Below are 144,179 nucleotides of genomic sequence, written 5' to 3'. Positions count from 1 at the left end.
AACAAAGACACACAACAGTTTTCTCTAAAAAAACTATCGTATAATCTTATGAACGCTCATATAGGACCAAGAGCGAAACTAAAGAACCTTCTGAAAGACATACAAATATTTCTTGAAAAATTCAGAAAAGGAGGCCCAGTTCATGATAACCCTAAATCTGGAATATGTCACATTTGTGGACGACACAAAAATGTCAGGACAATTGTGGAAACAATATCTGCCAGAAATATTCTCATCAGAATATTATGCGCGTCCGGCAATCCTGATTTAGGTTTTCCGTGATTTCCCTAAATCAGTCCAGGCAAATGCCGGGATGGTTCCTCTGAAAGGGCACGGCCGACTTCCTTCCCCATCCTTCCCTAATCCGATGAGACCGATGACCATGCTGTCTGGTCTCCTTCCCCAAACCAACCTACCAGAATATTATGTATTTCTCTTGTGATGCTAATGACCAGCAGATGGAAATTTGTTCTGACTGAAGATGTTTATTTAAGTAACCTATTTCAATAGAGTTGACTGATTTTTTTCTTTTACTTTTATCTGAAACAAAATTAATGCAATGGCATGCTGTTTTATTTCAGTTTTTACCCTTTGGTTTGCCCAAAAACAATAACAAAGTTAAGAGGAAATTGCGGTGTAAATGTTACGGCGCGACCACTCAGGTGAAATCAGAAGGCATGCCCACCAGAGGATTAAATAACTTCAGTTTGATTGTTGTGTGATCAAGCTGTAGTTAGCCTTTTAAAGGCTGTGGCTTTCAGGCTCATGTATGCTCCTTATGGGCACTGGAATCCACCAAATGTAGGACATTATGTTTTTCTTGATTTTTCTTGCACATCATCATCTAGTTGGTCCCAAAAATGTTCCACCTTTTCTTTGTCCTATATATTGTCTGCAGTTATTGATGAATGTGCATTCACAATTGTGTATATTTTGGTAGCAGGTTTACACATGGATGTGGAGAGTCTTTCATATTGCAGTTCAAAGTTGACAATGGAGTCCAAAACACTTTTGTCTATTATGAAGCCAGTTCCAAGGTGTGGTGTGTTTTTTCATAATTCTTTTGTCTACCTTTCCTTTGTAAATTCTGAAATCGCCGGAACCAAATTTGTTTTCATCCATGAATCCGGTTTCTTGTAGAGCTATTGTCAGAATTTTATGATTCTGGAGGGTGCCTGTAATATATTTTAATTTTCCAGTTTACACTTCACCTTGCTTGTAGTTTCAAGGCTTGTCTGTGTGTAAAGGCGCACTGGAATCCAATTTTCCATTTGCACACTTTAGTGCAGTGGATTGTTCAACTTGGTAATTTGTCTCTCATTACCCTCTAGTGTGATTGATAATAATATATATGGGTTGGCTATTATTGTTAGAGCCACTGGTTTACAACCACAGTTGTTAGCCCTGTAGGTTTTTCTCAGCTGCTCCTAACCTGGGAAACAGATACAGACCAAAGGCTGAACAATCTGGTCTGTGGGTGATCTCTTATTTACCAAGTACCCTAACTACCTGCAAAGCCTTCCCCTACCCAGCACCTGGGGATGCACCCTGTAGGGGAGCGCAAGCCTCTCCCACGAAAAGCTTAAGTTTTAGAAAGTACTTTGTAAAAGTATTTGTTTGGAATGTAGCCTTGTATGGAAGTGAAACATTGTTAATAAACAGCATTGGCAAGAACAGATTCGAAGCTTTTGAAACTGGAGGAGGCTTCTGAGGATTAAAGGAATAGATCTGACACCTAACAAACAGATGCCGAATCAAATGATGAGGAAATAACTTGATGACAGAGTTTTACAAAAGGGAGGATCACGAGATAGGACATATCCTGAGGCATCATGGAATAGTCATTCTGGTAATTGAGTGCAGTATGGAGGGTACAAAGTGTAGTAGGAGACCAGTGCTTGACTCCAGTAAGCAGGTTCATTTGGTTGCAAGTTGCAGTAGGTATGCAGAGATGAAGAAGCTTGCACAAGATGGACTAGTGTGGAGGGCTACATCAACCCAATTTTTGGTCTGAAGACCACAATAACATACAAAGGCAACAGTACAGGTTGCCTATGAAAAATAATTTACAGGAAGTGCAAACAGGTTAAATCAAATACTTGTCAGAAACATAAAGGATATGATTGTAGGAAGAATTGGAATGGTGCACAGGAGGGATAAATATTGCTTTGGACAAGAAAAATACATAGGTGTAAATTATGATAGATAGATGGAAAACTTGTATTATATACAAAAGAAATGGCAGACATAGCAAATGAACACTGAAGACCTGTACACTGGAGGAGTATGATAGATGAGGAAATATAGATACTCCAATAGTGCTGTCAGGATTTGACAGTGCACTGAATAACCTGAATTCAAACAAGTTGGCAGGATTCATGATATGTGTTTGGAGATACTGAAATTAGGAAAAGGCATAAAAGCTCGATTATTTAATTTTGTATAAAAATATATGAAACTGGTTACCTACCATCAGATATTAGAAACACATTCTTTTTACATTTTCACAGAATCCAGGTGTAGATAAATCTGAAAACTATTGGATGATTAGTCTAACAAGTTGTGCATGAAAACTGTTGAAAAGAAGAAAAATAGAAAGAACAGTTATTGTGCTAAGTAATGGATGACAGACAGAAGAAAAGTCAAAATATTATTCTCGACCATTCTGAAAAAGTGAAACCAAACTTACAAAAATCAGTTTAAAATGTGATTATTGTAGGCAGACTTGTTGTAGTAGAGTTCAAAGTTTCCTGGTCTGTATACCATTACACATGGGAACACAATAATTTCTTTCTAATTTTAGGTGTCTGTTAATAAGAAAGCAAGCTCTTGGACAATAGTTTCACAATATTCTTTTCATACAGTATATTGTGAATAATTCACTGTATTTTTTAATTGTACAAATTCTTTAATACTTCCATTACTGGGTAGTAAAATGTAAAATTTAACTGTTGTGCTGTATTGCAAACATGCATTTTAACACAATCAAAAAATGCATATTTTATTGTTCCTTTCTGTCATAGTAAATCAAATAATTTTATATTATTTAAAAATACTAACAATACTCTCAATGCAAGTATCTTCTGTAAGTAAGAAATTATATGGAAAATATAATATGCATATAATAACCCCAATGTAAAACATTAACCTCAAATTAATTTTTTACACATTATCCCATTCCTTCACCGTGAAGTGCAGCTTTATGAGCAGTGTAATGCTACACACAAGTCATTACTATTTTTTATGATTATCTTTGGTGCAGTCACTGAGTTATGTTTTGTCTTTGTTTTACACATGTTTTTATTCTGCTGAATGTCCTTTTTTACTGAGTGGTATGAGTTACAGTTTAGTTTTTATATCAATGAAAACAATCAATTATTGATAAAATTATTTAATTGGGTAGATAAAAAATCTACTCACCAAGTGGTTGTAGAACACACAGACAAAAGACTGTTGTGATTGGGAAGCTTTCAGAGCCAGTGGCTCCTTCTTCAGGCAGAAGGGTTGAAGAGGAAGGAAGAAGGGTTAAGGAAAAGGACTGGAGAGGTCTAGATAGAGGGTAGATTTTGGGAAAGTCACCCAGAACCAGGGGTCAGGGAAGCCTCACCATATCTCCCATATTTGTTTCATTTCTCCGCATTGGAAACGATGTTCTAAGGTATCATTTGCATTACAGGTCTGACATTTTCCTGATGGTCTGATGTGTAGGTTGAGCCATACTTGTCTCCGATTGTGCGCGGGTTTCTTTGATTCAATCTTGTTCTGTTTCGCTTCTCCTCTCAGTTCCGCATAGAGCTTTTTAGTCGTCCTCTTTCTTGGGTCTTCCCCTGTGTCTATAACGTAACCTTTTTGGATTAAGTATTCTCCGAGGTATTGTAATTTGTAGGGTACTGCTGATGCATTTACTGGTGCTTCTTCTGAGGCTGGTCTATACCTATTTATCAGGGCGCCTGTGAGACTGTTTGGGTTGTTCTCTGCTATGGTGTTTAGGCGGTGTATCAGCAGTGCGGCGCATTTTCTCTGGACATCGGTCAGGCCTACTCCTCCTTCCTGGATGCCTAGCGTGTATGTGGAATGCGGCACTTTGGAAATTTCTTGGTGCTAGAGGAGGTGATGTATTGCACCTTCAATGGACCTTGCTATTTCTTCTGGTGGGTAGGACACTTATGCTACGAACCATACTTTGGACAGGTATGAGCCTCGCCTTCTGGAGCAGGTCCAGCTTTCTATTGCCATTCATTCTGGTGAGACCTCTTATTGTGTGTAACACTTCTCTCCAATTTGTGCCACCATTTTCATTGGGCACAAGTGTAGTTTCAGCCCTAGCCACTTGTGTGTTTCGACAACCTTGTACCAGGTACTTCTGTCTTGTATCTTTATGTTGCCAATAGATAGTAGGGTAGTTTCGGTATTGTTTATTTTGTCTCCTGCTGCTTGCGTGAATGTTTGAAGGACTTGGTTCATTTTGTTGAGGTCTTCTCTGTCTCCCACAAAGAAACCAATGTCATCAGTGTACGCTTTGCATTTCAGTGTGGTGCCAAGCAATGTGATTCCTGCTATGGTGTCTTCTATTTTTGTTAGCAGAGGGTCCACTGCAATGGCGAACAAACACATCAAAAGAGGACGTCCTTGTCTCACTTTACCGTTGCCAGTGATGTGGCACTCCTTAGGATGTTCTTAATGATTTTAATGAATGGTTTCACCGAGCCCGTATTTTTCCATCGTTTGAATAGGAAATCGTGGTCTATGCGGTCGAACGCTTTACGGAAGTTTGTCAATATTATCGCAGCTTCTGATTTATTTACTGTTGTAATGCCAATGAAGTCTCTGTATTCGCCTATGGCCTCAAATATTATCCTCCCCGGTATGGCACATATCTGGTGAGGGCTTATTATTTTTGCCATGACTGTTTTTAGTTTGTCTGCCACGCATCGCGCTGCTATTTTGTAATCTGTGTTTAGCAGCGTGATGGGGTGGTAATCTTCCACTTTCTGGGGTGCATCTTTCTTTGGGATTAGTATTATGTTTCCCACTGTGAAGTCTTCTGGTAGTTTCTCTCCCTGTATTATATCATTGACGACTTCGGTGATCGTGTTGCCGATTATGTCCCAGTATTGGATGTAGAATTGAGATGGAATTCCGTCCATTCCTGGGTCTTTTCCAACCGCACTGGATTTGACAATGTTCTGTACATCATCATTTTCTATGATTGCCACCAGCTCCGCCTTGTCTGTGCCTGTCAGGATGTCTAGCAAGTTGTGGAGTAGGGGATCTGTTGCTACTTTTCTCGTTTCTTCTCGCTTGAGGAGTTGGCTGAAATATCCATGTACAAGCTTCAGGATCTCTGCTGGCGCTTCTGTGGTGGTTCCGTCTTGTTTCTACATGTGTTTGATATGTTTTTGTTGTGTCTTTCAGATTATTCTGTGTATATGGTGAAAAGTGACCGCTTCTTCTTCCACTGTCTTCTTCTTATTTCTTCAGTTTGTTCTTTCTGCATGTTTACTAGTTTTTTTTTATGCACCTTAATTTTGTGAAGAGGGTTGTGAGATCATTCATGTGGGCGTTTATTACGTCTTTCATGCACTGTTTGTAGAAGTCAGCGGTCCATTTCTTTCACATTGCTTATTCTGCACAGTACTTTATGATCATTTTTCGTAGCAACGGTTTTGTGTGTTTTACCCACCATTCTATGGATGATTGTGGGTTTGATTCTTTTCTCAAACATTCTGTCCACACATCGGCAATTTCTTTGCGCAGTGTTATGTCTTTTAAATCATTGGTGGGCATTTTCCAGAAGGTTTTGTGTTGATCTTTCTTCCATTTTGGGAGGAGTATTTGTGTAATTTGTCAGTTATAGTCCTAAAAGGCTATGGGCTTAATTTCTAGTGTTTCTATAGCTTTCGCTAAATTTTGGAAACGTATATCCTGTCAAGCCTACTATTTCCGTTTCTGTAGAAAAAGGTAAACTCAGTTGCGTGTGGATATTTCATCCTCCACACGTCTCTGAGTTTCGTTTTTCTGATTATTTCATCTAATTCAACGCACATATTCGCTGTTGGTACCTGATCTTCCTTCGCCACAACGCAATTGAAGTCACCTCTGAGCACTAGGTTATCAAAGTTTTCGTTAATTAGAGTACAGACGTCTTGTTTGAAGAATCTGGCTATATTTGTTTTATTTTCCATTCATGAAGGGGCGTATATGTTCGTGAACAGAGTGCCTTGTATTTTGATAGCTATGCCTCGACCATTTGGTGTTGTACGTACATCATCAAATTCGATGTTATCTTTTACTAATATAGCTGTTCCACATTTTGTTTCAGGGTCTACATTGGTAATGATATTGTACCCAGCAATGTTTTCCATGGTCGTTTTGGTAATTTCTTGTATTAGCGCTATGTCCACTGTATGTAGCGAAGGAAGTCAGTTAACATTTTTATTTTTCTGGCAGATTAGATTTTGTTCGTATTTAAGGTTGCGGCCGTGTTGTTTCTCATCCTTTCACTTTTACTTCCTTCTTTTTTGCTTGTGTTTTATTCATCGGTGCTGTTTTGGTTCGTGTACTTTTCGGTGTCCTTAATCGATTTCGATTTTTTGTCACTTATTTTTCTGGATGTTTTTGCGTCCTGTTCGTTGTCCTGCCTTAGTTTCAGGATCTTTTTCAATTTGTTTGTTCTTTCTTTTATTATTTGCTCACGTGTTGTCTCGTGTGTCATTTTCCAAGTGCTTTCCGTCTCGTTCTTGCATTTCTTCTTTTCTTGAGTTGGGGCAGTTTTCGTGTGCTTTGGCTGCGTGCGGGCTAGGCGCTGCTGGGTTTCACTTTCTTTGGCATTGTCCTCACTAAGTGGCCTTTTGTCAGTGCTGGCCACTTTCACCGCAGGTGCCATTATGTCCTCCGCTGGGGTGGGCTTGGGCGCTACCCCGGCTGCGGTCGGCACAGTTGCCTCTGCTGCCACCAAGTTGCCTTGCTCACCATGCTGGATTTCCATGGCGTTTTCGTCGTGCTGTTCGTCCTGGGGTGGCGTGTCCTTTTCTCTCAGAGAAAGTGCGGGGAATTCTGCATTGAGATTCATCATTGCCCCTGCGTAGGTGTTTTCCCTGGGCAGTTGTGTCAGCTGTTTCCTCGGACAGTTGTTTCGCATGTGATCCTCATCATCACAGATTGAGCACATTTGCGGTTGTCTGCTATAAGTGATGAATCCCCAGTGTCCACATTTAGTGATGAAAGGTGGAATGTGCTTGCAGAGGTCCACTTTAACTGTCTACACTCGACTATTTTTCCATGGTGAGGCCGTAAACATTCCCATACATTCTGATCGTCTTAATGATCTCTTCATCCAGCACCTCAAAGGACAGATTGTACACTTTAATAATCCTGATGCCGTATCCTGAATGTTGAATCAAAACGTTACTAATTGTTTCCTCCCTATGTCGGAACTACCATATGCAGTTGTTTGTCTTTGTTATCCTGTCAATTACTTCCAGGTTATCTATTTTCAAGAACTCCAGTTATATTTTCCAGAGGCACACCAACATCGTCTATAATCCAGTTGTGAACATCAAAAGCGGATGGTATTTCAAAGTTTCGTTCGAACGTGCACGATACCGTTTTACTTCTAATTAATTGAGCCATTTTAGATCCAAATTAACACAAAAACAGAATCAAGAACAAAAGTTTGTACTTGCCAGGGCGGCGTGCTGCAGCCGGCGACAGCAGGGTGACCGAGAAGTCCACTTCTACCTGGGATGCACAATAGGCAGTGGCACACGTGTTTCCAGGTGGGCAGCCAGCCAAGTACTCAAACCCAGGTTTTCTTGCTTACTAGGCAGATATGCTGACCATTATACCACCACAGCATTGTGGTCAACATGAACTACCCAAGTCAAATACCCTCCCCCAACACAAATTTAATTTAAGATCTATATGATCACATGTAGTACAGCACTTCCCCATTATGTCCAATGCTGGGGTCCTATTCGAATGTCGGAGAGCCCTGGTAATAGTGACAATATAAGGGGAGATGTGAGTTGGAGTTTGTGTTGGGGAGGGTATTTAACTTGGGTAGTTCATGCAGCTATGTTGACCATAATGCTGTGGTGATGTAATGGTCAGCATATCTGTCTAGTAAGCAAGAAGACCCGGGTTTGAGTCCCGGCCACAGCACAAGTTTTAATTCACTTCTTCAGCTTCCAACGTTATCGTAAAATAGAATCGTTTAGCTGAACACATGCTCTGCCAACTGAAAAGGTCACTTTTGCGTCATGACTCACAGCATTGGACAGAGATGTTGCCCATCATCCTCATGGGGTCTCTGTGTGTCATTGAAAGATCTGAAAACCATGGCTGCAGAACTTGTTTATGGCTGGCCAATATGACTGTCCTGCAGTTCTTTGGCAACTTGTGAGGCAACCGAATTCACCCATCAGATTTCATATAAAATCTGCACACACAAATCTGGCAACTACACAGACCCATTTCCCTATTGTTTTTGATGAGCTGTGGGAGTGCCAAGATGCCTTTGTATGGCATGACACAGTACACAGGTCCTGCACTCACCTTACGATGGACCTTACTGTGTCATCAGTAGGGAGGCCAAGACATTCAAAGTTGATGTGATGGGTACAGCTACCACCATCACTCTTGACAGGCTCAAACCAGCTTTCCATGCACCCTACGTTGGTATGGACTCATCTACACACACCACAGACTTGACAGACTTCCAGCCACTCCATTGCCCATCATAGATACGCCACAACGGATGTCACAGGCCTCCTTTATCCGGTACAGACAACACATACTATTCAACACAAAATATTATTGACACCAAAGGATGTTTTGCTTGGTTTGTGGGACGTTGAAACACCAAAGGAGGAGTGGTGAAGTGCATTGTTATATGCTCTGTAATGCCACGCACAGGTGATTGGTATTTTTAATGATTATATTTGTTGCAATCACTTTATGTTTTCTCTTTGTTTTATATATGTTTTTATTATGTTGTTGAATGAGCATTTTAACAGAGGCGTATGAGTTACAGTTTAGTTTTTACACTGCAATAAAGTTAATTTATCTATCCCACCACAACTGCTTAAAAACAAGTTTGAAGAAATCCTGGAAAAGTTTAATTATTCTGTACTTTAATCAATTTCAAGTCACTATTTTAATTTTCTTGAAGTGGTTGTACCACTCTGTTATCTGTGTGGTACCCATTGCTTCTCCCCCAAACACTTGCTTAGTCATGCTGATTGTTTTGACTTGAGAAGTGCCAAGCTTAAAACAAAATTTGACGTAATAACACTATTCCACTTTTTCTGTCATTTTGCCCACAAAACAAAATCTGACTACTGCCACTTACACTTGTCAGTGCCTAACCAGTAACTGGTTATTTCCACAGTGGTGAAAAAAAAGAAATGTTCAATACATGAGCAGCCCTCACATATAGGCAGCTATACATGTAAGTATAAATAGAATAATATCCACTGGTAACTGATCAATATTAGTGAAGAGCTGGTGATTAGTGCGGGATTTGGATGAGTAGCACTAGATGTCTCTGACATTCAGAGACAGGCAGAAAAATGCAGCAGGGAACTTAAGTTTATAATATGAGGATGGTTTGATAATTCTGGTAAATTTCATGAAAGAATTAACTTTTTTTGCTGCACCTTCATGATTGGTAAACTGGATTATTCTAAGGATAGTGTAAAGAATTTTAACAATGTACAGTGTATAGTTTATTGTTGACAGTTTTCTAAATTTGTCAGTGTGTAGACCATGATTGAAAATGGAGAAAACCAAGTTTTGTGCTATTATTGAACATTTTGATTTGAATGTTTGGACTGGCACACAAATCAAAACAGAATTGGGGAAGTTTATGTGGACTCTGCACCATTACTGAAGTCTATTTAATTTTGGGTTAGTGACGTTAAACATTGTCTAGCAAGCACCAAAGACAAAGTGCATTCCGACTGTCCAACTGAGGGCACCACAAAAGAATACTATTGAGAAAATTCATGACATGGTAATGCAAGACCACCGCATAAAAATTTGTGAGATTGCTGAGACTGCAGGCATCTGAAATGGGTGAGTACATAATATCCTGCCCTGAGAATTGGCTGTGAAGAAGCTGTGTGTGAGGTGGGTGCTGCGATTGTCCACAGCTGACCAAAAGTGCATCCACCACAACATTTCAGCACAATGTCTGTTGATGTTCAGCTGCAATGTGCAAGACTTTTTGTGCCAATTTGTGACTGTTGATGAATCATGGATCAATCATTACATACCAAAGTCAAAACAGCATTCAAAACAATGGACAAAGGCCAGTAAAAATGCGCCAAAGAATGCAAGAACATTTTGCCAGCTTGTAAAGTGGTGGGCAATTTTTTTTATTTATTTTATTCCAAAGTAATAAACCTCATAGATTACTTGGAAAAAGGCAGAACCATAAGTGGACACCATTTTGCTCCATTATTGGATTGTTTGAAACTTTCGAATTGGCTCCTCATCCACTCTGTTCATCAGACTTAGTCCCAAATGACTCCTTCTTGTTACCTAACTTGAAGCTGGAAAGAAGTTTTCACCAAATGGATAAGTGATAGTTGCAGTCAATGAGTATTTTGCAGAGTTTGACAGAACCTATTTTTCTGACAGGATGAACAAGCTGGAGGATCGCTGGACCAAGTGTATATGCTTCGAAGAAGACTATGTCAAGAAGTGAGGTGAGGTGCTGATGAAATAAACATGGTTTAGTTGCTTTTTTACCAGACTTACCAAACCACTCTCATATGTACAGATAATTGTCATACGCAACTGTTGTGTGTGTAGTGGTAATGCTATGATTCCTCAGTTTTACTCGTGCTCTCACCCTCATTTCTATATTGGTCAATTCTAATTGTATCTGACAAGACTCAGACAATGAGTTTATGGTTGTAAATGGGCAGTGCAGAAACTAGTGAGTCGAGTCTCTACACACATGGAGAAGGTGAGTTCAGAGGTCATGTCATAAGACCCATGGGAGAGTTTAAAGTGAATTTACAGAGCTCATTTCTGATCTCCACTGTGAAGTACTTACTGACTTTTTGGTTGCAAATTTAACAATCACAAAGGAACCCATAAATTACCTTTCTTTTTATTGCTCCTTACACCACTGACTGCATTTTTACAGTGTGTTCAATTATCATTGTTCTATTTCCCCCTGAAACGAAGTTAAATTCAAAGGCATTTTTGGTGATGGAATGTTCTTTAAAAATTGTGTACACAGTGTGCAGATCAAGTCTCTGGTACTGCATGTGTATCAGGAGTAGATGCCTCAGACAAGGACTTAAGCTGTTCAACTCAATGCTTTTCCTTAGGACAAAATGTCACTACAAATGTAATTTTTTCTGACCCCATAAGAGGAAATTGCATTTCAAATTTGATATTTTCCTCCAAAAACTGAGCATACCACACCATTCATTTGAGTATTCTATCAGTTCCATCAACAATGCCTTCCCGATCACCTTCCTAGCATGATGTACTACACTAATGTCATATAGAATATTATCACTTTAATCACACTAAGCCTATTCATAAACGAAGAAATATTTTTAAAAAAACACATAATCTAATAAATATCAAACATTACTTTAGATACAAAGAAATCAAATTTCTCTAATTTATTAAAGGCCATTAAAATAGTAGCTAGAAGTTGATTAAAAGTAGATAACTATTAAACTTTTTCACAGTTTCTTCCAACTAGTTGTTAAGCTGTGAACAAATGGGATAAGCTGTAAAAAATGAATTTCAAGATTTAAGTTTCAAGTTGGGTTTATTACTTACATATTGTTTGATTTTCCATAGTATTTCTTACTTATGGAACATACTTGCATTGAGAGTATTGTTAGTATTTTTAAATAATATAAAATTATTTGATTTACTATGACAGAAAGAAACAATAAAATATGCATTTTTTTATTGTGTTAAAATGCATGTTTGCAATACAACACAACAGTTAAATTTTACATGTTACGCCAGTAATGGAAGTATTAAAGAATTTGTACAGTTAAAAAATACAGTGTATTATTCACAAGATTGTGAAACTGTTGTCCAAGAGCTTGCTTTCTTATTAACAGACACCTAAAATTAGGAAGAAATTATTGTGTTCCCATGTGTAATGGTATACAGACTAGGAAATTTTGAACTCTACTACAACAAGTCTGCCTACAATAATCACATTATAAACTGATTTTTGTAAGTTTGGTTTCACTTACTTAGCACAATAACTGTTCTTTCTATTTTTCTTCTTTTCAACAGTTTTCAAGCACAACTTGTTAGACTAATCATCCAATAGTTTTCACATTTATCTACACCTGGATTCCGTGAAAATGTGAAAATAATGTGTTTCTAATATCTGATGGTAGGTAACCAGTTTCATATATTTTTATACAAAATTAAATAATCGAGTTTTTATGCCTTTTCCTAATTTCAGTATCTCCAAATGCACATCATCAATTCCTGCCAACTTGTTTGAATTCAGGTTATTCAGTGCACTGTCAAACCCTGACAGCACTATTGGAGTATCTATATTTGCTCATCTATCATACTCCTCCAATGTACAGGTCTTCAATGTTCTTCTGCTATGTCTGCCATTTTTTTTTTTTTTGCATATAATACAAGTTTTCCATCTATCTATCATAATTTACACCTATGTATTGTACTTGTCCAAAGCAACATTTATCCCTCCTGTGCACCATGCCAATTCTTTCTACAATCATATCTTTTATATTTCTGGCAAGTATTTGATTTAACCTGTTTGCACTTCCTGTTAATTATTTTTCATAGGCAACCTGTACTGTTGCCTTTGTATGTTATTGTGGTCTTCAGACCAAAAATTGGGTTGACGTAGCCCTCCACACTAGTTTATCTTGTGCAAGCTTCTTCATCTCTGCATACCTACTACAACCTGCATCCAAATGAACCTTCTTACTGGAACCAAGCACTGGTCTTCCACTACAGTCTGTATCCCCCATACTTCTCTCAGTTACCAAAGTGACTATTCATTTGATCATTTCTTTTTGTAAAATTCTGCCATCAACCTCTTTCCTCATGAGTTCAGTTCAGCACCTCTTTGATAGTCTTCTGATCTATTTATTTAATCCTCAGTAGTGTTGATCCTCAGGAGAGTGTCCTGGGCCGATATCTGCACAGATTGTCAAATAACCACCTGACCAAGAAAAGAGGCATGATTAATACACTCATGATGTGAGTAAGATGAATATGTGAGCTATAGCACCTCATATGTGAAATGTAAACCTAGAAATGGTTCTGAGGAGCAACGGGTACTCCACCAGTTACACAAGAAGTGCCACAGAGTCAGGCACTCAGCAAAGTGACATTTTGGAAAAAGAAATGTCAAGTACAGCATTCCTGCAGCATATTATGAGAGTGACCTACAGAATCAATTGTTTTTGTGCAGACATGGAGTGAAGATTATTTGTAAACCAACAAATAAGATCAAAGAATTTCTCAGAATGGTCAAGGAAAAAGCGACCACTTGCAGTATCAAGTTACAGCAAGCATCTACATTAAACAATAAACCAACAAGAAAAACACTTTATTTGGCTCCCAGCATACAGGATGAGGAACATTGGAGAAAAATGAAAGAAAATAAAGAACTATAAATGTACAAAATCTGGAAATTAATGAGCAATAAATTATGGCATTGCTAAGAGGAACAAAGATTAAACGAAAGAAGCAGTAGTGATATGTCAAGAAGAAAGCAAAAGGAAATATCAGAACAATTCACAAAATCTGAAGACAGACAGTACTTATACAATTGTGGTACAAGTATTATGGCAACTTCTATTAAATTTATGTGTCAAATAAACAACACTGACATGTGAATAAAAGAATGTTTTAAGTATGATGGAGTAATTTTTCGGTGAGTGTGAAGGAGAAGAAATTATCTGTCAGTTTGGAGAAGCAGATTTCGAATTTTTAAATCGGCAGGGATGCAGTAGCAGATAGGAACGCTGCAGGGGTGCTGCTGCATGACACAGTGCAATCCACCTATCACTGTGTTTGAGACATTTGCTGGCCTGGGAGGTGCAAATCATCGCGGTACATCGCTCCGTACACGCGGATGCATCAGCTGCACGATGAGAGTGCACAGTTCGTCGGAAAGGGTAAGCTGTTCAGAAAATACAGAAATCCATGTTGAAAACATTTTTCATCTAGACAGTGGCACATTGTTTTAGTTTTATCATGTTTAAGAAAGCTGAACAGTAACCACAGCATAATAGAGGGTGCATAATAGAGAATATTTGAATTGTTTGCCAATCATTATCAGAAAAATGACTGCAGAGGCTAAAAGCTTAAAGGTTTATTATAATGTCTGATGAAAGGAATTCTAATTTTAAGAAGTTATCTGACAGAGCAGAACCAACAAATAAGAAACAGCCTGACACAAAGGAAAAAATTATCTGACACTAGGAAGGAATTATCTGACAAAGTAGATACTAATATTAAGGAACTATCTGACAAAGTAGAGACTAAATGTAATGAACTGTCTGACAAAGTAGAAAATATAGAAAGCAGAACTAAAAAGAAAGAGAAAATAGAATTGCTTAACACTAACACTCTTTCTAAGGAAGGTGCTGAAGAAAATAAAACAGAATTAATGAGACTAAGGAGGCTATTGAGAGTACTAAGCAGGAAATCCATAAGAAAGTGGGTGTAAATAACAGTGGGCTATTGAGTACTTTATTAGTGGAGTTAAAATTCGGAAGTAATGTGAATTTATCAAAGCAATCTTGAAATTCAAAGCTGTTGCTGAAGTTCACATCACCTATTTTTTGAGAGTATTTTCTAGATCTTTACAAAAAATCTGGGCGGATAGCAGAAAGATAGATTTTGGCTTGAGTTATTTGATAAGTGATGTAGCAGACTGGGTAGTGATATCGCCTCTGTCGAGTATTGATTGACAAATAGATTGATCATAGAAATTATACTGACGTTTGATGATGACTTACATGAATATACTTGCCTATTCTACTGCATTTCATATGGGCTTGTTAGGATCAATTTTCAGGATCAATTTTCCACAAAGGTGAAGCCACAGCAAGTCCGTTCTGTAGGAAATAGCAAACAACTTCTCACTCCCAGTGCCACAGAGAAGTACCTTAGCAGATGGGGTACCTGGGGTGGAGAGTGGTAAGGGAATCATCTATGAAGTATTGTCTTCTTTTCTTCTTCGATTCTAACATACCTGTCTCACTATTTGGCATAATCATGTACTGAAAGTTCTGGTTGAGAGTTGTGATTTATTTAGGAATAAAGGAGACAACTCAGCAAAAGGCAGAAGTGCTGCATCATCAATAGGTACACAAACAAAAGGTACAGAGCCTTGCTAGCTTTCGGAATGAACTTCCTCTTCCAAGTGTGTAGGGGAAACATGCACTCAAACACCCACACACTCACTCACAAGCACACGCTTGTGCTACATTGTGCTCAGTTGACTCAGTGCAATGTAGGAAGACAGTTCTGTGCAAGTGAGGGAGTGTGTGTGTGTTTGTGTACAAGTTTCTCCTACAATTTGGAAAAGAAAGTTCATTCCAAAAGCAAGCAAAGCTCTTTACCTTTTGTTTGTGTATCAACCAATGACACTGCACTTCTTTCAGGAGTTGTCTTCTTTACTCCTACATAATTCACATATCTCGCTATTTCCTTTTCTTACTTCTCCATCAGGAGTGCCAAAACTATCTTCCCTCTGTCCATATGCAAAGTTCCTATCATAGGATCTCTTTTTACACTCTGTACAGTAGAATTCACAACCTACAACAGTAGGATTGCACCAGTGGGTATTTCACGTATGATGATGATGATAGACTTAACAAGAATTTTGTTTTTAGTCTTAGGTAAATGATACATGTTAGTCACGCCACACGTTGCAGGGGGGAGAGTCCTGGTAGGAGGTGGAAGACAAGACAAACTGATGGCGTGCTAACATGCATAGCCAATTAAAAAGCAAGGTCTTTATAGAGTTAACAAGAGAACAAGAAGGTTTGATAACTAGTATTCAACCTAGTGTATTCACTAGAAATACCTGGAATAAAATCTTTTTTATTGTCTACATCTAGTAATTATAAGAAAGTAGAGGGTAACCTGCATGTATCAGTAAGTAGAAGGAAGACACGTGTGAGAAGTATGTGTATGTAATGATGTTACGTGTGTTATAAACAAGAGTAAGGGAAAAAAGCTAGAAGAGAGGAGTTAAGATATTTAGATAGAGAGCAATCAGCAATTATTGGAGAAATTTATTGTTTAGAGCGAGAAAAGATAATAAAAGTGGGCTAGTAACTGTATTTACTGATGAAGTTAAGATGGGGCATATCCAAATAGTGGATGAGATGTAGGAGAGGAAAAGGGTGGGTGGATCTGTAGGAGGAATGGCCTATACCATGATCGGGTGAATCCGTGGGAGGAATGACCAGTATCATTTAACGCAAGCAGGAAAGAGCCAAGGTTAGAAGGACCCATAGAAGAGGTGGTCTATAACTTAGTCAGGTGAATCCTTGAGGAAATGACCTGTACCATATATTTCTAGGGAAATAATGGTATACCCACATTTATAATGGTATATGGTGAGTGCCCTTAGAAGGAGTGTAAGTGCAGTGAATACAGAAGTATGAAGCTGTATAATGACTGGTGGTTACGATATGAAAGTTTTCTCCAAACTAGTTCTATACTATTATAGTCACTACAGTTCTTCCAGTACCCCTGTAGCTGTGGAGGGCAAGGGCCGCATTTCTGAGAATCAGGTTTTCTGAAGGGCAGTGCTGAAAGCAGGTGTAAAGCTTAAGAGTTGCTATAGCTCAGCCAAGAAACACTGCTGCAATTCCACTGGAGGATGACGTTATTGTGAGGCTGGGAAGGCATGAAGCGTGCAAGGAGGCAGGTTATGGCTCGGGGTCACCTGCTGCCACCGACTGAGTATTTGTAGCCATTTCTATGGTGGATGAGGCATCCTTGACATCCAGGTCGACAGGGGACACTAAGATCACCACATCCTCAGATGCAGAATTGATAGGGACTGGTGGTGTTGGGGCTACCAGAGGGTTCTGTTTTTTAGCGACTTCTTAGTTTGCTTGCTCTCTTGCTTCTCTTTAGGGGCTTGCTGGGAAGATTTCTCCACATCTTCAGGTATGGAGGAAAACTGTGAAGCTCTTCGTCCAGCAGCTTTTGGCTCCTTGAGCCACTGGCAAGTGTCTGCCATGGCATTAGTAGAGACCTTGGGAGAGAGGGCCCCAAGGGACCCATTCCGCACGAGAGGAGCCGGAGCAGGCTGTTGCTTCTCCAGAAGGGGGGGGAGGAGGACCGATGCCCCATGCGTTTGGGAGGGCCTTGCTCGCGAGGTAGGTGCTTTGGGAGCAATGGAGGAAGATTTGCCCCCTACCATCAAGGGGGCAAATGTATTCTGATGATGCGGGCGGCCCACTGTTCGTGGCACAGAGTGAGGAACCGCTGGCACTTGGGACGGTGATGGTGACACAGCTGCAGCATATGTCGACGTCAATGGAATGGGATGTTTACGTTTAGCTTCTGTGTAAGTCAACCAGTCCAGGGTCTTGTACTTCATGATTTTCCATTCCTTTTGGTGTACTGGGCAGTCTGATGAGAAGGGGGAGTGGTGTTCCCCACAGTTGATGCAAGTGGGTGGTGGCGCACATGGAGTATCTGGGTGTAGTGGACGTCCACAGTCTCGACATGTGGCACTGGAAGTGCAGCAGGAAGACATGTGCCCGAACTATCAGAACTTAAAGCACCGCATAGGGGGAGGGACATATGGTTTAACGTCACAGTTGTAAACCATCAGCTTGACCTTTTCAGGCAATGAGTCACCCTAAAGACCAAGATGAAGGCACCGGTAGCAACCCTGTTGTCTTTGGGTCCTCTGTAAACGTGCTAGATGAAATGAACACCCTGCTGTTCTATATTGGCCCGGAGCTCGTCATCAGACTGCAAGAGGAGATCGCGATCGAAAAAGATCCCCTGGACCATCTTGAGGCTTTTATGGGGAGTGACGGAAACAGGAATATCACCCAGCTTGTCACAGGTGAGTAACGCTCGGGATTGGGCTGGGGATGCTGTCTGAGTCAAGATTGCGTTTTCGCATCTTGGACAACGCTGTCACTTCTCCACACTTATCCTCAAGCTGTTTAATGAAAAATTGAGGCTTCGTAGGAAGAAAGTAGTCCCCATCAGTTCTGCTACAGACTAAAAGCCAAGGCGAATATGGCTCTATCCGTTCTGTAGCCCTGTGTTCCTCACATGGTGTAGTGAGGGAGGGAAACGCTTTAGGGTCATACCTGTCGGCATTGTATTCAATCTTGCCCTTCATGGAGACTGCTGGAGCCATACGGTCACCAGCAAGAGATGACTTAGTCCACTTCATTGCAGGTCATCCACCCTGATGCCACCCACTTTTATCAAGGGCTCTCCCCACGGGCACCACACAGCCACAGCAAAGGCCAACTGGCATGATGGCTGTTTCCCGGAGTCCTGATGCCCCAGGAAGACAGGCATCTACTCCTTGGCATACGTGCAAGGTTTACAGCTCAGGCATCAGCAGTGCGATCCCTGTGTTGTCAGGGGGCTACCAACAAATGGGTGCATGACGGTCCCACCACAACAGACTGGCTACCGTGCTGGATATTGGGTGCAGAGAAACCCAATATTGTCATGGGGGCAAAATAAGACAGGAGACAACAGAAGAAGATGACATACCCAGGAAAGTGTCCTCGCCCTAATAGTTAAATCGTAGGTGGAGATGTAAAGCCATGACAAGAGATTCAGGAAATCAAATCTAAGGGCACTATGGATAACTCTTGCACCACGTAAGGTGTCCTTCCCCATATGGCCCACATTTTGAAAGTGGAAGGTCAAATCATAGAATGGGACCTGAACTCATAGGGCTGAAAAGTGTGAGACTCCTTTTAGTCACCTCTTACGGCAGGCGGGAATACCTCGGGCCTACTCTAACCCCCTGACCTGCAGGGGGAACTCATGCTGGAAGCCAATGTCTGAGCCTGTGGTGTTGTTCCCCATATTTGCAGCTAGCAAGCTTTAGCTCAGTACATGGAGTAGCATTTGTGGTTTGCCGGTGCAACAAGTTGCTAATGCGGCCAGTGCAGATACCAAGCTGCAGCGAGAGAGAGTGCAAAAGGTACTGGTAACACTGGGTCTCCACACCTTCCCTCATTGTCTATAAATGAGTTAATGTATTGTTAATTAATTGAATGTTAAAGGTTACATTTCTTTTTTTAATATGCACCCACCACACTCTCCGTCTGCATATAATTACACATGATGATATGTGTTAGTAGAGAGACGCAAATTTAATTGTGATGGGGGACTGGAATTTTATAGTAGGAAAAGGAAGAGAAGGAAAAATAGTACACGAATATGGATTGGGGGGAGCATAAACTAATCATACCTAAAACTTGCTTTAAGAGTCATGAAAGTAAAGGTTGTGTATGCGGAAGAGACCTGGAGAAATAGTAAGATTTCAGACCTATTACATAATTGTTCGACAGAGATTTAGGAACCAGATTTTAAATTGTAAGACATTTCCAGGGGCAGGTCTGAACTCTGATCACAATTTATTGGTTATGAACTGTAGATTGAAACTGAAGAAATTGGAAAAAAGGTAGGAAATTAAGGAAATGGGACATGGGTGAGTTAAAGGAACCAGAGGTTGTTGAGAGCTTCAGAGGGAGCATTAGGTAATGGTTGACTAGTACAGGGGAAAGGAATACAGTAGAAGACAAACGGATAGCTTTAAGAGATGAAATAGTGAAGGCAGCAGAAGATCAAATAGGTAAAAAGACAAGGCCTAGTAGAAATCCTTGAATAACAGAAGTGATATTGAATTTAATTGATGAAAGTAAAATATTTAAAAATACAGCAAATAAAGCAAGTGAAAGGGAATACCAACATTTTAAAAAATGAGATTGACAGGAAGTGCAAAATTAGTAAGCAGGAATGGCTAGAGGAGAAATGTAAGAACACAGAATAATATTTTACTAGGAGAAAGATAGGTACCACCTGTAGGAAAATTAAAGAGGCCTTTGTGGAAAAGAGAAGCAGCTGTAAGAATGTCAAGAGCTCAGATGGTAAGCAAAGAAGAGAAAGCTGAAAATTAGAAGGGAGATGAACTCGAAAGCAAAAAATATACGCGCTCACTGTCCAGTGTCACAAGGAGCACCACCACTTACATCAAGCAATAAACTGTGAGAAGTCTTCCTCTGTGCTCTTTTTTATCAAGTGCACGCTCCCATGTGTTACTAAGTGCGTAGATGGTGTGTCTATTGAAGTTATCACATGCTATAATTTCCATCACTTTGTTAACCATTGAGTGTACATACACAATCAAAAAAAGTTTTGCATCACCTCAGTTGCGAGAGTTCTGGAACCTCTACAGAAAATTGGAAGAGATATCAACATAAGCATATTTTTGCCCTTTTTATTGCTCATGACTGCACATAGTGTGTTATACCACCATACAGCGAGATCTTCAGAGGTGGTGGTCCAGATTGCTGAACTCACCGGTACCTCTAATACCTAGTAGCACGTCCTCTTGCATTGGTGCATGCCTGTATTTGTCATGGCATACTATCCACAAATTAATCAAGGCACTGTTGGTCCAGATTGTCCCATTCCTCAATGGCGATTTGGCATAGATCCCTCAGCGTGGTTGGTAGGTCAGGTCATCCATAAACAGACCTTTTCAATCTATGCCCGGCATGATCGATAGGGTTAATGTCTGGAGAACATGCTGGTCGCTCTAGCCGAGCAATGTCATTCACAAGATGAGCACCACGGGGGCGCGAATTGTCATCCAGGAATACGAATGTCTCGCCAATATGCTACCGATATGGTTGCACTATCAGTCGGAGGATGGCATTCACATATCGTACAGTCATTATGGTGCCTTCCATGACCACCAGCATCGTACGTCGGCTACCCCAAAACGGAAGGGTACCTCCACCTTCCTGCACTCGCTGGACAGTGTCTAAGATGTCGGCCTGACCGGGGTGACTCCAAACACGTCTCCGACAATTGTCTAGTTGGAGGCATATGTGATGATCATCGGTGAAGAGAACGTGATGCCAATACTGAGCAGTCCATTCGGCATGTAGTTGGGCCCATTTGTACCTCGCTGCATAGTGTCATGGTTGCAAAGATGAACCTCGCCATGGATGTCTGGAGTGAAGATATGCATCATGCAGCCTATGGTGCACAGTTTGAGTCATAACATGACATCCTGTGGCTGCACGAAAAGCCATTCCCAGCATACAAGAAAAGAGAAGTAGTCCTTACATGTACCATTAAGACTAAATTGATCAATATTATGCAATAATTGTAGAAGCTGACAAGGGTAACACAACTGTTGTAAAGAACAGAGCAACATATGTAGAAAATCTTTAGACTTCTTCCAAACCAACAACATAACAGAGATACATAAAGATCCAACAGCCAGAATACAAAAAGACATTAAACACATTTCAAACAACATCAACTTTCTACTCACCATCCAAAAAGCAAGAAATATTGTAACAATGAGCCCACAAGCACCTTGCCTTAGATCACAACCTAAGATACACAAAAATGGGACACCCATCAGGCCTACAGTGAACTGTAGGAACAGCCCAACATTCAAACTCAACAAAATGCTCTTCAAAATTCTCAAAGAAGCGTACACATTCAATAATGAGAGAACACCTAAAAACACAAAAGAATTTACACAACACGTCAAAAACATAGAAGTACCTGATGGAGCCACATTTGCCTCATTTGACATACAAAACCTTTATTCCTCTGTGCCAATAGATCCCACACTACAGGTAATCAATGCCAACCTACAAAAGAACAAAAAAATTCCCTTCAACCCACATTACTGAACTAATGGACCTGTTTGAATTCACACTTTCACACAACTATTTTTAATTTAACCATAAAATCTACAGACAAACAGATGGTCTGGCAATGGGCTCGAATATTTCCGGACTGCTAACTGAAATATTTATAAGTAACTTAAACGACAAAATCCTGAATTCCAATCACCACCTCCTCAAAAATATCATCTACTACTACTACTACAGATACATAGATGATACCATCATTTTAATCAAAGGCACCAAAGATGACATCAGTGAGTTTAACGAGTTATTCAACAACTCCCATGAAAACATAAAATTCACAGTTGAACACCAAACAGATGACAGTATAAATTTCTTAGACCTTACCATTAGAATAAAGAACAACAGACATCAGTTTGAAATTTATCGGAAGCCTACCACAACACACAATACAATCCACAACTCCTCTTGTCACACCACAGCCCAAAAAATGGCAGCATTCCATTACATGATCAATAGAGCTATCCAATTACCACTCTCTGAAGACAAATGTGAACAAGAAACGGAAATAATAAAACAAACAGCTATTGCAAATGGTTATAACAGCTTCATAGTAGATACCCGGAAAAACTCAATAACGGCAAAGCAATCACAACACAAAAATCAAAAAGAAAATAACATCTTCCATACAATCCCCTTGCTAGGTAACATTTCATATCAGATTGCCAATGTCTTCAAACGAAAAGGCATAAGCATATCCTTTACCACAGGTAACAGACACAACATCAGCACACAAAACCCACTTTATCACATAGGTGTGTACAAAATTGAATGTTTGCACTGTGACTGCTTCTACATAGGCCAGACAGGCAGATCATTTGAGATTAGATTCAAAGAACACATGGCAGCACTAAAAAACAAAAAATACCACACATCAACAATAGCTATCCACCTGCATGAAACAAAACACCATGTTAACAACTGAAGTACCAGTATCCTACTCATCCAACTAAAAGGCAGTATACTAGACATCCTTGAAACACTCCAAATATACAAACACCAAACAAAACATCCTGAATCCATCTTAAATGACAATATTTACAATAGTATCATCTCTGTTTTCAGCAACTGCCTACGCCATTAAAAACTGCAAAGCATGTGCACGTGCGCTCGCATGCACACACACAAGCACACAAATATTAACCATAAATATTTAGTCATGTTACCACAACAGCCCCCAAGTGCACAAGAGATTGGCCTCATTTACAGATATATCATCACACCAACAGCTTGTACCCTTGTCAGTGTGAAACTATATGTACATCAACTACTGGCACTAATTGCACATCCATCTGCATATTTTTAAGCATTAAGCAATGTATTACCACAACCTTTAGGCAGTTATTACATGTAACAGATATATCCTTAAGACCCCTTGCCTTGTAAAGTTTGCTCTCATACAATCACTCTTTCCACCCTTCCTCTCCCTCTCACTTTCACTTTCTCTTTCTCCCTCCCTGCCTCCAGCCTTTCACATCTATCTATGAATCCCAACCAAAATTATTTGTGTACGATTTTACCACTGTAGCCAATTTGATTATTGTACTTAAAGTTTGTAACACTTCACCTGATTGTATAAATGAGTATGAAGTTTAAGCTATTTTTACTTGTCAAAATCGGATTTATATACCACCTGAAGAATTTATTCCAACAAATACACTCCTGGAAATTGAAATAAGAACACCGTGAATTCATTGTCCCAGGAAGGGGAAACTTTATTCACACATTCCTGGGGTCAGATACATCACATGATCACACTGACAGAACCACAGGCACATAGACACAGGCAACAGAGCATGCACAATGTCGGCACTAGTACAGTGTATATCCACCTTTCGCAGCAATGCAGGCTGCTATTCTCCCATGGAGACGATCGTAGAGATGCTGGATGTAGTCCTGTGGAACGGCTTGCCATGCCATTTCCACCTGGCGCCTCAGTTGGACCAGCGTTCGCGCTGGACGTGCAGACCGCGTGAGACGACGCTTCATCCAGTCCCAAACATGCTCAATGGGGGACAGATCCGGAGATCTTGCTGGCCAGGGTAGTTGACTTACACCTTCTAGAGCACGTTGGGTGGCACGGGATACATGCGGACGTGCATTGTCCTGTTGGAACAGCAAGTTCCCTTGCCGGTCTAGGAATGGTAGAACGATGGGTTCGATGACGGTTTGGATGTACCGTGCACTATTCAGTGTCCCCTCGATGATCACCAGTGGTGTACGGCCAGTGTAGGAGATCGCTCCCCACACCATGATGCCGGGTGTTGGCCCTGTGTGCCTCGGTCGTATGCAGTCCTGATTGTGGCGCTCACCTGCACGGCGCCAAACATGCATACGACCATCATTGGCACCAAGGCAGAAGCGACTCTCATCGCTGAAGACGACACGTCTCCATTCGTCCCTCCATTCACGCCTGTCGCGACACCACTGGAGGCGGCCTGCACGATGTTGGGGCGTGAGCGGAAGACGGCCTAACGGTGTGCGGGACCGTAGCCCAGCTTCATGGAGACGGTTGCGAATGGACCTCGCCGATACCCCAGGAGCAACAGTGTCCCTAATTTGCTGGGAAGTGGCGGTGCGGTCCCCTACGGCACTGCGTAGGATCCTACGGTCTTGGCGTGCATCCGTGCGTCGCTGCGGTCCGGCCCCAGGTCGACGGGCACGTGCACCTTCCGCCGACCACTGGCGACAACATCGATGTACTGTGGAGACCTCACGCCCCACGTGTTGAGCAATTCGGCGGTACGTCCACCCGGCCTCCCGCATGCCCACTATACGCCCTCGCTCAAAGTCCGTCAACTGCACATACGGTTCACGTCCACGCTGTCGCGGCATGCTACCAGTGTTAAAGACTGCGGTGGAGCTCCGTATGCCACGGCAAACTGGCTGACACTGACGGCGGCGGTGCACAAATGCTACGCAGCTAGCGCCATTCGACGGCCAACACCGCGGTTACTGGTGTGTCCGCTGTGCCGCGCGTGTGATCATTGCTAGTACAGCCCTCTCGCAGTGTCCGGAGCAAGTATGGTGGGTCTGACACACCGGTGTCAATGTGTTCTTTTTTCCATTTCCAGGAGTGTATAATCAATACCTCAAACAATACCTCCAAATCCCTTAAAAAATTTATTCTGTAATAATGTTGTTAGGATGTACATTCTTTGTACTTTCTGATAATGTTTTCTCTTCTGCTATACGATCCATGCACCCAATAGTTTCCAACACCATATTTGTCTACAAAATATGACAGTACACATGTGACGACTGGAGGTACTTTATTTTACTTATTTTTATGTTTACCATTAGATACATGTTTAATTTTTTTCGTCAAAAGAAACCCAAAACCATGTTCTGAAATAGTGTTTTGTTTCTCCACTAGACAGTGCCTCCACCAAAAAATCGTAACACAACACACACATAAATGTCATATTAACAAGTGTAAATCCACCTGATGATGGAGGTTTAAACTTTTGAAAAGTGTTGTGGAGATAAATAAACAGTGACTGGTAACAATAAACTTGTGGTTTCATTAATGTCAATAACAGTCACAGTAAAGCCTAACCTAAAATGTTTGCATTTAAAGTTCCCGTCTCCCTGTGTCTCCTCCATGTCTGAACATTGCTTTGGTTCACTTCGAGATGCCTGGACACTTAGCTTGTGAGCCCTTCCTGGCACAATGTAACAAAGCAGACGCGATCGAACCGGTATTGACCATCTAGGCATGGTCATACTACAGACAACACGAGCTGTGTACCTCCTTCCTATTGGAATGACGAATTAATCAGCTGTCGGACCCCTTCCATCTAACAGGTGCTACTCATGTATGGTTGTTTACATCTTTGGGCGTGTTTAGTTACATCTCTGAACAATTAAAGGGACTGTGTCTGTGATACAATATCCACAGTCAACGTCTATCTTCTGGAGTTCTGGGAACCAGGTTGACACAAAATGTTTTTTGATGTGTGTGCCATAATTCTAGTATGTTCAAACATAGCCTTGTCTGTATTTTATGCTCTGTCCTCAACCACCCTTGATTTTTCATCATTCTTGTATTCAAGATGATACTAACGTTCAACATAGTGACCGGCAATATTCTGTATAGCTGCACCCCCCCCCCTCCTCCCCCTCCATAACTGTTACTGACTCACAAGAAATATTACAAAACTCTATTGTTCTCAGCCAAGATTATCTTTAACAGATTTTTCTTGGGTGGCCCAAATACAGATCTGATGACTTGCCAGCTTAGGACTCTTACCTGTATTAGTGGTTGCACCTCAGAATGGAAACAGTGCTACTTGTTGGTCCTCCCTGAGTTGGCTGAACAGCATTGCATCTCAGTTTCCTCAACAGTGTTGATGTAAAATCACAGAATACCTGGCTCTCTGTATTAGTGTGTTTAACATCTCCCTTCTGAGCTGGTTGAAAGAAGCTATGCCTGTTGAGTCATAGGTCCATATGCATCAGTTTTCTATGCACAGCATGGCTGATTTGGCCATCTGCTTTCGGTTCAACCAGCACATCAAAGAAAAGCAACTGCCCATCCTCCTCCCATTTCTGCTGTAAATCTTATGTTCGGATATTTACTATTCATGTGGTTTATAAATTGCTGTGGTGCCTCACAGCCACATGGACAGATTGAAAATGTATTGACAGCTTATCTGAAGAAACAGTGGGGATGGAGGGGGGACACTATTCAACATTCGTTCTACATCATTCTCCATGAAAAAATTAGCTATGGCTGGTGACAGTCTTAAACACATGGCTGTTCCACCAATCATTTTGTAATTATTTCCACTGCATAAAAAATATGTCGCTGTCAATGTTTGTCAAAACAATTTTTAAGTTTCAGGGTAGAAATGAGTGGCTAACAGTTTTAATGTTTCTTCTACTGGTAACTTCCTAAAATACGAGACCACGTTCAGGCTACCCATAACTATCAACATCTGCTCTATGTTAATTACACACATTGCCTGATATAGGTGCCAATAATTTAGTAAAATACTTTACCAGCCTGTATGTAGGAGAGCCAATAGCACTAACATTTGGTCTTGGTGATATGCTACCTTTGTGTATTTTAAGCACATCATGCAACCTGTGTGGTCTAGGCATCCTTGTCCTTAAATTCTTCTCAAGATCACCAGGGAGGTCAGAGTTCTTTAGTAGCTCCCCTGTCTTCTTGCTAAGTGATGATATGAGATTCTAAGAATCTTTTATGTGCTGTCTTCCAGTAATACAAACAGTTTCTTATACCGTGTAGCATTGAGGATAACCATAATATTTCCCTTGATGAAGAGTAAAACAACAAACTCTTCAGCCTTCTCCAATGACTCCAGTCCTTGTTCCTCTATCCTCCTAATATTGGGTACAGAGGGCTTGGCTGTCTCTAAAATCTGGCTAGTTGCAAGCCTCACCTCATCTGCTGGCTCATGAGGAAGATGCCTCATTGCTTGTTCCACTCCACTGTTAATCTTGGCAACTGGTAGGATTTGTGGAACTGGTGCGAAATTCAGAACTTTACTTAGAACTGAACTGAATTCAGCTTCTTGTTGGAAAAGTTGGTGACAGTGCAGTAAATGCCACAGAACCCAGCAGTTCCTCATTCGGTCCCGGCGGAGGTTCGAGTCCTCCCACGGGCATGGGTGTGTGTGTGTGTGTGTGTGTGTGTGTGTGTGTTTGTCCTTAGGATAATTTAGGTTAAGTAGTGTGTAAGCTTAGGGACTGATGACCTTAGAAGTTAAGTCCCATAAGATTTCACACACATTTGAACATTTTGAGTTCCTCATTCACAATTAATGCATTTGAGCTGTTTTGCCATTTTAAGCAATGGCAAAACAACTCACTGTATACTGCCAACGTCAGGTGTACACATTCCCAGTCCTATGGTGAAAGAGCTGCCAACAGAAATAGAGGGAAACTAAATAAGAAGTGAGTGTTGGCATCATGTTTATACTTCATATGACATATCCTCTTACTGACAATAGTGTAGCTTCTTTTGTGTAAAATTCTGTTTGCTGTTCACTGAAGCAATGCAGATTTAGTTTACTGAAGCAGTACACATTTAACTCCTGATGACAGTGATGGAAACAATCACTGAAAGTTTGGGATTTTATTCGCAATGTTATGTAACATTTATAGACTTATAGTAGATCAAAAACTAAATATTGCAAGAAACTATACTGAAAGTGGCAGATGGGCCACTCATACATAATGTTAAATAGTGCCCCACATCTAAAGGGGTGTCTGGCTACTGACTAATTTCACTACTTCATGAAGATGTTGGAAAAGATTATGCAACCAAGAAATGCAACTTACCACTCTCAAAATAAGGTACTTATTTAGCCTCGATTTAAATTGAGTGCACAGCTTCTTGTATTTTCTTACCAAGCCCTTGTGCAGTGATTTTCTTTCATGCATGAGGAAAATTCTTCCAACTTCTTTTATAGCCGAGATTATGTATCTCTGCTTTCTTAACCAAGTTGCCTAGATTTTAAAATGATGATTTTTTTTCTCAGCATTGTTTAATCAGAAGGACCAACCTTAATTTTCTTTCTTTTGTAACTGTATGCTTGATATACGTGCAGCAGCGGTACATTACATCTGACACACTTCTCACATTCTTGACAAATCAACTTCTACTTATTATTCATACTGTTCATGAGCAGAAGATCAAATCTTACACTATAAAGTTTGTAATAGTTTATATGATGCCATGTCTTTTAACGTGGAGTAAGCTGCAATGTAATCTAATTCTAATAATAATTATTTCATGACAGAATGTTTCTGATCAAAGCACTTATAACTTATTTCAGATTTAATAAAAGTAAAGTTTAAAATATTATTATTTGTTTATCTTTTCTTGCATACTATTACTGACTGATCTCTTAGTGCTCACAAAAAAGAATCACATAATTTAAACGACACAATTTAGGAGACTATACTGGTCTCATGCAGATATGATTTTTTTGTGTTTATATATTGAAGTGGTGAGTGAAAACTTATACCAAGACTAGGAAATGAACTCGGGTCTCTTGCTTACTAGGCAGGTGCGTTAGACACAACTGCATGGGTTATCCTAGCACACCTCCTCCCTTCGTCCAAATTCTCACTTCCACCTTAGTCTACTTTAAATTCCCACTTACACATGAACAGAATTGCCAAGGCTCACCGTGTTCTGGGATAGCACCTCAGCATTGAATGTAAATGGAGGATCCAGCCTAAAATCTAGGTGCAGGTACTTATACATATTATTTGGATTGACGAGGGAGGCGTGCAGGGTAATCCACAGATGTGTGCAAACTGCTGTGTCAAGGTGGCTTAATGGCTAGTGCACCTTCCTAGAAAGCAGGAGACCCGGGTTTGATTCCCAACCTTAGTACAAATTTTCACTCGCTGCTTCAGTCTATATACATAAAAAATTATTTATGTATGAGACTAGTAAACTTTCTGAAATTGTGTCATTTCATTTGTATAAGTACCTGCACATGTGTTTCAGGCTGGATCCTCCATTTACGTTCAATGCTGAGGTGGTACTCCAGAACATGGAGAGCCTTGGCAATGCTGTTTGTGTGTAAGAGAGAATTTAGCGTAGACTGGGGCGGTGGTGAGAATTTGGATCGAGGAGGGAGGTGTGCCTGGATAATCCATGCTGTTTTGCAAACCGCTGTGCCAAGGTGGCTTAGTGGCTAGCGCACTTGCCTAGTAAGCAAGAGACTGGGGTTTGATTCCTCGCCTTTATACAAATTTTCATTTGCCGCTTCAGTGTATATGCATAACAACATATAATTTTCAACATTAGCCTTCAGCAGGCATTGTAAAATTGAATGATCCACTACAGTACCTCTTCCTCAGTGGGTAATACGCACCAGCACGACCTGCCATGGTGACACGGTGTACTTTTCTCATACATAAATGTTTTCCTTCACGTTTTCATTTTTTAATTTAAATTGATATAAGATGAGAATGAATAAAATATATTTCAGAAGTTAATGAAAATTTATTTTCAAGACATTACAAGTCGTTTTTAGTGTGAAACATGTCAAAGCAAGGTGCTCCCCACAAGGAAAGTTCACATTCTGTGCACCAGTATATGTCTCTTTGTGAAGTCCTTTTCTCATGCACACCATACATTTACCTGTTGGCATTTTCTTCATAGTAGACAGAAGGAGGTCTGGAAAATGCCTGGCTGTAAGGCACATTGCTTTCGGTGTTCAAGGTGGGCGTCCTGCTGATGTCCCATGTTATGAAGAAGATGTGGCCAATTGTTTGCCAAGACTAATCATGAAGTTCATTCTATATCATTTTTTACCATTCTTCTTATACAGAAGATATGCAATGAAGCATTCAGTGTTTAATAAGTGGCACAAAGGCTTCTGATAACATTTTTTCAGCCTGTTCCTGAGCATCTGATAGCTTCGCACCTATCCATACCTCTCGTATTCTTGCTGTAATCAACGTGGCTTTTGAACAATTCCCTTCTTTGAATTTACATTTAAAAATGTATTGTCATGGAAGGTGCTGACCATAATGACGTCTCTTTCATCGCTCCATTTCATTAAACTCTGCTTGCCTCTGTACCTTGTTATGTGCCCTCTTCCTTTATTACAAAGTCAGGGAACCTCTTCCTGTCTTGTCACACTGTGCTGACAACTGTCAACCAAATCTGGAGTGGTGTACCAGTTGTCAATATAAATGCAGAAGCCTTTCCCGAGTAGTTCACATGCACGCCTCAAAACAATTTTAGAGGTTATTGTTCCTTCTGGATAGTGTCATTTCCATTGTAAACAACAAAGTCCCATCATACATACCCAGATCTGCTTCCACAGAGTTCGTACAATTTGATGCCAACTCCACTGCACTTTGATGGAACAATTTGCCTCCATCAAGCTGTCCTTTCCAGAGCAACAACAATTTGTCAGCAGTCATGTTCCATGCACCATGATGAGGTGAAATATGAATAGCTTTCTCTGGTAGTGCCTACTGGCAGAATTTCAATAAAGATGAAACCGTTATTCACTCATCAGTTTCCCAAAGAAAGGAGTTTCAACTGATTGTGTTCTCATTTGTGTGAATTCATGGAAGTGTAGCCATTCGTGAGGATTCCAATAAGTGTTTTCACCTCATCAACTTGTAGTATCCTGCCAACTGCAAACCCTGGAGCATGCTGCTAAATTGGGAAGAGCTATGAACTGTTGTCATGTAAGTTTGTCCGTGCAGCTATTATTTTGCACAAAGCATCATCCAAAAACACATAAAACAACTCACCACATCATATTGTTTTGGATGCATAACTGTACTACTTCTACCACTGAACAAATATTGATCACTAACTGAACTAGCATGCACAAATGCATTAGGTACCGTCAGCTGCAGTAGTGTCTCATCATCAGATGTTTCTGTATTGAGGTCACTTCCACTAGCTTCAAGATCCACATCATGAATATGGTGTCACCGCCAGACACCACACTTGCTAGGTGGTAGCTTTAAATCGGCCGCGGTCCATTAGTACATGTCGGACCCGCGTGTCGCCACTGTCAGTGACCGCAGACCAAGCGCCACCACACGGCAGGTCTCGAGAGACTTACTAGCACTCGCCCCAGTTGTACGGACGACTTAGCTAGCGATGCAACACTGACGAAGCCTCGTTTATTTGCAGAGAAGATAGATAGAATAGCCTTCAGCTAAGTCAATGGCTACGACCTAGCAAGGCGCCATAGCAATTGATAGTTATCGTATGAAGCATGTCTCATCAAGAACGATGTATACAAATGATGGATAAAAGTTAAGTATTCCAGCAGCTACGTACTTTTCTTTATAGCATTCATTCCGTATCCTGTTTCAGACCTCACGTCAGCCTGCTTGAGTTTAACGCGTGCATTTCGGCCTTCTCTAGCTATACAACAAGTGGCGACGAGGATGGGATGTTACAAAGAAATTACTTCAGTACTGGGTCATCTGTATAATCAGTCTCTATTGAATCCGTATGCACCAAGGATACCATTGAAACCTGGTGCAGGAGTACCAAAAGATGGGAACCAAGCCTAACCTGCTGAAGCTGAAAAGCAGATGAAGAAGATAATACAGCAGGCACTGTCAACAAAGGATGAACTCCTGCATGTAGCTATATATGACTGGATGTTAGGAAAACAGCTTCTAGAGCAGTTAGTGACAATCTCTGAACCTAGCTTTGAAAGATACTTGAAGCATTCTGCAGAGCGCAACAGTGATAGTAATTACATCAATGACCTGCTTTGGCAGTTCTATGAGAAGAATGAAAATCACGCTGAAGCTGCACAAATTTTACTTAAAATGGCAACAACTCCTGGGTCTTCTCTGAATCTTAATCAGCGGATAGCTTACTTAGCTCGAGCAGTTATGTGCATGCGTAGTGATAAAGTGGGTTGTGCACCTCATCTAGGAATTGTGCTTCAGGAACTTGAAGACAAGATTGATGTGGCCCACATACAACAACAGATTTTTAAGCTAGTCAATCCCTCCCTTCAACAAGTGATAGACATATTGGATAGGCAAGACACACTTGACTTTGCTCAGGAATCGTTTGAAACTTTGCCAGCTGTGTGTCACATTAACCGGCCCGCCGGGCGAGCTGCACGGAACTGTAAACATTCCTCGCGCACGTCCGCGCAGCCACGTGTCCCGCGCCAGCATGCAAATGCAGTACTAAAGTCGTGCCCGCGGTGTGCTACTAGACATTCGCGTGAGAATTGCCCGTCACGCCAAGCTATTTGCTTTTTCTGTAATAAAAAAGAACATGTTCAAAGTGTTTACCAGAAAAAGCTCAGATCGGACACTAAAAACCATTCCAGGCCCTTTGCTTCACACCGGAATCGAACCAAGAATACTCAGGCTCGTGAACCTTCGCCCATGGACATCCATGTAGTTCATTCCACTCCGCCCAGTGCCACTCTCTCTAATGGTGACTGTGTTCGTCCCACAAAAAGTGTGCGTCGATATCGACGGAAATCACGTCAAGTCGCATGTGATTCTGTACCAGTGTCTGTTCACGTTGCACAAAACAGTCGCTCTTGTCGTCAGCAGGACAATAAACTTTTTGTAGACTTGGACATTAATGGCAACGTGATCCCATTCCAGCTCGATACCGGAGCTGCAGTTTCATTGATCAATAAAGACACGTACAAACAACTGGGCAACCCTCCGTTGCGTGCCGCAAATGTTAAGCTCACTAGTTATTCAGGACAGCATCTCCCTGTGTTAGGACAGTGCAGCCTTCTTGCAACATACAAGGGACAAACAAAACTTGTGTCATTTTACGTCCTTCGTTCTTCTTCTACAGGGAACTTGTTTGGTTTAGATTTATTTCAGTTGTTTAACATGTCTATAGTCAATCAGGTCCTATCAGTGAACCAGACTGTGCCTTCAGACAGTGTTTCTCGTCTATGTGAAGAATTTGCAGACATTTTTGCACCGGGCCTTGGTTGCGCTAAGGACTATGAAGCGCATTTGGAACTGAAAGTCAACGCGCAACCGAAATTTTTCCGAGCGCGCAATGTTCCCCACGCATTGCGTGATGAGGTCGCAAGAACATTACACGATTTAGAATCACAAGGTGTAATTGAACGTGTGCAGGCTTCTCTCTGGGCCTCACCCTTAGTAGTTTTACCAAAACCTTCCGGAAAATTGAGACTTTGTGTGGACTTCAAGGCAACAGTGAATCCACAACTAGTGATTGCCAGTTTTCCTTTACCCCGCCCGGAAGATCTTTTTGACAAACTGTGCCCGGGTAAATATTTTTCTAAGTTGGACCTCGCAGATGCGTACTTGCAAATACCGGTGGACGAAGAATCCCAGCGCGTATTGGTGGTTAACACGCATCTTGGTTTGTATCGATTCAAAAGACTGCCATTTGGGTGTGCATCCGCCCCTGCATTGTTTCAGCAGTATCTGCAAACTGTTTGTGCGTCGGTCCCTACTGCAGCAAACTATCTGGACGATATTGTGATCTCCGGAAAGACAGAAGAAGAACATTTAGCAAACCTCCGAACATTATTTCAGGTCTTGCGACAAAATGGTCTTCACTTGCGGAAGGACAAATGTGTGTTTTTTGCTCGTGACTTACCATATTTGGGACATGTAATCAATGCCCAAGGCATACATCCAAGTCCAGAGCACCTTCGTGCCAAAGAAGACTTGCCTTCGCCGCAGAATTTGAAGCAGCTACAGAGTGTGTTGGGAAAACTTAATTATTATACTAACTATGTGCCGCAAGCCTCTTCCATTTCAGCTCCGCTTCATCACTTACGTCGTAAAGGTGTTCCGTTTGTGGACGACGGAATGCGAACGCGCCTTTCGCCGGTTGAAATCGGCGTTGCTTTCTAATACTTGCCTTACGCCATTCGATCCCCAGAAACCCCTATTGTTGATGGTAGATACATCGGATTTCGGGATCGGTGCTGTGCTTGCGCATCGCATGATCGCCCTATTGCCTTTGCGACCAAATTGCTCTCGTCTGCGCAAAGAAATTATTCACAGTTAGAGAAAGAAGCTTTGGCTCTCATGTTTGGTGTTACAAAGTTTCACGATTTCTTGTATGGTCGTCACTTTACCATCATCACAGACCACAAACCTTTGACATGGCTTTTTCATCCGAACAAGCCTGTACCTCCACGTACAGCGCAGAAATTCATTCGCTGGTCTATTTTCCTCTCGCAGTACCGCTACGATATCTTGTATTGGTCCACTGCTAAGCACGGAAATGCCGATGCGTTGTCCCGTTTGCCTGTTGCTGAGGATAGAGCATTCGATTCCTCCGAACTTGCTTGCATGTTCATTGATGCAGAAACCGATGACGTGGTCGAATCGTTTCTGATTGATTTTTGTCGTGTAGCTACAGCCACAGCTGCTGACCTGTCCTTGCTACCGTTTTGCGTTTTGTTGCTACGCAATGGCCCTTGTCCAAGTCACGGATCGAGGATCCGTTGGTTCGCCGATTTTTTGCTCACAAGGAGAGACTTTTTGTACGACGTGGTGTTTTGCTGTTGCGTTCTGATAATGATCAGTCCAGGGTCGTGGTCCCACGTTCGTTACAGTCCTCTGTCTTATGGCTTCTCCACCAAGGATATTGGGGTATAGTGCGAACGAAACAACTTGCTCGTCAGCACTGTACATGGTTCGGAATCGATGCTGCGATTACGAATAAGTGCTCTTCTTACATGGCGTGTGCCGAACAACAATCCACCCCACCGTGGAAATTCTTTGCATGGCCAAAAGCCACTTCCCCTTGGCAACGCTTGCACATAGATTTTGCTGGTCCATTCTGGAATGCTCGATGGTTGGTTGTGGTCGATTCTTTCAGTAATTTTCCTTTTGTTGTCCGGATGTCTTCCACGACGTTATCTGCCACCATTCAAGCGTTATCTGCTATCTTTTGCATTGAAGGTCTTCCACAGACTATTGTTTCCGACAATGGTCCACAATTCATGTCCGCAGAATTTCAGTCATTCTGCAAGGCCAATGGTATTCAACATCTGACGTCCACGCCGTTTTCGCCTCAGTCAAACGGTGCCGCTGAACGATTGGTCCAGACTTTCAAGTCACAGATGTTGAAGTTGAAAGAGTCGCATTCTCAGGAGGACGAGTTATTGCTCTTCTTGTCCTCGTATCACTCTCAGCCCCGAGATGGTCGTTCGCCGGCTGAGTTGCTCCACGGTCGTCCTCATCGAACTTTGATGTCTTTGTTGCATCCGCCACATCAGGTTCCTGTGCAGCGGCGGACGCCTGCTTTTGCTCCAGGCGACGTTGTACACTATCGCAACTATCGCGGTTCACAGCGTTGGCTCGCAGGGCACATTCTTCGCTGCCTCGGCCGCGCTATGTATCTGGTTTTAGGGGCCTCTGGTGAGGTGCGTCGGCATCTCAATCAGCTGCGCCTCTGTCGTCGCACGGGTTCTGCCGCTCCCCATCTGCTTTCAGCGACGGTGCCGTCCGGTCAGCACCCTGGGAACCCATCTACTGGCTCGCCTCATCCCCAGGTGTTACCGACGCTGCCTTCCATTCTGCCCCATGGCGACGTGCCGCCGCCGCCTGTTCTCCCGCCGGCGCCGCCCGCAGTGGACGCGACGCTGCAGCCGCCAGGCGCCTCCCTGGGTCACGTGCCGCCGATCGCTTCCCGTGACCAGCAGTCCTCCGCCATGGACCTCTTGCCCGCTCCGGACCACATGGCGTCTTCGTGCGACGGGTACCCCGACGCGATGGAGGTCGACCCTTCGGCCCCTCCTGTCTCTTTACGGGCGCATACACCGCATGTTGGCGTGCACCCTGGACTAGGTTTTCAGGTGTTTCCTAGCTCCCCTCGGACCGAATGGCCGGGTGCGGGTGGCACAGCCTCGCCTGTTGTTAGGCTCCCCACCTCATCGCATACGCCAACATGGGGTCCTCCACACGGCGGCCGGAAGCCTTATAACATGACCGTTCGGCGATTTGCGGGGGAGGAATGTGGTGTCACCACCAGACACCACACTTGCTAGGTGGTAGCTTTAAATCGGCCGCGGCCCATTAGTACATGTCGGACCCGCGTGTCGCCACTGTCAGTGATCGCAGACCGAGCGCCACCACACGGCAGGTCTCGAGAGACTTACTAGCACTCGCCCCAGTTGTACGGACGACTTAGCTAGTGATGCAACACTGTCGAAGCCTCGTTTATTTGCAGAGAAGATAGTTAGAATAGCCTTCAGCTAAGTCAATGGCTACGACCTAGCAAGGCGCCGTAGCAATTGATAGTTATCGTATGAAGCATGTCTCATCAAGAACGATGTATACAAATGATGGATTATAGTTAAGTATTCCAGCAGCTACGTACTTTTCTTTATAGCATTCATTCCGTATCCTGTTTCAGACCTCACGCCAGCCTGCTTGAGTTTAACGCGTGCATTTCGGCCTTCTCTAGCTATACAACAATGAAAGCTTTCAGAACTGTCACTGAAATTATCATCACTTCTACAAGGAGCTGCTCCATCTTCGAATCTGATAAAGTACTCCTTTTCACTATTGCAAAAGATCATTCAGTGACGGGGCAATTAACACAGATGAAAAGGTGTGCTTATGCGGCTGCTTCACTGGACACACACTGTCGCTGTGCCCTAGCCCAGAATACACTGTGCTGCATGAAGAAGGCTACCATCTATTGGATGAAGCTCAACTAATACCACAGTATCAATGGCAGACCGATGATTCATCATTCCCACTAGCTACTAGCCACAGAATGCAGTGGATGGACATACCCATCCAAACCATTGTGTATTAGCAGAGTGTGGGTAGATACAAGGTCTGTTCAAAAAATTCTGTAACATTCGTAGTTTTGCACCAATGGTGCAATGGAGTAAAATGCGGTTGGTATCCCTGCACACACACCTGTGTTTAATGTGTAACTACCGGAAGTTTTATTGTTGTATGTCTCTTAGTTATTGTTCAGTGCTGCTTTGATGAGAATATTGTGTTGCCCACTTTGCGAATTTCGAGATGGGAGAGTTAGAGGAGCAATGCATCTGCATTACATTTTGTATGAAACTCGAGAAAACCTTTACAGAGACACACCAAATCATGCAGGAAGCCTACAGTGATGAGTGGTTAAGCTGTACTTGGTGTTACAAATGGCCAGACAGAAGTTCAAGAGGAACTTGATTCAGAATGCCTTTTACCATCAACAGACAATGCCCATATCAGGAAAGTCAATGAAATTGTGCATGCCAATTGAAGACTTACTATCCGAGAGATTGCAGAAGAATGTAACATTTCAGTTAGATCATGTCATGAAATCCTGATGCAGCATCTCAGAATGCATCATGTTGGCATCAAGTTCATCCCACGGCTCATGAGTCAAGACCAGAAAGACTTCTGCCTCGCAATCTGTGAAGAACTTTTGGATAGTGCATAACTAGTGATGAGATATGGGTCTACGGTTATGATGTTGAGACCAGGGTTCAATCTTGAAAAGGTTCTTTTAAGGCCTAAAAAAGGTTGTCAGGTCAGGTCAAATGTCAAAGCCAAGCTGTTAGTTTTCTTTAAGTTTAAAGGATTAGTTCATCATGAATTCATGCTGCAGGGACAAACTGTTAATTGATGGTACTATCGGAACATGTTGAGACACCAGTGAGATAATGTGAGAAGGAAACAGCCTGAAATGAGGCAGGATAATTCATGGCTTTTGCATCACAACAATGCATCCGCAAATTCACCTCTGTTGGTATGTGGCTATTGCACAAAAAACAAAATCCTGTGCTGCCTCATCCTCTGCTCTCTCCAGACCTGGCCCATTGAAAGTATGAAGATTTGCAACGTTAGATGAGAGAAAAGAAAATTTGCAGAGGGCACTTTGTGGGATCCAGCGAGAAGCATACCGAGACAGCTTCCAGATATGGAAACAGCTTTGGGAGAGGGGTATCAATTACGGAGAAGAATTTTCGAAGAAGATCATGCACAATAGGTAAAAGGTAGGTGCAGAAGAATTTTGTGGACAAAGTCCTGGAATTTTTTGAACAGACCTCATATATCCTTCATGTGTACTTAAAGGGTTAACCTCCAATGAAGTAGTTGTCAATAATCAACTTGAGTTCAAAACCATAAATATAAGGCTAGAAGCAGAAATTACTTGCACTAACCTTCACTTAGCCTTATAGAAACAAGAGAGATATTCACTGATAAAAGTCTTTGATCAGTTACCCAGTGGTGTTAATAATTTCAAAGACAGCAAAAGTATCTTCAACGACAAACTGAATCCACATCATCTTGACAACACCTTCTACTCCATAAAATATTTCTGAATATGTAATAACATTTTGTGTATGTGTGTGTGTGTGTGTGTGGGGGGGGGGGGGGGGGGGGGGGGGGAGACAGGGAGCGAGAGAGAGAGAGAGAGAGAGCGCACGTGTCACAGTTATGCTCCATGGAACATGCAAATAACTAAACTACCTAATTTGATATGTAGTACTATAAAGAGAACACAGAAGCTTAATGTATTATAAATTAATCATGATGTTATGTAGAAGTTAAATGTATTTTTTTTATGGCAGAGACAAACTGAATTATCTTAACTGTGGTTGCTCTAATATTTACTTAGATATTTATTACTAAAAAAAAAAAAAAAAATTTGAAGAGATCATGAAGACCGTATGTGAAAATTACTATAAAGTTTTGCCATATAGCTGCAAAGGAACATGGAATTCAGATTGGCTTTCATTATGATGGGAGGAACAGTTTTGAAGAAAACAAGTCCAACAGATGTAGTACTTGAGGTCAAGGTCACTCAGTCTTCAGGCTCATCAAGATTTAGTCATCAACTAGCACACCTGCAATTATAAGATAATTAATAAAATAACATGTCCCCTGTGTAAAACACTAATATGGAAACTGAAGTCTAAATAGCATGCAGGTGCTATTTATTAACTAGAGGTTCAAAATGGTTGACCCAAGCAGAAAACCTCTGAGAATAGGCAGATCAAACCAGAGCAAATTCACACACAGTTGCTGATCTCATCTGTAACAAGTCTCATGTCCATTATCAAAGCCTGAGCTTACCCAAAAATTTATAACAACCACCAAGATCCAACAGATACAACCTTGAAATTTTTGTCCAACCAATAATATCATTTCCATTCACAACTTTGCCTATAGATTTTTTCAGCAAATCATTTTTGTGGCGAATATATACAATTCTTGTGGCAAGAAGGTCTTGCCCACTCATTGTCTCCTTTGAACCTTAATCTGTCCTCACGATTTTAATGCGAATTTTTCCCTGCTTCTGTTTTTCTATCTTTTGCACCCTCTGTCTCTCGTTTTTCCACTCTCGCCATTTCTAACCCTCCAAACTGTCCTCTTCCCATGATGAGTCCCATCACATATTACATGCATTCTTTTTGAGAACATGCTTTTGCACTATCAAAATTAAGGTTCCACATACTGTTTCTTAAAACCTGCTTGTCCCTTGGAGTTACTACCAAAGGTCTAATATTGAAAGTCCCTTTTTCTGGATACAATACTACTCTGCACCAGCCTCTTTTACAGTTTCAAATACAGCAATCTCTTGCACTTACCCGTCTAATCTTTGACCTATACGCCGCATCTACCAGTTTCAATTCCGCCAGACTTTTTTCCTTCTACAAAATCCTGCAGTTATCTGCCCCTAATATTTCCTTGGATGGTATCATACACCAAGCCCACTTCAGACTGGAACAACATGCCAGACTTCACCACAAAAAGCTATCCCACCTTCTCCTGAATCTCCTCAACAGTGGTGTTTTCATTCCTGTGCTCTGCAGCTCACCAAATAGCCACAACATCAACCACCACTCGTCTCCTACAAGTTGAGCTTGGCCAACCTCCTTAACATCCCATAGCCTGTATCACTGCCTCCCAGATCAGTAATAACTCAATTACAAAAACCAGTCACAACTGTACAGTATTCTCAACCTCTCGTCCAAAGCACTCCCCCCACTAATTAACTGTGTTATCCAAGGGTCTCACTTTCAGCCCTAAACCTGCATTTAACTATGCTGCTTTGGTGAAGGACCTACTTTCCTTTACACATAATGACAACTGAAAATATCACTTTGCAAACCCAATCCCAAAACCTTTCCGACAGCAGACCTGACATTGAACCCTGCCTTGAACAGTACTGACCACAATCCCAACTTGACCCACTACCATTACTTCAGAATCATCCCTTACATGCCTTCCAAGAATTCCTCACATCCAGCATTGCATCACAACCTTTCCTCAGATTCCTACTAATGTGACCCCAATATGTCCTCTACAGAACTCCATGACTTACGTTCCCTAAAAGCTGATGACTCCATCATTAACTATCCATTTACATTATATTATCAATAATTGATTACTTTCTTTGTTATACTAACTGACGATGAGTTTTCTGCATGTGTTTATATGATTGAGCAGCAGTCACTTGGTACAACATGGGAGCACACTCTTTATTGGTCACGAGGGAAAAGTTGTGCAAGCGGTGCCTCCGAGATGGAGCCACCTAGCGATGTTCAGCAGAGTGTACAGTGTTTTGGTGTCTAACTCCAACCGGGATATAACATTTTATATCTGCTGTGGCAATTGGGATGCACTGAGAGTCCCAGCTGCTTGTAATCCACTTGTCACTACCATCTCTGTGTCTGGTAGTGGGATCTGTTTAAGCAGGTGACACCTCCTTATTGCCAGGAACCATGTCCACAGCCCCCTGGAGTGAAGGCATCAAGTCACTGCACAGCAAACTGAGGTGAAGGAAATGCTGTCTGGTGAGAGGAAAGAGAGAGCAAGGCCTCTTGTATCTCGTAGCAGGCTGCTAGAATGCGAGTCAACTAGGGCAAAGTTGGTTCTGACAATGGTACAAATAGAGGGCTTAGTGGATGCTTATTATTTCTAGAAACTGTGGGCACAGATAATAGTGGCCAGAATCCATCCAGGTTGGTGCCTAATGGTGCAAGTACATAGAAAGACACTAGACATATTCCTGGCTGAGCAGCTACTGATTGGAGTCTTGCACACTTGGGTGCAATAGTTGCAGGAGTGTCTCGTGTTGTTGCCAAGCCAAATTTAAGACAAATTCCTGTCAACCTCTGGGTTGAACCTGTAGGTATATAGGGTAATGCCAACAGTGCTTTAGGCATGGGCCATCTAACATGCGAACCATCAGCTCCATCCCATCTCACTATTTGGCTCAGGGTGGAATAGTGGCTTAAGAAAGTGCGAAGTTCCATCCTGCTCACACAAAATAGAGAACGAGGTGACCACAGCAAGCAAAACATAATAAAATTTATAAGCCTTGAAAGGCAAATCTTGTATGAATGGCATCAAGGTCACTACCAAAGTCAATAAATCCAAGCAAGCTAGCAGTCTTGTTTTGTGTTATTCTCTTTTTAAAAAAGGGAAAGGAGAACAAGGTTTCATGTCCTGTCAACTGTTCAGTCTAGGAAAGGAAATCAGCCACCTATCCTGCCTTGTATTAAGTAATTTAGGAAATCACAGGGGATACAGTCCTTAACATATGTAAACACAGAATTTCATCACGCAATAAACTGAGCTGAAATCATTCACCATTAGAATGTTAGTTTTACATGCTACCATTAGCACTGATAGTTCTACTTTTGAAAAATAAGAAATTAGTAACATATAAAGAATAGTAACTAAAATCGATTAAGGTAAGCAACTGGGTAGTGTCTTGTTACAGCAGAGTGACAGATACTCTGAAGCAAGTTTATTTCACAAAGCTCACAACACAGAAAAAAATAGATGGTAACTCATTGCCTAATGATTACATAAACAAACCTATAAGAGGAACTCACTTTAAATTCTTCTTCTCTCCAAATTTTGAAGATCAAAGAAGCCATGGTGTTGGATATATTTTTAAAAATGAATCCCATCTTTCTGTAAATATGTATGTATATTTTCATGCCCCTCTTAATTATAAGTAGTTTGCTTAAGTCAATCAGATTAGAATTCTGCACTTAGGCTTCAAGCTCATGGGTAGAGTGTGAGACTCCTTTATTGTTATTTTGCACAGGCTGCTAGTGGAGATGGTTTAATAGTTTGACCTGAGGTACCACAGATCAAAATCTTGACAGCATATTATTTAAGGGATCATCATTATTCTGATTGATTTGCTGAAGCCCAGCATGATTTCCTCTCCTGTGACAATCTATTCATCTCACAGTACCACTGTCTTCAATTATTTGTTATGTATTTTCCACTCTTAATTGCCTTATGGTCTACAAAAATCACAAGTTGTCAATTTTCTGTTGACACACAGTTATCCACAATTATGGGGAAATATTTATTTAAAAAAGATAATAGTTTATTGCCTACTTTTCATAAAAAGAAGCAAAGAAATACAGCATCTGTTGATAATGAACAATCTACTTTGTATCTGAAATCGCACACAACAAGGAAATTCATTGTACAACTGAACAATTGGATCCCTGTACATCAACTACTATGACAGTTACAGTAATGCAACAGAACTGTATGTACCAATATTTCCATTTACAATAGCAGCAATTGTGCCTGTTTCTATGAGCATCTGGTCACCCTTTCTTTGTACCCCTCCAATTTAACTTCTGTGAAGGTTAAAACAATGCTTCATCACATGCAGCAGGAAGAACTTAATAATCCATTTTATTACTTAAACTGTAGCCTCCTAAACAGTGCTGAACGATCTGTTCCCAGCTTCCAACCTCCAATGTTTCCACCACTCCAACTTAGAGTCTGTAAGCTTGCCCAATCTCTGGCACTTGGTGGAGTTCCCAATCTGTCTAACACCTGTTCTGCTAGACGTGGTGCAATTGGCAACAGTAACACACTGCTCACTCTCAGTGTTTCCATTACCATGTGAATTTCTGCATTGCGCTTTTCTCTATGTGCTTCCCAAGGCCGCTGAAGTTCAAAAAACCGATTTGCCTCATGTAAGGTTCCTATAATTGTGTCAATGGCACGATGAAAATTAAATTCTTCAAAGTGCTCTTTAACCACACCTGCAAAAAAAGAATGAAGTAATTTTTGTTGTTGTATTTATACACTTATTAATAGTAGTTGGCACAAAGTAACTAACCTTGTAGCAACTGTTGCCTAAAATGACACAGAGGTCAACTATGTAGTACACTATTTAATGTTCTAACAATAACAACACATACTCACCTGCCAGATGTGTGGCTCTATCTTTTAGCTTAGCTCCATTGTGCACACAGTACTGTCGGTACGTGTCGTCACAGAATTGTGGATATATCTGATCAGGATTAATAGCCATACCACAACATCGATTCAACAAGTTACCAAGTGTGTCGGCAAGTTCAGAATTCAATATGCGCACAGCCTTTGTTGTACTGTAATCTGCAAAAAGCAAAACATCTGTTATGTGAAATTCATACACAATTCAATCAGTCAACAGAATTCCTGATACGAATGTGGCACATTGTCAAGTAGAGACAGTGCCACAACCAACATTCACTTCCTTTAAAATATCTGAGAGATAACCAAAGAGAGACTAATACCTGGCAGAAAGCTATGAATTAATGAAACAATGAAACAGAAGGGCAACGTGTGTAATCACTGACTTGCAGCCAGTAACTGTTTCAGATACAAACTTACAGAAGTTATGATAAAGTTAGTTTATCTTCTAGTTAGAAAGGCCAAATTCCAAAAATTCTAGCTTTCAAAACTGTTAGTTCCTTCCTCAGGGAGTAAAGTGGGATTAAGCGGGTAGGAGAGCAGGTCACTCAAACCTCAGCTTAGGAGGAACTATCCTGTTGTGTGAACGTGGAAAGACAAGACAGCAAAGGTGAAATGGAAAGCATCAGAGGGAATAGGAGATCAAAGTAAAAATGTTGGTAAAGCCGTCGGCACACAGAACACGCATCCGAACATTTAGCGCTGGGTGTGCTGAGTTTCTGACATCATAGTGTGAAATAGCACGTTCGGGAGTCTTTCCAAACGTACAGAGCAATATCTAGCATGTTAGATATTCTGAGCGTGCGTCTGAGCGTTGACCAATCAGATGGCACAATGCCACCTACATCACATGCACGCCATCTCTCTTCAGCATTGAGCTGTGAGGCGCCATATTGGCATACAGTTCAAGCCTATGCATATATTTGTTGTTTCTGAGCACCAGCAAATTGAGAATCACTCGAAAACCCGTTGTTAACTGCGTGATTAGTTGCAATAAAATAATGAGAGACATCATATTCGTGGTAAAAGAATTATTGTAACTTGCGTATTATGATAGTGTCATTTGAAAGCAGTGACACACTGAGGATCCACCAAAAAACACATTGTTCTTGGTACAATTTGTTATAATTAAATTTCAGTTAGTAACATAGCTATGATTAAAGCATTTAGCAAGTTGCAACATATTAAAATTGGCCATTAATGAATTGTTATCACTTTAGCATAGTGAGTAGCATTGACGATTCATGACCAGATAATTGATCTGATGATGGTTCGTGTCTCACCAAGTCTAAATATTTTTTTCCTAACATTCACGTATATAATACGTTCTGATGCATAATTAGTAGTTTAATGTAAGTATCTTCTACAATATTTGATGTTATGTAAATATAAGTTCACCTTTGTTTGAGGAGTGAGTTTGTTCGATTGGCTTAATCTACAGGACAGCTTGCGTTACTTGCATAAAGATATTTTGTTCCTTTTTCTTTTGGGTTTCGTAATTTACATGTTGTAAAGATTCTGCTACTGGGTAGGAACAATGATCAAGTAAGAATGATCTTATGATTTTACTAAAATGTGGGAAAGATAAAATAGTGTTTATCTTATGTGGAGAACTACTGCAAGTTTGTGTCACATTGTTTGTAATGGAACTTTTATAAGCCTGTGTCCTTATTGATTGGACATGGTACTTTCCTTTTTGTCTTAAAACATGTACATCGATATTGAAGTTTTTATTTGTGTATATTACATATAGAACAACGTGACTAGGATATGAACAATGGAGTAAATGTGCATTTTAATAGAGCTAACGTGGGAATTTTACAAGCACCTGTTGAATAAACAGTGTGATTTATGAACTAGAAACATCCCAAAACTGCCGCTGGAGTGCATTGCGATCGCGTATAGCATGTTGGGGCCCATGTACCGTATGCACAAGTCACATCGTTCCTGAGCGTTCAGCAGCACGTTGAACTTGGCACGCTCATTGTTAATGTTCGACAGCACGGTCCGTGTGCCGAAGACTTAAGCACTGTGTCAGCTTCAGACAAAAGAAAGAGGGTAAATAGTTATGCTCGGAAGGAAATACTACCAATTAAAAATATAAATAAATGTGGAGAGTTTATTAGCAGAGATTAATCCCAGGAGGGTGGTGGGGTGTGAGAATATGTTGGAGCGCAAATTTCCATTTTTGAAATTCAGGGAAACTAGTGCCGAGTGACATGAAATCTGTTTACGCAGTTTCACCATTTAATGATTACAGTTATAACACAACAGCAACATATGATAATGTTCACGCATTAGACTTTACTCCAAAGAACAAGTTCTTTCTGTCCAGATGGATATAAAACTATAACGGAATTGACAAACTGATAATTAGCTTACAACTCTGGTTAGCTTCACACTTTTTAAGTCGGTCCTATATTCCACCAACATAAGAAATATTCAACTCATTGCCTAGCCAAACAACCTTCTGGATAACAACAACAACAACAATAAAACTGTAAATGTGAGGCTTAAGAATACTACGCAAAGCCAATGGAATAATGTGTAGGTAGAGGAATCTTTAACGATCATACAATTGTTAACTCAAATGCCATTAAAAATATTCCATAATGATAGGCATGCCTAAAATTTAAGTATAGCAGATGTATATTACTAGAAGCATTGGAAGCAGTGCATAGGTCAGTTTAGGCATATGGTAGAACTGCATGTAGTCACACCCATCTTTTCTCATTGGTTCAATAGCGAAGAGAACTATTAAAAAAGCATGGGAGTGGTTGCAATCTCCATGCTTCCAAAATCCAATTGACTCAACAACTTCTGTCAATAGACCATGAACAGCAAAGAGAATTCACCAAGTGGATCATCAGATAACAGGAACTGAATACCAATTTTTTGGGCAAATGAGTTCCATTTCCACCTCGATGGTTTTATTAATAAGCAGAACTACCATGTTTGACAATCAGAAAATTCACAAATGGTTAATGAGGGAAAAAACACATTCCCAATGTGTCACCGTTTAGTGTGCATAATGGTCTGGAGGAATTATTGGACACTTTTTATTTGAAAACAAGGCACGTCAACCAATAATGGTACATGGTGAACTTTATTGTAACATGATAACCCATTTCTTTGTTCCTTAATTGGAAAATATTGCTCCTGAAGAAATTTGGTTTTAGCAGGTCTGTGACACTTGCTACACCACCCGTAAAACATTGACAGTTTTGCACGAGTCTTTTGCTGATTGTGTTATCTCCTGTTCTGGTGACCTAAATTGGCTGCCAAGATCTTGTGAGTCACTCCGAAGGACTTCATTCTGTGGGTTTTCTGAAGTCTCAGGTTTATGCCAAAAAGCCCACATCTACCCAAGCAGTAATGGACAAAATTTGACATTGTATCACCAAAATACCATGACATTTATGCAAAACTGTTATTTAACATTTCACCATAAGAATAGACCTGTGCCACCAAAGCTGGGATGACCATTTATTGATGTTTTGTGGCATACAAAATTCTCAATGCCTACATTATAAATCAACAAATATTACCATGTTTTGTTACAGAAAACCATGTTTTATTTACTATTCAAATTTTATGCTCTTATTGTAGCACCCTTTACAAACTGCAGTCTGACCTGCTCAGTAATATAAAAAGCCCAAGATTCATAGACAGCCATAATGTGGGAGAACAATTCATCTCTTGAATTAATAGTCATCCAATACTGAACAGGCAGCACTCATTCTGGAGGTTTCTGAATATACATCAATGTTTCTGGGAAATTCACATTTTCCAATCATAGTTCACAACATTCTTTTTTTGTAAAATTTCTGGATTTTTGAAGGCAAGTAAGTTAAGTGGAAATATTACAGTCCCACACTTTTGTTTTCGTATTTTTAACATAACCACTTGTCCAGAAAATTATGTATTTAACTAATTTCTCGAAGTGAATATTTGTGATACTTTCTCTAAACTGATGGGTACTTATGTATCCATAGTTTCTTCTGTTCATTAAGCAGATTAGTTTGAATTTCATCTATATTATAATTCTATGTATTACGAAATTTGGTTGATTGGTATTTCAAAACCAACAGCTGAATTACTAGAATACTATTGAAACTTTAATCTGCATTAGATAATCAAGTATTTCACACAGAGATGAACAATTTTCAGTGACTTGAGATGAACTGAAAAAGAAAACATCCAAGGTTTTGCACATATTGTCACACACCACAGTTTTATTTTGATAGTGCTAAATGAATTGCAGTTGTACACATTCTCAATTACAATGGCCATGGCAATAAAAGCTGATGATTATATTTATAACGACAAACTTGTACACTTTAATGACAATGCACTGCAGAACAATCTTCTGTCATATGTGCTATAATCATATGATGGAGTCTTCAGTGTGCATAAATTCATGCATTGGGGAATAGAAAAACCGTTTCTGTATCTCAAATAGCTCAATATAGTTTTCTGTATCAAAAGGAAAATTCAGATGCGAAAACTATTAAACTAAGTGAGAGACCTGACCAGTAATTAATTATCTTCATGAGGCAAAATACTTCAGTACTGCAGGTACATACAAGTAAAAGACCACCCAGGATCCCTGAATGGTGCACAAGAAGAAACACTGGAACTAAACACTGCTCAAGCTGAAAATACACTTGTACAACTATGAAATAAAATAGCCCCTGGAGATGATATGATAACAAATGACATGAAGTAGGTAGAAGTAACCCGCTGGAAGCTGTGAGGGTACTAATCAACAAGAGCATCAACTATGGAACAATACCAGAAAAATGTAAAAACTGCTTTATAAGTTCCTGACTAAAATTGTAACAAATTATCTAAGAAGAGATCTGGATTTTTCTCAACCTGATGAGCAAGTTGTATTTCAAAACTTTTTTTGACTACGGATCACATCCAAACTATTTGCCTTTTTTCTTGATAAAACTGGCCTTTGTAGATTATCAAAAAGCTTTTGACTCTGGATATTTGGACAATCATGAAGGCTCTTGAAAATGCCATGATAAATTCAAGATACCTAAATCTCCTGAAATACATCTTGAGTAGACAACAATGACAGTCAGGGTGGATGAAGACCTATCATCAGTCAACAAAGGAGTTTGCCAAGGTGACACCATCTCTCCAAAACTTTTCACCCTTGCATTGAAAGATGTATTCATATCACTAGACTGGAATGACAAAGAAATAAAAATCAATGGCTTATATGTGAACTCTGTCAATGATGAGAAGTTTTGGAAGAGCTACAGAGTAAGATCCAAGAACAAAAACTAATCTCTGCAAAGATTGGCTGGTAAAATAACATCAGTAAAGCAAAAATATTAAGCACAGACCATCAAAAAGTCATAGTTGAAAAACACTCTATAGAAGCTATTGATAAATACATCTACCTTGGGCATGAGATCAAAATAGGGAAAAATGATCAAAATGCAGAAATTCCTTACAGAAGAGGACTGAGCTGGGCAGCATTCAGGAAACTGAGATTCATTCTGACCAACAAGGATGTCCCAAATAACCTGAAGAGTAAGGTGTATAATATGTGCATGCTACTAGTTACAATGTATGGTCTGTAAACTACCGGTATGACTTTGACTAAGCTAAGTGCTCAAAAGTACAGCACAAAAAAATGAGCTACGGAGCGACAGATGATAGGGGTCTCCCTCACAGATATGACTTTATTAAAGATAATTAGAAGGAGAAAAGAGGTAACAGACATACTACAGAGAACATAGCTTGGGAAGATTACAGTAGGTGGGTTCCTAGAACTGTTCACTGAAGACTATGAGACCAAATGAGACACACTGGTAAACCACAAAAGAGATGGCTTGATAACATGAAGCTGGTGGCTGGAACACAACGGAATACGTGACTCAAAATCAAAGACAATGGTAGCATATTGAAGAGGCCTATACCCAGCAGTGGACTGACAAATGCTGAAGAAGAAAAAGAAGAAGTCCCTTCCTTAAAGAGAACAGATCCCAAGTTATAGTAAGTTAAAAAGGAAGGGCAGGTCCACAGATGCCAAGATGAGAGGGATCCACCTGTATCGAGGGTGTATGGTCTATGTTCATTCTCATTACAAGTGGGTCTCTCTTATCCTTGAGTCTGTATGACCTGCAACCTGAGACTTTCCTTTCCTTGGGAAGAGACTAATTGTGCTGAAAGCTGGGATAATGTCATGTACTTCTACTTTTATATGTGTCAACCAGCAACACTAAATATATAATCTATTGAAAATAAGTAATAGCCAGAAATTTTGTCCCATAATTTTATAGTTTTTTCAATACAGTTTTCCAGCAATATTTGAGTGCTACTATGCAGAATACCTTAAAAGGTCCCTATATTGTCTAACTGGTTTAACTGACAGTGATTTTACATTTTTTGTTATGTAGTGTTACCACTACTACAGAATGATATTCTTTTAGTGATTCATTGAAGAACTAGATTTCAACCACGTCTGCTATCAGTAAACCTAAAGGAATCATGTGGCACATGGAGGATCTGACAGATACATCTGGGAACCAGTAGATAGGGTGAAGCAAATCCATTGAAATTGGAATTCCCTCACCGTCCACATTTATTATTTCCTCTGGTGTCTGCACTTTTCATTATGATGTCGTTATTCCATACTGTTTAAAAATCTACAGAAGAAGTGTGTTTGTGGGTGGTGTGGGGGGGGGGGGGGGGGGGGACAGTGTTACATTGTCCAAAATAATACAAAAGGATAGAATAAAATATTGTATAAAATTAGATTCACACTCTCAATCTCACATCCATCCATACAGACACACTATGAAAATTTCAAAATGGGATGTAACAGTATTATCAAAGGCTTAGTTGCTACTCACCATATAAGACAGATGCTGAGTCACAGATAGGAACAACAAACAAAAAGACTGTTGGAAAGTGAGCTTTCAGCCAACAATGCCTTCACCGAATGTAGACAGCATTTACACACAACTCATGTGTGACCACAGACTGAAGCCAGACTGTGAGCAGCGGCATACGATGGGAGAGGCGACGGGTAATGGGAGTATGGTACATGTTTTTTTCAGTGATGAGAGATCAGCTTTCACATTGAAAGGGTCGCAGGTTTGACTCCACCCAGTGGCAAATAGTTTTGTGCTCCTTGGCAATGGATTCACTACTGACATTACAAATTACCACAGCATTATATAGGTTATTTTATTAATTATTATAAGCACAAAAAGTAAGGCATAGGATGGAATGTGGGACTGCAAACATTTAAAAAGGGACTGCAGTTAACACGTACATGGGAACGTCGTGTATGTAAATCAATGTTCCCGTGTACGCGATAACTACAGTCCCTTTTTAAATATTTGGAGTCCCGCATATCATCCTATGCTATACTTCTTGTGCTTATGTAAATTAATAAAACAACCTATATGATGATGTGGTTGTTTTTGATGTCAGTAGTGTACCCATTGCCAAGCAACACCACCAGGCAGAGTCAAAACTACGACCCTTTCAATGTGAAAGCTGATCTCTTACCACTGAGCCAAACACCACTTCCTAAACACACTGTCAATTAATAAGGTGCACATGGGGATGGATCCGTATCAAAATTCCTTTTATTTCCTAAATGCTTGGCCATCTGGAGTTTCCACTTGGGGCACTTTCTTGTCTCACCACGGCCTACATGTACCATAAATTTGGATGAATTCGGCAATGATGAGTAGGCGTCCTCCCTTGTCAAATACACCGCCTTCTTAGTAAGAATGGTACACTTTTATTGTATTCCACTTTTTAAAGCTGGTTAATCTTTGCATTTTTACTCAAAAGTAATACTTTGCTAGTCTCCATAGTCAAGACAGACAATTAACCACGTCAGACGTAAACAGTTTTATTGGTTCAAAATCATGATTGGTTTTGGGTGGTTACAAGACCATCTTCAGATGTACAAGAATCCAACATGAAAAAATGAAGCTATAATAAGAGATTGTTTAAGACTTAACCTAGTTTGTTATAATGATTCATCCTGTCACCCTACAACTATAAATACAAGACTAGTACAGTTGCATTAGGCAGAAAGATGATACAGATGTCACACCTTATAGCTACAAAATAACCTAAAAAAAGTGGGCAGCCTAAGCAAGAAAAAGAGAGGGAAATATTAAAACTACATCATTGAACAGACTAAGTAACTTCCACAATGAAATGTGTGGCTGCCACATACTGTGAACTCTAAGCTAGAGGCAAGTGATAGCCACACATGCAGCTGCAATACAAATTAACACAGTGGTAGCAGCTGCGTACAAAAATAGTGACTGTCATATTAGGGGCAGACATGCCAACTTTCAAAAGTGAAAAATCAGGAGAATTTTAGCGGTGTACTATTGTGAATTACAAAACATCCCTGACAATTAAAGTTGCAATAATTCAATAAATGTAACAATTCAATTACATTTGCTTTATTATTTGCATGTAAATACTAAATAATGGATGTACCTGAGCCTTCGGGCTGCATAATTTATCATTCAACATGCTGAACAATATGAATGTTGAGCTCTGCAGGTTTCTTTGGATTCACACACATTCAAATGAAGCACTCTCGAGAGAACTACAGTTCAAAATTACGATCCGAGGAAACAAATTAACATATATCAGATATCTGTTTTGACATTAGCACTGTTTTTGCATGAATAAATCACTGTTAAATGATCACACGTTTTCATTTCGTAACGCAACCCACATTTTCATGGCATCTTATATTCGTAAGACATCTTTCCCAAATTTAAATCAATTTTATACAGGATGTACATGTTAGGCTTAGCAAATAATCTGAATAGTTTATCAGTCTGAATTTGTCTGATTACAGTAGTTAGTAATTCAGCACACCCGTAGCTGATTGGTTGGTTGGTTTGGGGAAGGAGACCAGACAGCGTGGTCATCGGTCTCATCGGATTAGGGAAGGATTGGGAAGGAAGTCGGCCGTGCCCTTTCAGAGGAACCATCCCGGCATTTGCCTGGAGTGATTTAGGGAAATCACGGAAAACCTAAATCAGGATGGCCGGACGCGGGATTGAACCGTCGTCCTCCCGAATGCCCCGTAGCTGACTTAGGCTAAATTTACACTGCCCGCGATGCGATGCGATGCCAAGCCGAGCGGAGCGATGAAGCGCTGAAATCGCGTGACAATGGGCAGGCTTGGTTTAACAGTGGCAACAGAGCAGTGCCCGTTTAGACTGCAGGCTGGGCCGGGCGAGGCGATGACTCCGCTGTAGTCGCAACCGAGTTTGCGTTTCGCGCGAGTGTTTGGAGCGACTGCTTGTTTGTGCTTGCGTCTGGAGTAATTGCTTGCTTGCAATGGACGTCGAAAGACTAATTAACAATGTGTGTGAACGCACAGTGTTGTGGGACCAGAAAAATAAATATTACCACAATAGGGATTTTGTTCGTCAAGCATGGAATGAAATAGCTGAAGATTGTGGACAGTAAGTACAAAAAAGTAAAATAAATAACTACAAGACTCCAAGAAATAAGTAACACAAACAACTTCGCTTATTTTATAATTTTAATTGTGTATAGATACTGTTACAGTATTTTGATACTGAAATGACGTTCACAATAGTTACAGTATTTCATAATTCCAACATGAAAAATATTTGCATTACTGACTGTTGACATAGTTTTTGAAGGCCTCTCTGACACTCCTCGCTCTTCTTGAAGACTGTTTGCTCTGTCATTTTGGAAGCATGCTGCTAAAGCACTGTGTTCTGTTATGTCCTGGTCAATAGACAATTGAAGGGAAATGTCAGGCCCATCTGTATCGATTACTATATTGTGCAAGACGCAGATGCACTGAATAATAATGTCTGCATGTTCTACAGAAGTTTCAATTTCCTTTCAGAGAAGACACCACTTGCTGGCCATAATTCCAAAAGTGCGTTCCACCACCGTTCTAGCCCTCGATAGCCTCCTGTTAAATAACCTGTCTTCCTCAGTCAGTGACAGTCCAGGGAAAGGGCGCATTAAGTTTTCCAGTAGTGGAAAGGCTTCATCTCCAGCCAACACTAATGGGACTTTTACTGACGTACCTGGTAGTTCTTTCGGTGGAGGCCAGTTTTCAGTTTCATTCAAAATATTATTGTACAAGTTACTTGCTCTAAATGTGCCACCATCTGATTGCTTGCCATAGCCTCCAATGTCAACTGCTATTAATCTGCAGTTAGCATCGGCTACAGCTAGTAAAGCAAGCGAAAAATATTTTTTGTAATTGTAATACATTGTCCCAGAATGAGGGGGACATTTAACCCGAACATGCTTACCATCAATGGCCGCCACACAATTCGGAAAATTCCAGTTGGCATACATGTGTTTTGCAGCGGTTTGAAGCAGTGGTATAGTAGGAGAAGGCAGGTGTACACGGCTCAGAATTTCACATATTGTGGCGCACGTTTCATGCACACATTGTGCGACTGTAGTTAGACCCATCCGAAACGACTGTGACAGTTGCATGGAAAGACATACCAACTGACAAATATTTGAAAAAGAACGAAATGAGTGTAATTGAAGGATGTGTAGGATCTTTGTAGGATTTGCAGTTAATGTGCTAAGGACAAAAAATGTATTAAGTATACAGTGTAGTTAATTATTTACGCATATTTTCACGTCTATATTTTCAGGCGAGGTACTGAAGAATAAATGGAAGAACCTACGTGACACTTTCCGCTCTGAACTCAAAAAAACTCATGCTGAACGTTCAGGAGACAAAGGTGGCATGCCCCCTTTCCAATCCAATTGGCCGTGGTACGAGCTAATGACCTTCCTGACTGACATAATGACACCACGGAAGACGAAGACTAATGTTCATCATTGTAAAAGAACAGCATCGCAACACGACAACGCACACGATGACGTACCATTCTCACCAGCTCTTACAGAGAGAGAGAGAGAGAGAGAGAGAGAGAGAGAGAGAGTTTCACCTGATGAAACCAACCAAGCCAGCTCTTCAAGACTAAGTTCAGAGGGTAGCGTTTCGATGCCTCCTCCCTCACCCACCCTACACACAAACCAAAACAACAGATCCATGAAATCGACAAACTTTGAGTTGCTAAATATAGAGAAGCAAAAGTTGAAGCTAATTGAGCAACAAATGTCGAAATCAGAAACGCAAGATGACAGTTGTCAGTTTTCGCATTGCTGGCAGCAAACTCACTATAAAATATCACCAGCAGCTCAGTTGAGAGCTGGGATAAAAATTCAGCAGGTTCTTTTGGAAGAATTGGAACAATCAACCACTTCCACTGCACATTAGTTGATGTCACCCTATGCACCTGAAAATCCAGTTGAAATCGTAATTGCTGGAAATTCGCAAAATGAAATAGTCATTTCTGAAATTCAACCTGATAAAACTGTTATTTCAAGCCATCAAGATTCTGAAGACTTTGATACTTAAGTGAGTGAACTGTGATGTATTTTACTTCTCATTGTCAACTACGTCAAAATTTATTAAAAGAAAGTTTGAATCTATCACAATCTGTAAATTTTTCATAATAAAATGATTGCTGTCAACTTATGATTGTGTACTTACCTGACGGTGATCATAACTTTCTCTTCAGGGGTGATAGCCATTCTGGAATTTGTGTTTTGCTTCTGTAATCTATTTGAAACAGATGACAGTATATAATCAAATATCTCTGTACTCATTCTGAAATAATTCCAAAATTTATCCTCACCTCTTCTCAAGTCGCTGTACAAATGATGAAATTCTCCTGAAGCCCTCCTCTTCTTGTTGTTTCATGCACCCATTCACGACTGCATTGAATTCTCAGAGCACTGTTTTCTAATAAAAAAGAATTTACTGGGTCGAGGAAAAACGACATCGTGCCGAGACTGCTCAATTGCTGGCCAGATTGCGCGCGCGCTGTATCATGTGCAATGTGAACGCTCCATCGCATTGTATCGCTTTGGCCATTATGCCTCGCATCGCGACGCGTTGCATTGCATCGCAGACAGTGTAAACGTACACTTAGCCTTCTTCAAAAACTCTGAACTAAATTTCTGCTCAAAGCACTTGCCTTTCTTAACTTTTCTGAAAGCATTGACCCGAACTGAGTTTTGTTGTTTGTAACTGTGCTAAAAGTTCTCTCACATTCCACATTATTATGTGGAATTGACAAAATAACCAGCATCACCTTTGCAAGTTTATCATACTGAAGAACCCCCATCAGCCAATTTCTTCTGACCTACCAATGCCCACTGAACATCAATTCTCTCTGTTGCCAAGTTGGTTTCTTCCAGCTGAAAGTTACAGAACTGAGAGTGAAGAATATCAACTTCTGTATCTAAGTGTTCACTTTCGCTAGTCAGAATATTAGAAAATCTGTTTATGAAAAATCTAAGGCCGGAAAATGATGCTTTGCCAATTATAGAAATATTTGCAACTTCTGCACGCATTAGAACTTCATCTTTGAATGGAAATTTGTGTATCATGTAATCACATGATGATAAGAAACATTTTCTTACAGACTTAAAGAATATAGACTTTTCCTCAGGCTTCAAAGTGGTCGCCAAAGCAAATGTAGAATTCCCTATCATCAGATCATAATCATCCTTATGATTTGCTGGAGTGTGATAATCTACATCAATAAGGGAGCTGGAGGTTTTAATAATGAGTGGTCTCACAAATCTTGCCATCACATTCTTCAATAGTTCCTCCAAAATTGACCTCAATAAGTGGATATGTGGGGCACTTGACTGAAGAGCTACATTTGGGCTCTCAAAGACAGGCATAAAACTAGAAAGGAAAAGGCAATAAGATTTATGTAAATTTGATGACAGAAACATGAACAGTCGTTCTTCACATGATAAAGCATGGTCCACAGTGTCAATGGTTTTCTGTAAAACTGATGATTGGGTTTTTCTTTTAAGTGAGGAGTGTAGTGAAATCTTATCACAGTGCTTGGACTTGTGATATGAAGTAGACACATCTACATTTTGAGTATGTTTTGGAATTTTATAATTCTTCAAAGTTTCCACTTCAGAATCCTTACTTACAATTTCACTCTTGAACAAACTAACCAAAGGGTCCCACTGCTCCAAAATCCTATCCAAACATCTTTTCAACGATAACCATCGTGTAGGCACACGTTTCAGAGTTTTCCTCATTTCTGTGTCATGTAAAGTTTGAAACTTTCTAAATTTTTCTTTCCTCTTTGCACTCCTTTACAAATAATAAAACACGTCAATAATATTTTCTTCAATGTTTAAAGGCAAACATGCCGCCCCCTTCTCAGCAGCAAGATTAATTACGTGACAAGAACAGTCTACAATGATTAAGTTAGCAATTTCTTGCTTCAAATATCCTGCCACACCCTTTTTTAGCCCTACCATTACAGGAGTATTATCGGCACCAAAAGCCAGACTTTTTTAATGGAATACGGAATTCCCGTAAAGTTGAAAGTAGAAGATCAGCAATATTAGCTCCAGTGGCATCCCCTTATAAATTAGGCACAGAGAGTAGGCAATTTTGAATTTCACGGAGTTCAGGATTGAAGAACGATACGATAATAGGATATAATTTAAAGTCCGTTTTATTACTACCATCGGTAGCAATAGCGAATGGATTCGACTGCATGGTCAGCACAGTTTATAGGCAAGTTATGCTCTACAATAAATGCGGTAAATAAAGCCTCGGCATTCGTCACAGAATCTACATTTTGGGGTTTACACGAGAAGTTAAGTTTCTGGTTCCATTCTATGGACACACTCTGGTGTTTTTCAGTTTGCACCTGTTTAAGAATGTCGCATTTCCTGCCATGAGCTACTGAAAAGTTGCATCTACATACACAACAAAATGCGTAAGTTTGTCCCTTCCTCGATTCACTTAAACACAGAAACTCTTCCTTATACATGTTTCTGAACACTGCATCATATTTCTTCGCCATTCTGCACGAAAAATAATCAACACCTCCAAGATACGCAGCCAACAACTACTACTGAGTACACAAATCACGCAACAGAACTGAAAATACAATGATCCTACGTTCTAGACAATGGTCTTGTAGCAGCGATGCCAACCCTCACACACCGTTTCCCCCTATATTGCACTTCAAATTCCCCTAAATAATTTATCACACCGTCGGGAAAGCAAGCAGGGTAGTGGGTTGGTAAAAGGGAGTCACAAATGAAATTGTCGAGCAGAGAGGCGGGGAGGGGAGGGTAGTAACCCTAAATTTTTTCCCCCGTGAAACATTTATCTCTCTAATTTCCCCCCAGGGCAGCTTAATTACCCCTAAATTTAGGGGGAAATCCCCTAACTTGGCAACACTGCCTTTTAGACACAACAATGCTAATCACTTCGCTTGAAACAACTATCGACTACTCCTTGTCCACGATAACTTTATGATTGCACTGGTGCTACCAGAAGCGGAGGAAATTGGCACTAGTTGAAAGGTATTCATTTGTCTCCGAACGCTGCCAACGAGAAGTTCCTTACTTCCTTGTAGATACGAAGCGTGAGCTACGCCTACTGCCGCTCCCGACAGCCACCGCACCAATCTACCAAGTTAACATAAACTAGTAGTAGCCATACCTTGTCATCCACCAATATATCAAAGGCGCATTTTTTCAAATAGTAAAGAAGGTATTGAAACTGGTCTGAATATCGGGAGATAGGTCTTCACTGTCAGGAGATCGGGAGGAAGAAGGAAAAATCGGGAGTCTCCCGCCTGAATCGGGAGAGTTGGCACGTCTGTAGGGAGAAAGTGAAGCCGCCTACTGGCGGATAACATACGAGCTGAATGACCATCCTGAACATCAACAAATGGTGAATATGTAATAAGTAAGGGAACCTAAGATGGTTGAATGTACGTCAGCACAATATAAAATAAGGAGAAATTATGTACTTCGGCATAAACAGTGAGAGTGCCCAGCCATCTACTAAAAATAATATTAAATTTTAAAAATATGAAATGGCTACAAACGAACACAGTAGTGGCAAGCTGGATAAAAATAAAATAAACATAATGACATTTAGTATCCACAAAGGAAAAAGAGTATCAAAGGGGTGGCTAAAATCAAAGTGATAATAAGAAATATACTATTCCTTTGAGAAGAGAATCTGAGTGGAATATTGGTGAGATATGAGTGCTATTTCAAACAGGAATAATTATTTAGAAGATGCTTATGCTTCAGGGTGGTTTGCTCATTTTGGTAGATGAAGCTTTCTTATTTAAGCTGTACATAATTTCTTCTAATAAAGTAAGGACACAGCCTGTATCATGACAATGAAGGATACTCAAATTGGTATTTATGTCACCAGTAGAGTAACCATAATTTTTCAAGTAACTAGATAGAGCGGACGTAAAATTGTTACAGTCCCAATGTCCCTTGAACCAGATGTTAAAAATGTTCCCCATCTCACTGATATGGAAGTAATGACAATCATTACACTTAATCTAATAAATGTCTGTGTGAATGTGGCAGTTGTGGATCCTAGCTTCATGGTGTCTGTAATCTGTTTGGTATAAAAAACACCACTGTGACACCAGCCTTTTTGAGCCATTGGCCAACTTTATCTGAAATAGGGGCATTTTACTGTATCAATATAATGAAAAGTATAGTTGCTACTCACCATATTGTCGCAGAAGAAACTGAATAGCACCTTGGTGTAGTGGTTATGATACTAAACTGTGGCATGGATGATCGTGAGCTCAAAACTCACCTGGACTGTACAATTTTAATTTCTATATTCGGTTCGAGTACATTCTAGAAGTATCTGCAAATGTCAAGGATCACTGTACTGGAATGTTCTATAGCTGTATATATGCTGTATGTGTTCTGGCTGGAGGCAGTTTGCTCGGCGCTCTTGTATGTGCAAGTGCTGAATAAACCTTCATTAAGTGAAGTTAGTGATCGTCGTTCATCTAATTACACCTTCTACATGACAATATAATAGAGATGCTGAGTTACAGAAAGGCACAACAAAAAGACTGTTGCAAAGATAGCTTTGCAAGGCCATTGTCCAAAGTAGACAACACACACACTCACGCAAATGCAGCTCACACACACATGATCACAGACTCTGGCGGCTGGAGCCTGAGTCTGGCGGCTGGAGCCTGAGTCTGGCTCCAGAAACCTAACTTTCCAACAGTCTTTTTGTTGTGCCTTTCTGCGACTCAGCAGCTATAATAAATATGGCGTGGAACAACTATCCTTCTCATTATATTGTTACATTCCATCCTGGATTTTCCATTGTATTTTACTGTATGCATAACAGGGAATGTCCTTTTCAATGGGAGTAAAGGTAATCCCATGATGATCACTATGAAGTTGTGACAAAGCAAGCTGGGGTAATTTTAATTCCCCTCGTTTTGCCATCTGCCTCCTTAAATTCGTTTTTTTCAATTTTGAATTAATTATCATTAACATGTGTGAATATAATCTGCATTTCCATGGAAGAGAAAGATTGGCCCTCAGTTTTAAAGTAAATAACATCATGTCTAATTTTGTTCTTAGTTTTATGTATGTAATTGATTTTCTAATTTATTTTGACTATTCCTAGTTAGTATCCTTTAATATAGGGTGAAATCAGTAATTGTTTCATAACATAAATTCTATTGTTGACATGTAAACCAATATAAATTCTATACTAATTATAAACATTTGGAAGATGAAGTGCTGGTAATCTCAAAGTATCTATTTAGCTCTATTCAAAAACATGTTAGCAAAACCAGCCCTTCATTAATTCCAAAGTTATGTACAGTTTTGTCAAAAGTATTATTTGCATAAATATATTTGTGTATTTCATGATTTAAACAAATAATTCAGCCTAAACCTTGCAGTAGGAAGTCAGTTAATTTAATGAGTTATGTTTTGATTGTAATTTCTGCAAATTTAACAATAAACAATGTATAGTTTCAGCAGCTATTATTGTGACGCTATATAAGGGCCCGATTTTTGGTCATAAAAACAGTCAGTACACGGCCGAGTTTCAGACAAGTAACCTGTGCATGTTACAACAACAACAATGCTTCAAATTAACTGTTGAATAAGTGTTAAACAATTAGGCCATGTGTAAATACACTGAAAGTGTCTGGTCCATACGTGCCTGATTATTCTTCAAGAACTGTGAACTTTGTGGTTAGGTTTTACGGCTCGTAGCTGTTCAACAGCAAACTATAATAGCAGCATGTGGAGTTTCGCCTGCAAACTATTAATGAGGCTTATGGAAAGTTTAAACAGTAGTGCACTGGCCATATAACTGTATATGATTAGAGGAGGGGGGTGGCCATTTGTCAACAGTGAAATTTAACCCAGATAGTCTTGAATTATTTGTTTTTCAAAAATTGATTTATATCTTATATACATTCATTCACAAGGTTGTAAGGAAGAAAGTAAAAACAATTTTGAGTATTTATTTTTATTTTGTATTTCCAAAAATGGGCGTCCTTCTAGAACGACGTCAGGACAATGAGGGAACATGTTTTTAAAGCATATGACATTGCACAATTAACTTGTTTTGGTTTTTATACTTTCAAATAAACATAAATAAATTTGAATTATGGGCTAACACAGCTAATAAATACAAAAAAAACAAAGAAAATAACCTATACACATATTTTATGCACTAGTATGATAAGACAAAAAGCAACAAACATGAAGTGATTTGTCACATTTTATGCACATAGTAGTAGTTTTTTGTGGCAACTTCGACATTTCAGCTGCTTCTTCTTCTTCTTCTTCTTCTTCTTCTTCTTCTTCTTCTTTTTTTGTTATCTTGTCCATTGGTAATTCAGCAACATAATGTTCTCTTCCATCAAATCTAGAATCTAGTTTTGCCCTCTTACTAGGATATCCTCTGCTGGTAGTGACTCTTTTGTTATTTTCAAGAATTGCAGTGACAATTCGACGACGAAATGTCAAATGATCTATGGGTTATTCGTTGTGCTTGTAAAGATCCCAGGCGTTTTGCTCTGCAAATGTCTATAAAATGTGCAATGATCGGGAAATACCACTTTTTCCCTCTTATAGAGCATCTATATAGGGATTCATTTTGGTCAGTTCGATCTATGCCTCCCATATGAGTATTGTAGGAGTGTAAAAAGTTAGGTTGAAGCATGCTAATCCTTTTCTTTTGTTCCCTGGAAAATCTTGCTACAGAGCGTAGTGGTTGCACTCTGTCAAAGTTGGTGGCTACAGTAACAACATTGTTGTCATTCCAACGTACAATGGAAATCCCGGATGCTGAGTGGGAACAAATTTCATATGATCCTCTATTTTCTTTTATCATTTTATCTACAAATGATAGAGTACAATTCTTAGCTCTGTTTCCTCTTATTGTTCCTGTTGCTTCCACGCCCCTCTCTTTTAGGTCATGTAGTGCAGTAGCATTGAGCTGACTTGCTGGTAATTTATCTACACTTGGATTTTCTTCAGCACCCGAATCTTCATCTGTTACGTCATCAGTTGAATTTAGACGAGGGTGTAATGTTACATTCACACCAGTATTAGGTATTTCCTATCTTTTGATTCTAACAAGTCCAAAAGTTCCATTAGTGTACATCGTTTTCTGTGAATACAAAATGACAACATATACCCTGACGTCCTTCTGGAAGGACGGTTGAAAACACTATTGAATTACAACTGATGAAAACTTTCAATCGTAATATGAGCCCATAAATAATATAGGTTAATTCTTTAAGATATTATATGACAAGTTTCAGAATTATTGATGCAATATGAAGGAAAATATACATACCCATCGATGACAAGGTCAGTCAGTTCGTCCATGGTAAAATCGGCCCTTTTTCAAGACACAGTTTCTCACTCACTATGAACGACAGCATCAAACTGACTGTCACAGCGTGCAACTGACTCTACCTACTTCATACAACAATATGTCACAGTCCGTTGCAACAATGCATTATTCGCAAAAATAAATAATTTCAACAGTGAGTTACGACATCCTTCCAGAAGGACGTCAGGGTTATCTGGGTTAAAGTACTGTGAAACACAACTGTGCACCTGTCGGCTACATAATTTACAGTGGTCAGTGTCGGAATCCACAACACACATTTTTCAGCCAGTGTAGCAATGCAGTACGTTGACAGTGAGGACAATCAACAAACGAAGAAGTAAAAGCAGGAGGGACTGCCAGAAAGTCCTTTATGTTGTATTTGCTGCATAAGGGCGTCCGCAGTATAATTCACAGCTCATCAAATCACCTGCAGAAATATAAGGTGGCTGTGTCATATGCAATGATGTGCTGTGTTACCAAAGTACCCTTTGATGAACAGGAATACAAAAATGTACTTGAAATTATCAAGTACAATACAAGTTCTAATGGCTATCCAAATTATGCTGGGGACACCCTTACCCAACAAATGCAACATAAAGGACTTCACAGTGATCAACATGGGACTACCTTGACACCAACTGATAAGGAACATTGCCTGTAACTCATGCTGTAAAATACCCTATTTAGGTACTATTTCAGATAAAGTTGGCCGATAGCTCAAAAAAGCTGATGTCATAGCGGAATTTTTTTTACACAAAAAAAAAAAAGTCTTCAATATAGGCACCAGGAAGCTAGGATCCACAAATGCCATATGGGCTCACGCTTTGATTGAATTTATTGTAATGATTTTCAATACCTCTAGATCAGTCAGAAGGGACGCAGTTTTAACATCCGATCAGGACCTTAATAATTCTATGTCCACTTTATCTAGTCTTTTGAAAACTTATAGGAATTCTATTGGTGACATAAATATCAATTTGAATATCCTTCACTGTCACCATCAAGGCCAGATCCTTTATTTATTAGAAGAAACAGAAATTATGCACAGGTTAAAGAAGAACACTTCAGCTACGAAAACGAGCAAACCACCCTGAAGCACATGTATCTTCTAAATAATAATTCCTTTTTGAAATAGCGCCCATACATTTCCTCTCAAAGGAATAGTAGCCCTCTAATTTTAGTCACCCAACAGATACTTTCACTTTATTTTGTATTGTGACAATGTGCATTTAATTATCTCCTGTTCATTTATACATCATGTATTCACCATTTGTTTTACGGGTTAGTCAGTCACTTTTTACACTGGTCACCACTTCGTGGCTTCACTTTCCCCCGTAATATGATGACCACTAGTTTTATTGCGCATCTGCCTTTTACCAACGTGTCATTCAGAGTCTTGGCTTCACATGTGGCTGTCACATGTCTGCAACCCAGTGTTCATAGTGAGCGGCAGCCACACACCTCATGGTGTAAGTTATCTTATGTTGTTTGGTGATGTTCTCTTAGTATCCCTCTACCTTTTTCTCGCTTCGACCTCTCACTTTTCTATGGTTGTTTCTTAGCTATCTGGTGTGATACCCATGTTTGCATTTTTTACTAACATGGCTGTATCAATCTCTTATTTATAATTAGACAGTTAATCCCACTATCATTATATCAAACAAGTATTATTACACCAGTCTTACATGTTCTGCTGCCACTTGGTGAGTAGAACTTTTATCTATCCAATTAAATAATTTCATCAATAATTGATTGTTTTCGTTGTTATATAAACAAGTATCAAGTCTTAGACATTCCCTTATTACAGATTCTTTTTCCCTTTTGCTGTCTTATACACCTGAAGATGGGCTTATAATTGTGCAAAATCAGTCGTGATCTTGAACTGATAAAACTATTTACAACTGAGGCAGTTAATTATCTGTCACTACGAAGCAGCTCAGTTGCAGATGTCTTCTAACCAAGTCTTATGTAGTCTTCATATGTTAACTTTGTTGATGTAACCAAAAGTGTATTTAAAGCCCGTCTCTTCAGTGGGCATGGCACATATTTACTACTTTTACACTCTAATACCTTTTAAATAATGTATGTTTTAAAAACTATTACAATTCACTTTAACTGATAATTACTTTACATTTATTTACAGAATTCCAAGATACACTTAATGGCAATGGTGTTGTAGCCTACATTACATAGAAATTGAGTCTCTACTAATATTGACCCCCCCATGAACAATGGACCTTGCCGTTGGTGGGGCGGCTTGCGTGCCTCAGCGATACAGATGGCCGTACCGTAGGTGCAACCACAACGGAGGGGTATCAGTTGAGAGGCCAGACAAACATGTGGTTCCTGAAGAGGGGCAGCAGCCTTTTCAGTAGTTGCAGGGGCAACAGTCTGGATGATTGACTGATCTGGCCTTGTAACATTAACCAAAACGGCCTTGCTGTGCTGATACTGCGAACGGCTGAAAGCAAGGGGAAACTACAGCCGTAATTTTTCCCGAGGACATGCAGCTTTACTGTATGATTAAATGATGATGGCGTCCTCTTGGGTAAAATATTCGGGAGGTAAAATAGTCCCCCATTCGGACCTCCGGGAGGGGACTACTCAAGAGGACGTTGTTATCAGGAGAAAGAAAACTGGCGTTCTACGGATCGGAGCGTGGAATGTCAGATCCCTTAATCGGGCAGGTAGGTTAGAAAATTTAAAAAGGGAAATGGATAGGTTAAAGTTAGATATAGTGGGAATTAGTGAAGTTCGGTGGCAGGAGGAACAAGAATTTTGGTCAGGTGATTACAGGGTTATAAATACAAAATCAAATAGAGGTAATGCAGGAGTAGGTTTAATAATGAATAAAAAAATAGGAGTGTGGGTTAGCTACTACAAACAGCATAGTGAACGCATTATTGTGGCCAAGATAGACACGAAGCCCATGCCTACTACAGTAGTACAAGTTTATATGCCAACTAGCTCTGCAGATGATGATGAAATTGATGAAATGTATGATGAGATAAAAGAAATTATTCAGGTAGTGAAGGGAGACGAAAATTTAATAGTCATGGTACTGGAATTCGTCAGTAGGAAAAGTGAGAGAAGAAAACATAGTAGGTGAATATGGATTGGGGGGAAGAAATGAAAGAGGAAGCCGCCTTGTAGAATTTTGCACAGAGCATAACTTAATCATAGCTAACACTTGGTTCAAGAATCATAAAAGAAGGTTGTATACCTGGAAGAATCCTGGAGATACTAAAAGGTATCAGATAGATTATATAATGGTAAGACAGAGATTTAGGAACCAAGTTTGAAATTGTAAGACATTTCCAGGGGCAGATATGGATTCTGACCACAATCTCTTCGTTATGAACTGCAGATTGAAACTGAAGAAACTGCAAAAAGGTGGGAATTTAAGGAGATGGGACCTGGATAAACTGAAAGAACTAGAGGTTGTACAGAGTTTCAGGGAGAGCATAAGGGAACAATTGACAGGAATGGGGGAAAGAAATACAGTAGAAGAAGAATGGGTAGCTCTGAGGGATGAAGTAGTGAAAGCAGCAGACGATCAAGTAGGTAAAAAGACGAGGGCTAATAGAAATCCTTGGGTAACAGAAGAAATATTGAATTTAATTGATGAAAGGAGAGAATATAAAAATGCAGTAAATGAAGCAGGCAAAAAGGAATACAAACGTCTCAAAAATGAGATCGACAGGAAGTGCAAAATGGCTAAGCAGGGATGGCTAGAGGACAAATGTAAGGATGTAGAGGCTTGTCTCACTAGGGGTAAGATAGATACTGCCTACAGGAAAATTAAAGAGACCTTTGGAGAGAAGAGAACCACTTGTATGAATATCAAGAGCTCAGAAGGCAACCCAGTTCTAAGCAAAGAAGGGGAGGCAGAAAGGTGGAAGGAGTATATAGAGGGTTTATACAAGGGCGATGTACTTGAGGACAATATTATGGAAATGGAAGAGGATGTAGATGAAGATGAAATGGGAGATACGATACTGCGTGACGAGTTTGACAGAGCACTGAAAGACCTGAGTCGAAACAAGGCCCCGGGAGTAGACAACATTCCATTAGAACTACTGACGGCCTTGGGAGAGCCAGTCCTGACAAAACTCTACCATCTGGTGAGCAAGATGTATGAGACAGGTGAAATACCCTCAGACTTCAAGAAGAATATAATAATTCCAATCCCAAAGAAAGCAGGTGTTAACAGATGTGAAAATTACCGAACTATCAGTTCAATAAGTCACAGCTGCAAAAGACTAATGCGAATTCTTTACAGACGAATGGAAAAACTGGTAGAAGCGTACCTCGGGGAAGATCAGTTTGGATTCCGTAGAAATGTTGGAACACGTGAGGCAATACTAACCTTACGACTTATCTTAGAAGAAAGATTACGAAAAGGCAAACCTAAGTTTCTAGCATTTGTAGACTTAGAGAAAGCTTTTGACAATGTTGACTGGAATACTCTCCTTCACATTCTAAAGGTGGCAGGGGTAAAATACAGGGAGCGAAAGGCTATTTACAATTTGTACAGAAACCAGACGGCAGTTATAAGAGTTGAGAGGCATGATAGGGAAGCAGCGGTTGGGAAAGGAGTGAGACAGGGTTGTAGCCTCTCCCCGATGTTATTCAATCTGTATATTGAGCAAGCAGTAAAGGAAACAAAAGAAAAATTCGGAGTAGGTATTAAAATTCATGGAGAAGAAGTAAAAACTTTGAGGTTCGCCGATGACATTGTAATTCTGTCAGAGACAGCAAAGGACTTGGAAGAGCAGTTGAACGGAATGGACAGTGTCTTGAAAGGAGGGTATAGGATGAACATCAACAAAAGCAAAACGAGGATAATGGAATGTAGTCAAATTAAATCGGGTGATGCTGAGGGGATTAGATTAGGAAATGAGACACTTAAAGTAGTAAAGGAGTTTTGCTATTTAGGGAGTAAAATAACTGATGATTGGTTGGTTGGTTTTGGGGAAGGAGACCAGACAGCGTGGTCATCGGTCTCATCGGATTAGGGAAGGATGGGGAAGGAAGTCGGCCGTGCCCTTTCAGAGGAACCATCCCGGCATTTGCCTGGAGTGATTTAGGGAAATCACGGAAAACCTAAATCAGGATGGCCGGACGCGGGATTGAACCGTCGTCCTCCCGAATGCGAGTCCAGTAAAATAACTGATGATGGTCGAAGTAGAGAGGATATAAAATGTAGACTGGCAATGGCAAGGAAATCGTTTCTGAAGAAGAGAAATTTGTTAACATCGAGTATTTCTGAAGAAGAGAAATTTGTTAACATCGAGTATAGATTTAAGTGTCAGGAAGTCGTTTCTGAAAGTATTTGTATGGAGTGTAGCCGTGTATGGAAGTGAAACATGGACGATAACTAGTATGGACAAGAAGAGAATAGAAGCTTTCGAAATGTGGTGCTACAGAAGAATGCTGATGATTAGGTGGGTAGATCACGTAACTAATGAGGAGGTATTGAATAGGATTGGGGAGAAGAGAAGTTTGTGGCACAACTTGATTAGAAGAAGGGATCGGTTGGTAGGACATGTTTTGAGGCATCAAGGGATCACAAATTTAGCATTGGAGGGCAGCGTGGAGGGTAAAAATCGTAGAGGGAGACCAAGAGATGAATACACTAAGCAGATTCAGAAGAATGTAGGTTGCAGTAGGTACTGGGAGATGAAGAAGCTTGCACAGGATAGAGTAGCATGGAGAGCTGCATCAAACCAGTCTCAGGACTGAAGACCACAACAACAACAACAACAACAACAACAACAACTAATATTCATACATTTTATTATTTCTAAAGATTATTTGATACTCAAAATAGTAAATTTCAGTTTAACTTAAAGATAATTTTCTATTTATTGTTATTTTTACAGGTCTGAAGATTGCTATCTAGCAACTGAAACCAGTAATCAACAAACTGTGAATTACTTGTGTAATTGTGAGAGTCTCTGTGTTGCGCCTATCTGCGACTCAACATCTCCACTATATGGTGCGTAGCAACTTTCCTTCTTGTAATTGTTACATTCCATCCTGGATTTTCCATTGTTTGATAAACTGTAAATTAATGTATCATTGCAATCAAGACAATTACGAAGATTAGATTAGATTCAGTTTTCCACATTATTTAAATTGTAGCAGTGTCAGTTACGACTGATGAAGCCAAAGTGGGAAATGGTGACTGTAATGAAGGTTATCAGTAACTTTCCATGGAGCAGAATCTGCAAGCAAAATTAGAAGTCAATGGCTGAAAATGAGCCAATAGCATTGCTGAAATGTGTGAGGTTAAAGTTACACAGCTCCTGAAATACCATGAGATTCTCTAAAACTGAAACCCTGAGACTGGTAATACCTGAAAAAATAATGCACTGTGTGCATTAAATCTCCTAGCAGGAGAAATGGTTGGGGGAGTTGTATAATAAGGTATTTGAGAGCCTCCTTTGGTGTTAAGTACAGAAAGTATAATGTAATCTGTTGTCTTACATGAATTTCAATAGAACTGCTTGGAGGTGTGTAATTAGGTATAGCAGAGAGGTTGTAGGTGTTGCTTACAAACACAACTATCCCTCCTTTAGCCCACTCCTAAATCAGATCAACCATGTAGTGGAGGGTATACCTCTGAACACAGGGGCTTCAGTGAGTTTAAAATGGTCCTGAACCTATCAATATTCTACTGTGTCATGAGGACCATTTTAATGGTGAGGCTTATTTTGTCTTTCCCCTTATCCTTCCATCAGGTTGGGTACTAAACAAGATGGTGGATTGGATGACGAATGAAGTGGTTCTGTCACACAAATTTAACAGTTTATAACATCTGTGGGAGTGTCATTAAACCCACCAGATAAAACTAGTTTTGAGAGATCTGATGGCTGTGGATTCAGTCTTTTATGATTTCTATTATTTACCCCCTGCTTACCTTTTGGCGACCAGGGTGAGGATTTAATTATTATACGAACACAAGTACATTTATCTTTATCTGTTCTTTGTGTAAGCCTGGTTTGCTGTGCATGATTCACTACATGGTACCTGCTTAATCACTTTCATTTTCTTTATCAACCTCTTCTCCATGTACATGGAAAATCTTGACTGCAGATTGGGTGACTTCCACACAATTAATGAAGGAGGCCCGATTTGCACATGTGATGCCCAGGCTCATTGGTAGCTAACCCACAATTTCCAGAAGCTGCCTGGCCTTTAAATACAAGATTAGTCTGTCCATATATTAACATTTAAGTCACATTAAAGGCTTTCGTATGCTAAGCTGGACTTTTATATGGATAAACTCAAATGTTATGCTTGCAGGAAGAACAGGTATTACAAGTCCAAACAAATCTAGTTGACTTTTCCATTTCCCACTGCCTTTTAACACGATGTCATATACATCAAGTCATTTCATTGCCATCCCATTCTTTCTTTTTAGTTCATATCCTGTGATTCACAACACCTTTGGTAAAATTTAGGGTTTTGTGCAGCTCTATTGTGACTAGGTACTCACCAACTAACTTCACATTCTGCTACAGAGTTGCTTGATATTAGGTAGCAATTTCCACCAGCAGTGTCCCATTTCAGAGACACTTCACTGATTTCAGGGTTTTCGTTCCACCACACAAACCCTCCCGAATGTAGAAAGGTGGCAACTTTTCTCCAATGCACCTTCTTCTCTCTTAACATCTCTCTTGAGAATCAAAAACAAATTCGGGCTAGTGATCTGTTACTGTTTACTAACTTTCTTGACCATATGTGACTGGGGCACTGAACTCACAACTTCTCTTAATATGTTGGATATAAGAACTACACTATAATCCAGTTGAAGTGCTGGAAGATTTTTATTGAACATAACATGTTTTCTCACAAGCAGCCAGAGATATTCATGTCCACCAAGATATGAGTCCCATTTGTCTGGACAAACCTTACGCAACTGGGATGCACCAGACAGCCCAGTTGTTTCTCTCTAGTGGTAATTTTGCCTCAACAGCCATCTATTTCAGCACACAGTGCACCTTTAGATCTTCCGGGCAATTACGCCAATATTTCCATTTCCTGTGAATACAGTTTTCCACCACCATGCCACACAGTGGTCACTGAGTACAGAGCTTATAGTTATAAAAAAACTGGTGGCATTCACCAGGGCCACCTCAAGAAACCCGTGTTTGCCAAACCCATACACAGCCAATACTGGCTGGGTTCTCTAGGTGCTCCCCATTTAGCAAACACAGGGGGGGGGGGGGGGGGCACATTTGATTTATCAAATGTCAATGTGGCACACATTGCACCAACACAAATGATGATGTCCACAGTCACAAGTGGAAGCACAAATAATAAATTAATGTTTTTTTTTTTTAAGAAGTTTTATGTATATTATACCAGAATGCTGCTATTTTTTGAAGCTTTATTCAGGAGTTATACAGTTAGGCAATAAGCTTATTTCAACCGCATTGCTATTTCCAAGCAATCCGCAATTATATATTGCTGTTATTAGTATATATGGCTTTTACAGTATGTATCTAATTGGTTTTGTAACAGTGTATTGAGTACTTACTTCCATTTCTCATCATTCTGCTTATTGTATTTGTAGCTAAGATTGAGTTGTTTTTGTTTGTCTATAACTTTTTTCTCAACAGTAAAAGTTATTGTTGAGTAATATTGGTTGAAATTTTCATTTTCTATAATCTGACAGCGTTACTTGGTAGGAGTCAAATGTTGTATGGTTAAATGTTAATCTTATTATCTGTGGAATTGTGTAGTGGTTATAGAGTCCTTGTAAAGGCTTGTGTGAGTAGTCTCTGCTTATCATGTTATCTATTACCACATTCTAAAATTCTGGCAGACTTTTCAATAACATTTTCACACTTAAGTTCAATTTGTTCGTTTATGATTTTCTCTCTCTCTCTCTGTGTGTGTGTGTGTGTGTGTGTGTGTGTGTGTGTGTGTGTGTTTCTGTTTCTTCTTCTGAAAGGATCACTATTGGGTCTTCGGCTAATATATATATATGATTTTCATTGCATGGGCGAACTGGTTTACGTTATGGTCCTCTATTTTCAAATGGTAAAAAAACGTGAAGGGCTTCGTATTCTCGATATCTGATCACAAAATTTCATCCTGTTTGGCCCACACAGAATTTTTCACAATCATTACACTCAATATTACGTATACCTGGATATGTGTTTAATTGCCATGGTTTTGTGTTTTTATGTTGAGTGCAGTACGGTATGCATATCTCACTATAGTATTTTTTACTGACAAGGGGAGGCCGCCAATTGTGAAATTCAGATTCGATTCATACTGCGCATAATAAAAGCTCATGGCCAGAGGTGTAATGTGGCAAAGCACTAAGATGCACTTCTCAGCCGTTGTCGAGAAAACCGACAGTTAAAAAGAAACCGTTGCGGTGAAATACTCTCTACGATTTACAATTCTCCACAGTGTTGTGGCGCAGCGGTAAACGCTCGGGTTTGTAATCCGAAAGTCGCCGGATCGAATCTCGCGCCATGCAACTTTTTTGTTTAGTATTTGTTTTTTGTAATTTAAATGTGTATATATATATATATACACACGCACATATATATAATTCCCGGCAATCAGTTGCAACAATTATGCATATAATATAATGTTGAAAGTCGTTTGTCGTGGAAAAACTGGCGACTTCGAACATCATTATGTTTTCCGCAAACAAAGTTGTATTTCACAAATGTTATTAATTGTCTTCATAATGTTTACCACGTATAGTTAACGGAAGACGTAGAAACGATATTCCGAAACGAATACGTATAGCGTAAGTCAAACGTTCGAATTAGAATAGAGACCCCACGAACACAAATTTGCTGTGGCAGGTATGAAATATAAACTCCATTACTCGCTCGTTACACTTGATGGACAGATGTTGAATGGGCCGAAACGAGCCGCCGCACAACAGCGTAGTTGCCTGCTAACTTCGAAAGAAGGTAGATGCGGTCCCTAGTGCAACTTATAACATCGTCGAAAATCAGTGCGGGCTTGAGAGCTTTGGTACACCCTGTTAAACAAACGGAAAAATGGAGGCGGTACAATTGGAAAGCGATCCGCCTTCACCAACATGCATAAGCAATTCATTAATTCGCGGCATGCAACTTTTTTTTATTATTAGTTTTTTGTAATTCAAATATATATATTTGAATTACAATATATACACTCCTGGAAATTGAAATAAGAACACCGTGAATTCATTGTCCCAGGAAGGGGAAACTTTATTGACACATTCCTGGGGTCAGATACATCACATGATCACACTGACAGAACCACAGGCACATAGACACAGGCAACAGAGCATGCACAATGTCGGCACTAGTACAGTGTATATCCACCTTTCGCAATGCAGGCTGCTATTATCCCATGGAGACGATCGTAGAGATGCTGGATGTAGTCCTGTGGAACGGCTTGCCATGCCATTTCCACCATTTCCACCTGGCGCCTCAGTTGGACCAGCGTTCGTGCTGGACGTGCAGACCGTGTGAGACAACGCTTCATCCAGTCCCAAACGTGCTCAATGGGGGACAGATCCGGAGATCTTGCTGGCCAGGATAGTTGACTTACACCTTCTAGAGCACGTTGGGTGGCACGGGATACATGCGGACGTGCATTGTCCTGTTGGAACAGCAAGTTCCCTTGCCGGTCTAGGAATGGTAGAACGATGGGTTCGATGACGGTTTGGATGTACCGTGCACTATTCAGTGTCCCCTCGACGATCACCAGTAGTGTACGGCCAGTGTAGGAGATCGCTCCCCACACCATGATGCCGGGTGTTGGCCCTGTGTGCCTCGGTCTTATGCAGTCCTGATTGTGGCGCTCACCTGCACGGCGCCAAACACGCATACGACCATCATTGGCACCAAGGCAGAAGCGACTCTCATCGCTGAAGAAGACACGTCTCCATTCGTCCCTCCATTCACGCCTGTCGCGACACCACTGGAGTCGGGCTGCACGATGTTGGGGCGTGAGCGGAAGACGGCCTAACGGTGTGCGGGACCGTAGCCCAGCTTCATGGAGACGGTTGCGAATGGTCCTCGCCGATACCCCAGGAGCAACAGTGTCCCTAATTTGCTGGGAAGTGGCGGTGCGGTCCCCTACGGCACTGCGTAGGATCCTACGGTCTTGGCGTGCATCCGTGCGTCGCTGCGGTCCGGTCCCAGGTCGACGGGCACGTGCACCTTCCGCCGACCACTGGCGACAACATCGATGTACTGTGGAGACCTCACGCCCCACGTGTTGAGCAATTCGGCGGTACGTCCACCCGGCCTCCCGCATGCCCACTATACGCCCTCGCTCAAAGTCCGTCAACTGCACATACGGTTCACGTCCACGCTGTCGCGGCATGCTACCAGTGTTAAAGACTGCGATGGAGCTCCGTATGCCACGACAAACTGGCTGACACTGACGGCGGCGGTGCACAAATGCTGCGCAGCTAGCGCCATTCGACGGCCAACACCGCGGTTCCTGGTGTGTCCGCTGTGCCGTGCGTGTGATCATTGCTTGTACAGCCCTCTCGCAGTGTCCGGAGCAAGTATGGTGGGTCTGACACACCGGTGTCAATGTGTTCTGTTTTCCATTTTCGAGGAGTGTGTGTGTGTGTGTGTGTGTGTGTGTGTGTGTGTGTGTGTGTGTGTGTGTGTCTATATATATATATATATATATATATATATATATATATATATATATATATATATATATATATATATGAATTATAAAAAACTAATAATAAAAAAAAAAGTTGCATGCTGCTGGATTTGATCCGGTGACCTTCGGAATAAGAATCCGAGCGCTTACCGCTGCGCCACGACGCTGCAGAAAAATTACTAACCGTAGAGAGTATTTCACTGCAACGGTTTCTTTTAACTGTCGATTTTCTCGACAACGGCTGAGAAGTGCATCTTGGTGCTTTGCCACATTACACCTCTGACCATGAGCTTTTATTATGCGCAGTATGAATCGAATCTGAATTTCACAATTGGCGGCCTCCCCTTGTGAGTGTGAAAATTCCAATCCACAATCGGGAACTTTAGCATTTTACTCTCAAAAATATTCTACAATGAACTGATGGCACAATAACGCATGCTTCAAATTGCAGAGGTAAGGCGATTCTTTCATCATGACAATTATGAACTACCTTGGCCAAAGACAAAATTAATTTGTCACAAATTGTTTTTACACTTCACTTTACAATAATTTTGCTGACACATTATTACTGCAACTCTTGGTCATGCTAAAGGGCACTGTATGTTGCTAAACGGGAGGTGAGATCCTGTGAACTTATAGCAGTTCCCAATACATACCGTATTTACTCGAATCTAAACCGCACTCGAATCTAAGCCGCACCTGAAAAATGAGACTCGAAATAAAGGAAAAAAAAAATTCCCGAATCTAAGCCGCACCGGAAATTTGAGACTCGAAATTCAAGGGGAGAGTAAAGTTTTAGGCCGCACCTCCAAATCGAAACAAAGTTGGTCCATTGTAATATGAGACACAATTTAGGTCGAATGAATGATGATAGAGCTACAGTAGTTTGGTTCGAGTCGTAAGCTTAGCAGTTAAGCTTTACCGGGTAGCCATTGCTATGCGTCAGGCGCTCCGTCCGTATTTATACGGGTACCCTTCCTTTTTCACGTGCTTCGTCTGGTTTGAATTGATTGCTTCTTTTGCTTTGATCTGATAAGTGCTGTTTTCTTTGTTATAGGTGTTCACGTCACTCAAGGCTGAAAATGCATTACTGTACTGTGTCACGTATTGTTTGTCGCATACTGATAGTGCGTGTTTACGGCCTGTCGCCGCTCACGGCATGGCTTGCTTTTGTGCACGCTACCACCGCTTACAATTCAAAAAAAAGAGAGAGTAATCGTCTCATTAGCGAAACAATGGCAAGAGACTGCTATTTGTTGTTACTTACACTGCTGCTTTCTTTGATAATGATCAACAAGAACCAAATAATAGACTGCCTATGATAGAACATGTTCTGAACGAGAGTTAGGCGAAAATGTTTCTCCGTTTGAAAATCTTTGCGGCCGCTTCTTTAGTACATCAAATTCTGCACAGAAATTAGTCGTCTTAGAATTAAAAATCTAGTCAGTTTCCGTGCTTCATTTCTGACTGTATCACTATTAGGCATAAGAATAATGCGAATATAAACATGACACGATACGTATATTCTTCCGCGTTTGCTGTTGTCTCACTCTAGTTTCGTAGTTTATTAGGCAGACAGGATTTAAATGAGAGAGCAGCAAACACGAAAGAATACATGGCAAAATGTTGATATTCGTATTATTCTTATGGTGAAGAGAATACTGCATGTGATTCACATTTCATCAGGTTCCTATTAGCAACCATCTCTTCTCACAGGTAGGAAAAAATTCAGGAAGTAGAGTTGGCCATATTGACAAACATCCCAAACAGTCTTGCATGTCGGATTTTCGTAGTACATTGAAATTCTGCTACATTCGAAGATGGACAATACGGAATTTGTATTTACTTCGTTGGATAATGTATGAAAATGCAGTGGTCGAAACTCGGGGCGGAGAAAAAAGCTCGTCTTCCACCTTTTTTTTTTTAAATTTATTTACTGACGCGGAGGTTTTGGCGCCAGTATTTGTCTTTGTGCCTACAAAGCATGCCTGTGTAGCGCTACATATATTCGACGGCAGAAGTTAGTTGTGGCGGCACCTACCAACATTTTTCAGAACTTCCACTTGCTTTGCACTCGATTCTAAGCCGCAGGCGGCTTTTTGGATTACAAAAACCGGAAAAAAAGTGCGGCTTAGATTCGAGTAAATACAGTACCAACTTCAGCTACACATCCAATTTAACAACATGTATACATGACAGCTTCAGCTAAACATCCATTAACAACATATTCTACTGAGAGCTTGAGTATGCAGGAACTTCAGAAAGTAAGTTACACATTTCATCCCATGCAAAGACCACTGTAGATGGTCCAGATGGGTTTCCTGCAAACACAGTCCAGTTGCAGAACAAATAACAGGTGCATCACAATGTGCAACGGAAATAGCATGGCAGCTGGTAACATACTCCAAAGTTTAAGAATGTGGAACAGAATGACTCTTGTCTGCAGCTTGTGATCTAGTGGGTAGTGTAGCTGCTTCTAGATTGTGGAGTCCCGAGTGCAATTCCTGGTCAAACCAGAGATTTTTTCTTCACTCGGGGACTGGGTGCCCGTGTTGTCCCAATCACTTCTTCTCATCTTCATTGACATGCAAGTCATCAAAGTGGTGTCAAATAGAAAGACTCACCACACACTGAACTATCCCAAAGGGGGTCTTTCAGCCAATAATGCCATATTATCATTTCTGTATTATTTTTTAGGGCAAAATGTCTAAATTGCACACAGATTCACTGTGAAATCGTGATGGGGTACAGACCAAATGCAATTTCATGTCCAGCCACAGTGAAACAGTGTCAACAATTAGACCAAGGTTGTATAGAATGGGTGATGCCTACCAATAAGTCCAGATCTTGCACCTTGCAATTTTTATTTCTTTGGCAAGCTGAACACATATATCTAGGGGAAAGATTTTCCAACAATGAAGTCATTCACACAGTGTTTCTTTAGTGGCTCCAGATGAAGAAGCTGATTTCAATTATCACGAAGAATTGAACAATTGGTAGAGTGTTCTGACTGTTGTGTACAGGAACGTGGTAACTATGCTGAAAAATAGTATCATATATGACGTGTCACTGTGAAGTGTATTATTTTATTTTCCTCGACACATATTACCAGAAAATATTACACAAAATACACCAGCCTGAGAAAGAGAAACCACAAAGCAGAAAAATCTTTGACTGCTGAAACGCAGTAATTACTTCTAGGATCAAGTGACAAATGTATCACAGATTGTTGCAACAATGTTATTTTGACACATAAAACAAACACTGTACAATAATATAACTTGTAACTTACTTCCATCAGAATGTGGCACTCCTTCCCTGAGCAACAGGTATCGTACTCCACATGAAGTGAAGTCGTGAATTAGTGCAGCAGGATCAACCACATTTTGTCGAGACTTCGACATCTTCTCACCATCAACAGTCCAATGTGAATGACAGAGTAATGTGCGTGGTGGCTGAAGACCAGCAGCAATGAGGAAAGCCGGCCAGTAGACACCATGAAACCTGCAGGTCAGGTTGGACTGTGGAGGAAAACATTTATGACAAATTCAAGTTACAGAGCTAAAAGCAGCAGTGACAAAGGCTTTCAAATTTTTCTTGTTTTTGTAAACATACAGGGAGTAATGCACAAAAGGAATTCCAGAAACTTGACTTACAAAGTTCTTAACCGTCTCACAAACCTATCATGCTTAGTAGTTTTTATGTTAAAGTAGAGATTTAAGATTGACTTGATAGCAGCAACTAATTATGATTGTATTGCAAAATTTATATGTATTGAATGAATTTTTTGCAAAATAACTATATATGCAAAAGTGTTTAGTTTCCCAAGGATTCTCAAATCTTTCAAATTCTTATTTCACTGCTCTGAGGGATTGATATTGTTGCTTAGGCTTTCCTGGTAAGAAAGCCTGTTGCATACTTCATTTTATAAGATGCGAGTTCAATTACAGGTCAAGAGGTCTCAATGAAACAAGAGAGAAATTATAAGCTGACACAAGAAGCTTTCACTACAGGAGGAGGAGATTATCGTTTAATGTCCTGTTGACAGCGAGATCATTAGAGACTGAGCACCAGCTTGGATTAGGGAAGGATGGGGAAGGAAATTGGACACGCCCTTTCAAAGGAACCATCCTGGTACTTGCCTGAAGCGATTTAGGGAAATCATGGCCAGACGAGGGTTTGAACCGTCATCCTCCTGAATGCAAGTCCAGTGTGCTAACCACTGCGCCACCTCGCACGGTACTTTCACTATAATTTAACTCTCTGGCTGCTGCAAGATATGCTTGTTTTATGCTGTGTTGAGCACCATGACATTATCGCACAATCCAGGCACCTGGACTAAGTAAGTGCCTTGTGATTGGGCTGCTACCTGATGCTGAGGTATCTACATGTCATACATTACCCTGAGCTGGATATTACTGTCACCCTGAAGTTTGTCACTGCTGAAAGTAAATAAATACTTAGGTATAAAAATTATTGCAACACTTATTTTCTGACTCTGGAGCTTCTCTGGAGTTGAGTTACAGTATCAGCAAAACCAAAGAATTGTTCAATTGTTTCTTAATTATGAACTGCAATTTTTTCAGCATGATCCGACATGAGTTTAGCAGTCCATTGTTGATGTGTTGATTACAATTCACCGCAGTAGTTATCTGCCGCTTCTCCATACTATTCCCATATTGTTCTACACTGTACTGTCACAACAGCAGTTAAGAGGATGTTTTTGTATTGTACATTTTTGATAGTATTTGATTTGGTGCATAATATGCTGTTTAATTGCCTGGGAGAAACAGAGGCCATTAAAACTATGACTTACTGCAGTATTTTTTTCTAGCCGAAAATATTTCATTATATTGTACAGTGATGAGATAGATTCCTAAGATTGCTGCAGTTTTAGTGTAAATGTAGTAGCATCATCAGTGGCAGGGAAGCAGTTAATATTCCACTTGCTACCATTGAAGTGCTATGTCAAGTTTTGGAAGTTTTTGCAACCACAATTCCTGAGAGATACTCAATAAGAAAAAGTCTACTGAAAACAAGGACAAACTTAAGCATAAGAAACTGCATGCAGCTCCTCTGTATTGGGGTAGTCAATTACTTTCAGCATTTAACAGGCAAAGACACAGTGCACAGAATGTCTGTGAATCCTTCAGATTTGTCTTTACCTTGCAAGCATCAGATACATAAAATCATTTTCTGAAGCATTTTTGAGGAAAATATAAGTTAGACTAAAACCAATTTTGATAAATTTCAAAACGTTTGGTCTGGTATTGATAAATGAATTTCTCTGCTTCACAATATACTTATTTTGTCATAAAGTTTGTTGTAAATAATCCACAGCAGTTCAAAAGGAGCAATGACATATATAATTATACTAACAGACAGAAAAATGACACTCATTAGTCCACATTAAGTTTGTCTTTAGCACAAAAAAGGATGCACAATGCCCCAACTAAAATTTTTAATCACTTATCCAGTGGTATAAAATGTCTGACAGACAGCAAAGTACAATTTGAAAATAAACTGCAAACGTTTCCCTCAAAAGCTCCTCTTATTCTGTAGAAAATTTCTATTCTAATGTTTAAAAGGCGGTAAGTAGGTATTACTAACTCAAATCTACATATTTTTATAAAAATCTTACAACTTTTCAGCATGTAGCCATATTTACAAATTAATTTTTTATGTGAATGTAAGATTACTCTCTCCACATCATTATGATTTTTCGTGCATAATTATCAATGGAACATGAAACAAACAAAACTAACTACACATCTGCAAACACAACCATTCTTCCCTCATGAGTTACTCACTTCAGTATGTCTTTCCCAACAACCTGCACATCTGGCGGCCAAGCAAAGTCATGTTCAGGATAACCCGTAACAGTGAGATAGTTTACAAGGGCATCTAGCCAAACATAAACTGTATGATTAGGGTCATCTGGTACAGGTATGCCCCATGGAACACGTTCCCTTGGGCGAGAAATTGAAAGATCTTGCAGCACTGAACCTTCATGGACCATTTTTTCCAGTTGTTTTCTGAATTTGGAGGGCTGTACAGAATTTTCTGTGAAAATAAAATATTTGAACTGCAGTAAATTAACAATTCAGCACAAATTAAATATTAGATTAAATATTCTTAAAATGTAAACTGATGCAATGTATAATGTTTAAATCTTTCACACTACGTACATCAAATCAAAGTAATGTCTTTTTACTATAAATGTCCAATCTCCAAAATTGCAGGTACATGTTTGCAATCCTGATGTCAGAGTAAAGCAGCAGCAGCACTAAAGGAGCCAAAACAAAACAGTGAAGCTACTGATGAAGCGGAGTATCACATAGTAATCCATTTTCAACAGCACTGGAAATGTTGCAGCTGCTGAATAATAATAATAATAATAATAATAATTATTATTATTATTATTATTAACATGCAACTTTTTTTTTAATGCAACTTTTTTTTGAGGTGATAGTAGTAACTTTGTTGTTGTTGTTGTTGTTGTTGTTGTCTTCAGTCCTGAGACTGGTTTGAAGCAGCACCCAAATAAATGGCAGTACAGTGAGGCCACATTTTTTGTAAGTGCTGCTGGAAGGATATCAAGAGTGTGCCCCCTCCCCCACATACACACTTCTGTGATGAGCAGAATAGTGCAGGGCCTTCCTCACTCACTGTATAGTCTCTGGTTAATGTATTTTGTTCAAAGTAGAAGTGACATGTGGTTATAACAAATACTTAAATGCTGTGTTTGATTGAAATGGCCTTATATATATAGACATGTTGCTAGCTGACACTGGCAGTGAATGCAAACAGGTCAACACTAACCCAACTCAACTACATTCTATTGAGTACTCCACTCCCAGCAGACTCCACTACAAGTGCCATTTACAATGGACACAATAGATGGAAAATAATATTTTTTATAGTGTACATGCATTTTCAGGTGAATGAAACAAATGTAGAGGGCAATCTACAAGATGTATCACTGCTCCTTTGTCATAACTGAGAGGTAGTTGAAATAATGTACTTTGATAAGAAATCACATTTCATTTACCTTCTATGCAGATACCTTTTTTTCCATGTACCAACAAAAATTCAATTTGCGCTCTTTCAGTAACACATCTTTCAGCAACTGGACACGAAAAAAAAATAGAAAAAAAAGAATTCTGGGAATTTACAAATCACTACCTTTTGCATGTTATCCAATGAATGATACTGAGAAAAGTTGAGAAAGTGTGAAGAGGACTTCACCCCATCATGTTATGAACCAGGAGTGGTTCAATGAATTTTGTTGCAAACCACGTATCTGGCAGACAAATATGTTAATGGAAAGTCCTGGTAGAATACAGATAATTTAACAGCAAATAGTAGAGGCATTGGATCATTGACAGACACTTAAAAAAAAGGACTAAAAACTTGACAGCTTTCAGAGGAATCCTTTTCTGAGCTTGAGTATGTATTGAAGTGTTGACATACTGAGGGTCAGGTGTTCTGTTAGTTATCAGCATCGCCCATGCACGATATTTCAAAAATTTGACTCATTTTCCTGATTAGGTGCTATCTGAGACCAATAATCAATAGTGGAACAGGTCCAACCTCTATACCTACTGCCTTGTCCTACCATGGTCGGTTCTAGGTGCTCTGTCTACAGTCCTTTCCCATTAGAGGTCTTCTGAGAACAGTAGGACCTGTTCCAGTCAACTAATAGTGTCAGGTAGCACCTGATGAATACAAGTCACGTTGTTGAAGTATTGTGCATGGATGACACTGATAGCTGACTGAACATGCAATGCCTCAATATATCAGTAGGACAGTAGCTACAATTTCTAACCATTTACAACAGGCAGTTATCATGTGATCATATCTAAGCAGCATTTGCTGATGTTCAAGTCAAATCTGAGTAAATTTTTAAGGCACCATTTCACAGTGGATGAAATGTTGATTCATTACTTCCAGACCATGAGCAAGGAATAGCCAAAGACAAGATTCACCTTTGAAAAGAGTACCAAACATACTGAAAATTCTTTCGGCACTGAAAAGGTTATGAGAACATATTCTAGGACATTAATGGTATATTTTTTACCAGCTAACTGGAAATGGAGATGTGAGAATTGCACATCTATATTTTCTCACTCTCATCACTGGGAGCCAAATACTTCATAGTGAAATCTACAAAACTTTGCGGCAAGGGTACAAGACACAGGCAAGTATGTTATTAAGGTGCAGGATAGCTTTCTTCACTGCAAGATGCAGACACTTACAGACATACTTCAGTCTGTCCAGTAGTGATGTGAATACTCCCCGGTGATGGTCCGCCTTTGTGAAAGTAGATTCGGAGCACTACACCATGTGAATACCATGTAGCTGTAGCCATAGCTTCTCCCAAAGATAGAACTGTTTGTGCTTTCTTTCTTGTTTTATAACATATTATTTCGACTGCTCCTTCATCTCTGGCATGTAGTGACGAATCCTCGTTTCACTTACTGTTATGAAACATTAGAGAAATTCACTGGAATTGTGTTTTAATAAGCATGGACACTTTTAAGCTCTATTCATAACAGTGTAATGTGGCAGCTGGAGACCACGTATTATAGTATATGATACATCCCATTAAAAAACATCCTAAATACTGTAACTCTGTTACATAACTGCTGTACAACAACATTCGAAACAATATTTTATTTACACAAGAAAATTTTTAGTAGGATGGAACAAGACAATGGAGCTATATGATCAACTTGTAAAGAGTTTTTACTTTAATAGTCTTCAGTATGACTTGAAACACTATTTTTCACACAAAAAGATAATGCTTTAGCATTGGAGTCACCACTATTGTAACAAAGCAGAATACCAATCTAAAGGGTGTTTCAAAATGAACGTACCAGTGTTAAGGCATTATAGCATTTATTATGTTAAACTTGCAATTGTAAATAATACACCAAATGAAAGAGCAACTCAAACAGGTTTGTTTGTATACCTATGCACAATGGGAAGAGTATGGAATGTCAAAGAGTGACTGAAAAACATGTTGAACAAGTGCTGGTCTTTCAGGCTTAGCCTCAAGAAATATCACTGTGGAAAGTTTATGGGCCTTTCTTTTTCAGTGAATCAACTGTAACTGATGTTTATCATCTTGATATGCTACAACTATGGCCTGTGCCTCAATGGGAAGAAGCTGAACAACACATCTTTATTTGGGAACAAGATGGTGCACCGCCTCACCAGGAAACTCAGTATATGACTGGTTAAACAATGTTGTATCTGACCGGTGGATTGGGCACGAGGGGCTGGTGGAGACAGCATTTAATGCATGGCCTCCACATTCACACGCAATCTGAAGTGATCATGAGTATGTGTTTCCGATGCCAGCTGATCTATCTGATTTTAGAGACAGTGTTATAGCAACAGTTACTCCTGACACATTGATCAAGGTTTCACAACTTGCCTATCGACCTGATGTTTGATCGGTGTTCACACTGAATAATTGTAAGAAAAACTGTTTGTGTTTCTCTTTCATTTGGTGTATTATTTATAATTATAAGGTGAATGTAATATGAGCTACAAAGTCTTAAAACTCATATTTATTTTGAAATGCACTGTATTTTTAACGAATATTTACATGTTTCAATATTAACTGTTAAAGAGATTTATTTCATGAAATTCAGTATGGAAAGCTTTGCATTTTATAAAACAATCAATTAAAATATATTTTTATTTTCTGCTGACCATGTACAAATGTTTTACCATTATAATTTACATGAACTAATAATTTTAACAAAACCCTAGCAACCTAAAGCTCTAGCAGCATGGAAAGCAGCTCAGAACCGTAACCAGGTCGCAGCCACGGTCTGTCCTCCAGACAACGTCCCTGCCAAAACTGCAGTTCAGCAGATGCTGGCACTTCCATACCACACCCATGTGTCAATGACCTGGGAGTAGAATAGCCTTCAGAAAGCTTCAGCAGTTTGAACAACTGTCACACAACGACAGCCAGATCCCAATCATCGGCCTCTGTCCAAAAGTTGCCAGGCAAGACAAAAACACAGCTCTTCCATGAACTCAGACCTGGGCTGTAGTATTTAAACCCACAGGCCCAATCCATCGTCAATTAGTGCAGCTGGGTCCTACTTTGATGTACAGCCTGTGCCAGTTGTCGCTGCACTTTTGACACAGTTACGTTTGCCATCTCTGGGTCGTGAAGTAGCGACTGCCATCTGACTACATGAGCCTAGAGAAAACAACACTTCCCGCTACCTGCATAGTCCAGACCAAACCATGAGTTCCAGGCAACACAGCAATGGCCGTTGCCTGCTACGGCTCTCGAGCCTGCAGTTCCATATTCACCGTCCAAGTGTAACCTTGGCTAATACCTGGCTCATGGCCATCCACCATCTACTAGCTGCTTGCTGCACATGCACTGGTTTGCATTCACGTATGATTGTTAACAAAGGGTTTTGGTAACAGATTGGCTGACTACATCGTCTGCACCTCCATCCATCTCCAGCAGAGAATTACTTGCCCACACCTTCCCAAAGCAAGAATCTGTTAGACTTGTCAGAACAACTGTTGGAGGCTGTAACGGTGGACCAGCAGAGGGCGGAACTGAAGATGATGCAGCAGCAGTGGCAATTAGCACAAGTTTTCAAATAAGTGTCAACGTTAAGTTGTTTTTTGGGTCTATCAGGTCTTGTTTTATTTCTTTCCTTTTCTTTCTGTTTGTGTTTATTATATGCCTGTGGTGGTAATAGCAATTGAAAATGTCTATGGTGAGAAAGTAACAACCCAGGAGGTGATTCAGCATTTGCTGGATAATGCAGGCAAAATTTAAGCGGATAACGAGGCTTTCCATAAGAAAGAATATCAGCTAAAGGGTGAAAGAAGAGAAAAGTCAACTTCTAGCATGTCTCCGCCCTTCTTCAAAGCTAGTACTGCCTTATTAGTGACTCCATTTACAAATAAGTCTGAGGAAGATGTTTTTTATCTATTTTGATAGTTTACATGCATCCACTAAGTTAGGGAACTGGAGTAGCAAGCAGTTGTTAAGTGTGGCTTGTTTTAAAAAAGTACAGAATGCTAGAGCATAGGCAATGCACAATGGGAAGCTGTGGGATACTCAGTCCCTTGCACTCCAGAATGGATTAGTAGATAGTTACAGAACGAAGATACTTCTAGGTATTATAGTGAACAACCTACCTGAATAGAACAAAAACAAGAATTGGTAAAAAGTTTTGTAGACCAGGACAGTCTGTCAGCTTAACTGCACTAAGGGGAAAGTTAGTTGGTTGGTTGGTTGGTTGGTTGGTTGGTTGGTTGGTTGGTTTAGGGGATTCAAGGGACCAGACTGCAACGGTCATCGGTCCCTTTTTCCAAATACTAAAAATACCCAAAGAGAATAAAAAAACATTCAACAGAATAGTAGACAGATGACACAGAACAAGAGAAACGTAGACAAGGACCAGACAAAACGAAATAAAAGCACACAGAGTGTGACGGTGGTTGGCCGACCATAGGAACAAAAAAAGGAGAAGCCAACCACCGAGAAACACATTAAAAACTCAGTTTAAAAGCATACGCCAAAGCCCCGAATCAACACAAAAAACATAACAAACCCTCAAATTAAATGATAAAAAACCCCTGCCCGAATAAAACGTAAAACCAAGCATGCCATGGCAGATCATCAGTTAAAAGGGCAGGGAGCGTATCAGGCAGCCCAAACGTCTGCCTGACCACAGTTAAAAGGGGACAGGCCAACAAAATGTGGGCCACTGTCAAAGCCGCCCCACAACGACACAGAGGAGGGTCCTCCCGACGCAGTAAATAACTGTGTCAGCCGGGTGTGGCCAATGCGGAGCCGACAAAGAACAACTGAATCTCTGCGAGTGGCTCGCATGGATGACAGCCACACACTCGTCGTCGCCTTGATAGCACGGAGTTTGTTTGGCATGGGCAGATTGCGCCATTCAGTGTCCCAAAGCGAGAGAACTTCGCGGCATAAGACTGCCCGCAAATCAGTCTCCAGAAGGCCAATCTCCAGAGATGCTTTACTGGTGGCCTCTTTCGCCAGGCGGTCAACATTTTCATTGCCGGGTATCCCAACATGGCTGGGGGTCCACACAAAGACCACAGATTGGCCACAACAGGCAAGAGTATGCAGGGACACCTGGATGGCCATCACCAGATGAGAATGAGGGAAACACTGGTCGAGAGCTCGTAAACCACTCGGAATCGCTACAGATAACGAAGGACTCACCTGAGCAGGAGCAGATATACTCTAGGGCTCGAAAGATGGTGACCAGCTCAGCAGTGTAAACACTGCAGCCATCCGGCAATGAACGTTGTTTGGAATGATCCCCTAGAGTTAGCGCATAACCGACACGACCAGCAACCATCGAACCGTCAGTGTAAAACACGCCAGAGCCCTGATACGTGGCTAAGATGGAATAAAAGCGGCGGTGGAAGGCCTCCGCAGGGACTGAGTCCTTCGGGCCCTGTGCCAATTCGAGCCGAAGGCAAGGGCGAGGCACACACCACAGGGGTGTATGCAGAGGGGACCAGAAAGGAGGTGGAACAGGGAAAACCCCTAGCTCAGAGAGAAGCTCTTTGACGCGGACGGCGATCGGATAACCCAACCGGGGCCGACGTTCTGGGAGATGGACGACTGACTGCGGCAACAGGAGACGATAATTTGGATTCCCGGGCAAGCTAAAAACATGGGCAGCATAAGCAGCCAGTAGCTGTTGGCGTCGTAACCGCAGTGGAGGAACACAAGCCTCCACAAGTATGCTGTCCACAGGGCTGGTCCGGAAAGCACCAGTGGCAAGGCGTATCCCGCTGTGGAGGATTTGGTCCAGCACCCGCAACGCAGATGGGGATGCTGAACCATAAGCCAGGCTCTCATAATCCAGACGGGACTGGATTAACGCCTGGTAGAGCCGTAAGAGTGTAGATCGCTCAGCAGCCCAGCTGGGGTGGCTCAAGCATCGCAGAGCATTTAGATGCCACCAACACGTCTGTTTAAGCTGCTGAATATGAGGCAGCCAAGTCAACTGGGCATCAAAAACAACTCACAAAAACCTGTGTGTCTCCACTACAGCAAGAAGTTTGCCAGTAAGATAAAGCCACGGCTCAGGGTGGACTGTTCGGCGTCGGCAGAAATGCATAACGCAGGTCTTGGTAGCCGAAAACTGGAAACCATGCGCTACAGCCTAAGACTGCGCCTTACGGATAGCGCCCTGTAGCTGATGTTCAGCAGCTGCAATGCCAATAGGCAGAAGTTATCAGCATACAGGGAAGCGGAGACAGAATTTCCCACCACTGCAGCGAGTCCGTTTATTGCAATTAAAAACAGGCAGACACTGAGGACAGATCCCTGTGGTACCCCGTTCTCCTGGACTCGGGAGGAACTATGGGAGGCAGCGACTTGCATGCAGAAGGTACGATACGACAGAAAATTTCAGATAAAGATCGGCAGAGGGCCCCAAAGACCCCATCTATGAAGCGTAGAAAGGATGTGGTGACGCCATGTCGTATCGTACGCCTTCCGCATGTCGAAAAAGACAGTGACCAGGTGCTGATGGTGGGCAAAGGCAGTACGGATGGCCGGCTCCAGGCTCACCAGATTGTCGGCGACGGAGCGGCCTTTACGGAACCCACCCTGAGACGGAGCCAGAAGGCCCCGAGACTCCAGTACCCAATTAAAGTGCCGGCTCACCATCCGTTCAAGCAACTTGCAAAGAACATTGGTGAGGTAAATGGGACGGTAGCTGTCCACCTCCAAAGGGTTCCTGCCAGGTTTCAGAATGGGGATAACAATACTTTCCCGTCATTGCGACGGAAACTCACCCTCGACCCAGATACGGTTGTAAAGGTCGAGGAGCCGTCGCTGGCAGTCCACTGAAAGGTGTTTCAGCATCTGACAGTGGATGCGATCTGGCCCAGGAGCGGTGTCAGGGCAAGCGGCTAGGGCACTGCGAAATTCCCACTCACTGAATGGAACATTGTACGATTCTGGATGGTGGGTGCGAAACGAAAGGCTCAGACGTTCCATCCGCTCTTTAATGAAGCGGAAGGCCAGGGGGTAATTCGCGGAAGTGGAACTCAGAGCAAAATGCTCTGCCAAGAGGTTTGCAATGACGTCGGAGTCAGTACAAACTGCTCCATTCAGTGAGAGCGCAGGGACGCTGACAGGGGTTCGATAGCCATAGAGGCGTCGAATCTTGACCCAGACCTGCAATGGAGAGACATGGAGGCCAATGGTGGAAACATACCGCTCCCAGCACTCCTGCTTGCGCTGGCAGATAAGGCGGCGGCCCCGCGCATGCAGCCGTTTGAAGGCAATGAGGTGTTCTATAGAGGGATGTCGCTTATGACGCTGGAGCACCCGCCGGCGATCTTTAATCACTTCAGCGATCTCAGGCGACCACCAAGGCACAGTCCTCCGCCGAGGGGACCCAGAAGAACGGGGAATGACAGATTCTGCGGCAGTAACGATGCTGGTGGTGACAGAGTGAACCACCGCATCAATGTCGTCATTAGAGAGAGGCTCAATAGTGGCAATGGAGGAGAACAAGTCCCAGTCAGCCTTATTCATAGCCCATCTGCTGGGGCGCCCAGAAGAGTGACGCCGTGGCAGTGACAGAAGGATCGGAAAGTGGTAACTACCACACAGGTAGTCATGCACACTCCATTGAAAAGACGGTAAGAGGCTAGGGCTGCAGATTGAAAGGTCAATGGCGGAGTATGTGCCATGCGCTACACTGAAGTGTGTGAAGGCACCATCATTTAAAATCGAAAGATCGAGCTGCGCCAATAAATGTTCAACCGTGGGGCCTCGACCTGTTACCACTGACCCACCCCACAGAGGGTTATGAGCGTTAAAGTTGCCCAGCAACAAGAAAGGTGGTGGCAATTGGGCTATCAGCGCAGCCAGGACATGCTGCGCGATATCACCATCCGGTGGAAGGTAAATACTGCAGACGGTAACAGCCTGTGGCATCCACACCCGAACAGCAATAGCCTCTAAAGCTGTTTGTAGAGGGACAGACTCGCTGTGAAGAGAGTTAAGGACATAGATGCAGACGCCACCAGACACCCTTTCATAAGCTGGCCGATTCTTATAATAATCCCGATAGCCATGGAGGGCGGGGATTCGCATTGCGGGAAACCAAGTTTCCTGAAGAGCAATGCAGAAGAAAGGGTGAAGGCTGATAAGTTGTCGGAGCTCAGCTAGATGATGGAAGAAACGGCTGCAGTTCCACTGGAGGATGAAATTGTCCATGGCTCTGAAAGGCGTGAAGGGACTGGGAAGGCAGTTTACGCCGCTTGTTTACTCGCTGCCACCAATTCAGCACCAGCGCGTGTGACATCCATGGTGGCTGAGGGACCAGCGAGATCCAGGTCTTCAGCAGACGCCAGAGTCTCGACCTAGTCCTCAGACGCTGAGCTTGTAGGAAGCGGTGGGACGAGTGCCACCGCAATGTCGGTATTCTTCGGAACCTTTTTCTTTTTAAGTTTATCTCGCTGTGCCTTCTGTGTTTCAGGCTGGGAGGGCTTCACTGGGTCAGTTTCAGGGACGGACGACGACCGTGAGGCCCTACGACCAGGGACCGGTGGTTGCTTGAGCCACTTGCGGGTGACTGCTTTTATACCGATCGGAAATTGCGAAGGGAGGTCCCCAAGGGACCCCTACCTGGCGAGAGGAGCCGAAGAAGACTTACGCTTCTCCGGCTGGGAAGGGGGAACTCATGTCCCTGATGGTTGGGGGGGGGGGGGGGGTGTTGCTCCTGAAGTAGATGGAGCAGGAGCAACAGGGAGTTTAGTGCCCCCACCATCAAGCGGGCAGGTGTGGTCCTTCGACTGAGAGCTGACTGGAAGTACTGGAGCTGTAGCAGGAGTGACAGTTGCAGCATAAGAAGATGTCATACACACTCGATGAAGCCGATCATATTTCCGCTTAGCCTCAGTGTACGTCAGTCAGTCCAGGGTCTTGATTTCCATTATTTTCCTTTCCTTCTGCAGAATCGGAAAGTCCGGCGAGCAAGGGTGATGGTGCCCTCCGCAGCTGACACACATGGGAGGCGGGGCACAGGGAGTATCAGGATGGGATGGTCGACCACATTCGCGACATACGAGGCTTGAAGCACAGCGTGAAGACATATGGCCGAACTTCCAACACTTGAAGCACCGCATTGCGGGGAGGGATATATGGCTTGACATCACAACGGTACACCATCATCTTGACCTTCTCAGGTAATGTGTCACCCTCGAAGGCCAAGATGAAGGCACAGGTGGCAACTTGATGATCCCTCGGACCCCAGTGGACGCGCCTGGCGAAATGGACACCTCGTCGCTCTAAGTTGGCGCGCAGCTCGTCATCGGACTGTAAAAGGAGATCCCTGTGGAAAATAATGCCCTGGACCATATTTAAGCTTTTATGGGGCATGATATTAACTGAAACATCCCCCAGCTGTTTACAAGCGAGCAAGGCCCGTGACTGCGCAGGGGATTCTGTTTTTATCAAGACTGAACCAGACCGCATTTTGTACAAGCCCTCCACCTCCCAAACTTGTCCTCTAAATGGTCAACAAAGAACTGAGGCTTCACAGATACAAAGGATTCACCATCAGCTCTGTTACAGATGAGATACCGGGGCGAATACGTTTCACTGGCATTCATAGACTTTTGTTCCTCCCACGGCGTGGCCAGGGAGGGGAACGATTTGGGGTCATACACATTAGCTTTAAAATGAGCCCTCAAACGCTTAGAGACTGCTGGCGGCTGGCCACCAGCGAGAGCTTCATTGCGGGTCATCCGCCCTGATGCCACCTACTCCAACCAATGGCCCTCCCCACGGGTGCCACCCAGCCTCAGCAAGAGCCACCTGGCAGGATGGCCATTGCCAAGAGTCCTGATACCCCAGGAGGATAGGCATCTACTCCTTGGCATACGTGGGGAGTTAACGGGGCAGGCATCAGTAGAGCGATCCCTGTGTTGTCAGGGGGCTACAACCAACAGGGTACATGGCGGTCCCACCACGACGGACTGGCTACCATGCTGGATGTTAGGTAACATGCGGTCCATGGTCGCTGTCAGTGCAGAAAGACGCACTGCACAGCGTAAGGTGGAAAGTGCACGCAGGAACGTATCCATGCCCAAGAGATGGAGAGTGGGCAGGACTGCAATGCAACGACAAATAAGCTGGCGAAAGGTCTTATCGCAAATGGACACAATGCACCAAGTAAGGCGCCCTTCCCCAATCGGTTTGCTCTTCGGAAGAATTTGGAGATATGGAGGTCAAACCCAACAGGGGACCATCACATAAGGCCGAAATGTTTGAGCCTCCTTTTAGTCGCCTCTTACGACAGGCAGGAATACTGCGGGCCTATTCTTACCCCCGAACCCACAGGGAAACTAAGAGGAAAGATGATGCATCTGAACAGAAGTAATAGAGTGTACATAAAGACATTGCTGGAGGAATATGTGATTTTATTTAACCCAGCTAGACCATTACTCAGCTATGTCAGTAGTGCAGCACAGAATTCCCGCAAGAAACCATACTGGGAACTCCATCATCTACAACCATTGATGAAGGAGTTTATTGATCAACAGCTCCAGGATGGAATTATAGAAGAAAGTGCCAGCACCTGACCAGTGCCAGTAGTCATCAAGCCAAAGAAATTCTCTGATGGTAAGAAGGCTTTCAGACTTTGCTGTGATTATAGGTACGTAAACTAGATAACATCTAATGCAAACCCCATGCCAAACATTACAGGGACATAACCAAATCTGGGGCAATGCTGTCATTTTACCACAAGGGTTTTAAACATTTCAGCCCATACATAAGTCATGCCAGCAAGCTTGGGAAAAAAGTACTGAGCAGGCTCACAGTTCTATCTTAGCAGAACACAGTGTACAACATGCCAAAGAGTGCTACATTGCAGCAAATTTCTGGTAGCTAAAAATGTAACAAGATGTAAAGCACTACATAAAGAACACCATTCCATGTGTGCTCAAAGAACTGACGTAAGTTGTCAGCAGATTACCACAAGTGGATGGACTATTCCAAATGATTGAACTAGATGTCTACAGCCCCTTCACATCAGCACCAGCATGGAATCAATATGAGGTCTGTCAAAAAAATATCCAATCTTTGATTCTCCTGCGCAAAATTGAGACGATAGTGCGGCACCACTGTACACAGTTAAGGAAGAGACCTCTATGCGCATGCGTGAATTTTGTCCCCGCATTCTAGTGCATCAGTCGCTGCCTGTCGGTCGCTGAGTGAGGTGCTATGCAAAATGTTTGTCAGATAACCGATTCTCTCAAGGTGACTGAACATGTTGGGCAAAGATACTGCATCAAATTTTGTCAAAAGCCTGATGATTCTCAAAGCGAAACAATTCATAAGACTCAGCAGGTGTTTGGAGAAGATGCAATGGATGTAACACAAATTAAGGAGTGGTTCAACTGATTCAAAAATGGCCACACATCAGCAGAGAGTGACCACTGTTCTGGCAGGCCCCAAACTGCTTGGAGTGCAGATGTTGTTGAGAGGGTGCAAAATTTTGTGATGGCAGATTGTCATTTGACCGTGCGGGAGATTGCCCAAGAGGTTGGAGTGAGTAAAGATTTTGCATTTGCACGATGATTTGAACATGCACCGAGTGGCTGCAAAATTCGTGCTCAAGCTGTTCTCACCAGAACAAAAAGACCTCCGTTTTGACATTGCACAGGACCTCCTGGACACCACCAACACTGATCCTGGGTTTCTGAACACCGTGATAACTGGAGATGAGTCATGGCTGTATGGGTACAACCCAGAAAGAAAAAGACAGTCATCGCAATGGAAGCATCCCGAGTCTCCAAGGCAGAAGAAAGTAGGGCAGCTGCGAAGCAAAATCAAGATGATGCTGACTGTCTTCTTTGATGTCTGTAGAATTGTGCATTACGAATACGCACCAGAAAGACAAACAGTGACAAAGGAGTACTATCAAGATGTTCTCCGATGACTCGCAGACGCAGTTCGGCACAAAAGACCAGACACGTGGACAGCGAAAAAGTGGCAACTGTACCACAACAACGCCCTTGCACATTCATCCCACTTGATCCAAAATATCTTGGCCAAACATGGAAGTACAGCCATTCACCTAACTCCCTACTCTCCAAACATGACTCCTTGTGACTGCTGGTTGTTTCCAGAATTGAAGACACCACTGAAAGGATCCCATTTTGAGAGTAGAGAAGAGATAATGTGGAACATGACAACAGAGCTGAACATCATTCCAAAATAAGACTTCCAGAGCTGTTTCCAGCAGAGGAAGGATCAGTGGTCTAAGTGTGTGCAAGGACAAGGGGCCTACTTTGAAGGGGATTATGGTCCCAGCCCCATCAGGTATCCGAAATATTTTCTCTGGACAAAGATGGGATACTTTTTAGACAGCCCTCCTACGTGTTAACTATAATTAATAATTTTTCACTTTACTTGGCCATTATCGACATTAGGAAACAGTGGTACAGGTTATTGTTTATCAATGGTCATTGAAATTTGGAACACCAGAAACTGTAAAAACTAACCCAGGCACTAACTTTATGTCAGAGTTCTCGAGGTAATTATGCCAACTAGTACACTTATAGAAGTTATGAACTAATGCACCAGAGCAGCAACTGAATGGCAGAAATGAAAGGGTTCACAAGGCAGTGGGGAAAATGTTAAGTTATGATGTAAATAGTACACATGATAATTGGGACACTTTCCTACCATTCATTGTGGCTGCATACAAATTGAAAATTCATGAAAACATTGGCCTATCTCTCTACAAGGGTTTTTGGCCAAAAGATGCCCTCCCCTTTCAAATTATGCCAACCTACCCTGGGAAAGGCTATACCCTTCACTCAAAATTTTGCTAAAAAGTTACAAAGTATCCAGCATCAGCTTAAAAAGATGAATACAAAGATTCTAAAACAGCAGGAAGGCACCCACAACAAAAAAGTGAAATTGAATAAGCACAGCATCGGGCAGTGGGTAATGTTATCTAGCCTTACATGCTGTAAGGAAAAACTAAAATGTTATTTAGCTTTGTCAAGCACCTTACCAGGTAGTCGAGGTGACAACTCTAGTTAATGTCAAACTACAACTTCCAATCTGAAGTATGGTGGTGCATATGGGAAGACTTTGTCCTTTCCAGGGTAAACTGGATGCAATGCCCAGATTACCAGCAGCTCCTACCAAAGACGGAATGGAAGTGGTTAGAGAAAGGAAGGTAGAGCTAGGAAAGTGGAGCAGGGTGTACCTGCAGTTGTTCTGTCACATTCATATGGCTTAAGACAACAAGGTGGCCTTGCAAGCTAATTTTTGTGTTTTCTGATTAGTTATTAGTGACATTTGTGAGTATATAATATCTTAGGTCTATGTTTGTGTTGCTTTTATGAGAGGGGCTCACATGAAATATTCTTGTTTACGTAATAGGTTGAAAAAATTTAATGTGCAATTTATTTGTGGTGTTAGTGTAACCTCAACACATCTAATTTGGTTTCGAAGGAAAAGACATATTACTGTGGTACATTTATTCTTTTGTTAAATATATGGTAAGTAGTACTGCAGACCTGTAATAGGAAGTGATTTGACATTAAATTAGAGATAGTGTTTTTATAGGTGTCACATTTTGGTGTTTGGGTTAATGATTCTTTATAATGGAGGCTGTCCAGGTCAGTTTAATAATTGAAGCTGATGAGGAATTTGAGGAACTTCTATTGTCCACCATGGGGTACTGCAGTGCTGAGCTAGGCAATCTATTGTCTGCCATACAAACTGCACACAAAGTCCCTAACTTAAGCGAATACACACTGTTTCACTCCGAGAAGCTTTCGACTGAATGTCACAGGAAGTATATTACCTGAGAAACTGAATTCTTTCGAAAGTTATGGTCAGACTGGTCATTCTCAGTATCAAAATCAATTACACAAAAGTGGACGCTTAGTAATAGTAGAGTAGAGTAGTGGAACGACACACATTTTACAAAAGGGAGGGTTCGGAATAAAGTAGAAAACAGTGTAAATTTACCTTGACCTCAAACAAATGTCGATGCAGTGCTGAATGCATGAGTTGGGTTCAATCACTGAAATATGTGAATTACGTCTAGGAATCACTGCCTTGCGCTGAAAATGATGAGCCTGCTCAGCACAGCATTGATAATCCAAGTATGCACAAGCCATGGCACACCACTTTTAAGCACCTTTATGATGAAAAATGAAATGGTGTCACAAATTTGGAGAGCCTATCTGTAGCTGCAGTACCAATGAACTAAGAAAGAGTGCGCACAGTGTATACTACATGACATGCATGTTCTTAACCATGCTGGTGGCAAGTAATGGTTATACTCTAATAAGAATAGCAAATGCTTTGACTTCCAAATGTGCTTGTTCTAAATTATTTGTAAACATAACTGTACATATTATAACACTGACACTTCCTGTGCAAAGAACAAATTAAGAACTTGACCACCAATAGAGATCTTTTGCACCCATACAGGCCAAAACTCATAAATTAAAATGTTTAACATAGAAAACTGAAGATGCTGGATTGTACCACTACTGCATACTGTTGGCCAGTAATAGTGGACCACGGTAGTGTACAGTAGCAGGGCAGTTGTACAGGTACCTATAAGGTTTATCTGCACAGACAAATGAGATGTATTAATTCATAGAGGTGCCAGTTGGGAATAAGCCAAACATATTTAAATTTGTATTATGCTGCATCAATGTAATCTGAGAGGGTGGCAGAAAAATTAAAAATGATGTACCTTCAGATTTTTATACAACACCTCTCTTGTTTTAATACTTGTAACATAGCTCTTGTGTTCTTGTAAGCCGTGGTGTACGGATGTATACTTGTTCTCTAGGTGTCAACAACTAAAAAGTGGATAGCTCGTGAAAAAGAAGTATTTTAGTTCTATGACCTTCAAGCACACCTATTCCTCTCTACATGCATCATGAACTGCTGCAGCAAATCTTTGGATGCAGGGGAATAATCCTCAAGATGATGATTGCCGCATCCCATAGACACTGTCATACTAAGAGGGAGAAGAGGTAATTATTATTAATAGGAAAAGAATTTTCAAGACTAAACATTTCAAGCTCATGCTGCAAAAGATTGAAAGCAGTACCTAGCATAATGTAATGCATGGTGTTTGTGTAAAAGAAGAAAAACTTCTCCAATCGATGTGCGCTGCTGAGTACGATACTATCATCACACCTTTCTCTGTCACCAAGTTAATTGTATTTTTATATGTGTTTCACTAAAGCTGGAACTGAGCCAGTAGGAGCCACTTCACCTATTCAGAGGAAAGATGTTTTGTCCAGTGTCAAGACGAGACAAACACAAAAGTGTAGGGTCTATTAATCATTGGCACTTAGAATGCACAGCAAATGATGGTCCACCTGATGGAAATGGCAGCAAGGGACAGGAAAGGACACCAGGTGCACTCATTGTGTATGCCTGTTGGCCTCATTCAACATGTTGTTGAGGCTATTCCGGGCCATCGAGGGAACAGGGTGTAACCAACTGCAGATTGTGGCACTTGTTGGAACAAACAAAGCCTGTCATCTGGGCTTTGAGGTCACACTTTGGGTCATTGGCTCTGAGCACTATGGGACTTAACTTCTAAGGTCATCAGTCACACTTGGGTCATTCCAGCGACTGTAGGAGAAGGTTGAGAAGACCAGCCTTGTGCATGGAGTATCAATGACGCTCACAATTTGCAGTGTTGTTCCCAGAACTGATTGTGGCCCTTTGGTTCTGAGTCAAGTGGAATGACTGACAAGCTAGGTTGCAACTTCCCGGACTTGCACCCATAAGGTTGAAAACTATAGGGTCCCCATAAATTGGTCAGGTGGGCACAAAACATCAGAGATTGCTACTCAGGTAGCTGACTGTGAATGGGGTGCACACAAGGGTTTTTTATATTAGGCGACTCTCCATCCAATCCAGATAAAGATAGGTGTAGGAAACCCAGAAGTATCAGTGTAAGATCGAAACAAATGTCTCCTACAGGTGACAGGATTAAAACCCTTTCTGGTTAACTACCGAATCATTCACAACAAAGTGCCAGAGTTTGAAGTGCTCATGAAAAGCAGTGAGGCTCACATAATACTAGGTACAGGATGCTGGTTGAAACCTGAATTGGTAGCAGTGAGGTTTTTCTTGAAAATTTTAGTGCATATTTAAAGGACAGGCAAAAAGAAAATGGAGATGGTGTATTTGTCACAGTACACAATAAACTCAAATCCACTGAGATAGAAACTGAACATGCAATGCTTGATGCCTTTCACGACAACCACAGCAGAATATTGTCAAACGATATTTTCACACAACACCCAAAGAAATTCTGGGCATATGTAAAGGCCGTTAGTGAAACCAATGTTAGTGTCAAGTCTCTTGCAAATGAGACAGGAACTGAAATTGAAGGTAGCTAAGCAAAAGCTGAAATAATTAACTCCATTTTCAAATGTTTCTTTACAAAGGCAAACCCAAGTAAATTGCCCCAATTTGATCCTCATACCACTGAAAAGATGAATGAGATTGTCTGGACACAACTCAGTATCAGATTGGGCATAAAATGGTAACTGAATCCTTTGATCACCCACCAGACTTATTTCCGGATGTAACCGAAAACTTTAGAGGAAACCTCAGTTCAGTTGTCCTTAAGTTAACCAGTCACACTGTAATCATTGTGGGAGACTTTAATCATCCAACAATTAACTGGGAAAATTACAGTTTTATTAGTAGTGGGCTTGATAAGACATCCTGTGAAACATTACTAAATGCCTTCTCTGAAAACTACCTAAGATAGATGGTTCAAAACCCAACTCCTTATGGAAATAGATTGGATATAATGGCAACAAATAGACCTGACCATTTTGAGGATGTCCACATAGTAACAGGTATCAGTGACCATGATACAGTTGTGGTAATGGGAGGGAACATCAATTTGTTGTAGAACCTCAGAACACATTCTGAGCTCAAACATAATGAGAGATCTTGAACAGACTTACCTCTTCAATGCCAACCAGCAAGGATTCTGAAAACATCTATCATGTGAAACCGAACTTGCTCATTTCTCACCTGAGATACTGAAAGCTTTGGATCAAGACAGTCAAGTAGATGCAGTATTTCTCAATTTCCAAAAAGCCTTTGACTCAGTATCACACCTATGCTTATTGTTGAAAGTATGGTCATGTGGGTACAAAGTGAAATGTGTGGCTGGATTGAGGACTTCTTGGTAAGGGGGACGCAGCATGTTACCTTGGATGGAGAAGTAACTTCAGTATGTTGGGACTCTTGTTGTTCATGTTGTATATTAATGACCTTACAGTCAATATTAATAGTAACCTCAGATTTTTTGCAGATGCAGTTATCTACAATGAATTACTGTCTGAAAGAAGATGCAGAAGTATGCATTTCAGTACTTGATAAGATTTAAAGTTTCTGCAAAGATTGGTACCTTTCTTTAAATTTTCAGAAACGTAAAATTGTGCAGTTCACAGAACGAAAAACCATAGTATCCTATGATTATAATATCAATGAGTCATTGTTGGAATCAGCCAATGCGTACTCATACTGGATGTAATAATTTGTAGAGATATGAAATGGAGCGATCACATAAGTCTCAGTCAAGGGTAAAGCAGGTGTTAGACTTCAGTTTATTGGTAGAATACTGAGGAAGTGCAATCAGTCTACAAAGGAGATTGCTTAAAAACCACTTGTGTGACTGCTGCTAGAATATTGCTCAAGTGTGTGGGACCTATAAAAAACAAGACTAACAGGTGATACTGAACTTGTATAAAGATGGGCAGCACAAATCGTCACAGGTTTGTTTGATCCATGGGAGAGTGTCACGGAGATACAGAAGGGACAGAACTGGAAGACTCTTGAAGAAAGGCAGACTATCCTGAGAAAGTCTATTAACAAAGTTTAAAGAAATGGCTTTAAATGATGACGTAGGAATATATTACAATCCTCTATGTATTGCTCACATAGGGATCATGAGGATAAGATTAGAATAATTACTGCATGCACAGGGGCATTCAAACACTCATTCTTCCCATGCTCTATATGTGAATGGAATGGGAAGAAAGCCTAATAACTGGGTCAATGGGACATGTCATCTGCCATGCACCTCAAGATGGTTTGCACATTACAGATGTAGATGTGTAGAAGCAAGTTGTGTTCAGTGGCCTGCTCATGAGTGGGGGAGCAGGTTTGTTCCTACTTGGCCATTTGCATGCACAGAGTTATTATGGACTTCTTAGAGGCAATGAGTGGGGCCCCTAGTACAGTTGTTGTGCAGTTATTCACACTTAATTCTTATTTCAACAAAAGGAAACAAAAATTTCAAGATAAGTGGAGGACGAGATGCAATGTATTCCAATGAGACAAAGTCGAGGAAACAAAACATAACGAAGATTAAAATTAAACATCTCATCAATGACAAAGAGCATTAGAGATGAAACACAAACTCGGATTGGACAAGGATGGAGAAAAATTGGCTACGTACTTTTTAGAAGAACAATGGGTTTAGGTAAACCTAAATCTGGGTGGGTCAGAGAGAATTAGAATACTGCTTCTCCTCATCAAGAATTCAGTATGTTCAACACTTGCAAGGATGACAAAAGTATACAAATATTGCACCAACATCTTTATAGATTTATGTCACAACGCAGCCTCTCCTGACCGCTTAGAATGCACCAGTCACATGCCTATAGTGTGACTTCGAGGGGAGGAGGGGGAGGGGGGAGGGGGGAGGGAGAGAGGGAGGGGGGAGGGAGAGGGGGGGAGAGAGGGAGAGGGGGAGAGAGAGAGAGAGAGAGAGAGAGAGAGAGAGAGAGAGAGAGAGAGAGAATTTTAGGGTGCTCAACAGTAAGATTATTAGAATAACTGCTAAAAATAAAGTTCGGAGATGAATGTGGTTAAAACAGTTACAATTAAAAATACCTAAAATATGTCAATCACATTCTCCAATTTTCACCACATTTGCCTACTCTTTACACCCAGTCATGAGGACTGTAAAATTCGTAACTTGACATAGTCACCCTGGTAACATGTTGCACTCTGTGAGGTAACATACTGTGAGTATCTGTATTTGAATCACAAAATCAAACAGTTTACACATATTACCATCACGAAGCCAGTGAAGCAAATCTTGCTGAAAATTACTCAGGCGAAACATATAGTTATCTTCTACTGTAAACTCAGCAGGTTGGCCAGATTCCACAGACACTTTGCATAAGGACCCATCACGGCCAACTTCCTCCCGCAGTTGAGATGCCGCCAGAAATGTCTCATCAGACACACAGTACCAGCCATGATACTGACCTTTATATATGTATCCACCTTTCCTTAAATCATTCTGAAACAATGGAAAAATCATATAATTGTCCATAAGCAAACCACAATAGCTGTATTATATTTCTTTTCTGCCATATTATTTTAAAAACAATAAGTCAATATTACTTTGAACACAAGTTACAAGGCATCTAGACATTCACACCCTATAAACTGTCTGGACTTTGGTAAAACAGCAGTTAGGTAACAAAGATCATTATAAACCATCTACCTAAATATTCTGAATGTTTTAGTTTGATAATGCAAGATAAATTCCATATGTATAATGTGAAAGTCATTTGAATTATCAATGATTGCATCAGACAACACATCTACATACATACTCCGCAAGCCATCGTGCATTGCGTGGCAGAGGGAACCATAAACCACTACAATTTCCTGTTGCAGTAGCAAATGGACCAAGTGGAAAACGACTGTCTACAAGACTGGAGTTAAATGATGTCCATTCATTGTCTAAGTGGGGATGCTAAAAACAGCTTAACTGCTTTTTTCCAGAATAAATATTGTCCTGGCCTTCCTAATGGATTTATTAACTTTCGTAAGCACTGTTGTTATGATAACATCATGCTCACTAGTCCTTGTCTCTACAGTGACACTGTCAATAAGGTCAGGCCAGTTTGCAGCTATAAGGTCTAAAATGTTTCCATTGTGTTTGGGCTGTCTAACTAGTTGTTCAAGGCACTTTCAGGAAACGTGTTCAAAGGTACTTTCAAAGACTGTCTGTGCGTACCACCTGCAGTGAATCCACAGACTTCCTAATCTATACTCAATTGATTACAGTCACTTCCCACTAATACTACATGATTTGGGTATTTCTGTGCGCTACTGAGTGTAGGCTTTCCATAAATGATTCTACAACTGTTAAGGGAGAATCAAGGAACTTAGGCATGCTAATCCTGTCCAGGTAACTTCAGAAACAGGCTCAAGTTTGACCTTGACAGAAACAATATTTTTGTCAACAGCAATGAATGCTTCCATTCACATGGCGTCTAATCTGTCTTTTCAATATATGTTCCATGCCTTGCTAAAAATTTCAGTTTTCTATTTCAGGTTTCAGGCAGCTCTCAGTTCCAAGAATAATTTGAGCACAACTACTTTTCTGAGGGTAGTGAGTTCAGGAACTCTGTTACGAATACTCTGACAATTTACTGTTGAAATTTTGACAGTCAACTACTTTGTACGTGATCTGATTTTGCTCTCTGCTTATTGAGTGATGAGCATTCATCAGAGGACCTCAAACAACTGCATAGCCTAAAAGAAAAAAAACAACCCACAAGCCCTCCAAAAGTACTCTGTTACCCGAGTAGTTACTTCCTTTGTGTAGTGCACCCCTGTCCATCAACGGAGTCCTACAACCCTCCACCCCATAACAAAGATCCAGAAATCTGCAGCCATGACCATTAGAGAATAATTGGAGCCTCTGGTTGAGACACTTCAATCATCTCCAAACCAAAGGACCCTACTGGGTAAGATGTCGCAAATTGTAAGCAGTGCTTGCATCCAGTGAACAAAGCCAGCAGTCCTCACCACTTCTGCCAGGAACTGAAGATGACCTCAGAATACAAGAGATGTGCATCACTGGCGTCGACAAGAGTAAAAACTTGGTGATTACTTCACCCTCCACCCTCGATAGAGCCACCTCCACATCTCAGATGAGCCCCCCCCCCCCCCCAATACTCACACCGAGTGCATTTCAGACCTGGATGCTATTCCAACACTGGAGCTCCTAAAAAAGTAGTAAACTCCTCCACCTGTGTGCCTGCTCAGACCCTGCTGAAGGAGTGGGCCACCTGTCCACTCAAAAAGTGAATGGGCAACACCACATGGCCAGCCTCCACACTGACACATCGCTTCAAGCTACATGACCGCATAACCGCTACCATTCGTTCACAGTGAGTGTAGATCCCATGCTTCAGATACAAAGGAAGGTGCCTCGACAGGGCAGTAGCAAGTAGCAGGAATTGGCTTATTTAGCGTTCATATAAGTGTTGTAGTCAAGTTGAAAATTTGGTTGAGTGTTCTTAGCGCACTTGTTTAGTTAAATCTACCAAATCATTGTGTACAGAATGAGATTTTCACTCTGCAGCGGAGTGTGTGCTGATATGAAACTTCCTGGCAGATTAAAACTGTGTGACCGACCGAGACTTGAACTCGGGACCTTTGCCTTTCGCGGGCAAGTGCTCCACCATCTGAGCTACCGAAGCACGACTCGCGCCCGGTACTCACAGCTTTACTTCTGCCAGTGCCTCGTCTCCTACCTTCAAAACTTTACAGAAGCTCTTTTGCGAACCTTGCAGAACTAGCACTCCTGAAAGAAAGGATATAGCGGAGACATGGCTTAGCCACAGCCTGGGGGATGTTTCCAGAATGAGATTTTCACTCTGCAGCGGAGTGTGCGCTGATATGAAACTTCCTGGCAGATTAGAACTGTGTGACCGACCGAGACTCGAACTCGGGACCTTTGCCTTTCGCGGGCAAGTGCTCTACCATCTGAGCTACCGAAGCACGACTCATGCCCGGTACTCACAGCTTTACTTCTGCCAGTATCTCGTCTCCTACCTTCCAAACTTTACAGAAGCTCTTCTGCGAACCTTACAGAACTAGCACTCCTGAAAGAAAGGATATAGCGGAGACATGTAATGTTTCCAGAATGAGATTTTCACTCTGCAGCGGAGTGTGCGCTGATATGAAACTTCCTGGCAGATTAAAACTGTGTGACCGACCGAGACTCGAACTCGGGACCTTTGCCTTTTGCGGGCAAGTGCACTACCATCTGAGCTACCGAAGCACGACTCACGCCCGGTACTCACAGCTTTACTTCTGCCAGTATCTTGTCTCCTAATTTCCAAACTTTACAGAAGCTCTTCTGCGAACCTTGCAGAACTAGCACTCCTGAAAGAAAGGAGGAGACGAGATACTGGCAGAAGTAAAGCTGTGAGTACCGGGCGTGAGTCGTGCTTCGGTAGCTCAGATGGTGGAGCACTTGCCCGCGAAAGGCAAAGGTCCCGAGTTCGAGTCTCGGTCGGTCACACAGTTTTAATCTGCCAGGAAGTTTTATATCAGCGCACACTCCGCTGCAGAGTGAAAATCTCATTCTGGAAACATCCCCCAGGCTGTGGCTAAGCCATGTCTCCGCTATATCCTTTCTTTCAGGAGTGCTAGTTCTGCAAGGTTCGCAGAAGAGCTTCTGTAAAGTTTGGAAGGTAGGAGACGAGATACTGGCAGAAGTAAAGCTGTGAGTACCGGGCCTGAGTCGTGCTTCGGTAGCTCAGATGGTGGAGCACTTGCCCGCGAAAGGCAAAGGTCCCAAGTTCGAGTCTCGGTCGGTCACACAGTTTTAATCTGCCAGGAAGTTTCAAATCATTGTGTAGTTTCATATTTAACAGGGACAGATTTGCATTTTACTATCCATGATGTGTAAAGTCACTTAGTTGTCTGTCAATTGTTTATTTCTTTCAAATAGTCTTTGTACGTTACTGACAGTACAGTTAGCCCTCTGCCGCCGAGCAGTGTGTCACCAATGCGCAAGTAGCAACATTACTGCATTTACTAGGCAGTCTTGTATTTTAATTGTTTGTTTGTGTGGTCTTCGGTCCTGAGACTGGTTTGATGCAGCTCTCCATGCTACTCTATCCTGTGCAAGCTTCTTTATCTCCCAGTACCTACTGCAGCCTACATCCTTCTGAATCTGCTTAGTGTATTCACCTCTTGGTCTCCCTCTACGATTTTTACCCTCCACGCTGCCCTCCAGAACTAAATTGGTGATCCCTTGATGTCTCAGAACATGTCCTACCAACCGATCCCTTCTTCTAGTCAAGTTGTGCCACAAACTCCACTTCTCCCCAATTCTATTCAATACCTACTCATTAGTTATGTGATCTACCCATGTAATCTTCAGCATTCTTCTGTAGCACGACATTTCGAAAACTTCTATTCTCTTCTTGTCTAAACTATTTGTTGTCCATGTCTCACTTCTATACATGGCTACACTGCATACAAATACTTCCAGAAAAGACTTCCTGACACTTAAATCTATACTCGATGTTAACAAATTTCTCTTCTTCAGAAAGGCTTTCCTTGCCATTGCCAGTCTACATTTTATATCCTCTCTACTTCGACCATCATCAGTTATTTTGGTCCCCAAATAGCAAAACTCATTCACTACTTTAAATGTCTCATTTCCTAATCTAATTCCCTGAGCATCGCCCGACTTCATTCAACTACATTCCATTATCCTCGTTTTGCTTTTGTTGATGTACCATCCTATACCCTCCTTTCAAGACACTGTCCATTCCGTTCAACTGCTCTTCCAAGTCCTTTTGCTGTCTGTGACAGAATTACAATGTCATTGGCGAACCTTAAAGTTTTTATTTCTTCTCCATGGATTTTAATACCTACTCCGAACTTTTCTTTTGTTTCCTTTACTGCTTGCTCAGTATACAGATTGAATAGCATCTGGAAGATGCTACAACCCTGTCTCACTCCCTTCCCAACCACTGCTTCCCTTTCATGCCCCTCGACTCTTATAACTGCCATCTGGTTTCTGTACAAATTGTAAATAGCCTTTCGCTACCTGTATTTTACCCCTGCCACCTCCAGAATTTGAAAGAGAGTATTCCAGTCAACATTGTCAAAAGCTTTCTCTAAGTCTACAAATGCTAGAAACGTAGGTCTATCTTTCCTTAATCTTTCTTCTAAGATAAGTCGTAGGGTCAGTATTGCCTCACGTGATCCAATATTTCTACGGAATCCAAACTGATCTTCCCCGAGGGCGGCTTCTACCAGTGTTTCCATTCATCTGTAAAGAATTCGCGTCAGTATTTTGCAGCTGTGACTTATTAAACTGATAGTTCGGTAATTTTCACATCTGTCAACACCTGCATTCTTTGGGATTGGAATTATTATATTCTTCTTGAAGTCTGAGGAAATTTCACCTGTCTCATACATCTTGCTCAACAGATGGTAGAGTTTTGTCACAACTGGCTCTCCCAAGGTTGTCAGTAGTTCTAATGGAATGTTGTCTATTCCCGGGGCCTTGTTTCGACTTAGGTCTTTCAGTGCTCTGTCAAACTCTTCACGCAGTATCGGATCTCCCATTTCATCTTCATCTACCTCCTCTTCCATTTCCATAATATTGTCCTCAAGTACATCGCCCTTGTATAGACCCTCTATATACTCCTTCCACCTTTCTGCTCTCCCTTCTTTGCTTAGAACTGTGTTTCCATCTGAGCTCTTGATATTCTTACAAGTGGTTCTCTTTTCTCCAAAGGTCTCTTTAATTTTCCTGTAGGCAGTATCTATCCTACCCCTAGTGAGATAAGCCTCTACATGCTTATATTTGTCCTCTAGCCATCCCTGCTTAGCCATTTTGCACTTCCTGTCGATCTCATTTTTGAGATGTTTGTATTCCTTTTTGCCTGCTTCACTTACTGCATTTTTGTATTTTCTCCTTTCATCAATTAAATTCAGTATCTCTTCTGTTACCCAAGGATTTCTACTAGCCCTTGTCTTTTTACCTACTTCATCCTCTGCTGCCTTCACTATTTCATTCCTCAAAGCTACCCATTCTTCTTCTACTGTATTTCTTTCCCCCATTCCTGTCAATTGTTCCCTTATGCTCTCCCTGAAACTCTGTACAACCTCTGGTTCTTTCAGTTTATCCTTTAATTCCCACCTTTTTGCAGTTTCTTCAGTTTTAATCTACAGTTCATAACCAATAGATTGTGGTCAGAATCCACATCTGCCCCTGGAAATGTCTTACAATTTAAAACCTGGTTCCTAAATCTCTGTCTTACGATTATGTAATCCATCTGATACCTTCTAGTATCTCCAGGATTCTTCCATGTATACGACCTTCTTTTATGATTCTTGAACCAAGTGTTAGCTATGATTGAGTTGAGCTCTGTGCAAAATTCTACCAGATGGCTTCCTCTTTCATTTCTCTCCTCCAATCCATATTCACTCACTGTGTTTCCTTCTCTCCCTTTTCCTACTCTCGAATTCCAGTCACCCATGACTATTAAATTTCCGTCTCCCTTCACTACCTGAATAAATTCTTTTATCTCATCATACAATTCATCAATTTCTTCATCATCTGCAGAGCTAGTTGGCATATAAACTTGTACTACTGTAGTAGGGTTGGGTTGTTTTGGGGAAGGAGACCAGACAGCGAGGTCATCGGTCTCATCGGATTAGGGAAGGATGGGGAAGGAAGACGGCCATGCCCTTTCAGAGGAACCATCCCGGCATTTGCCTGGACTGATTTAGGGAAATCACGGAAAACCTAAATCAGGATGGCCGGACGCGGGATTGAACCATCGTCCTCCCGAAAGCGAGTCCAGTGTCTAACCATTGCGCCACCTCGCTCAGTACTGTAGTAGGCATGGGCTTCGTGTCTATCTTGGCCACAATAGTGCGTTCACTATGCTGTTTGTAGTAGCTTACCCGCACTCCTATTTTTTTATTCATTATTAAACCTACTCCTGCATTACCCCTATTTGATTTTGTATTTATAACCCTGTATTCACCTGACCAAAAGTCTTGTTCCTCCTGCCACCGAACTTCACTAAGTCCCACTATATCTAACTTTAACCTACCAATTTCCCTTTTTAAATTTTCTAACCTACCTGCCCAATTAAGGGATCTGACATTCCACGCTCCGATCCATAGAACGCCAGTTTTCTTTCTCCTGATAACGACGTCCCCTTGAGTAGTCCCCGCCCGGAGATCCAAATGGGGGACTATTTCACCTCCGGAATATTTTACCCAAGAGGACACCATCATCATCATTTAAACATACAGTAAAGCTGCATGCCCTCGGGAAAAATTACGGCTGTATTTTCCCCTTGGTTTCAGCCGTATTTTAATAACCATTTAAATTTTGTGTCGAATTGTTTGTGCTCTCTGAACTAATCTACAGACGTTCTTTCCACAAAAGTATTTAGCATGGATAGGGACTGCGACTGCTGTGTTCGGATGCGGTCTGAGTTGGCATCCCTTCGCTCCCAGCTTCAGGCAGTGTTGGCTTCAGTCACACAGCTTGAGGCTGTTGCCAATGGGCGAAAGACATTCCGGAGGGCTGAACAGAAAGGTCTCTCCAGTTTGTCTGACAAACCAGTTTCAGACTGTCTCCGGCTGATACTGATCTTCGGCCAGACATGGCTGCTTGTCCTGTTCCAGATGTTACCGCTCAGTCTGCAAGATCCGGGCGGTCGCAGAGGGTGGGCTTACTGGTAGTTGGGAGCTCCAACATCAGGTGCGTAATGGGACCCCTTAGGGATATGGCTGCAAGGAAGGGGAAGAAAACCAATGTGCACTCCATGTGCATACCAGGGGGAGTCATTCCAGACGTGGAAAGGGTCCTTCCGGAGGCCATGAAGGGTACAGGGTGCACCCATACGCAGGTGGTCGCTCATGTCAGCACCAACGATGCATGTCGCTGTGGATCGGAGGAAATCCTCTCTGGCTTCCGGCGGCTATCGGATTTGGTGATGACTGCCAGTCTTGCTAGCGGGATGAAAGCAGAGCTCACCATCTGCAGCATCGTCGACAGGACTGACTGCGGACCTTTGGTACAGAGCCGAGTGGAGGGTCTGAATCAGAGGCTGAGATGGTTCTGCGACCGTGTGGGCTGCAGATTCCTCGACTTCCGCCATGGGGTGGTGAGGTTTCGGGCTCCGATGGGTAGGTCAGGAGTCTACTACACACAGCAGGCGGCCACACGGGTAGCAGGGGTTGTGTGGCGTGGACTGGGCAGTTTTTTTTAGGTTAGATGGCCTCGGGCAAGTACAGAAAGGGCAACAGCCTCAAAGGGTGTGGGGCAAAGTCAGGACATGTGGGGACCAAGCAGCAATTGGTATTGTAATTGTAAACTGTCAAATCTGCGTTGGTAAAGTACCAGAACTTCAAGCACTGATAGAAAGCACCGAAGATGAAATCGTTATAGGTACGGAAAGCTGGCTGAAGCCAGAGATAAATTCTGCCGAAATTTTCACAAAGGCATAGACGGTGTTTAGAAAGGATAGATTGCAAGCAACCAATGGTGGCGTGCTTGTCGCTGTTAGTAGTAGTTTATCCTGTAGTGAAATAGAAGTGGATAGTTCCCGTGAATTATTATGGGTGGAGGTTATACTCAACAACCGAGCTAGGTTAATAATTGGCTCCTTTTACCGACCTCCTGACTCAGCAGCATTAGTGGCAGAACAACTGAGAGAAAATCTGGAATACATTTCACATAAATTTCCTCAGCATGTTATAGTCTTAGGTGGAGATTTCAATTTACCAGATATAGACTGGGACACTCAGATTTTTAGGATGGGTGGTAGGGACAGAGCATCGAGTGGCATTATACTGAGTGCACTATCCGAAAATTACCTCGAGCAATTAAACAGAGAACCGACTCGTGGAGATAACATCTTAGATCTACTGATAACAAACAGAGCCGAACTTTTCGACTCTGTAAGCGCAGACCAGGGAATCAGTGATCATAAGGCCGTTGCAGCACCCCTGAATATGGAAGTAAATAGGAATATAAAAAAAGGGAGGAAGGTTTATCTGTTTAGCAAGATTAATAGGAGGCAGATTTCAGACTACATAACAGATCAAAACAAAAATTTCTGTTCCAATACTGACAATGTTGAGTGTTTATGAAAAGTTCAAGGCAATCGCAAAATGCATTTTAGACAGGTACGGGCTGAGTAAAACTGTGAGGGATGGGAAAAACCCACCGTGGTTCAACAACAAAGTTAGGAAACTACTGCGAAAGCAAAGAGAGCTTCACTGCAAATTTAAACACAGCCAAAACCTCTCAGACAAACAGAAGCCAAACGATGTCAAAATTAGCGTAAGGAGGGCTATGCGTGAGCATTCAGTGAATTCGAAAGTAAAATTCTACGCACCGACTTGACAGAAAATCCTAGGAAGTCCTGGTCTTATGTTAAATCAGTAAGTGGATCGAAACAGCATATCCAGACACTCTGGGATGATAATGGCATTGAAACAGAGCCGAAATACTAAACACCTTTTTCCAAAGCTGATTCACAGAGGAAGACCGCACTGCAGTTCCTTCTCTAAATCTTCGCACGAACAAAAAAATGGCTGACATCGAAGTAAGTGTCCAAGGCATAGAAAAGCAAATGAAATCACTCAACAGAGGAAAGTCCACTGGACCTGACGGGATACCAATTCGATTCTACACATACACAGATTACGCGAAAGAACTTGCCCCCCTTCTAACAGCCGTGTACCCCGAGTCTCTAGAGGAACGGAAGGTTCCAAATTATTGGAAAATGGCACAGGTAGTTCCAGTTTTCAAGAAGCGTCATCGAGAAGATGCGCAAAACTATAGGCCTATATCTCTGACATCGATCTGTTGAATTTTAGAACATGTTTTTTGCCAGCACGTCATGTCATTTCTGGAGACCCAGAATCTACTCTGTAGGAATCAACATGGATTCCGGAAACAGCGGTCATTTGAGACCCAACTCGCTTTATTTGTTCATGAGACACAGAAAATATTAGATACAGGCTCCCAGGTAGATGCCATTTTCCTTGACTTCCGGAAGGCGTTCGATACAGTTCCGCACTGTCGCCTGATAAACAAAGTAAGACCCTACGGAATATCAGACCAGCTGTATGGCTGGATTGAAGAATTTTTAGCAAACAGAACACAGCATGTTGTTCTCAATGGAGAGACGTCTACAGACGTTAAAGTAACCTCTGGCGTACCACAGGGGAGTGTTATGGGACCATCGCTTTTCACAATATATATAAATGACCTCATAGATAGTGTTGGGAGTTCCATGCAGCTTTTAGCGGATGATGCTGTAGTATACAGAGAAGTTGCAGCATTAGAAAATTGCAGCGAAATGCAGGAAGATCTGCAGCGGACAGGCATTTGGTGCAGGGAGTGGCAACTGACCCTTAACATATACAAATGTAATGTATTGGGAGCACATAGAAATAAGGATCCTTTATTGTATTATTCTATGATATCGGAACAAACACTGGTAGCAGTTACTTCTGTAAAATATCTGGGAGTATGCATACGGAACAATTTGAAGTGGAATGATCATATAAAATTAATTGTTGGTAAGGCGGGTGCCAGATTGAGATTCATTGGAAGAGTCCTCAGAAAATGTAGTCCATCAACAAAGGAGGTGGCTTACAAAACACTCGTTCGACCTATACTTGAGTATTGCTCATCAGTGTGGGATCCGTACCAGGTCGGGTTGACGAAGGAGATAGAGAAGATCCAAAGAAGAGCGGCACGTTTCGTCACAGGGTTATTTGGTAAGCGTGATAGCGTTACAGAGATGTTTAGCAAACTCAAGTGGCAGACTCTGCAAGAGAGGCACTCTGCATCGCGGTGTAGCTTGTTGTCCAGGTTTCGAGAGAGTGCGTTTCTGGATGAGGTATCGAATATATTGCTTCCCCCTACTTATACTTCCCAACGAGATTACGAATGTAAAATTAGAGAGATTTGAGCACACACGGAGGCTTTACGGCAGTCGTTCTTCCCACGAACCATAAGCGACTGAAACAGGACAGGAAGGTAATGACAGTGACACATAAAGTGCCCTCCGCCACACACCGTTGGGTGGCTTGCAGAGTATAAATGTAGATGTAGACAGCAGAGTGCATGGGTGAAACAAGCAACACCTGAGGTGCCCCACATGATGCATCAGTTCCTCTGCTGCACCACAACTCAAGGCAGCAGCCTAGAGATCGCTGACTGTGACCATAAGCATCTTCACATCTTCAGCTGTTTTCAAACTGCAGCCAGCTGCTCCTGCATCCACACACAAGATGCACTAACCCTAACCATTTTACTACTACTAACTAGAGAATTAAACTATGGAAACAAACAGAGAAGCTAAATATGCAACTTGCTAGTCTACTGGTGCTTCACGGTGTCATGCTGTTAATGGGACACACAATGGGCCTAAACAAATTTTCAGCCATTTATTTTGATGTTATATGTAGTGTAGTATGGAATGCTTGCTGCTATGAAGTCTTACTCTCCCCCTAGTTCCAACGTGCTGAGAGAAATACACAACTGATGTATCTGGTTATAATTGTTAAGGGATCTTTTCTTATTGCTGTTTCACAGCAGATTCCGTGAAGTTACACTTTCCAAACTCGTAAGGAATTTGATACTTTGATATATGAATAACCAGCTTCTGTCATAACAGTGGCTCATCAGTCCATGGAGTGTGATAAAATTAATCCCAAGACATTGCAGTGCCACTATTTAAAGGTACACTGCTCTTTGCAATGTGTATATGTGAGCATGACTTGTTTGTCTGTAGTATAATGGGCTAGTTGTAATCAAAACAATCTCAAACACACGTGACATATCAAGACATTCTAACTGGTTGTCTAATTGTTGCGACTAGTGTAGCACAATCTGAAGTAAAATTTCTTAATTTTTTTCATGTGATATAGAAGGATTGAAGTATCAATGAGAATAGTGCATCGAACAATGTAGTACTTTCTATACGTAGCTTCCAATATGGAAGCACGACATAGCATAGTTTAATGGTTTATTGGGACTGGGGGAGTGGCCATTAAGCTTTTCATAAAATGTGTGTGTTTTCCATTGACAGGAACAGTTAGTTCATCAACAGATTAGCCATAGGTACTGCATTCCTGCAGACAGCTCCAATATCCACAGCATAGATGACAGGTTGTACTTCCTATGATTTGCTTGTTTTGTGGGCATTTAGTATGTCAGCTGCATGCAGACAATTATTCTCAGCCCGGTACATAGTTTTAATCTGCCAGGAAGTTTCATATTGGCGCACACTTCACTGCAGAATGAAAAATTCATTCTGGAATTTCACTTTGCTAAAATTTATCTCATTGTATGGTGTCCAGTGTTCTCACGATATGGCAATTTTAATTTATTTTAACTTTGTGGTCAGTTACTGGTTTTCTGTGTTTGCAGTGAGGGAAGTCTTGGACAATACCTATCTGTGAATCAAGTATACTTAATTCTGCATGTTTTCATATTTTTGAATGTTTGTGTATTACATTTTCTGAGGTAGAAATCAGAAACTAGCCCACCACTTGTTACATGAGCTTAGAAAGCTACCTAAACACCAGTCAGGCTGACCAGTGGTCCGAACCAAGACACATTAATCCACCACATGGATCTGACCTGGGTCTACCTCACCTCCCTGTCTTGCTAGCCTGGATCTGCCTGACTCTGATGCATTAATCTCACAGCAGAAGCAATCAATCATTTTCGTGGTCTTAATCATTACTATTGACTGTGCTCTGTTATTGCCCATCACCACCATTACTTTCAGTCTAATATTAGCTTTACATTTAGTAGCTATCAGTTCAGTGTTTTGTAAAGAGTCCATTTGCTTAACAATGAACTCGGTGTTTGGATCCATAGGCCAAAATGCTCAGTTCTATGGGAATTTTTCACATAAACTGACAAAAGCTGTTGTGGTCTGCACAATCTGTCAAAAGGAAATACATTCCCACAGTTAATCCAGTAATCTAATGGAAACATCATCTGTTCACAAATATTGCATCTGTCGCTTATTTGTAAAGAATGTACATTTTTATATACTACTTTTTTACCTCTCCTTGAAATATAATCAGTTTTTTACCTCTAAGACAAATTGGGCAACAAACTGCCTGTTGGCTTCTATGCCAGGTTCTTTCACTGAACTTTGTTTGACGATTTTTCTGATGTTTAGCCAGCATTGTCAGAGCTGGTGGTGGCCTGGAGTCAAATTTGTGGCCACATCCAAGGGCATTCCTGTGGCCATTGCTGGTGCGATTCTACACTTGCTACCTGCAACGATTATTAACTGCAGTGTAGGAATACAGGATTTGTTCATCTTGAGGCTTTTTTCTTCCTTGTTGAAGCTATTCTCATGTTCCCATATTTCTATAGATTCTGTAAACAAGCAGCGGTGATAGCTCCTATCTACAGCAAGTTTCACTACGTGGTCTTTCCCACACAGTGTGTGCTCCGCCACAGCCAATTTCTCGACTGGCCCCAACCTAAAATGCCACTTATGTTCAGTGATCCTTGAGTTGATTGATCATCCAGTCATTCCGACATAGACTTTTCCGTGTGTACGTGGCATGCTGTATAGTCCCGACATTGCAAGTGGGTCCCTTTACTCCTTTGCCGATGTGAACCACTCTTTGATCTTCTTTGTCAATTTGTGTGCTATATGGCCCATTCTGTCCATCACTCTGGCAATGTATGGCAGAAAGGCCATACCCAACATTTCTTTTTCTGATGTGTCACTTCGTTGAATGTTTGACTCTGTGACACTTCTTATGCAATTGGTGGAGTACCCACTGCTCCTCATGGCCTTTCCACCAAACATTCACAGAGTGATGGACAGAATCAGCCATGTATTGTGCAAATACAGCATAAAGACTATTTATAAACTGACAAAGAAGATCAAACAGTATCTCATATTGGCAAAGGAGAAAAGGGACCCACTTGTGATGTCAGAAATATGTAACATACCATGTACAGGGTGACACAGAATAGGGTGAATGTTTGAAATGAGTAGTGGCAGCCATGGGCAGGTGGCTGCACTGCAGGTTCGTGACAATTAGCGAGTAAATATCCGCCATTTCAGTAATCATGGATCAGTGGAAAGGACAACAGCATGCGTTTGCCATAAAAATGGCTTATGAAAACAATGATAGTTTGGTAGCAGCGCAGAGGGAGTTTCGACATTTTTAGAATTTAGGACGTAATGATGCCCTTCCGTCAAAACACGTGATAAAATGTTGGATTAATAACTTTGAAGAGACTGGACCTGCCCTTAAGAAGAAACCAACAAGATGATCAAGAAGTGTGTTTTCTCCAGTGAACTTTGATGTTGTACATAAGTCTGTCTTAGGGAGCCCACAGCAATCAATTTGTAAAAAAGCAGCAGTGGTTGGAATGTCCCGGGAGTATGTTTGCAGAATTCTTCATCTTGATTTAAAATTTCATCCGTACAAACTACAGATGGTGCAACAACTGAAGAACAACAATTACCGGTTACGATCAGGATTGTGTCAACAAATGATAACAAAAATAAACAATGACGACGAATTTCTAAACAAGCTGTGGATGTCAGATGGGGCACATTTTCATCTTACAGGTTATGTGAATAAACAGAACTACCGTTACTGGGCAAACACAAATCCTAATGACGTTCATGAGAGCCCTTTACACGCTAATAAAGTGAAAGTATGGTGTGGTGTTTCATCACATGGGATTATCAGATCGTATTCTTTCACAAATGGACAGGGAAACACAATAACTGCCAATGCCAATCGTTATGTGGAAATATTACGAACTTTTGTTATACCTGCATTGAACAACTTTCCAAATGTCCAAGAAGCTTGCTTTCAAGAGGACGGAGTAACATCGCACATTGTATGGCAATTAGGGGCATGTGTGCGAGAACTGTTAGGCAACTGTGTCATCCCACAATTTGGTAACATTCTTTGGCCCCCTAGATTGCCAGATCTATTCGTTTGCGATTTTTTTCTTCTGGGGTTACCTCAAGAGCAAAGTCTACACGACTCATCCAAGAACCTTGGATAAGTTAAAACAGAGAATTTGTGATGCAATTCACAATATCCCAGCTGAGATGTCACAGGGGTCAATGAGGAATCTCAACAGCAAATTTCATGAATGTATTCGTTCAGGAGAATGCCATCTAAAGGAAGTAAAAAAGGAATTAAAAAATGATAAATGCCATCACTGTTTCATAAATGGCAAAGTTGTAAGGTTTCAATTACTGTCAATGCAATTTCTTTCCTTCATCATTTCTAGTTTTATTGGATTGTGGAAATGTTCCAGTTTTTCTGTCATCCTATACATGCGAGAAAGTCTATGTTGAAATGACTGGACCATCAATCACTGAACATAGGTGGCACTGTACGTTGTGGCAGGTGGAGGAATCTGCCATAGAGAGCACATGCTGTGTGGGAGCGCACATAGTAAAACTCGCCAACAAGGAAGTTCTTGCTATAGATAAGAGCTAGCAAACCCACTTGTTCGGAGGAGCTATAGAAATACACATACACGAGAATAGCTTCAACAAGAAAGAAGAAACTTTAAATGTGAATGAATCCTGGCTTCCCATGCTGCAACAAACTGTTGCAGGTAGCAAGGGGAGGGCCACTTTGGAAATAACCATACAAAAGCCCTTGACACACCAGGTGCACACAATCTGCAGCCACAAGCTCGACTGTAGTCCACCACCAGCAGTGGATGGTAAAGTTTTAACAATGTCAACCACTCGTTTTGGCAAAACATAAAAAAAGCCTTCCAAAAGACTGACTGAAAACATTCATGTAGCTGAAGTAACCATGAAAGACTTGTGTCAGTAGGTTGTCTCACATCAAGTGAAACTACTCACACCTGGTGAATGAGTGTGAAGCATTCATATCTGACATGGCTGCAGCGACTAGTTACATTCAACTGAAAATAAGACTGACTGAGCAAAGACAGAAATGGTTCCTGAAATTAGTCAGTCATTAGTACTGCTAGCCTGCAATGAGACAGGCAGTTGATTTGCGACATCTTTTGCTACTTTTTGATGCTGGTATTTTAAACAGCGTTCCCGAGTCTCACGACAATGAGAAGGTTGACTTTGGAGAATGAGGGAAAAACACTTGAGTTTTTTATGTTCCAAATTCCTCACTTCTTTTTCAGAATTTATAATCAAATGGCCACTTCTACAGACAGGTCTAATGCAAACTAGTGGAATGGGACTCAATGCAATAAAACTCAACACAAGTTTTCTCTGCTGCTGATAGTCACAGAAATTTTTCTTAGAAGTATTTGGTTTGGGAACGTATCAAGTGATGATAAGTTTCTGATTACCATTATTTGTACCAATGTACTACATTAAGCTCGTGGTCTTGAGGTAGCGTTCTCGCTTCCCGCGCATGGGGTCCCGGGTTCGATTTCCGGTGGGGTCGGGGATTTTCCCTGCCTGAAGATGACTGGGTGGTGTTGTGTCATCGTCATCATCATCATCATTCATCCTCATTACGATGCAGGAGGCCCATGGCAAACCACCTCCGCTAGGACCTTGCCTAGTAGGCAGTGTGGGTTTCCCACATATCGTCCCCTGCGCTCCTCGGAGTATGGGACCACCTCACCACCATCATCACTAGATTAAATCTGAAACCTCTCTGCAGTCTCAATGGCTGTTGGCATATGACAATATTCATATTAATATGATCAATAATGGAAGGTAACCTGATGTTCAATAATAATTTCAGTTGTACCTTAATGTGCCATTTGAAAGGAACAGACCAACCATAGTTTGCACATTCTACTTTAAGTTAAGTTTATAGCAATTTAATCACATAAATATAATGTCACATTGCACATGCGCCACATCATTACCATTATGCAGATTGATATTTTGTGTGAAGTCTGGGGAGGCTACAGTAACCCATTTGCAGTCAATTACTGACTAGGACTAAAGGTGATAACTAGAATAAAATGACACAGTGACTGGCAGATTATGGTGGCTTATGATTTGCTCCAAATATTCTTCAAACTGTTTAAATAAATGTAATGTCAATTCAACCACAAAGGATGAACAGTTCCACAGTAAAATGACAGAAGTGGCTGCACACCAACTTTATAACAGTTGTTGCATAACAGTATCTGTGAATTATACTAACTCTGGTGCAGCTTACAAGCAGTCAGAAAATGAAGTGTGCTTACTTAGAATGAAAAATCTTAATCAGATACTTTTGATGGCTGTGCCACACACAAAAACCATAGAAGTACGCCCTGTCACAGAGCAAAACTGCTTTCAATTACACTTATAGGCAATCTTAAACTATTACAAACAATACATTCACTATGAACAGCGAGTTGGCAATAGCATCCTGGCCTACAATATCTTGTTATGCAAACTACCACGACACAGACCAAACAAACGTTTACAAGGGGCAGTCGGCATAAGAAAATGGTTCAAATGGCTCTGAGCACTACGGGACTTAACATCTAAGGTCATCAGTCCCCTAGACTTAGAACTACTTAAACCTAACTAACCTAAGGACATCACACACATCCATGCCCGAGGCAGGATTCGAACCTGCGACCGTAGCAGCAGTGCGGTTCCGGACTGATGCGCCTAGAACCGCTTGGCCACACCGGCCGGCTCGGCATAAGAACGAGAGTTCAACTGACAAAGGCATTTCTTATATTACTGCCATGTGAAAGCAACCATATGCAGATACTATTACTAGCATCTTAGGAATTAACAGTTTTGCACACGCACCCAGAAATGTTCAACTGCTGCTTTATGTCTTTCATCTGTTGTTCTTACGTAATCGGTAAAACCAACATCAAACTGATGAAATGTAGCTTTATATTTATTCGATATATAAGTGCAGTAAGTCGGCACATCCATTTTGGCAGAAGCGGCAGCTTGCTGTACTTTCGTGCCATGCTCGTCAGTGCCCGTGCTGAAAATGCACTTTGTGCCATACACCAACCGCTGAAATCTTTGAAGTGCGTCCGCTATGACGGCAGTGTACAAATGTCCGAGGTGAGGTGCTGTAACAAGACACATACCAGCTACTCTGCTTCAAACAGGTGTAACCACACCGACATGTACGTACTCATCACTTACAAGCATTTACATAGAATATCGGTGTTGTTATAAAATAGCAATCTTTGTTGTTTTTTGTTGATAACGAAAGATTCCTATACCCTTTGGGACAATTACTGAATTTACACCACCTGACATTCACCATCGTACCGCACCACATATAAACAAAAACAATGTAGCAATATCGATTGTGCACAACGGCTAGCAAGTAGCGAGCGGTCGACGACAGACTATGGTATCTTGTCAAACACGGATATTCTGAAAAGTGTGTGGTGCAGAGAACTTTAGATCAATTCAGATTGGGCGTCACGTCACGTCACCTTCCGTCAAAATATTACAAGCTGGCTTCATACTTGCAACAAAAGTCTCTGCACGCCTAAATGGCTCAAACGTCATTGTTGGTTGGTTGTTTTGGGGAAGAAGACCAGACAGCGAGGTCATCGGTCTCATCGGATTAGGGAAGGACGGGGAAGGAAGTCGGCCGTGCCCTTTGAAAGGAACCATCCCGGCATTGGCCTGGAGCGATTTAGGGAAATCACGGAAAACCTAAATCAGGATGGCCGGACGCGGGATTGAACCGTCGTCCTCCCGAATGCGAGTCCAGTGTCTAACCACTGCGCCACCTCGCTCGGTTTAAACGTCATTGTTCTCGATATTCCACTCAGGTATGACTTGCCTCAATTCTCGTGTGTTAACAGGGCAGTAGCATATACAAACAGTCAATATGCAGAAATTTGCAACTGTTACGCAAATGTACAAATGGTTAACGTGCAAAATTTTAGTAGAGAACCTTACACCACTCACGGCCTTCACCTCAATCGGCGCGGAGGTCCATTATTTGTGAAATCTTCGTAAATGCTAGGAACAATGTAGACTCAAAACACCCACATTTGAAGAATGAGTCATCCACAACACAAGAAGACTGCAGAAATGGGTATAGACAGACGACATTGGACAAATGGTTGCTGAAAACACCAGGTAAAGCTGATTCTTCCCAGTCTCCCAGTACGTGGAAACAGACCAACTTGTATAAATGGATAGGTAAAAATACCAAACCCACTCTGTCAACTCATATTTCTTTTTTAGAGATAAATGTGTAAGTGGTTCTGGAAATAAAAATTTGACTATTTACCATCAAAACATCTGTAGGATGAGTAACACGATTAATGAACTCTCAATTAATATCCAGGGGCCACAAGGTATAGATTGTGCCCACATTTTGTTTTTTACTGAGCACCATATTATGTCAACTATGAAAAAACTTGCTATAGATAATTCCTGCTTAGCAACATCTTATTGTAGAAAATTTACAGAAAAAGGTGAAGTAGTGATCTATGCCAGAAACAGCATCACGTGTAGTGTAATTAATATGCTGAATTTTTGTATAGATCAACAGATTGAAGTGTGTGCCATAGAGCTGGCTTTGAATAATTCTTATATAGCAGTAGTAGCTTTATACAGGGCACTTTCAGCTAACTTTGCCTTTTTTTAAAACAGTTAGATACACTCTTAACAGTACATATTTAAACTCAGTAGAGGCGTCATAGTTGTTGGAGACTTCAATGCAAATTTCCTAACAAACTCCAGAGACAGAATAGATCTTGAGAACTTGATGTCCTCATATAATCTGGCTTCTGTTGGGAATTTTCGCACCAGAATAACTTCACGAACAAAATCATTAATTGATAATATATTTATTGACATAAGCAAGATTGATGATATAGCTGTCAGGCAAGTCCTGAATGGTCTCTCTGACCATGATGGACAAAGACTCGCCATTAGCAATTCAAGTATTTGTGAGATTAATAGTGGTCCCAACTGGAAAATCACTAGGAAATCTACTGATGAAACTATTGAGATCTTTAAACCACGTTTCCAAAACGTAGACTAGGTTCCAGTATATAATGTAGAAAATGTCAATTCCAAATACAACCTTTTCAGTAATGAAGTGGCTCTAATATTTGAAAGTACCTTCCCAAAAAGAATACATAAAACCCATACTAAAAAATCCACCAACAAGCCTTCGATTAGCACTGGAATTAGGATTTCTTGCAAGAGAAAGAGAGAGTTGTACATTGCCTCAAAAAATCAGATGATCCTAACATTTTAAATAACTATAAAAATACTGTAAAATATTGAACAAAGTCATTCAGAAATCAAAAAGTATGTATCTGTGCTCATAAATTAATAACTCCACTAATAAAATCAAAACTATATGGGAAGTGATACGAAAAGAAACTGGTGCAAATTACCCCAACAAGATCCAAAATATTGCTCATAACAATGAAGGTAAGCTTGTTCAAAATCAAGATACTGTAGCTAAAATCTTAAATGAGCACTTTTTAACTGTTGCTGAGAAAACAGCATGCAAAGGCTCTTCAGAAAAGGCAAAAAAAACTCTGAAAGAACTTTTAACTAACTCTATAGACATGATAGGTATGACCCTCGTAACCGTGCAAGAAGTAAGAAAAACCAAAGTGTCTCTAAAAAGGAAAAATTCATCGGGTGTAGACAATATTTCCAGCAAACTGCTAAAAGCCAGCTGTAAACAACTCTCTTAAGTTCTAGCTCATATATTCAATTCCTCTCTCAATCAAGGTATCTTCCCTGACAGAATGAAGTATGTTACTGTGAAGTCCCTCTCCAAACAAAGGTGATCCCACAGATGTTTCCAACTATCGTCCTATCTCTCTTGTAACAGCAATTTCTAAAGTCTTTGAAAAATTAATATACGTCAGGATCATCTATCACCTCGAAAAATTTGCACTAACTAGTAAACAACAATTTGGTTTCAGATCAGGTATATCTACAACCAAAGCAATTTTCGCATTTACAAATAATGTTTTAGAATGCCTTGACAAGAAAAAGTTACTTGTTGGCATATTCTGTGACCTGACTAAGGCTTTCAACTGCATCAATCACAGAATACTTTTCGGAAAAGTAGCCCAATATGGAATCCGAGGACAAATGAGTAACTGGCTCAGATCATATATAGAAGACAGACAACAAAAATAGTATTAGGTGTTAACAATCTACAAGTAGGAGAGGTAGAGCCTGACTTGGAACATCATGGAGTTCCACAAGGGTCAGTCCTTGGTCCCCTCCTATTCATTATACAGGGTGAGTCACCTAACATTACTGCTGGATATACTTCGTAAACCACATCAAATACTGACGAATCGATTCCACAGAACGAACGTGAGGAGAGGGGCTAGTGTAATTGGTTAATACAAACTATAAAAAAATGCACGGAAGTATGTTTTTTAACACAAACCTACGTTTTTTTTAAATGGAACCCCGTTAGTTTTGTTAGCACATCTGAACATATAAACAAATGCGTAATCAGTGCTGTTTGTTGCACTGTAAAATGTTAATTACATCCGGAGATATTGTAACCTAAAGTTGACGCTTGAGTACTCCTCTGCTGTTCGATCGTGTGTATCGGAGAGCACCGAATTACGTAGGGATCCAAAGGGAACGGTGATGGACCTTAGGTACAGAAGAGACTGGAACAGCACATTACGTCAACATGCTAACACCTTTTTATTGGTCTTTTTCACTGACGCACATGTACATTACCATGAGGGGTCAGGTACACGTACACACGTGGTTTCCGTTTTCAATTACGGAGTGGAATAGAGTGTGTCCCGACATGTCAGGCCAATAGATGTTCAATGTGGTGGCCATCATTTGCTGCACACAATTGCAATCTCTGGCGTAATGAATGTCGTACACGCCGCAATACATCTGGTGTAATGTCGCCACAGGCTGCCACAATACGTTGTTTCATATCCTCTGGCGTTGTAGGCACATCACGGTACACATTCTCCTTTAACGTACCCCACAGAAAGAAGTCCAGAGGTGTAAGATCAGGAGAACTGGCTGGCCAATTTATGCGTCCTCCACGTCGTATGAAACGCCCGACGAACATCCTGTCAAGGGTCAGCCTAGTGTTAATTGCGGAATGTGCAGGTGCACCATCATGCTGATACCACATACGTCGACGCGTTTCCAGTGGGACATTTTCGAGCAACGTTGGCAGATCATTCTGTATGTTGCAGCTGTTTGGGCCCCTGCAATGAAGTGAGGACCAATGAGGTGGTCGCCAATGATTCCGCACCATACATTTACAGTCCACGGTCGCTGCCGTTCTACCTGTCTGAGCCAGCGAGGATTGTCCACGGACCAGTAATGCATGTTCTGTAGATTCACTGCCCCATAGTTTGTGAAACCCGCTTCATCGGTAAACAGATAGAACTGCAACACATTCTCTGTTAATGCCCATTGACAGAATTGCACTCGATGATTAAAGTCATCACAACGTAATTGCTGATGTAGTGACACATGAAACGGGTGAAAGCGGTGAAGATGCAGTATGCGCACGACACTACTTTGACTCAGTCCACCGGCTCTCGCAATGTCCCGTGTACTCATGTGTGGGTTCACGGCAACAGCAGCTAACACATCAACTGCACCCGCTTCTCCTGTGATGGGCCTGTTACGGACCCGTTTGCGTGCTACGATCATACCTGTTGCATACAGTTAGCGGTAGATGTTTTGCAATGTGCGGCACGTTGGATGATCTCTGTCCGGGTACCGTTCTGCGTACACCCTGCACCCTTCAGCTGCATTTCGTCGACACTCGCCATAGATGAGTATCATCTCCGCCTTTTCAGAGTTCGTATACACCATGGTCACAGTTCCTACAACACTACACTATCACAGACGTCTGGTAACACGGTGTACTACAGTTGGTCTGCGTGCGGAGACGAATGCAGAATAACAATAGCAGCAACCGCTACATGCGGACACTGCGACAGCTAGACCAAACCACAACAGTGGCCTACAGCCACACTCGTAAACACGGTCGTCATCGTAAACATGTCCCTGCAGATGCTGCTCGCCGATCGTGGCCCATGTTTGTTACAACACGCAACTGAACGTCGGAGGTTTCAAGCGTCAACTTTAGGTTACAATATCTCCGGATGTAATTAACATTTTACAATGCAACAAACGGCACAGGTTACGTATTTGTTTATATGTTCAGATGTGCTAACAAAACTAACGGGGTTCCATTTAAAAAAATCTAGGTTTGTGTTAAAAAACATACTTCCGTGCATTTTTGTATGGTTTGTATTAAACAATTACACTAGCCCCTCTCCTCACGTTCGGTCTGTGGAATCGGTTCGTCAGTATTTGATGTGGTTTACGAAATATATCCAGTGGTAACGTTAGGTGACTCACCCTGTATATATTAATGACCTACCCCTGTCCTCAAACAGTGCTAGCAATATCACAATGTTTGCAGATGACGCAAGTATAGTGATAGCCAGCTAAACCTACACTGGCGTAGAGTTGAATGCCAACCAAGCACTTGCAAATGCTCTGTACTAGTTCACAGCAAATTCTCTAGCAATAAACCTCAGTAAAACAAATTACATGCAGTTCCAATCCAGTTACATACGCACAGAAGAGATTAACACTTACAGCACGGTGCCCGTACGCCATGCGGGCGCGGCCGCCCTGACGTATACCGTACGGGCGAGCCTTTATTTGGCTCCGTAAGCGCGTTTAGCGCGTCTCCGAAGCAGTTTCGTCAACTAATGTGGACGTATTTCATCCTTCTTCCGCAAGAGGCAAGCACTTATTGGCTATCTCATCCTGGGGGCGGCTGTGAGCACTGCAAAGTCGAAGTTACCTGCAGTTCATTCACTGGTGTTTACGATCGTGAAAATATCGCGCAGCGAGTTGGTGGAGGCAGAGATCTTAGATATTCTTTATGGACATGAAGGATCTGAAGTCGACGATTCTGACAAAGAGGATTCGTACTCTCCAGACGAAAGTGCAAGTGACGATTCAGGTATGTATATGTCTCAATTCTTCATAAAGTGAAGAGCCCGTTTGCCCGAAAAACTTTGAGTGGTGGTAAAAGCTGTTTTTCCACTTGTTTATAGTGTCAACTGTCAACAGTTTTATTTTATATAAAGAAAACACTAGGAAGAATGTATTCCTCGTAGACTTTATTCACAGAGTGGGAAGAAATTGGCTGAGAAGGGCGGAAATATTTTTCAGCAACAAGCCGCTTCATCCTCACAAATTGAGAGGACATTTGCAAGGCACTTTCCAGAGAAGGTCCCACCCACTGCAAACAAGGTGAATACTACTAGGTACTGCAAAGTATGTTCAGACAGGGGGAAGAAAGAGACGGGTAAGCGCATCAGGAAGGAAGTAGATGGTGGCACAAGGACTGTGGCGTTGGCCTTTGCGTCCCACAGTGTTTCCAGGATTTTCACACGAAGGCTAACTACATCTGAACTATTAAAATACTCTAGTTTACAGGTACCGGCAGTTAGACAGTCAAGTGATATTTTGTTTTAAATTTAGATACAGTAATAATGGCATTACTCAAGAGAGAGATCATGTAAAACTTTTTTATCCACGATATTTTTGTGTTTTCTTTTTTTAGTTATAACACCCATTTGTATTTTATATTGTAAAATAAACTCACTATCATGTAAAGCTCTTACTTTTTCCTTTTAAATGATGCAAGAACCATATTCCTATCATTTTCCTGTTCTTTGCAATCTAATTTCAAACATTCATTAAATATGCCAGTTCACAGCCAAGTGCCGGGTGTAAAGAGGGCAGTGTTGAAAGTGTTAACATTGCACATGAGAGACAACAGTTACAGAGCGTTCAGTGCACAAAGTTCCCAGGCATTCACACAGATAACCAGCTCAACTGGGAATTCCACATACAGCAAACACTAAAAAAGCTTAGCTCAGCAACATTTGCCATCCGAATTATCTCCAAAATTGGAGACATCAACGTATCAAAGTCTGCATATTTTGGCTACTTTCATTCAGTGGTGTGTTATGGAATAATATTTGGGGCAACTCACCACTTTCAAAAAAATTTTAGTAAGCCAGAAGAAAGTAGTCTGAATTATACACTCCTGGAAATTGAAATAAGAACACCGTGAATTCATTGTCCCAGGAAGGGGAAACTTTATTGACACATTCCTGGGGTCAGATACATCACATGATCACACTGACAGAACCACAGGCACATAGACACAGGCAACAGAGCATGCACAATGTCGGCACTAGTACAGTGTATATCCACCTGTCGCAGCAATACAGGCTGCTATTCTCCCATGGAGACGATCGTAGAGATGCTGGATGTAGTCCTGTGGAATGGCTTGCATTCCATTTCCACCTGGCGCCTCAGTTGGACCAGCGTTCGTGCTGGACGTGCAGACCGCGTGAGACGACGCTTCACCCAGTCCCAAACATGCTCAATGGGGGACAGATCCGGAGATCTTGCTGGCCAGGGTAGTTGACTTACACCTTCTAGAGCACGTTGGGTGGCACGGGATACATGCGGACGTGCATTGTCCTGTTGGAACAGCAAGTTCCCTTGCCGGTATAGGAATGGTAGAACGATGGGTTCGATGACAGTTTGGATGCACCGTGCACTATTCAGTGTCCCCTCGACGATCAACAGCGGTGTACGGCCAGTGTAGGAGATCGCTCCCCACACCATGATGCCGGGTGTTGGCCCTGTGTGCCTCGGTCGTATGCAGTCCTGATTGTGGCGCTCACCTGCACGGCGCCAAACACGCATACGACCATCATTGGCACCAAGGCAGAAGCGACTCTCATCGCTGAAGACGACACGTCTCCATTCGTCCCTCCATTCACGCCTGTCGCGACACCACTGGAGGCGGGCTGCACGATGTTGGGGCGTGAGCGGAAGACGGCCTAACGGTGTGCGGGACCGCAGCCCAGCTTCATGGAGACGGTTGGGAATGGTCCTCGCCGATACCCCAGGAGCAACAGTGTCCCTAATTTGCTGGGAAGTGGCGGTGCGGTCCCCTACGGCACTGCGTAGGATCCTACGGTCTTGGCGTGCATCCGTGCGTCGCTGCGGTCCGGTCCCAGGTCGACGGGCACGTGCACCTTCCGCCGACCACTGGCGACAACATCGATGTACTGTGGAGACCTCACGCCCCACGTGTTGAGCAATTCGGCGGTACGTCCACCCGGCCTCCCGCATGCCCACTATACGCCCTCGCTCAAAGTCCGTCAACTGCACATACGGTTCACGTCCACGCTGTCGCGGCATGCTACCAGTGTTAAAGACTGCGATGGAGCTCCGTATGCCACGGCAAACTGGCTGACACTGACGGCGGCGGTGCACAAATGCTGCGCAGCTAGCGCCATTCGACGACCAACACCGCGGTTCCTGGTGTGTCCGCTGTGCCGTGCGTGTGATCATTGCTGGTACAGCCCTCTCGCAGTGTCCGGAGCAAGTATGGTGGGTCTGACACACCGGTGTCGATGTGTTCTTTTTTCCATTTCCAGGAGTGTATGTAGTGTTCCTCCAAGAACCTCATGTCAAAATCTTTTTAAACAGTTAGGTATATTAACTACTACCTCACAATATCTCCTCTCACTGATGGCTTTCACACTTCTCAATTCCTCTGAATATGAAACAAATGAGGCATACTATCATTATAACACAAGATGGAAAGATGATATGCACTGTGAACGGAAAAATCTCTCTCTGGTACAAAAAGGGGTAAAATACACAAACACAAAAATCTTTAATGTACTCCCGAGTAATATAAAGTGTCTAAAAGAAAATAAAACGTTATTCAAAAAAATCTAAAGGAATCCCTACTAGAAAAATGATTCTACTCTTTAGATGAATTCTTCAGCAGAAATAAATAATTTGAGTATTAATTCAGATTATTTCCTTTGTCATTGTATCTGTATTGTTTTATATCACTATTGTATTTTTATATCTCTGTTATATTATTGTATTGCACCAGTTTTGAATCATTCATCTACCATGTGTAATATACCAGTATGTATTGTATTGTATGATATCTATATTGTATCTGCTTTGACTCGTTCCACATCCATGCATAATCATGCCATACTGGATCTATGGAACATGTATCTCAAGTAAAATAAAATAAATAAATAATGAGATACTGCATTTGCACGTGCGATTTTCCAGTTTTTAGTGGCGCACCTGTGGAGACCCAACATTTGTCATGCCACAAAGAGTTCAGCTTCATTATACTTTCCTTCCTCCACTACTTCTGGGTGACTGAATTTCGAAATACGAGCATCGTGTCGCAGTTGTCATGGATAACTGCTACTGTACTCCATTCGATTACAGTGTATTTTCGATTTATTACTGAAAAAATCAAAACAGTGGTCTGCAGGTACACTTTAGCAGCTTCTTGAACTACAACAACAAAAGTCTATGTCTAATTTACTGTAGGTATGTGTGTGTGTGTGTGTGTGTGTGTGTGTGTGTGTGTGTGTGTGTGTGTGTATACTAATGATGTAGGCCTACCCCACAACTTTGAAAGATGGGCGCTAATGACCTCAGCAGTTGAGCGCCCTTAAACCCAACCAAAAAAAAAAAAAAAAACTTTGAAAGATTTTTGTATGAATAAAAGAGAAATTTGTTAACATCGAGTATAGATTTAAGTGTCAGGAAGTCATTTCTGATAGTATTCGTATGGAGTGTAGCCATGTACGGAAGTGAAACATGGACAATAAATAGTTTGGACAAGGAGAGAATAGAAGCTTTCGAAATGTGGTGCTACAGACGAATGCTGAAGATTAGATGGGTAGATCACATAACTAATGAGGAAGTATTGAATAGGATTGGGGAGAAGAGAAGTTTGTGGCACAACTTGACCAGAAGAAGGGATCGGTTGGTAGGACATGTTCTGAGGCATCAAGCGATCACCAATTTAGCATTGGAGGGCAGAGTGGAGGGTAAAAATCGTAGAGGGAGACCAAGAGATGAATACAGTAAGCAGATTCAGAAGGATGTAGGTTGCAGTAGGTACTGGGAGATGAAGAAGCTTGCACAGGATAGAGTAGCATGGAGAGCTGCATCAAACCAGTCTCAGGACTGAATACCACCACCACCACAACAACAACAACAAATAAATAAACTTAATATGTAGCCAAAAAAGGGAGTCTTTTAAACTTTGTGGTTTGTGAGACCAAGCACTGTATAAATTGTGGGAAATAGCCACTGAGTGTGATGTGGCAAATGTGAAACAAAACACTGGTTATTCAGAATGCCTAGATCAATGAATACAATAAGATTCTAAAATCTTGGAAGTGTGAAGTGTCTGCATATAATATTTACATGCCTGCTGTTGGTTAGCTTGCCATAGCACACATCAATTACGCCTTCAAATGTCATTTGAAATGTGTTTGTGGCCACTGATTTATCCCTGTGCAAAATCTATTTCCTGATCTAACATTTGGTTTCCGGCTTCCTTGTATTTAACTGTTGTCATAGCTCTAAACCCATAAAGGCCAATTCATACTGGCCATCAGGGCACCATCAAGTCATGGCACATTAGGTTAATTAATTCAAGACCACGCGATCTCAACTCGGATGGCTGTCCTCAACTGTTTTTTTTTTTAGTTTTTTCAGGGGAATTGCGATCTTCGCAAGATGACTGTCAACTCTTTTTACGCGTGTTGTGCCCATACACATCGTGGTATCTTACACAAGTGGATGCTGGAGCCTACATTAGTATGAAAATGACATTTATTGGACTCAAATGGTTTGCAACCTGCAGGGATAGCTTATGTGTTAGAGAAGGAAGACAGGAGTTCAAAACAACACAAAGAAAGAGTGGGTGTCCGAAAAATTTCATTATGTGGTACAGAAGAGGAATTTCACATGCTGTACAAGGAGTTCGAGGAAGAGGAATCTGCATTTTATAATTTAGAAAGTCAAAACATTCGTTTCTTCATTTGTTAGTTAAATTGCACCCAGAATTACTAAAAGGAACACAGTGTCACGAGCTGCCATGCAGTCAGTGAAAAATGCGTTTGTTTAAGGTCAAGTTTAGTTCCAGTCCAGTGCAAATTTTTGTGCGATAGTCATTTCTCCCTCAACACTTTTCCCTTCAGGTTCTATAGATTTCCCTTACCTCTTGTATTTGGCTTTTAATAGATCAAGTGTCTTATTTGTACTGGTGTTAGCTAGTCAAACCACATAGATATTGACCACAGATACTTGCAAAACTGTTTCACACACAACTGAGAGAGCTACTTAGCAATAAATAAGCCTGCCACAAACACATATTTAAACAAACAACTTGAATGTCTGAAGGTATCAGTCCATTTCTTTATAAAACATTACAAATGCCTGACAATATTCAAATAAATTAACCCTACTAATCAATCTGGTTCTATCAACTTCAAGTTACAGCCATATTGCCATTCATTTCATTCTAAAATATTAAATAGAGTTTCAGTTTGTATAAAAATCCACCTTATAGATGTATTGTATGTCAAGCAATTTAGTACACTCATGTCATACAATTCAGACTGCTGCCTCACTGCTTCAATTAATTTTTCGTCATTTATTATAAATTTTAACAAAATAAATAACGAGACAAAACAAATAACAAGCAACAAACAACTGATATCAACCATGAAAAACACGACAAAACGAAATATATATCAGGGGGAAATGAGCTTGGGGTCACATGATCAACAATGGATGGATGAAGTCAACAATTAAAACTTTCTTCCCGAAAAACCGTGACGGTGCAGTGACATGACATGACATGACATGATGGATGCCGCCATTTGAAATGGATTTCATAATATTTTAGTAGGACGATACATGATGTAACATGATTGCCAATGTGAACTGGTCTTCCCCTGCATTGTAATGTTAATACCTGCCTATATGATTTCAGTTGACGCCATGGTGAACACAGTGAAACTACCTACAATTTGTGGCATCCTGTATGAATGATGGCCATGGCGTCACTACAGAAAGCCACAAGCTTTGCCATCACATTAGTTATGTGTGTGAACTCAGCTGAAAGCATTTCAAATGGTGGCACCAACACTGGCCTTCACATCACGGCATGATTAAGGCTTCTTTGGGAAAAAGTTTTGATGGTTAACATCATCATCTGATGTTTATCAAGAGGCTCCAAAGCTTATTTGCCCTAATTGGAGGACAGAAACGAGAATTTCAAGAAATCGAGAACTCACTTCTCAAGAATCGAAAGGAATCAAGTAACACCAAAGAACTGAGAACTTTGGTGAATACAGCACACTTTTTTTTACAGTAATCCACTCACATACTTGCGTCTCCATATGCAATTGAGTTAAAGTTAAAACAAGGAAGCGTTCTGTAAAGAATTCTGTTCATTTCTTGATATTCTGAGAATGTTCTATAAGAATTTTTGTTTATTTGTAAATATTTTTAGAATGTTCTATTATTATGTTTGATTAAGCTCAAGTATTAAATCGGTTGGCCTAGGCATTAAAAAATTGTGGCTCTGACACTAATATCGGTCGTTTTTGTAACATGTCAGTGTTTTTTAACTACCACCAGGCCCTCGCCCCGCATAACTGTTCTAGGACGATCTTATAGTAAATTTATTCAGATGGTATGTAGTCAGGCTAAAACTGCTCAAAATCTGCCCAACATATGCTGAAATATACTTCCATAGATTCATTTGGACTTGCATACTATTGCAATCTCAAGGCTAATTCACACTGGCTGTCACATAACGTCACATCGTGTTCTGTCAAAACATTTTGCAATGCATTTCAAATGGTGTCATCCACATTGGCCACCACATAACACAACATGTCACAGCACTGTAGAAGTTTCTCGGGAAGCAAGTTTTGATGGCTGATGTCATCAACTTTTTTTTATCATTCCCAAGCACTCTTCCTCCTCATACACAGCAATGCATTCATCTCCAGGCTTCATTTCGTCGCGCTTTTTGAGGTCGGTATTTTTGTATCCCACCTGGATAGGTGGAGCGTGGATCTGCTCCTGTGAACTGTTTCTGCAAAATAGGCCGAGAGTGAAGGAGGCGAGTAGGAGCAGGAAAAGGTGATGTACTTCGGTACTGCATATAGGTTAAAGCTCTTTTACTGGTGTATGAACATATACAAATTATAATATTACTTACCTTTGCATACAGATGAGCACGTAGGTGCGAAGCCGTTCATGTATCAAAGCTAACAGCTACTAGAAGTTACAAAGGCAAATCTGTAGTGGCTCACCCACAATGTTGCTTGGTCGTCTATTCATGATCAAATGGGCTGAATCTGGAGCGGCGCTCATAGAGCTGCACAGCATCGGGCTAGAGGGCGCTCTGGTCGGCAATCATCATTTGCTCTCATAGTGCCAACTTACGAGAGCGCACCTACGTTGTAGCATCATAGCTATCGATACCACACCCCTCCCCCTGAAATGGTGCACTGTCGTTGAGATGGCTTCCGACGGCGGGTGGAGGGACCCAGGGGTGGCGCAGCTGAAGGGGCGGACAGCAGAACTGCCGGGGCGTGCTGCCCACCCACAACCCTGAATTGCTCATGAGGGGGCGAGGAAAACGCCCTGTGGAGAACCTGCCGAGGCCGTGTACTGCCACTGGGTATGCTCGGATGAGGAGGTGGAGCAACAACCACCATGGGCGACGGCGGCGGCGCCGGCGTGACGGCAGCCTCAGTGTCGATCGGTTCCAGCACCACAGAGGAACACAGCGGCTGCGACGGCGGCGGCAGCTGGAGGTGGGGCCGTGGCTGCGGCGAGAGCCGCCCACACAGTGCAGAAGTCCTGACCGGCAGCAGCGGTGGCAGTGGTGGCAGGAGAGCCCGCGGCGGACGCGGCAGCGGCGGCGGCGTAGGCGCTGGGCTGAAGTGGGGGAAGCCGCGAAGCCTCCAATTCTGTCGGAAAAGAACCAGCGACAGAAAATCGAGGGCGGCACAAATGGATCTGGTTCTGGTGTCGCCTGACAGTGCCAGAGGGACCAGAAATGAAAAATAAGGTGCGGCCAAGCTGGCGAAGAATGCGCCCCTGCTCCCAGTGCTGCCTGCCAGAGAAAACGCGATAGAACACCAAAGCATGCGGCGCCAAGCCAGAATAAGGCGAAACAGCGAGAGCGCGCTGCGGCGGGTGCAATAGCTGCAGGAGCGACCGATGGGATCGGCCGTGTAGCAATTCCGCTGGGGAACCGGTGCCACGCGGCTGGGTGCAATATGAAGCAAGGGAAGTCCAGAGTGAGCACTCGTGAGAGTGCGTGGCACGCAACTTGCTCATCTGCGAATTAAATGTACGCACAAAGCATTCAGCCTCGCCGTTCAACTGGGGGTGGAACGGGGCTGTGGTCAGATGGCGAATGCCATTAGCCGCACAGAACGCTTCAAACTCTGAGGACACGAATTGTGGGCCATTGTCGGAGACGATAACTTCAGGAAGGCCCTCAATGCAGAAAATAGATGTCAATGCCCGAATAGTACTGGCAGATGTGGTAGAAGGCATAGGTGCAACAAAAGGAAAGTTATTGTACATATCAATAACTATCAACCAGCGGATGTCCCAGAAAGGACCAGCAAAATCAATATGAACGCACTGCCAAGGCGTAGTAGACGTCGCCACGCAAAGAAGCGCTGGCGGGGAGCAGATTGATGATCCACGCAAGAGCGACAGTTAGCAAGCAAAGTCTCAATTTGTTTATCAATGCCGACCCATGTGCAGTTACGACGCGCTAATTGTTTCGTCCGCACTATACCCCAATGAGCAGCGTGCAGCAATCTGAGGATTTCCGACTGCAACGAGCGAGGTACAACCACACGAGGCTGATCATTGTCTGTTCGTAACAAAATAACACTGTGGTGTACAGACAAGTTGTGAAGTTGCGCAAAGTAACGCCGAACAAGGGGATAACTAATCTGGGTAGCAGATGGAGGCCTTTGAGAACGAATATACTGCAAAAGAATCTGCACAGAAGCATCGGCGGCTGTAGTAGAAGCAATGCGACGAAAATGCACCAGAAAACCATCAGCTAATTCCTTATCTTGCGAATCAATAAACATGCGTGACAATTCGGAAGAATCAAACACTTCGTCAGGACCGATAGGCAGACGAGACAAAGCAACGGCACTGCCATGCTGGACCATAGTCCGAAACAAAATTTCTTAATTGTAGTTAGGCAAAAACAAAGACCAACGTTGCAACTTTTGTGTAGTACAGGCCGGAACTGGCTTTGACGGGTGAAACAACATCGTCAAAGGCTTATATGGTCGGTGACCAAATAGAACCTGCGACCGTACAAAAAATCATGAAACTTTGTCACTCCATATACAATAGTTAAAGCTTCTTTCTCGATTTGAGGATAGTTTTGCTGGCCAGAATTGAGCAACGTAGACGCAAAAGCGATCAGGCGATCGACAGAATTAATGCGGTGCGAGAGAACCACTCTGATGCCATGGGAAGATGCATCGACAGCCAAAACATTGGTCTGGAGGGATCGAACGGAATGAAACAGCGGTCACTCAACAAAGCAGATCTGAGCTTGTGAAAAGCAGCGTCACATTCCGAAGACCAAACAAAAGGAACGTTCTTACGCCGAATGCGATGCAAAGGCGCTGCAATCTGTGCTGCATTTGGTATAAACCGAATATAATATGTAATTTTGCCCAACACAGACTGAAGTTCTTTCAAGTTCCGTGGTGCTGTCAAGTCTTTAATCGCACAGAGATGTGACGGTAAGGGGTGGATACCCTGTCCATTAATCACATGTCCTAAATAATGAATCTCATTTTGAAAAAAATTGCACTTGTCTCTGTTACACTTGAGTTCTGCTTGCAAAAGTACAGTAAATAAGGCACGTAAATTCTGCAAATGTTCGTCACGGGCTCCACCCGACACAACTATATCGTCCAGATAATTTGAGCAACCAGGGACAGTGGCACACAACTGCTGCAAGTAAGACTGAAAAATAGCAGGCGCCAAAGCACAGCAGAACAGAAGGTGGCGAAACTTGAACAAGCCAAGGTGGGTGTTGATCACAAAATAGCGCTGCGACTGTTAGTCGAGCGAAATTTGAAAGTATGGCGTCCCGTAAGTGAATCGTGGAAATTAATTTTCCCGCACCAAGCTTATCAAAAATACACTCCTGGAAATGGAAAAAAGAACACATTGACACCGGTGTGTCAGACCCACCATACTTGCTCCGGACACTGCGAGAGGGCTGTACAAGCAATGATCACACGCACGGCACAGCGGACACACCAGGAACCGCGGTGTTGGCCGTCGAATGGCGCTAGCTGCGCAGCATTTGTGCACCGCCGCCGTCAGTGTCAGCCAGTTTGCCGTGGCATACGGAGCTCCATCGCAGTCTTTAACACTGGTAGCATGCCGCGATAGCGTGGGCGTGAACCGTATGTGCAGTTGACGGACTTTGAGCGAGGGCGCATAGTGGGCATGCGGGAGGCCTGGCGGACGTACCGCCGAATTGCTCAACACGTGGGGCGTGAGGTCTCCACAGTACATCGATGTTGTCGCCAGTGGTCGGCGGAAGGTGCACGTGCCCGTCGACCTGGGACCGGACCGCAGCGACGCACGGATGCACGCCAAGCCGTAGGATCCTACGCAGTGCCGTAGGGGACCGCACCGCCACTTCCCAGCAAATTAGGGACACTGTTGCTCCTGGGGTATCGTCGAGGACCATTCGCAACCGTCTCCATGAAGCTGGGCTACGGTCCCGCACACCGTTAGGCCGTCTTCCGCTCACGCCCCAACATCGTGCAGCCCGCCTCCAGTGGTGTCGCGACAGGCGTGAATGGAAGTATGGCGTCTTCAGCGATGAGAGTCGCTTCTGCCTTGGTGCCAATGATGGTTGTATGCGTGTTTGGCGCCGTGCAGGTGAGCGCCACAATCAGGATTGCATACGACTGAGGCACACAGGGCCAACACCCGGCATCATGGTGTGGGGAGCGATCTCCTACACTGGCCGTACACCACTGGTGATCGTCGAGGGGACACTGAATAGTGCACGGTACATCCAAACCGTCATCGAACCCATCGTTCTACCATTCCTAGACCGGCAAGGGAACTTGCTGTTCCAACAGGACAATGCACGTCCGCATGTATCCTGTGCCACCCAACGTGCTCTAGAAGGTGTAAGTCAACTACCCTGGCCAGCAAGATCTCCGGATCTGTCCCCCATTGAGCATGTTTGGGACTGGGTGAAGCGTCGTCTCACGCGGTCTGCACGTCCAGCACGAACGCTGGTCCAACTGAGGCGCCAGGTGGAAATGGCATGGCAAGCCGTTCCACAGGACTACATCCAGCATCTCTACGATCGTCTCCATGGGAGAATAGCAGCCTGCATTGCTGCGAAAGGTGGATATACACTGTACTAGTGCCGACATTGTGCATGCTCTGTTGCCTGTGTCTATGTGCCTGTGGTTCTGTCAGTGTGATCATGTGATGTATCTGACCCCAGGAATGTGTCAATAAAGTTTCCCCTTCCTGGGACAATGAATTCACGGTGTTCTTATTTCCATTTCCAGGAGTGTATCTTTTGGACGCGGTAAGGGAAATGTAGCGACCACTGTTTGGGGATTTAAGGTAGACTTAAAGTCAGCACAAATACGGAGACGACCGTGTGGATTTGTCACACATACTATGGGCGAAGCCCTTGGCGAAGCAGAAACAGGTTCAATGACACCACTGTCTTGCAAATGCTTAAGTTCAGCAGCGACGGTGTCGCACAGTGCGTGCGGTACCGGGCGTGCGTGCAAGAAAACAGGCATGCCATTGTCTTTAACTACAACGTGCGCTGCAAAGTCGGTGGCACAACCAAGGCCATCAGAAAAGAGTTCAGCAAAATCATCACATAGTGCGGCATCACTGTCTGCTAGGTCAGTAGCGTTAGTGCAAAGTGAATTGCGAGGCCAAAAGGTTCAAATGCGCCAATGCAAAAATGTTTGGAGCATCACTAGAGTGGAGCACATGGAAAGACACTGTACATGTCATTGCACCATACGTGGCTTACAAACTACACACGCCGAGCACTGACACTTCCTGTCCAGTAAATGCAGTCAGCGTGGAATGCGAGAAACGAAGCGGGGGCGAACCAAGCAAGTCATATGTTGATTTGTGCAGTAAAGAAACTGACGCACCAATGTCCAGCTGCATGTTGATGGAACGTCCACAAATGTTCAAAGTCACAAAACGTTTTCTCGCATCGCGCTGAATGTGAGAGTGTGTCTGGCAAAACTTGATTCACACAATGAAATGTAGAAGCACGTGAAGCAGAAGGCTTTCAGTAAATGGCATTAACGTCCATAGGCTGATATGAATCATGATCACGGCGGTTTCTGTTGTGGTGACGCCCACGCGAGTTACACGAACGGAAACATGCTGCAAATTCGAGCTTCTCTTACTGCACACAGCTTGCACATGTCCTTTCTTATTACAAAAATAATACTGTGCTTGACGGGATGGGCAACTGTTCCGTGGGTGGGCACGAAAGCATTTCGGACATGATTTCAGTTTCTGAGTAGGTGCCAGGTTGGAAACTTGTTTACTTGCGAGCGAGCAGCGCAGCGTGGCGTGCTGCGCCGGACCCGGGCGGAAGGCCACGTGTTGTGTCGTACTAACAGTAACACTCCTGGGGTCACGTCGAACGCGGAAGTAGCCATATCTAATGTATCTTGTCTGTCTAGCAAGTCCACTACTTCCTGCAAAGACGGGTTTTTAAATCGTAAGATTTGCTCGCGGATGCGGTGGTCCGCCATATTCTGCACAATAGCATCTCTAATCATTATATCCATATATGAGCGTCCACATGAGCAATTAAAGTCACAATCAGATGTTAGTCCCTGAAGGTCCGCTAACCAAGGTTTATTGTACTGAGTAGGGCCAGGCCGGAGATGAAAGAATTTGCAGCGTGCAGTTACCACATTCACACTGTCACGGAAGAGGGAATTCAAAGCATCAAACATTTTGTCGTAAGTCTTAGTTTCTGGGCGGGTGGTGGGAAACAATTTTACGAGCACGCGGTATAACACAACACCCGCGTTGGCAATGAAAAAGGTAAGCCTCTCTGTACCTGGTCTGTTGTATATTGCAAAGTGTGCCTTGAGCTGGGCGATGCATTCTGGCCAGCGTTCAAAGTCAGGATTGAAGGCACGAAATGGCGGCGCCGGAGGCGTCGTCGGCTGTGGTACAGGCGGAGACGTTGGAGGCGCCATAGTAGCTGCAGTTTGCAGTGTGACCAGTCCATTTATGGCAGCAAGCAGCTGCGTCATTTGCTGAGCCTGAAAAAGTACGAGATCGAACAGCAAAGCCCATTCCTGTGGCGAAGCCATGGTTGATACAAATGAAAGTCTTAGAGCGAAGAGTGGAAGCAATCATACACGCAGTCACACCGGGCTATCACAATAAAATAAAGCAGTACCGAGCAAAAAACATAAGAGGAGAGGAAAAAAAAATCGTGTCCCTGCTCGTCGCCACTCTTTTGTATCCCGCCTGGACAGGCGGCGCGTGGATCTGCTTCTGCAAAATAGGCTGAGAGTGAAGGACGTGAGTAGGAGCAGGAAAAGATGACGTACTTCGGTACTGAGTATAGGTTAAAGCTCTTTTACTGGTGTATGAACATATACAAATTATAATATTACTTAACTTCGTACAGATGAGCATGTAGGTGTGAAGCTGTTCATGTATCAAAGCTAACAGCTACTAGAAGTTACAAAGGCAAATCTGTAGTGGCTCACCCACTATGAAATAGAAACAATGTTGCTTGGCCGTCTACTCGTGATCGATTGGGCTGAATCTGGAGCGGCGCCCGTAGAGCTGCACAGCGTCGTGCTAGAGGGTGCGGTGGCCAGCGTTCATTGTTTGCTATCGTGGTGCTAACCTATGTGAGCGCACCTACGTTGTGGCATACCACAGGCATCAGTTGTTATTCTAAGTTTCTTTTATTAGTTATGATTTTTTCATTTTTGTTATTTCTTTCGTTAAAATATACAATTTTATAGTGAATAATGAAAGGTTAATTGAAGCAGTGAGGCAGCAGTCTGAATTGTATGCCATCAGCGTCCTAAATTACTTGCCTTCAACTAAATTTATAAAGTGGGTTTTTATATATACCGGTACTGTATTTAATATTTTAGAATGAAATGGATGGCAGTATGCCTACAACTTTAAATGAAAAAAATTCTGAGGATAGAATCAGATTTATTAGTGAGTACAATTTGTTTGTATGCTGTCATGCGTTTGTAACGTTTGATAAATACAGGAACTGAAGCCTTCAAACACTGCAACAGTTTCAAAATGCTTTTTTTTGTGAAGTACACATCAAGTAATGTATTACAGTTGTTTGTTTAAATATGTGTTTGTGTCAGGCTTATTTATTGTTGAGTAGTCCTCTGGATTGTGAGTGAAACAGTATTGAAAGCATGAGTGGTCAATGAAAGTCTCTTCGAGTTTGCTGCCAGATCCTAAAATGAACTCAGTTCAATGTTTTGGTGATCTAACTGTTCACCAGATTCAGAAGAACGCTGCTTCTGCTGCTGAGTCCCGCTCAGCACCAAAATATTGAATCGAGTTGAGTTTAGGACCCGGCAGCAAACCTGAAGAGACTTGCAAGACTTATTACGCCGGGAAAGTGGATGAACCCACATCAGTGGTCAATATTTATGTGGTTTCACTAGCTAACCCCAGTGCATATAATGCACTTAAACTGCTAAGTCAAATACAAGGTGTAAAGAAAATTTATAAATCCTGAAGTAAAAGGTATTGAGGGAGACATGATTAATGCACAAAAATTTTTGCTGGCCTCATAATTAAACTTAATATCAAACAAACCAGTTTTTTAGATCGTGTGACAGCAGCTTGTGTTTCTGTCAGTAAATCTGGTTGTATTTTAATGTAAAAAATGAAAAAAAATTGGTGCTTCGACTTTCTAAAAAATTTATAAAATGCAGATTTCTCTTCCTCACGCTGGTTGAAGAGTGTGTGAAATTCCCATTCTGTACGGCATAATGACATTTTTCAGTCCCTCTCTCCTTATAGTGTTCTACATATATACATATATACTCCGCTAGCCACCAAGCAGTGTGTGGCGTTGGGCACAGTTCGCGCCAAAGTCATATTTCCCCCTCACTGGTCCACATGCGGATCGCGGGAGGGAAAAACGACTGTCTGAACACCTCAGTACGAGCTCTAATTTCCCTTATCTTTGAATGGTGAACATTGCACGATTTGAAAGTTGGTGGTAATAATATATGCTCTACATCCTCGGCGAAGATCGGATTTCGGAATTTAGTGAGTACACCCTTCCATTCAGAGCGTCATCTATCAGCAAGTGTGTCCCACTTCAAACTTTCAATGAGATCTGTAACGCTCTCGCGATGGCTAAATGTACCAGTCACGAATCTTACAGCTCTTCTTTGGACCTTCTCAATCTCTTGAATCAGACCCAACTGGTAAGTGTCCCATACAGATGAACAATACTCTACTACTGGACGAACTAACGTATTTTAAGCAAGAATGAAATTTTCACTCTACAGCGGAGTGAGCGCTGATATGAAACAGCCTGGCAGATTAAAACTGTGTGCCGGACCGAGACTCGAACTCGGGACCTTTGCATTTCGCGGGCAAGTGCTCTACCAACTGAGCTACCCAAGCACGACTCACGCCCCGTCCTCACAGCTTTACTTCTGCCAGTATCTCGTCTCCTACCTTCCAAAAGGCAAAGATCCCGAGTTCGAGTCTCTGTCGGTCACACAGTTTTAATCTGCCAGGTTGTTTCGTATTGTAAGCAATTTCATTTGTTGAAGGATTGCATCGCTTCAGGATTCTACCAATAAACCGCAATCTAGAGTTCACCTTGCCTGTTACTTGTGTAATCTGATCATTCCAATTGAGCTCATTTCGAATAGTCACACCCAGATACTTGACAGATGCTACTGCTTCCAAAGACTGGGCATTTATTTTGCACTCGTACGTTAATGGGGATTTTCGCTTTGTCATATGCAGTAGGATACACTTACTAATGGTTCAAATGGCTCTGAGCACTATGGGACTCAACTGCTGAGGTCATTAGTCCCCTAGAACTTAGAACTAGTTAAACCTAACTAACCTAAGGACATCACAAACATCCATGCCCGAGGCAGGATTCGAACCTGCGACCGTAGCGGTCTTGCGGTTCCAGACTGCAGCGCCTTTAACCGCACGGCCACTTCGGCCAGCACACTTACTAATATTGAGAGATAACTGCCAGTCATCACACCACACATTTATTCGCACTTTTGCTTAACTCTTTTAATATACAGGCTATCCCTTCAAGCTGCAAGCCATTTGTGTCCAGTAAATGTCATTTTCGTACCAATGTGGACTCCAACATCCACATACATAAGCTACTGTGTTGTGTACGTGAACTTAGCACATAAGTATAGTTGACAATAATTTTGCACAGACCGCAGTTCCCACGAAAAAAACGGTTGAGGACAACCATGCGATTTGATGGCAGTGTGAACTGATCTTTACATATCACATGTCATGTGTTATTTCTGTTAGCACTAGTTTTCATGTACAAATACCGCACGACTAGAAATTTGGTGGTTATTATAATCATTCTGGTACACCAAAGGATTTGCTTATCAATGTTTACATTAGATTAGATTAGATTAGTTTTCGTTCCATAGATCCGTGCTGAGGAGATCCTCGTGGATGTGGAACATGTCAATTTTTTTTTAAGCTGAAATAACAATACTAATAGTATGAATATATATATCATTTGTTTCTATTACAAAATTCGTCAATGGAGTAGAAGGAGTTGGCCACTAGTAAGTCTTTCAGGCTCCTTTTAAACTGATCTTTATTTGTAACTAAATTTTTTATGTTTACTGGCAAATTATTGAAGATGAGTGTTCCTGAGTAGTGGACCCCTTTTTGCACTAAAGTAAGTGCTTTTAAGTCCTTGTGCAGATCATTTTTGTTCCTGGTATTGTATGTATGAACTGAGCTGTTTGTTGGAAAAAGAGATATATTATTTAGGACAAATTTCATCAATGAGTAAATATACTGAGAGGCAGTAGTTAGTATACCCAGTTCTTTGAAGAGGTTTCTACAGGACGTCCGTGAATTTACTCCACAAATAATACACGCTTTTGGACTCTGAAAACTTTTGTTTGGCTTGAAGAGTTACCCCAAAATATTACACCATATGACATTATGGAATGAAAGTAGGCGAAGTATGCAAGCTTTTTCATTTTTATGTCGCCTATGTCTGCTAACACTCGAATTGCAAATACAGATTTGTTAAGGCGTTTCTGCAGTTCTGTGGTGTGCTCTTCCCAACTGAATTTATTATCAAGTTGTAGTCCCAGGAATTTAAGGCTGTCAACCTCTTCTATCTGCTCTTCTTCGTACTTTATGCATATGCTGGGTGGAAACCTCTTACACGTTCTGAATTGCATATAGTGAGTCTTTTCGAAGTTTAATGTCAGTGAGTTGGCTTTAAACCATTTATTAATATCCATGAAAATATCATTAGCAGATCTTTCTAGAACTACACTTGACATACTATTTATTGCAATACTTGTGTCATCTGCAAACAAAACGAACTCTGCTTCTGGCAGTGTAACTGATGAGAGATCATTAATGTACACAAGAAAAAGCAATGGCCCTAAGATGGATCCTTGTGGGACACCGCATGTAATTTCTTCCCATTCTGATGATGACTGATGACTTAATTCACTAGTCCCTTGCACTGACACCCTTTGTTTCCTGTTAGTGAAGTATGACTTGAACCATTTTGCAGCACTGCCCGTGACACCATAGAATTCTAATTTACTTAAAAGGATGTTGTGGTTCACACAATCAAATGCCTTTGACAAATCACAGAAAACACCTGCTGCTTGTAATTTGTTATTTAATGAATTAAGTACATTTTCACTGTAGGTGTAAATAGCCTTCCCAATATCAGAACCCTTCAGAAATCCAAACTGTCTTCTTGATAATATGTTATTTGTGGTCAGATGGTTGAGCAGCTGCCTGTACATTACTTTTTCTAAAATTTTTGAGAATGCTGGCAAAAGTGAAATCAGTCTGTAGTTTGATGGTATCTCTTTATCCCCTTTCTTGAATAGAGGCTTAACATCTGCATATTTTAGCCAGTCAGGAAATGTCCAAGTTATAATTGACTGATTACACAAGTAGCTTAGAATTGTACTAAACTCACAAGAACATGCCATAATTAACTTTGTTGATATTTCATCGTACCCACTAGAATGCTTTGTTTTTAAAGATTTTATTATGGACGTTATTTCTTTTGGTGAAGTGAGTGATATATTCATGTACTTGAAGCTATTTGTGAAGGCTAGTTTCAGATATTCAAGGGCATTATTTACTGATCCTGAAAGTCCCATTCTATCAGTAACGGATATAAAGTACTTGTTAAATAGATTTGCCACACTATGCCCATCAGTTACTAATGTGTCATCTACCCTTAGTCCTATTTGCTCCTGTTCCTTCCTGGTTCTACCAGTCTGCTCTTTCACTATATCCCATATTGTTTTTATTTTGTTCCTTGACATTGCTATCTTCTTCTCGTAGTGCATTTGTTTAGACGTCTGAATTACTTTTTTTAATGTTTTACAGTATTCCTTGTATTTAGCTAAATCATCAGCATTGGAGCTATTCTTGGTCGACAGATACATTTCCCTTTTTGTCTTACAGGAAATCTTTATTCCTTGTGTAATCCATGGTGTTATAGTAGACTTCTGTTTAATTTGAGTAACTTTTAGAGGAGACGGCCGCGGTGGTCTAGCGGTTCTAGGCGCTCAGTCCGGAACCGCGTGACTGCTACGGTCGCAGGTTCGAATCCTGCCTCGGGCATGGATGTGTATGATGTCCTTCGGTTAGTTAGGTTTAAGTAGTTCTAAGTTCTAGGGGACTGATGACCACAGATGTTTAGTCCCATAGTGCTCAGAGCCATTTTTTTTTAGAGGGAAACAGTTCTCAAACATGGTACTGAAATTGTTCATGAATGTGTTATATTTTTCATTCATGTCATGAGCACTATAAACATCTTTCCAGTTCATATCTTTGAGCAGTTTTCTAAAACACTCAATTTTTGGTTGATTGACTACTCTCCTGTACTCAGATGTAGCAGTCTTGATAATCTGCTTAGAATTTACATCTAAAACAAGGAGCTGCATGTCATGATCTGATAGTCCATTTATAACAGATATTAAAATCCATATTCCTGTAACACTCAAACAGCAACTTAAATTATGGGAAGTGCTGACCCTACCCCAACACTGTAAATGTCTGCTCATAGCTCGCTTTCGACATCTGGACTTACAGAGACCCAACGACAATTATGTTTAGCAGCAGCTTTTTTGATCGCATTTGTGAGGCACCCACAGAGATTTTTGTTACTTTCCATATCGTTAGTCTTAATCAACTTCATTATTTTATGAAAACTTATTTGCAAACTATATTGGTTCAAATGGCTCTGAGCACTATGTGATTTAACTGCTGAGGTCATCAGTCCCCTAGAACTTAGAACTACTTAAACCTAACTAACGTAAGGACAACACACACATCCATGCCCGAGGCATGATTCGAACCTACGACCACAGCGGTCATGTGGCTCCAGACTGTAGCGCCTAGAACCGCTTGGCCACTCCAGCCGGCCAAACTACATTACTGACTTGCATTTTCACCATATTTTTTGAAAGTTAATCGAATATTATGTTCTGTATTTTTATGATTTTGATGTTGAAAAAATATTGTATGTTTTAAGACATATTTCATTTCAATGTTCTAATTTGTTTAACAAATAAAACATCAGTGATGTTGCTTGAATTCGTGTAATAAAAGGCAGCAGGCACAAATAAAAGTCTAAGTACCAGAAATGTTTGTCTCCTTTCAGACAAAGGAAATGAATACACAAAAAACGGTTCAAATGACTATGAGCACTATGGAACTTAACATCTGAGGTCATCAGTCCCCTAGAATTTAGAACTACTGAAACCTAACTAACCTAAGGACATCACACAATTCCATGCGCGAGGCAGGATTCGAACCTGTGACCGTAGCAGTCGAACGGTTCTGGACTGAAGCGCCTAGAACTGCTTGGCCACTGCGGCCAGGATGAATACACAACTCAGAGCTCTGGAGTAAAATTAAGAAATAAGAACTGAGAAGCGAGAGCCGAAACTGAGAACAGAAATAAGAAC

The 144,179-nt window shown here is 41.7% G+C and overlaps 1 protein-coding gene and 1 non-coding gene across 2 annotated transcripts; one reads left to right on the top strand and one right to left on the bottom strand.

Annotated features, from left to right (window-relative positions):
• The first annotated feature begins 8,090 nt into the window (after positions 1-8,090).
• Trnat-agu (transfer RNA threonine (anticodon AGU)) lies at positions 8,091-8,163 on the top strand. The gene has a single exon. It is a non-coding gene; the product is annotated as a tRNA-Thr (tRNA).
• A 34,589-nt stretch (positions 8,164-42,752) lies between these two features.
• On the bottom strand, positions 42,753-118,295 carry LOC126474068 (methionine--tRNA ligase, mitochondrial). Its single transcript, XM_050101477.1, has 7 exons — positions 118,129-118,295; positions 117,775-118,052; positions 100,259-100,490; positions 79,902-80,154; positions 77,384-77,595; positions 43,614-43,805; positions 42,753-43,450 (listed from the first exon to the last, which is right to left on the bottom strand). The coding sequence occupies exons 1-7, from the start codon at positions 118,265-118,267 to the stop codon at positions 43,098-43,100; spliced, it is 1,659 nt and encodes a 552-aa protein (XP_049957434.1). The 5' UTR covers positions 118,268-118,295; the 3' UTR covers positions 42,753-43,097.
• Positions 118,296-144,179: the final 25,884 nt, after the last annotated feature.

Source organism: Schistocerca serialis, chromosome 4 (assembly GCF_023864345.2).
Source record: "Schistocerca serialis cubense isolate TAMUIC-IGC-003099 chromosome 4, iqSchSeri2.2, whole genome shotgun sequence".
NCBI classification, from domain to species: domain Eukaryota; kingdom Metazoa; phylum Arthropoda; class Insecta; order Orthoptera; family Acrididae; genus Schistocerca; species Schistocerca serialis.
This window is presented reverse-complemented; position numbering and strand designations above follow the sequence as displayed.

Excerpts from the sequence above, each read along its gene's own strand:
- LOC126474068 (XM_050101477.1), bottom strand. The coding sequence starts at position 118,267 with ATGTGGTGCGGTACGATGGTGAATGTCAGGTGGTGTAAATTCAGTAAT. Across the intron at positions 118,053-118,128 it reads GATATTCTATGTAAATGCTT|CACCTCACCTCGGACATTTG; the intron begins GTAAGTGATGAG and ends GTCTTGTTACAG. Across the intron at positions 80,155-100,258 it reads GCTTCACTGGCTTCGTGATG|AAAATTCTGTACAGCCCTCC; the intron begins GTAATATGTGTA and ends TTATTTTCACAG.